This window comes from Bombina bombina, chromosome 2, assembly GCF_027579735.1.
Source record: "Bombina bombina isolate aBomBom1 chromosome 2, aBomBom1.pri, whole genome shotgun sequence".
NCBI lineage: Eukaryota > Metazoa > Chordata > Amphibia > Anura > Bombinatoridae > Bombina > Bombina bombina.
The window spans coordinates 1033722859-1033867037 of NC_069500.1; positions in this window are offsets into that span (position 1 = coordinate 1033722859).

Consider the following 144179-nt stretch of genomic DNA (forward strand, 5'->3'; position numbering starts at 1 on the left):
TAAATAGTTATTAACTATTTAATAGCTACCTAGATAAAATAAAGACAAATTTACCTGTAAAATAAAAACTAACCTAAGTGTCAATTACACCTAACACTACACTATCAATAAATAAATTATTCCTATTTAAAACTAAATACTTACCTGTAAAATAAACCCTAAGATAGCTACAATGTAATTAATAATTACATTGTAGCTATCTTAGGATTTATATTTATTTTACAGGCAACTTTGTATTTATTTTAACTAGGTAGAATAGTTATTAAATAGTTATTAACTATTTAATAACTACCTAGCTAAAAGAAATACAAAATTACCTGTAAAATAAATCCTAACCTAAGTTAAAATTAAACCTAACACTACACTATCATTAAATAAATTAAATTAATTAACTACAAGTAGCTACAATTAAATACAATTAAATAAACTAACTAAAGTACAAAAAATAAAAAAAACTAAGTTACAAAAAATAAAAAAATATTACAAGATTTTTAATCTAATTACACCTAATCTAAGCCCCCTAATTAAATAACATAGCCCCCAAAATAAAAAAATGCCCTACCCTATTCTAAATTACAAAAGTTAACAGCTCTATTACCAGCACTTAAAAGGGCCTTTTGCGGGGCATGCCGCAAAGAAATCAGCTCTTTTGCATGTTAAAATAAACACAATACCACCCCCCAACATTACAACTTTCCACCCACATACCCCTACTCTAACCCAAACCCCCCTTAAATAAACCTAACACTACCCCCTGAAGATTTCCCTACCTTGAGTCGTTTTCACCCAACCGTGCACCGATGGACCAAAAGAGGGCATCCGGAGCGGCAGAAGTCTTCATCCTATCCGGGCAGAAGAGGACATCCGGACCGGCAGACATCTTCATCCAAGCGGCATCTTCTATCTTCATCCATCCAACGAGGAGCGGCTCCATCTTCAAGACCTCCGGCGCGGAACATCCTTCTTGACGGACGACTAGACGACGAATGAAGGTTCCTTTAAGTGACGTCATCCAAGATGGCGTCCCTCAAATTCTGATTGGCTGATAGGATTCTATCAGCCAATCGGAATTAAGGTAGGAAAAATCTGATTGGATGATCCAATCAGCCAATCAGATTCAAGTTCAATCGGATTGGCTGATCCAATCAGCCAATCACATTGAGCTTGCATTCTATTGGCTGCTCCGATCAGCCAATAGAATGCAAGCTCAATCTAATTGGCTGATTGGATCAGCCAATCCGATTGAACTTGAATATGATTGGCTGATTCAATCATCCATTCAGATTTTTCCTACCTTAATTCTGATTGGCTGATAGAATCCTAACAGCCAATCGGAATTCGAGGGACGCCATCTTGGATGACGTCACTTAAAGGAACCTTCATTCGTCATCTAGTCGTCAGTCAAGAAGGATGTTCCGCGCCGGAGGTCTTGAAGATGGAGCCGCTCCTCGTCGGATGGAGGAATTTAGAAGATGCCGCTTGGATGAAGATATCTGCCGGTCTGGATGTCCTCTTCTGCCCGGATAGGATGAAGACTTCTGCCGCTCCAGATGCCCTCTTTTGGTCCATCGGTGCCCAGTTGGGTGAAGACGACTCAAGGTAGGGAGATCTTCAGGGGGGTAGTGTTAGGTTTATTTAAGGGGGGTTTGGGTTAGAGTAGGGGTATATGGGTGGTGGGTTGTAATGTTGGGGGGTGGTATTGTGTTTTTTTAACATGCAAAAGAGCTGATTTCTTTGGGGCATGCCCCGCAAAAGGCCCTTTTAAGGGCTGGTAAGGTAATAGAGCTGTTAACTTTTGTAATTTAGAATAGGGTAGGGCATTTTTTTATTTTGGGGGCTTTGTTATTTTATTAGGGGGCTTAGATTAGGTGTAATTAGATATAAAGATATAAAGAAATCTTGTAATATTTTTTTATTTTTTGTAACTTAGTTTTTTTTATTTTTTGTAACTTAGTTTATTTAGTTGTATTTAATTGCAGGTATTTGTAGTTAATTAATTTAATTTATTTATTGATAGTGTAGTGTTAGGTTTAATTTTAACTTAGTTTAGGATTTATTTTACAGGTAATTTTGTATTTCTTTTAGCTAGGTAGTTATTAAATAGTTAATAACTATTTAATAACTATTCTACCTAGTTAAAATAAATACAAAGTTACCTGTAAAATAAAAATAAATCCTAAAATAGCTACAATATAATTATTAGTAATATTGTAGCTATCTTAGGGTTTATTTTATAGGTAAGTATTTAGTTTTAAAGAGGATTAATTTAGTTAATAAGAGTAATTTTTATTTAGAATTATTAAAATAATATTTAAGTTTGGAGGGTGTTAGGGTTAGTGTTAGACTTATGTTTAGGGGTTAATTAATTTAATATAGATGGCGGCAGTATAGGGGGGGCAGGATAGGGGTTAATAAATTTATTATAGGTGGCAATGGTGTAGGGGGGCAGATTAGGGGTTAATAAATTTAATATAGGTGGCGGCGGGGTCCGGGATTGGGTTTAGGATTAAACAATTTATTTAGTTGCGGCGGGGTACGGGATCGGCAGGATAGGGGTTAATACATTTATTATAGGTGGCGGCGGTATAGGGGGGGCAGGATAGGGGTTAATAGGTATTATGTAGGTGGCAGAGGGGTCCGGGAGCGGCGGTTTAGGGGTTAATCAGTTTATTAGAGTGGCGGTGGGCTCCGGGAGCGGCGGTTTAGGGGTTAATACATTTATTATAGTTGCGGCGGGTCTAGGAGCGGTGGTTTAGGGGTTAATAACTTTATTTAGTTGCGGGGGGTTCTGGGGGCCCCGGTATAGGGGGCAGAACAGTGTAGTTTAGTGTGGGTGCTTAGTGACAGCTTATCAATAAAGCTGGGAAAAAGCCGAAGAGCAGCGAGATCGGATGAGTGATAACTATCACAGTCCTCTGCTCATCGCCCCGTACTTGGTGCGTGACTTTTTGACAGCTTTTTTTATAACTTTGGCAAGCGTATTCAGGTCCACGGCGGCGATGTGAGGCGAGCTTAGGCGGGCGTATTGGGGCCTATGGGTACTATTTGTTCCCAGTAGGGATGGGCGAATGTGTAAATTTCCGAATTCGAATGTTAGAATGAATGTTATTACCAAAATTCGAATTACAAATCCGAATGTTGATACTAACGCATATTCTTAAAAATTCTATAATCAAATGCTATTTACAGTTTTCGAATGTCACTTTCAAATTCGAATGTTTAGAATTAGATCGAATGTCCACTTTTGAAATTTCGAATTTAACATTCTATTTAATAAATACTATTCAGAAGTTCAATAGTTTATGTGGTAGGGAATCTAGTAAATTGATACATAATAGATACAAATATATCAATTTGAATGTTTCTATTTCGATCGAATATTGCATAATTTGAATATTACATTGAAAGAAAGTCTTAGAAATACTATTACAAACATACAAATTTGAATTTTTAAAATTTGAATATTGCATAACTCGAATATTAAATTTAAATAAAGCATTATAGAAATACTATTACAAACATATAAATTCAAATTTTTCGAATTTGAATATTGCATAATTCCAATAATACATTTAAATAAAGCATTATAGAAATACTATTACAAATATATAAATTCTAATTTTTCGAATTCGAATATTGCATAATTCGAATATTACATTTAAAAAAAGCATTAGAAATACTATTACAAATATATAAATTCTAATTTTTCTAAACTAATATTTTCAAATGTACTCGTAAAAATTTGAAACTTAACATTTGAAAATCGAATGTTAGAATGTTATATAAACATTCGATTCGAACAAACGAACGAATGTGTTGAAATTAGTTTCATTTTTCGAATGTTGCGCAATATTCGCCCATCCCTAGTTCCCAGTTAATATATATGTAAATGCTTATATATATATATATATATATATATATATATATATATATTTGTGTGTTAATATGTGTTTATACACATATTAACACAGAAATATATATGTATATTTTCATTCTCGTGAGGGCAATGCTTCTGTTATATCTGACTACAAGGTCACCTTCGCATTGCACCTCACTTGTAATACAAGCGTGCATTTACGTTCGATGGTATTACTAAGTTGAGCGCAAATATTGCTTTCACAGAAGAGATATTTTGCGCTCAATTTGTAATCTGGCCCACTGAGTTTTAACTTAATTAACAAATAAAGGGCTAGATTATGAGTGGAGCCTTATTATCGCTCCCGCTCGCACGTTAACTCTGCTCGACTTCTGCTCTTTTCGTGCATTACAAGTTGAAAGTAAATATTTTTCGATTGCGATCTAACCCAACGTGCGCAAAGAGCAGAAGCTGGAATATTGCAATGGTATTGCATTAGGACACTCCCCCATAGGCTTCAATGGAGAGAGAAAGTGGAAAAAAAACTTGCACCCATAATCATCATGCACTAAGCCCTTAATCTAATAACCCCTAAACCGCCACATAGCCGACTGCAAAGTTCTGTCTACTCTATTAACCTCTAAGCTGCCTCAAAGCCAAACACAACAACCCCACTACACTATTAACATATAAATTGACACAACCCAACGACAGAAACTACCCCACTACTCTATTAACCCCATAAACTGCCACAACCCCATCCCAAAATACCCACTAACATCTAAACCCTCTAACCAGCTAAACCCCCTAACCTAACAGCCTCTAAGTCACACCAAAGAAAATTAACCTTAACGGAAAAAACCTTACAGTACTTTTATAAATAAAAAGCCTAACCTTACCTTAAAGAATCCCTTAGCCTTAACTTAAAAATGAAAGAACCTAACATTGTAGAAATGTAAGCTTCCATTACATTCCCAAATAGTTATGCCTATTCTAACCCCGCCCAAAAAACAAAATAAAAAGCCTATACTAACACTAAATGATTGCAAACACCCTTAAAAGGACTTTTTCTAGGGTATTGTCGTTATGTGACTGAGCTCTTTTTCAAACAAATGCCTAGATTACGAAAGCAAAGCAAATGAAGTATGTTTGTTTTTTTAGGCTCCCTCAAGCGTCTTCAGCCCCTCTAACCTCATCATTCCTTATGTTATTGAATATTATTTAATAACATAAGGACTTGTGAGGCTAGAGAAGCTGAAGACACTAGAGGGAGCCTAAAAAAAAAACATAACTCACTTATGCAGCAGTTAGGGCAACACTCGTAGTCTAGGTGAAAGAAAACTCCCAACACCATTCTACAGGGTGGGGGGGTGGTGCCCCCCAAAAAAAGGGTATTTAAAAAATATATATATTTTATAATAGGCTGGGCATTGCCTTTAGAAGGGAATTTAGCTCTTTGTTTCTGCCCAAAAACCACCCCCTACAAAAAATCTAAAAAAACACCCCTACAAAAAAGCCCATTTAAGTGCTATTGCTATAGTTTAGTGTTAGTGTAAGCTTTTATTTTGGGGTGTTTTTTTAAGTGAGGTTTTAGAATAGGCATAACTGTTTTTATTTTTGGTAAAAAAATAAAAATAAATCCGTAATAGTAGGTTATTTTATTTTTCAGGTAAGGTAAGCTTATTTTGATTTTTTAGGTAAGGTTAGTTTTTTTGGGTAACTTAGGGGGTGTTAGATTAGGGGGGTTAGCTGGTTAGGGGGTTTACATTTTAGTGGGTACTTTGCAGTGGAGGTTGTGGCTGTTTAGGGGTTAATAGTGTAGAGGGGTAGTTTGCAATGTGGGTTTGCGGTGGTTTAGGGATTAATAGAGTAGTTTAGTGCAATTGTTTCCTCTGGCCAAACTCTGAGATGAAAGGTTGCATAAGTTTGAGCTCGAATGTAATTGCATTTACTTTCAATTTGTAATATGAGCGGACATTGCCGATCAACACTGCCTAAAGAAAATTTGGAGAGCGTAAATTACCGTGAGTTCGAGCAAATTAATTTGTGATAGTTTTAACAGAACGCCACATGTAATATGGATTTGAGCGACAAGAACACTGCAATCTTGCAATCATGTTTATGCTCCTCGCTCAAAGGATAGTGCACCACTCTGAGGCATATCTTTGCCTAGGCAAACAATGCACTTGCCTAGGGTGGCAGATTGGGTGGGGGCAGCACTTTTTTGTGACTACATTTGTAAGAAGCTTACAGTTATTTTAGAAGTATTATACAGGTGTATAATAAGAGCTTTTGCTCAAAGAGCTTACATTATATGAGGGTATAATAAGAGACTGCTCATGGAGCTTACAGTTTAGTGGTAGTTCTGAACCTTTCTTCTATTCAGATAGCTATTGCCTTTAGTTCTGTTGGCTTTTATCACTTAGAATTGTATTTGGGGAAGTATTTTTTCAAGAAATATGTTTATTTTTATTTATATATATATTGCAGCAATAGATAGATGTGTGTGTGTATTTGTGTGTGAATGTGTATAACCCTGTGTGTATCTGTAACTGTGTGTATGTGTCTCTGTGTGTATTTATTTTGGAAATGCCATAAAACGATTCACATTACTCCCTGACCAAAAAATATTATGACCAAAAAAGGCCTAAAACTTGGGGGGGGGGGGGGGGGTTTGTAGGGGGATAGCAGAACTTTGAGTGCCTAGGACAGCACAAAACTTAAATACACTGGTGCTACCATTTGTAATCTGGCCCAAAGAGTTTTCCTTTCTTTCAACATCCTCACTTACTGGAATAATTTTCTAATTCTCCGACCCAGAAATGCACACTGCAGACTTCACAAATCTAACCCTGCTACAAATCTAACCCTGCTACATATCTTTTCCTAATTGACTTTAGCGTTTAACTTCTGCAAAACAATTCACTTTGTATTAATATAATGACCTTGACTAGCTTTGTCATCTATAGACTTAAGCCCACGTTAACACCTACAAATAAGACAGGTGGTAAGAAGAGTTTAGGCATTGAAAAACAATTGCAGAAAACAAGATGTTAATTTACAATGTTACAAAGTTTATACTTGGCTGATATGTTATTCTATGTAAAGGCAAAATAAATGTCTTGTATTTAAAAGATGTTTTTAGTGTAGGTGGTGGTTTATATAGGCAAACTATACAATTTCAAGTAGCAAAATAAACTTAAAGGATAAAACATTAAATACACTCCAGTAGGTAAAATGGACTATTGGGAACACATTTAAGGGAGAATATTTTAGAGTATAGTGTCCCTTCAAGTAGATACATTATAAAGTTATCAACCCAGTAAGAGGCATTTTCTGTGAGGTTCTAACTTCAGAAATAATTCCAATGCGGATCTGTGTCCTTTTTTAAAATAAAAATTGTATGCTCTAATGAAAGTTTAATTTTGACCTCCATGTTGTGGTATTTAGATACGTATCTATCATGCAATACCACCAGGGAGGCATCTGATTTGCACCAAATGTATTTTACAGCATGACAACTTTCCCAAATATACAGCCAAAGTCATTAAGAACTATCTTCAGCATAAGAAATAAAAATGAGTCCTGGAAATGATGGTTTGACCCCCACAGACCCCTGATCTCAACATCATTGAATCTGTCTGAATTACATGAAGAGATAGAACTGAGGCTGCTTAAATCCACAAAAATGTGGGTAGTTCTACAAGATATTTGGAAAAAACTACCTGCCAAATTCTTTAAAAACTGTGTGCCAGTATACCTAGAAGAATTGATGTACCGGTATATATATGTACTGTATATATATATATATATATATATATAGTAGCAAGGAAAAACACTCTCACTCAATACAACAACTGTTAGGGTGCTAGTGCAGAGTAAATACAGCAGAAAAAAAAAAACTTGTACTCTGGTCTTTTTAAAAATAAACTTTACTGTGAAAAGTAGTGACGGGGACAAAGTATCTTCAAAGTTCGGTGATACTTTGTCCCCGAAAAATCACTACTTTTCACAGTAAAGGATTATTTTTTTAAAAAACAGAGAGAGCAAGTTTTTATGTTCTGTTATATATATATATATTATTATTTTTTTTACATGAGACTAAATAAATACCATTCTGTGAGTTTTTGAAACGTCTATAAATATTTTCACCCTAAAACACTAAATGAACCTTTAAGTTCACAAAACAAATAAAAAGAAGGAAAGACCTTGCAATTCCACTAATATATTGCACATGCTTTTTAATCAATGAAATAAGATGTTGAAGCCAAATAACCCTGTATAAAATAAGTGCACTTAAATATAGGGTCATAAGGGATCATAGTTTTGGTGTTCTATTATATTGTGGTTGATGGTAACATAATATTTTGAATATTTATTGTTAATTATTAAGTGATCATTTACCTGAACAATATATATATATATATATATATATATATATATATATATATATATATATATATAGGCAAAAAGAGTCAGTTGCACTCTCACAAACAGTTCTCCAAGGGCCAGGGTGCTAGAGTAGTTGAAATGTAGCAAAACAGGAAACAGCACTCTCTGGACTTAAGTAAAAAACAAGTAGTTTATTCAGTAACGTTTCGGGGAATGCGCGGTCTGATGAAGGGGAGCATTCCCCGAAACGTTACTGAATAAACTACTTGTTTTTTACTTAAGTCCAGAGAGTGCTGTTTCCTGTTTTGCTATATATATATATATATATATATATATATATATATATATATATATATATATATATATATATATATATATATAAATACAGTATATATACACACACACACACACCTATATATATATAGCTATCATTAATTAGAAAAAAAAATACATAAATGAAGAGTGTGTAAATTTGTATTTTTTTCCTGAAGCATTGGCATTAAAAACTGGCAAATGTTACAGGTGTTCTGAGCTGTACTTCTTATAAAAAGTTTATTGTTCCTTTCTCTAGAAAAGTATTTGACTCCAATAATTTTTGTGATTTAAACAATAAAGTTAGTTAACGTAACCTCATTAAGTAAAACTTGTTTCAAGGCCAATTTCTAAAAATTTAAGAGGCACTGCAGGAATTAATTTGAAATTATTATTTTTTTTTTGCCAAGAATAAGGTCCAAATAATTATATATCATTATATTAGCTCTTAGAATGCAATATGAAAATATTGTATTAAATAAAATACTATGATTTAAAATGAATAAGGAATATTGCAGGCATTGCAAAAAAGATATATACCCAGGTATAGCACACAGAATAATTTAATAACACTTTAAAAAAATATTAATTCTGAAAAAGACAGTAGAATTTAGGTACAACATTAACTATTAATTTTGCATGATATAGAGAAAAGCAAACTCATTCTGTCTAGATTGTCAGTACATCATTTTCTTCCTAAAACTACCCTATAATGACCCTCAGGAGTATAACTCTTTTCCTTCTTTTATTATGTGGTTAGCTTCTGTTGTATTTTTTAAAAGAAATATGGAAATATGTCACTCATAAATATGCTTAGGAAACAGCTAGAATTTTTGTTATATATGCATGTATATTTGCATGCAAAATAATTCTTTTAAAAACATTTTAAGCTTTTATATAATTAGCTTAATTTGTTTTGCAGTTCAGGACAAAAGCCCTTATGAAGTCTTGTGAATATGTTAAAGTTGTCTGTTTTGCTGTGATCATCTAGGACAGATATAATAGAGATCCTGTATGTTTCAAGCAATCACTGTGTAGTATGTTGTAGGTTTAATGGATCCTGTAGGATACACTTCAAACTCTACCAGGAGAGTGGAAGAAAACAGCTTTTAAAGCAAAATTACAGGTAAAGAGATCAAAATAAATAATGACACAGTTGTTGTTTTTTTTTCAAAGTTATAAAATAATTTGAACATATAATTAAATATTAATGGTGAATTAGAGTGTGAATTTAATTTTCCATTGTCTTTGACAACCCCTTGTCACATCCACTAGATGTGAGTCATTCCCATAATCAATGAATCAGCATCTATATATAAATTGTTCACCTCTTGGCACAGAGAACAAGGCCCACTGAATGATCCTGGAATCACAAAAATGCTTCAATACCTTACAGACAAAACAAAAACAAATACACTGTAATCCAATCCACTTTAAGGGCTAGATTACAAGTGGAGTGCTAATGATAGCACACAATCACCAATATTGCTGGTCCTCAATACCATAAGCGCACAACTTTGATATTACAAGTCCGTGGTCAAGCACGGGTTAGAGGGGACATATTCACTCGAGCGCCAATGTCCGCTCGTATTATAAGTTGAAAGTAAATGCGATTGCTCTAATGCAATCACAGTTAATGCCCAAACTTCATACATGACCTGAAAGGTTGCATAAAGAGTGTGGCCAGAGGAAACAGTTGCACTAAGCTACTATATTAATGCAAGAATGAAAAACTTTAATTTGCTAATAAAACTTTTATTGGAAGGCTATATGAACAGGCAAAACTCAAGAAGGCAATCATAGTAATTAAAATTTGCATTGGCAGTACTGGACAAAAAAATACCCTGCTTGAAGGGTGACTTTAAAAATAATTGGTGTTAGATATGACTGTATAAACTGGAAAAACAATGGAGCTCTCAAGAAATTCCAAAGATGACATCTGTAAGTAGCTTTACATGAACACATCTGATGTAGCTCAGCGCAAAACAATAGTACATAAAACGGTTGTGGATTCACGTCAAGGTTTTGCTTGATCTAAAAACAAAAAATATGGCTAATTGCTATATGAAAATAGGGAGCTATTATGCCACAAGTGCCATATTGTAAAGAGATAACTTGGTTTGTCACAAATTTCTGATGATTGGCTGTGCTGGAACAGGATGATGAGAATTGCTGCTAACACAAGATGCCTCACATAGAATATATTGCAGCACACAGATATTGTCAGTTTTACCAGTTTCCATTTGTGAAAGCCCAATAAATTCATAATCGTTTAACAAGTTATAATGACTTACAAAATAATATTTGGTAGAAGAGATTATAAGCTTTTTGCAGCTACAGTAATGCGTATTCACTAATCTAGCTGTTTATAATATTCTTCGCTAAATAATACAAGTTCTTTGAATAGCTTAAATTTCATATTAACAACAATGTCAAACATTGATTCAGTGTTTGGAAAAAGACAAAAATCATGGCATAAAAACACACTGTAGTTTAACTTGTCTATATTTGCCTGTGCACAGCTAAATAAACAAGATAATGCTAGAGAAATAGTATAGGGATATGAATATCAAATATTAGTAATAAAATAATTATACATAGTGTAAAAAAATATATATATATATTCTATGGATTATTTAGATTTTTTTGCAGTATGTATAATAATTTTTGATAATTTTTATTAAAAATGTTTAATATGTTATTCTTCATGTGTTGCTGACCCAACATTTTTTTGGAACTATATCACAAAACGCAAAACATTATATGTATATTATACATTCCTATGTTCTTCCGTTAAAATATGTAATTTTATTAAATATATATTTCTATACATATTTGATAATGTAAATGTAAAACGGATATAGAATTAGATATTCAATATCAGTGTGTGTATGTATATATATATATATATATATATAGAGAGAGAGAGAGAGAGAGAGAGAGAGAGAGAGCGAGAGAGAGAGAGAGAGTGAGAAAAGAGAAGAGGGCGCCTCATAGTGTATTACAGATTGCTGAATTTTTCAACAAACAGGTAGAAATATGCTCACCAGATGCCGTTGCACCGTACTATAACCAGTGCTTGAATGCAGGCTAGCACCTTATACAGCAGCTAGTACACTGTCAGCTGTTCCTTAGCTGAAGGCTGATAGAGATTTCGGAACTCCCAAGAGTTTTTCGCCAGTCAGGACTATGATTTATTACACCAATTGGAGATAAAATAAGCTGAAACTGAGACAACTTCCCAAGTATAGTATAAAACAAAGCTTTAATCCTTTTTTGCATTTGCCTGATAAATCGACCATTGAGTGGTCGAGAAACGTGTTGCAGCAAAGAGATAGGTTTTGCTGATGCGCAAACCTTTTATTATCAACTTGTAACATGCACACAACCCGACGTGCACAAAAATCTCACTTAAAGCGAAATTTACTCTCAAGTGGAAGCACTAAATAGCTTGTCACCTGTAATCAGACCCTAAATAGATATTTGTAGTGTGCAAATGCTACTCAAATCAGGCAAAAAAAAACCCAATTTTTTCAAGGATTCAAGTCTGTTGAAGAAATATTAAATGAGAATATTCTAATGGATTGCTATACTGGTGCTGAATTGTTTCAATCTAAGTAATGAAAAAGTTAACACATTCAAAATCAACTGGAAGATTTAATAATAACTGGGTTTACTAACTATTTTCAAATGGATCGGAATGACCTCAAATCTGAAAACAAATAAAAAGCATGATAGTTTTTTTAAGATGCCTTCATATGTCCACATACCTCTTCTTGTATTTGTAATATTTGTGTGCATTTTTGCCTTTTTTCATTTAAGTATTTTTGGGAGATTTAGATTTTATTTTTAAATGACAACAATTTCATCTAAAAAATTGCATAATGTAACAAAATGAAAATAAAGGTAGATAAAACACATGGTCCAGATGTCATGAATCAAAAGGTTCTAAGTAAACTTAGCCTGGTCATTATTTATAAATCTATAGAATCCCTTACATCATGCTGGGTATATAATGAGATTGGCAGAAAACAGATGTAGTATTATTTAAAGAAAAAAATAGAGCTCAACCATGAAATTAAAATCCAGTAAGCCTAACATCAATAGTGGAGAGGATCCTTGTAGGATTACTGAAATTTATAGTAATCAGGAATACATGCCGGAAAACAGGATTATAGAAAGGGCCACTATTTTTTGTTTGAGATAGCTCATGTCAAAATTAATTATTTAATTTCTTTCAAGAACAAGGTAGAGCAAATTAGAACCTAGAAGAAATAATTGTTGCACAACAGTATGTTTTGGATTCATTTCAATATTTTGTCATAACATTCTCTAAAATAGAGTCCAATGCTTTTTACTAGACTGTGGGCTGCTAATCAAACAAATGGAAGAGTGATATAAAATTTATTTTATTCTAACATTAGTGTGTGATAATGCTATTTCCTCTGATAGCGGACTTGCTGCAAAGTTTATAAAGGTATTTCTTAAAATAAATAAACACAACGTTATACAAATAGTATCTTTCTAATGGATTTTTTTTTACATAGATCCCAATGGCTGTCATACAAAGAAATGATGAATATGTGAAATCAAATCTACCTATACATAATTCATCTGGGATGAAAAACGTATATCCTCCTTTGTGTTCCGGTACCATTTATATGCTGATGATACCCAAATCTATCTTTCCTCTACTGGTATCTCTCCCCTTTACAGTGAATGGATAAAATAGGAACTAATAAGCGCAGAGTGTAATCGCTAAACTCCTGAATTACCTATGGGTCCCTTTCAAAGGTGTAGAAAATCAACATAAAATAGTTAAAAATAATCAGGAGCGCTAAAAAAGCTAAAAACGATTGTATAAATATATTAAAGTGCTAAGTGGCGGCCCCTATGTGCCAAAAATATTAATAAAGTGCAAAAAATCACTTATAGAATGAGTGTATCTAATTTGATTAATAATTTATCATAAAGTGCATTCATGTAAAGGTTTATCCAAACAGGTGTATGTCTATTATTACATATGCCTATAGGATTTCTATGTATCTAAGAACATATAGAAAGAACATATAGAAAAAATGTAGAGAGAAAATGTCCTCTAGTGCAATATATTAAAAGCACAAGCTGTGATATGTGAATCTGTGTCTAGTATAACCAAAGTGCTATACCTACAATCAAGTGAAAAGAAAGTACAAGCTGTGATTCCCAGAGCTAATTTATAAATATGTGTATAGTGTAACAAAGTGCTATAACTAAATCCGGTAAAAGAAACAGTATCTACAATCGTTATTTTATAAATTAAAATCTACAAATAAGATAGTAGGAAATTATAAACATAATATGCTTAAAATCAATAAATGTGTCAAAACACTAGAATTGAATGTGATAATTAAAATACAACAAATAGAGTTTTAAGGCTCTGCCTAAAATTTAATCAGTAGTCAACATGTGCAAACAAAATAAGAATAAAAACGGACGTCTCCGTATAACACTAAAAAAGGTTGCCACAATATATAGATGAGAAAGGAATTGGCATTTCAAATATAAAAATCCGGATAGCCAAATAAGCAGTTCTTATTGTAAACGGGAATACTTATCTTACCCGTAACCAGTTCACAAAGTTAGTTGGAGGGGAAATGTCCTAACTTGCCTCCAAACAATTCAGCGGTCAGTCCCGTAAATGAAAAATTACCGCCGTAGCGGAGTGACGTCACTTTTTGTAGGCGCTGTTCACAGGGCGCAATCTGATTGGTCCTTAGGTGGGCAGTGTCAAATTTTTCTTCTGCCGTAGTCCTTAGAATGAGGTATCCGCTCTTAAGTGCCAACGAGCACGCAGGATACTAGTTAGAACATCCGTTGTAAGGGGACAAATGCTCCGATCAGTTTATGGCAATATAGTCTCACCTTACTTTAAAATAAAGCCAGTCCAGTGCGCACAATCCTCCAAGTGTGCAGTGAATGTGGAATCTTCTATTTCAAAAGTGCTGGTGCCAGTGTGGAAAGTGCTTGTGCTGTTCCAAGGGTTGTGTTAGCTTGTTCTTAACCCAGGCAATTTTAATGAAATAGACAGGATTCTTTAGCAGATTTATAGTTCAAACTGCAAATATAGTAACAAAGTCCAAAGGCAACTTAACATCAACGTGTTCCTCCCTATACAGGGATTTTTCAAGATGAAGATGTTGCCGACAGTTGCACCTTTTTAAAGGTGTTCCCAATTTTTCATTGGTCCAAAGTAATTAGTTAAGGTGGTAGAAATAGTTACATAAGGTGGTATTGGCAGACCTCTATTTTTGGCAACCTTATAATTTATATGAAAATACATATAATTTATATGACACTTTAAAAAAATAAGAACTTAATGAAATATTTGACAGTATAATCAGTAAAACCTTGATATAAGAGCCTATAAACAATTTTAAGAAAAATACATGAGTGTAAAGAAATATATCTGAATATCTAAATATATATATATATATTATATATATTAAACATAGGGTATTATATATAAAAATCGATTTTTAAAATATCAATTTATACATATAAATAAATAGACAATTTTATTGATATATAAAAATATACAATATAAATTATAAACTTAAAAATATAGTTAATACTCAGAACACTAATAGGTACAGAAAATATTTTTTATATACAAGGGTGGGAGAATAGTTGGTTATTTGAGAATGATAAAAATCTAAAATGGGGTTAGTCCAATAAAAATGGTGAGATATCAAGTTCTGAGTTCAATCCAGTAGGGAATAGTGTCTCATATTTATAAATGAACTCTGCTTCTTTTAATTTAAGGAATTTTTCTATATTTCCCCCTCTCCAATTTTGTTTAACATGTAATATTCCCCAATATTTAAGATCTGAAGTTCTGCCTTTATGTTTTAGTTTAAAATGTTTGTACAAATTAGTATCATCAATTCCTTTTTCGATACAAAGAAGGTGCTCCCTTATTCTATCTTTGACCATTCGTTTTGTCTCACCAAAGTAAATCAAATCACATATACATTTAAGGGCATATATAACTCCCTTGGTGGTGCATCTGATGCATTCTTTAATTTTAATTTCATCTCCTGATTTTGGGACCTTTAATATTCTTCTTTTATCACTATGTTTGCAGGCCTTACAGTTGATGTTAAGTTGCCTTTGGACTTTGTTACTATATTTGCAGTTTGAACTATAAATCTGCTAAAGAATCCTGTCTATTTCATTAAAATTGCCTGGGTTAAGAACAAGCTAACACAACCCTTGGAACAGCACAAGCACTTTCCACACAGGCACCAGCACTTTTGAAATAGAAGATTCCACATTCACTGCACACTTGGAGGATTGTGCGCACTGGACTGGCTTTATTTTAAAGTAAGGTGAGACTATATTGCCATAAACTGATCGGAGCATTTGTCCCCTTACAACGGATGTTCTAACTAGTATCCTGCATGCTCGTTGGCACTTAAGAGCGGATACCTCATTCTAAGGACTACGGCAGAAGAAAAATTTGACACTGCCCACCTAAGGACCAATCAGATTGCGCCCTGTGAACAGCGCCTACAAAAAGTGACGTCACTCCGCTACGGCGGTAATTTTTCATTTACGGGACTGACCGCTGAATTGTTTGGAGGCAAGTTAGGACATTTCCCCTCCAACTAACTTTGTGAACTGGTTACGGGTAAGATAAGTATTCCCGTTTACAATAAGAACTGCTTATTTGGCTATCCGGATTTTTATATTTGAAAAGCCAATTCCTTTCTCATCTATATATGGTGGCAACCTTTTTTAGTGTTATACGGAGACGTCCGTTTTTATTCTTATTTTGTTTGCACATGTTGACTACTGATTAAATTTTAGGCAGAGCCTTAAAACTCTATTTGTTGTATTTTAATTATCACATTCAATTCTAGTGTTTTGACACATTTATTGATTTTAAGCATATTATGTTTATAATTTCCTACTATCTTATTTGTAGATTTTAATTTATAAAATAACGATTGTAGATACTGTTTCTTTTACCGGATTTAGTTATAGCACTTTGTTACACTATACACATATTTATAAATTAGCTCTGGGAATCACAGCTTGTACTTTCTTTTCACTTGATTGTAGGTATAGCACTTTGGTTATACTAGACACAGATTCACATATCACAGCTTGTGCTTTTAATATATTGCACTAGAGGACATTTTCTCTCTACATTTTTTCTATATGTTCTTTTATATGTTCTTAGATACATAGAAATCCTATAGGCATATGTAATAATAGACATACACCTGTTTGGATAAACCTTTACATGAATGCACTTTATGATAAATTATTAATCAAATTAGATACACTCATTCTATAAGTGATTTTTTGCACTTTATTAATATTTTTGGCACATAGGGGCCGCCACTTAGCACTTTAATATATTTATACAATTGTTTTTAGCTTTTTTAGCGCTCCTGATTATTTTTAACTATTTTATGTTGATCTCTCCCCTTTACTCAACCAGATTACCAGCTGCCTTTCTGCAATTTCCTCTTGGAGGTCTTAGCACTACCTCCAACTCAACTGCTTCTTATTTCCACCTCTCCTAAACACCCCACAACTGGCTTTTCTTTTACTGTAGGAGACTCTATTCTCAAAACCTTATCCCGTGTACCCTGTCTTAGTGTCACATATAACTCTAAAATCACATTCATTTAACATATACAAGCCCTTATCATATCCTGCTGTGCAAGCCTACACAATATCTCCAAAATGTGTACTTCCCTTAATAAAGAAACTAAGAAAAAATAATAATCCATTATACTGTCCAATACAGATTTCAGGTTATTTAAGCATGATGATGATTGTCATGTTATTTTACCCAATAAACATGCAATTATAAGCAACATTTGTTAACACTAAATGCAAAATACATTTACTTGCCATTTATGTCCATCATTGACCTTCTATAGATAATGAATAATATGATTAGTGTGACAAAAAATATGCGCAATGTTTTATGTATTTGTGGAAAAATGTTGTAAACAGAACAAAGGACAAGGACACACACATATATATACACACTCATACACAGACATACATATATACAGTATATATATATATATATATATATACACACACACTCATACACACACATACATACATACACACACTCACTCATACAGGTATGCCATTTTAGAGGGTTTTGTGGAATGCTATAACTTCCTCCAATGATTATTGTTGCACCCCAATACTGAATTAACTGCTACCTTGTAATGCCGTATAGTAAAACTGCAGTTACTGAGAAGGTGCTTAATGGGACATTAGAGCAGAGCCGTGAACTGTAATGCTGATGCAGTGTAGACTCTTTATGGAAATACTCACTCCCTATGGCTTCTGTCCTGTTGGTGCAGAACCTCCCCAGATGTAGCTTGGAGACCAAGGCGTCTGTGCTGATTTAAGAGGAGTTCTATTGCAGTGGGACTTGGTGATTGGGAACAGAGGGACACCGGTTAAACTGCAGTGATCTGTCACACACTGATAAGGATAATATAATATAATGAATAACATTCGTTCTAACATTTGAATTTGAATATAAACACATTCGTCCCTCACTAGTTATTAGTGAACTATAATTAGCAGGATAAATAATAAACTACACAATCATCATATGCATTACAAAAAAAACTTTATCGGGCACATATAAGACCAGTCTCACAACACATGTAGGAATTTTGGAATGATAACCTCTCCTCAGACATTTTCAATACAGCAGTACTGACATTAAAGGGACATGAAACCTTATTTTTTTCTTTTAAGTTTCATACAGCGCATACAACTTTCCTATGTTATTCTGTTATTTAATATTCTTTTTGTATCCTTTTTTGAAAAAACGCCTATGCACATGGGTGAGCCAATAACACAAGGCATGTATATGCAGTCACCAATCAGCAGCTCCTAAGCCTACCTATGTATGCTTTTGAACAAATGATACCAAGAGAACAAAACCAATTAAATGATAGAAGTAACTTGGAAAGTTGCTTAAAATGGCATGCTCTATCTGATTAATGAAAGAAAAACTGGGTTTCATATCCCTTTAATTAACTATTTAAAAACTGAATATTCGATCATCAGGTGAAGTGAATTAGCAATGCATAATTGTGCATAGTAAACAACATTGTTATGAAGTGTGAGGGCTTTATCTGTATTGTCAGTGTATTTATTCTTGTTTAAGTTTCTGTGGTTCTGCTTTGGCATGTCAAGCTTTCATAAGAGAGCACAAATGAATTCAATTCAATAAATTCATATCTATTTAGACATTTACAAAAAATGTTCCTGTTCATATTAAAATTATACCTCCCAACTGCTGGGGAACTAAATGTGAGATCATTTAGTTACTGCTTTCACAGATATGAACATAAGAAAAGTTTTTATTGTTTTATTCACCATACAGGGGACGGGTATACTAAGGTAAGGCATGCAGGTTGTGGGGAATAAAGGGGGACACAAATTTGTCTTGCTCGGGCCCCGCAAATCCTAAGGGTGGCCCTGGGTCAGGTACATAACCGGAGCACAGTGACTTTCACCTGTAACACCCACCTTGCTTGATATTAAGTTTCCAGCTCCTCTAACAAACTAGTTTATAATATCTGACTTCTAGACTTTAGATAGTAATACATTAGCAAATCATCTTTCACTAAACCCTGACTTCACTTTAAAACATTTCATTTTTGAAAATTATATTTAATCTTTAAAAACAAATAAATGATGCAATAGTTAATAGTATACTAAATAATAATAATAATACTACAATAAGGATTTTTTACATGGAACAAACAAAACACTGTCTTTCTTTACTGTTAAATAGTATTTAAAGGGACATAAAACCCCAAAAAATTATTTCATGATTCAGATAGAGAATACAATTTTAAACAACTTTCCAATTTACTTCTATTATTTAATTTCCTTTCTTCTCTTGTTGTCCTTTGCTGAAAGGTTTATCTAGGAAAGCTCAGGAGCAGTAAAGTACCTATGTTGCAGCTGCTGATTGGTGAATGCATATATATACTGATTGTCATTGGCTCATCCATGTGTTCAGTTAGAAAATAGTAGTGCATTGCTGTGCCTTCAACAAATGATACTAAGAGAATGAAACAAATTAGATAATAGAAGTAAATTAGAAAGTTGTTTCAAATTGTATTCTCTATATGAATCATTAAATTTTGGGGGGGTTTCATGTCCCTTTAAGCGCTTTTAAAATTTAAGATAATGTTCTAGCAATTTCCACTATTTACAAATAACATATACATGAGTTTAAAGGGACACCCAAGTCAAAATTAGATTATCAATCAGATAGAGCACACAATTTTAAACAACTTTCCTATTCACTTCCATGATCTAAATGTGCACAATCTTTTTCTATGCACACTTTCTGAGGCACCAGATCCTACTGAGCATGTGTAAGATTGACAGAATATATGTATATGCATTTGTGGCTGATGGTTGTCACATTATGGAGTGGGAGGGAAACAAAGAACTAACTTTAAAATTTGTCAGGAAGAAATCTACTACTCATTTGAAATTTGTTTGCATTGTCCTTGTATTATGCATTTACTGATTCTGCTATTCTGCTATGTTTAGTTGTCCTTTAAAGTTTAAACCAAGCCCAAAAATGAAAAGTTCATGTAACCCATTAAAATGATGGTTATATGAGACTTTGCTTGTAAATCTAAATACTGCATTTTACTGTAAATGCACCTTAGTCAAACTTCAGAGCACTGAATAAAGGTATGCATAAGGCAGACAATGATTTGTTTGTTGTACTTTTTGAGGGGACCCTAAGGCAAATGTGGCTTGGTACTTTGCACTGAATTTTAACAGGCAGCTTGAAAACAATAATTAGAAGCATCTGTGGTTAATGAGAAAAGCATGAAAAAAAGCTGAGGCATGCTCAGTTGGGTTGACTTGGGTTAGAAAATGTTCCACACTGTTACATGGCTTAATAAAGAAATTTTGCATGAAGGAAAGCAGAGCTAAAAACTCCAAGAAATGTTTGGGTAAGGGTAATGTGATTGGCTTAATGACCTCCAGATGTGGCCAATACCATGACAGAATATAGTTTCTTGTGGCATAAATGTGTCTATGCTTCTTTGATAGACTTTTAGCAAATTTCACTGATGGGGACATTGCCAAAGTCAAAAGCCTTCGTTATACATAACCCTTATGTTGCTGCTCGGTTTTCACCTTCTTAAAGCACAGTATGTTCATTCCTCACAAGTGGTAAATGGTGTGCTTTATAGAAGCAAAATTCGAGCTATCCAAACCTAAAAATGGAATAATATAAATGACCATTAGCTACTAAACTATAATTATATATTTTTAAGATACTCAGAGATATCAAAACAGTTTGTTACTGCTATTTACTGATATTTATTTAATTGCTTTTTAAAGCCAATTGATAAATGGAATCCTATAAGCATCTAGGGCAACCAAATATTTTTGTTTTGCAGAGCATAAAGAGGTTTTTTCCACACTACTACACCAGAATACACATACAGTAGAGGGCCAGATTACAAGTGGCAATCTAACTTTTTCCCCGCTAATTGCGCTCTAAGTAAAAAAATATTGCAACCGTATTAGAGCATGTATTACAAGTTGAAAGTAAAAAGTTAGCGCATGAGTGAAAGACCAAGACACTCTATCGGCATGCTGAAAAAAACCTATTAGTTATTGCTCACACGCTAACCCGACACTGCGCTAAACCAGCTGCACTAAACCCGAAGGTGCGTTAGGAACATTTCACATTACTAAGAGAATGTTCTTTTTATTTATATATACAGTGGGGCAAAAAAGTATTTAGTCAGTCACAAATTGTGCAAGTTCTCCCACTTAAGAAGATGATGGATGTTCCGCGTCGGCTGGAAGAAGATGGCTCCGGAAGAAAGAAGATTGAAGATGCCGCTTGATAGAAGACTTCATCCCGATGATGGACTTCTTCAGCGCCCGCTAGGATCAAGACTTCAGCCCGATGATGGAATTCTTCAGCCGCCGCTTGGATCAAGACTTCAGCCGGAGGATGGACGTCACTCTTCAGCCCCCGCTTGGGCTTGGATGAAGACTTTGGACCCTTTTCTGGAGCGATCAGTGAACCCGGTGAGGTGAAGACAAGGTAGGGAGATCTTCAGGGGCTTAGTGTTAGGTTTATTTAAGGGGGGTTTGGGTTAGATTAGGGGTATGTGGGTGGTGGGTTGTAATGTTGGGGGGGTATTGTATGTTTTTTTTTTTACAGGCAAAAGAGCTGAATTCTTTGGGGCATGCCCCGCAAATGGCCCTTTTAAGGGCTGGTAAGGTAAAAGAGCTTTTCTATTTTAATTTTAGAATAGGGTAGGGCATTTTTTTATTTTGGGGGTCTTTGTTATTTTATTAGGGGGCTTAGAGTAGGTGTAATTAGTTTAAAGATGTTGTAATATTTTTCTAATGTTTGTAAAAAAAAAATTATTTTTTGTAACTTAGTTCTTTTTTATTTTTTGTACTTTAGTTAGTTTATTTAATTGTATTTATTTGTAGGTATTGTATTTAATTAATTTATTGATAGTGTAGTGTTAGGTTTAATTGTAGGTAATTGTAGGTATTTTATTTAATTTATTTATTGATAGTGTAGTGTTAGGTTTAATTGTAGATAATTGTAGGTATTTTATTTAATTAATTTATTGCTAGTGTAGTGTTAGGTTTAATTGTAACTTAGGTTAGGATTTATTTTACAGGTAATTTTGTAATTATTTTAACTAGGTAGCTATTAAATAGTTATTAACTATTTAATAGCTATTGTACCTGGTTAAAATAATTACAAAGTTGCCTGTAAAATAAATATTAATCCTAAAATAGCTACAATATAATTATAATTTATATTGTAGCTATATTAGGATTTATTTTACAGGTAAGTATTTAGCTTTAAATAGGAATAATTTATTTAATAATAGTTCATTTATTTCGTTAGATTTAAATTATATTTAAGTTAGGGGGTGTTGGGGTTAGGGTTAGACTTAGCTTTAAGGGTTAATACATTTATTATAGTAGCGGTGTGGTCCGGTCGGCAGATTAGGGGTTAATAATTGTAGGTAGGTGGAGGCGTTGTTGGGGGCGGCAGATTAGGGGTTAATAAATATAATATAGGCGTCGGCTGTGTTAGGGGCAGCAGATTAGGGGTACATAGGTATAATGTAGGTTGCGGCGGTGTATGGAGCGGCAGATTAGGGGTTAAAAAAATATGCAGGTGTCAGCGATAGTGGGGGCGGCAGATTAGGGGTTAATAAATATTATGTAGGTGTCGGCGGTATTAGGGGCAGCAGATTAGGGGTACATAGGGATAACGTAGGTGGCGGCGGTGTACGGAGCGGCAGATTAGGAGTTAAAAAAAATTAATAGAGTGGCAGCGATGTCGGGGGACCTCGGTTTAGGGGTACATAGGTAGTTTATGGGTGTTAGTGTACTTTAGAGCACAGTAGTTAAGAGCTTTATAAACCGGCAATAGCCCAGAAAGCTCTTAACTACTGACTTTTTTCTGCGGCTGGAGTTTTGTCGTTAGATTTCTAACGCTCACTTCAGCCACGACTCTAAATACCAGCGTTAGAAATATCCCATTGAAAAGATAGGATACGCAATTGACGTAAGGGGATCTGCGGTATGGAAAAGTCGCGGCTGCAAAGTGAGCGTTAGACCCTTTCCTGACTGACTCTAAATACCAGCGGTAGCCCAAAACCAGGGTTAGGAGCCTCTAATGCTGGTTATGACGGCTAACGCCAAGCTCTAAATCTAGCCGATAAAAAATTAATAAAACGGATAATGAATGTTTCAAGGTATTTGAGTAAGAAGTGAGGCAGGGCTTCACCTCTCATATGGGCAAAAATATATTTTTTATATAGGCTTAAAAAAAATAAAAAAAAATATTGCAATTTTTTTTCACAGCTACATGTTGTGCAATGGAGAGGCACAAGCAGGTCTGCCCTCCATTACACAACATGCTGCACCACCTACTGGATCAAAGTGGTTAAAATCATTGCATGACCCATAAGTGCTTATTTGAGGCAGGCCTCTTTGGGCTGACCCAATCCAGTAATAGGCATCAGTAATGGGAATTTAGGGTTGGGGCTGGATGCTAAATCATATAAAACAAAACAAAAATGGAAAAAAACTACTTTCATTTATTTTGTTGCTGCCCTGTGCAGCTGCCAGCTTTTCCAGTGAAAAAGAGAGTTTAGTACTATTACTTCCCCTCCAAGTGCAGTGGAATGTTCCACTGTCACTTCCTTATAGAGCAGGAAGAGATGCAGAGAGAACAGTGTTTTAGCCACATTTTATTAAAGTAAGTTCTGCAACCTTAGATTTTGCTGATAGGGATTCTGTTAGTGAAAATGATAATTTAATGAATGTGGTTTAGTGTTTCTTGTTTTTTTACTATTTTACAGCAGTTTAAGGATTGCTTTTGTATTTTGTTTACTCAAAGTTTACACCCACTACCTAAGTAGCTTGCCTCTGTGCTGCACACTAGTTTATAGTTGTATCACTCTCTTACTGACTTATGACTTCTTACATCTTCCTATTATGCTGTTTGTATGGATGAGTTGTTATTTGACAAGAGTAAGCTAGACCAACAGCATGGTAATGTAAAATGAAACCAATCAGTTTAGAATGAGTTATAGCAAATATTCTCCATGGCTCCTGTAGCTATAGTATTTCATTTAAACCAGGGATTCCTTAGGTGTATGTTGGACAACCCTGATGTAGACAACAAATAATAATGTATTAATGCTCCCATTCATATGTGCTGTTCTGTTTCAGATATTTAAAATAGATTGCAGACTATTAGCATTTGATAGTCACTTAAAATAAACTACTTAAACATTCAGTGGTGCCTCCCCCATTTCAGTGTTCCCTCTCTCCCCCCACTTATGTGCCTCTCTCCTCCCTCTGTCTCCCTCTCTCCCCACTTATGTGTCTCACTCCCCTCTGTCTCCCTCACTCCCCTCTGTCTCCCTCACTCCCCTCTGTCTCTATAACTCCCCTATGTCTCTCTCACTCCCCTCTGTGTCTCTCTAACTCCCCTCTGTTTCTCTCTAACTCCCCTCTGTGTCTCTCTCTTACTCCCCTCTGTGTCTCTCTCTCACTCCCCTCTGTGTGTCTCTCTCTCTCCCCTCTGTCTCTCTCTCCCCTCTGTCTGTCTCTCTCTCTCTCTCTCTCTCCTCTCTCTCTCTCCCCTCTGTATTTCTCTCTCTGTCTCTCCCCTCTGTCTGTCTCTCTCCTCTCTGTCTTTCTGTCTCTCCCATCTGTCTCTCTCTCCCCTCTCTCTATCCATCTCTCTTTCTCTATCCATCTGTCTCTCGCTCTATCCATCTCTCTATCCATCTCTCTCCCTGTCTCTCCCCTCTGTCTCTCTCCTTATGTGTCGTTTCTCCCCCATGGTCTCTTTTCTATCTCTGTCTCTCTTCCTCCCCCTCTGACTCTCTCATCCCTTATGTGTCTCTCTAAGCCTCTGTGTGATTGTCTCTCTCTTTCTCTCTAACCCTCAGTGTCTCTCTCTCCCTCTCCCCCTGTCTCTCTCTCCCTCTCCCCCCATCTCTCCCTCTCCCCCCGAGTGCTTTCCTGTGTTTCGGTCTACCTTTTATTTATTTAATTAATGAATTGGTGGTGCCATCTGAGGATGTGGCTTTATTTAAAGGGGTGGGGTCAATTTCACCAGCTGCCACTGGATCAAGACATTTTTATATTTACTGAATAATGAAGGAATCTATAAGCATAATTTGCAGCATTAAAGTAAAAAGTATGTTTTAAACATATTTTAATAGGCCTGGATTTCTAGATCTCATAATCAGAGCAAGCATTTTGTTATCTGGCAAGAGTTTCTGTTACAATCCTTTAGACTAAAATCAGATGTTTACTAAGTTGACCAGTTTTCAAAGACACCATTTAAAGGGACATGAAACCCATATGTTTTCTTTCATAATTTAGAAAGAGCATGCAATTTTAAATAACTTTCCAATTTACATCTAATATCTAATTGTCTTTATTCTTTTGATATCCTTTGTTGAAAATTATATCTAAATATGCTCAGTAGCTGCTGATTGTTGGCTGCACATAGATACCTCATGCGATTGGCTCACCCATGTGCATTGCTATTTCTTCAACAAAGGATATATAAAGAATGAAGGCGCATCCTAGCCACTGCCTCACCAGCCTCTGATGTCACTGCACATCACTGTTATACATATATACTATTTAGGCAATATGAAACATAAACATATTCCTCATATATATATATTAGATAATTCACCAGTATATGTAGAGTTTATATAAGAAAGTCCTCCACAGCGACGAAAAAACAAATCTGGTTTCTTGAAAGAATCTGCAGCTCCTCTTGATAGGGTATTTCCACAAACCCAAAAGAAATGTGTAGTCTAAAAAGATAGAGAGGAGAGAAGCGCAGAAGATGATTCAAGTGTAGGTTAATGTTTATTACATACAAAGCGCACAAAATGCTACTCACAAGATAAAATGATAAAACAGGCACATCAAGTGTGTAAGAGCTCCCTCGCAGTCGTATGACGTGAATCTTATTTAGTAGTTCAGGCGGAATTTGGGCTCCAAGTCTGTGGATTCCCCCACGCTGTTAGTTTCACGTACGGAAGCCAAAGTTCAAGGTTTGCCGCTTGCATATACGCCTCCAATCTCCACCGCTGCGTAAGGGACACACACACACACCCTCAGCTCTGTACGAATAGGATTACCTCTAATGCTGAGCTCACTGCACACGAGGACCTACGGTGGCTTCACAGGGTGAAAATACAACGGGACTTTCTCAAGAACAGATGATCTGTTTAGAAGGATAAAAATAGAGGTATAAAATTTCCTAAGTCCTGATTATAAATCTATCATCACTCAAATGTTAATTTTAATATTAGTACATAATTTAAACATATATAGTTCATAATGAGAGTAATAAGTTAATATTTAGGTATACGTTCCACCATAAAATCATTCCTACTAAAAGTAATAACATGAATCTAAAAATTCATATCCCAATATATACAACTGTGCATAATAATAATAAAAACTGTACATTACATATATATTATACATAATTGAATAGCCTTAAAATTCATGAATTAAATTTCATTCTATCTAGATAAAAAATAAAATAAAATAAAAATAAAAATATATGAACAGAGATAGCAAGACATACGAAAATGAACACCACACAATCAAGAATTTTTCTCATTACAATGTATCTATATAAACTGACCCTTGTAAAGATATAAATACCTACTAAATATATATAGGTGTTTTTCTTTTTTCTTTTTAATACTATAGACCTAATATGAAAATATATAGGGGGGTAGTTATCAAGCCGTCTACTTTTCTGGCTTCGCCGGCCCAATACGCCCGCCTAAGCTCGCCTCACATCGCCGCCGCGGACCTGAAAAAATACGCCTAAGTTATCAAATAAAGCTGTCAAAAAGCCGCGGGGCGATGAGCTGCGGACTGTGAGAGTTATCACTCATCCGATCTCGCTGCCCTTCGGCTTTTTCCCAGCTTTATTGCTAGCCTGTCACTAAGCACTCACACTAAACTACACTGTTCTACCCCCTATACCGGCGCCCCCGGAGCCTCCCGCAACTCAATAAAGTCAGTAACCCCTAAACCGCCGCTCCTAGACCCTGCCGCAACTCTTATAAATGTATTAACCCCTAAACCGCCGCTCCTAGACCCTGCCGCAACTCTTATAAATGTATTAACCCCTAAACCGCCGCTCCTAGACCCTGCCGCAACTCTTATAAATGTATTAACCCCTAAACCGCCGCTCCCGGACACCGCTGCCACCTACAGTATACCTAGTAACCCCTATCCTGCCCCCCCTACACTGTCGCCCTCTATTATAAAATTATTAACCCCTATCCTGCTGATCCCGCACCTCTCCGCAACTAAATAAATAGTTTAACCCCTAAACCGCCGCTCCCTGAACCCGCCGCAACCTATATTAAATTTATTAACCCCTATCCTGCCCCCCCTACACCGTCGCCACCTATAATAAATTTATTAACCCCTAATCTGCCCCCCACTACACCGCCGCCACTGTAATAAAATTATTAACCCCTAAACCTAAGTCTAACCCTAACCCTAACGCCCCCCTAACTTAAATATTAATTAAATAAATCTAAATAAATTAACTCTTATTAACTAAATGAATCCTATTTAAAACTAAATACTTACCTTTAAAATAAACCCTAATATAGCTACAATATAAATAATAATTATATTCTAGCTATCTTAGGATTTATTTTTATTTTACAGGTACCTTTCAATTTATTTTAACCAGGTACAATAGCTATTAAATAGTTATTAACTATTTAATAGCTTACCTAGCTAAAATAAAGAGAAATTTACCTGTAAAATAAAAACTAACCTAAGTTACAATTACACCTAACACTACACTATACTTTAATAAATTATTCCTATTTAAAAATAAATACTTACCTGTAAAATAAACCCTAAGATAGCTACAATATAATTAATAATTATATTGTAGCTATCTTAGGATTTATATTTATTTTACAGGTAACTTTGTATTTATTTTAGCTAGTTAGAATAGTTATTAAATAGTTATTAACTATTTAATAACTACCTAGCTAAAAGAAATACAAAATTACCTGTAAAATAAATCCTAACCTAAGTTACAATTAAACCTAATACTACACTATCATTAAATTAATTAAATAAACTACCTACAAATAACTACAATTAAATACAATTACATAAACTAACTAAAGTACAAAAAATAAAAAAAGCTACGTTACAAAAAATAAAAAAATAAGTTACAAACATGTTAAAAATATTACAACAATTTTAAGCTACTTACACCTAATCTAAGCCCCCTAATAAAATAACAAACCCCCCCAAAATAAAAAAATGCCCTACCCTATTCTAAATTAAATAAATTTCAAAGCTCTTTTACCTTACCAGCCCTTAAAAGGGCCATTTGTGGGGGCATGCCCCAAAGAAAACAGCTCTTTTGCCTGTAAAAGAAAAATACAACCCCCCCCCAACATTAAAACCCACCACCCACATACCCCTAATCTAACCCAAACCCCCCTTACAAAAACCTAACACTAATCCCCTGAAGATCATCCTACCTTTAGTTGTCTTCACTCAGCCGAGCCACCGATGGAACCGAAGTGGACATCCGGAGCTGAAGAAGTTAATCCTCCAAGCAGCGCTGAAGAAATCTTCCATCCGATGAAGTCATCATCCAGGCGGCGCTGAAGAAAAGTCTTCGATACGGCCGATGTCATCTTCAAAGAGGCGCTGAAGAGGTCTTCTATCAGGGCGAAGTCATCTTCCAAGCCGGGTCTTGAATCTTCCTTCCGCCGACACGGAACCACCTTCTTCACCGACGGACTACGACGAATGATGGCTCCTTTAAGGGACGTCATCCAAGATGGCGTCCCCTCAATTCCGATTGGCTGATAGGATTCTATCAGCCAATCGGAATTAAGGTAGGAAAAATCTGATTGGCTGATGGAATCAGCCAATCAGATTGAGCTCGCATTCTATTGGCTGTTCCGATCAGCCAATAGAATGCGAGCTCAATCTGATTGGCTGATTGGATCAGCCAATCGGATTGAACTTGAATCTGATTGGCTGATTCCATCAGCCAATCAGAATTTTCCTACCTTAATTCCGATTGGCTGATAGAATCCTATCAGCCAATCGGAATTGAGGGGACGCCATCTTGGATGACGTCCCTTAAAGGAGCCGTCATTCGTCGTAGTCCGTCGGTGAAGAAGGTGGTTCCGCGTCGGCGGAAGGAAGATTCAAGACCCGGCTTGGAAGATGACTTCGCCCTGATAGAAGACCTCTTCAGCGCCTCTTTGAAGATGACATCGGCCGGATCGAAGACTTTTCTTCAGCGCCGCCTGGATGATGACTTCATCGGATGGAAGATTTCTTCAGCGCCGCTTGGAGGATTAACTTCTTCTGCTCCGGATGTCCTCTTCAGTTCCATCGGTGGCTCGGCTGAGTAAAGATAACTAAAGGTAGGATGATCTTCAGGGGATTAGTGTTAGGTTTTTGTAAGGGGGGTTTGGGTTAGATTAGGGGTATGTGGGTGGTGGGTTTTAATGTTGGGGGGGGTTGTATTTTTCTTTTACAGGCAAAAGAGCTGTTTTCTTTGGGGCATGCCCCCACAAATGGCCCTTTTAAGGGCTGGTAAGGTAAAAGAGCTTTGAAATTTATTTAATTTAGAATAGGGTAGGGCATTTTTTTTATGTTGGGGGGGTTTGTTATTTTATTAGGGGGCTTAGATTAGGTGTAAGTAGCTTAACATTGTTGTAATATTTTTAACATGTTTGTAACTTATTTTTTTATTTTTTGTAACTTAGCTTTTTTTATTTTTTGTACTTTAGTTAGTTTATGTAATTGTATTTAATTGTAGTTATTTGTAGGTAGTTTATTTAATTAATTTAATGATAGTGTAGTATTAGGTTTAATTGTAACTTAAGTTAGGATTTATTTTACAGTTAATTTTGTATTTCTTTTAGCTAGGTAGTTATTAAATAGTTAATAACTATTTAATAACTATTCTAACTAGCTAAAATAAATACAAAGTTACCTGTAAAATAAATATAAATCCTAAGATAGCTACAATATAATTATTAATTACATTGTAGCTATCTTCGGGTTTATTTTACAGGTAAGTATTTATTTTTAAATAGGAATAATTTATTAAAGTATAGTGTAGTGTTAGGTGTAATTGTAACTTAGGTTAGGATTTATTTAACAGGTACATTTCTCTTTATTTTAGCTAGGTAAGCTATTAAATAGTTAATAACTATTTAATAGCTATTGTACCTAGTTAAAATAAATTGAAAGGTACCTGTAAAATAAAAATAAATCCTAAAATAGCTACAATATAATTATTATTTATATTGTAGCTATATTAGGGTTTATTTTAAAGGTATTTAGTTTTAAATAGGATTCATTTAGCTAATAAGAGTTAATTTATTTAGATTTATTTAATTAATATTTAAGTTAGGGGGGCGTTAGGGTTAGGGTTAGACTTAGGTTTAGGGGTTAATAATTTTATTACAGCGGCGGCGGCGTAGTGGGGGGCAGGGTAGGGGTTAATAAATTTATTATAGGTGGCGACGGTGTAGGGGGGGCAGATTAGGGGTTAATAAATTTATTATAGGTGGCGACGGTGTAGGGGGGGCAGATTAGGGGTTAATACATTTAATATAGGTTGCGGCAGGTTCAGGGAGCGGCGGTTTAGGGGTTAATACATTTATTATATTTGCGGTGGGCTCCGGGAGCGGCGGTTTAGGGGGTAATAACTTTATTTAGTTGCGGCGGTGTAGGGGGGGACAGATTAGTGGTGTTTAGACTCGGGGTACATGTTAGGGTGTTAGGTGTAGACAGCTCCCATAGAAATCAATGGGATGTCTGTCAGCAGCGAACTTGTACTTTCGCTATGGTCAGACTCCCATTGATTCCTATGGGATCCGCCGCCTCCAGGGGTGGCGGATTGAAAACCAGGTATGCTGGGCCGTAAAAGTGCCGAGCGTACCTGCTAGTTTTTTGATAACTAGCAAAAGTAGTGAGAATGTGCCGCACTTGTGTGAGGAACATCTGGAGTGACGTAAGAATCTATCTGTGTCGGACTGAGTCCGGCGGATCGATGCTTACGTCACAAAATTCTACTTTTGCCAGTCTCGAGCCTTTGATAACTAAGGCGTATCAGCCTCGCCACAAATACGATGCGGAATTCCAGCGTATTTGAGGTTGACGGCTTGATAACTAGGCCCCATAGTCTAAGTGATGTATAAATGTCAGTTAAATGTTAAAAGCTAGAAAACTATAATCCAATACTAAAGATTATGTGTATGAATCAGTGTTTTCTAAAATGCAGGACACCTAGTGTGGAAACCTAGGAAGGTTATTATAAGAATGCAGCAATATCTAATTCAATATTTAAACCCTTTGGATCAAGGCTATCAAGCGTCTTGATCCAGAAGGTTTCCCTCTGTCTCAATCTTAAAAGACGATTAGTATCCCACTGATTTACTGACACCCATTCCACTATGGCAATAGAAAGATCCTCAGGGTTCTGATTATGATAAAACTTAAAATGATGCGAAACACTATGGTTCTCAAAACCTGCCTCTATATTTCTAATGTGCTCTCTAAGCCTGTACTTGATCTTACGTTTCATACATCCAATATATATTAAACCACTTTTACATGATAATTGGTATACCACGTATGTAGTGTGACATGTACACCTATTTTTGGATCTATACGTTCTACTACCATCATGGTTAATAAAGATTGTATTATTATTTGCAATTCTTGGACACATAATACAATCCTTTTGTTTACAAGGATACAGTCCTACTGACGCTCCACACCAATTAGTCAATTGTCCATTGTTAGTTGGTTGGCGTAGTTTTGTTGGAGCAATATAGTTTTTGATATCTCTATTTTTCTTATAGATTACCTCAGGTTTTGGCCCTAAAATATTACTCAAAACTGGATCCAATCTAAGAATTTTCCAATGTTTGGTTAAAAAATTCTTAATTTTATAAGGTTGATTGGAATATTTAGTTACAAATTTAGGTGGTTTCCCAATGTTATCCTTAGCTTTTAATGTAGATTTGGATTTAGTTTTTATCAAGTCCGATCTATTCATGTTATCCACTAAGTCTTTGGTCCTATTTAAAAGAATAGGATCATATCCTTTTTCCAAAAACTTTTTGGTTAGAACCCCTGCCTCTCTAGTGTAATCATCCATATGTGTACAATTGTGTTTAATTCGTTGATATTGACCCAGTGGAATGTTGTTCTTCCACTGTTTAAGATGACCACTTTTGGCATTAAGCAGACCATTTCTGTCTGTTGGTTTGTGATAATTTTTCACAGCCACCAACTTAGTGGTATCATCATAAAATAGTGTCAAATCAAGGAAAGATATTGATGTTACTGATTTTTCATGTGTAAACGACAAATTGTATATATTATTATTTATATGGTCCATAAAATTGGTTATTGTCTCCACAGGACCTTCCATATTAATATTATATCGTCTATGAAATGATAGTATTTTACAATATTTTTCTCAAAAGGATTATTCTTCCAAATTAGATTATTCTCAAAATGGGACACAAATACATTTGCGTACGATGGGGCAAAAGTGGTCCCCATCGCCGTCCCCTGTACTTGTTTATAATAAACATTTTCAAATAAGAAATAGTTATGTGTTAAAATAAAATGTATTGAGTCTAAAATAAATTCAATTTGATCTTTCAGAAATCTAGAAGTACTTAATATGTCTTGAATTACTGATATATCCATAGAGTGTGGTATACTGGTATACAATGCCGAAGCGTCACATGTGACCCACACATAATCCTCACCCCAAGGTAGACCCTCCAATTTGTTAATGACATCTATCGTGTCTCTGAGATAGGCTCTGGTGTCCATGACTATAGATAGTAGAAATGAGTCTATATATTTAGACAAATTATCACACGAAGAGCCTATCCCAGAGACAATGGGTCTTCCCGGAGGGTCTAGGGGGTCTTTATGGACCTTTGGCAGATAATAAAAACTAGCGATTTTTGGCGCTACTTCATAGAGGAATTTAAACTCTTCCATATTTAAGACATTCATGGTTTTAGTTTCTGTTAGAAGTACAAGTAACTCTTTCTTATATTTTTCGGTTGGGTTGAAGGTAAGTGGAAGATAAGTATCACTATCATTTAATAAACGGTAGGCCTCTTTTAAATAATTTTTCAATTTAATACAATTCCCCCCCCCCCCCCTGTCTGCTGCTCTAAAAATAACGTCAGTAGTATTACTCAATATCTTTTGAGCTGCTCTCTCTTCTTTACATAGATTATCTCTACAGTATGTGGATTGATAGTACGGTATCTTAGATAGAGATTCAATATCTTGACAAACAAGCTTATTGAAAATTTTAATGTATTCTGACTGGCTTTGTTGAGGATAAAAAATGGATTTCCTTTTTAAAGGACAATGTTTTACTGGGAATTCCTCTCCCTCCTCATATGTGGATAGCCCAGATAAATTTAAGTTCTCAGATATTTCTTTCCCTTTTTCTATTTCCTCTAACATTCTAATGAACTCCTCATCTTGGATATTAGAAAGGGCTGAATCCATCATCAAATCTGTATCATTTCTATGAAAATAGCGCTTTAATGTTAAGCTTCTGATAAAACGCTGTGTATCAATATAGAGTTCAAAGTAATTGGGAGGACTGGTGGGTGCAAAGTTTATGCCCTTAATTAGAAGAGTTAATTCATCTTTAGAAAATGATCTATCTGATAGATTAAAAATCATTTTTAACCCTTTTTCTAATTCCACCTCTCTCTGTTTCTTTTTTTCTTGCTTTTTCTCCCCCTCTACTTCCTCTATATCTCTGTCTTCTAAGGGTCGTTTGGGGTTTCTCTGCTGGAGTGGTACCTCCTCACGGGCTGTTCCTATGTTGCCTCCCCCTGGAATTCTCCATGGGGGAACCCCTAAAAAATGATGTTCAGTATTTTTGTTGTTCTGATTGGAATTGATACGTGCTCTATTAGGTGTATTTTGAAAAATAGAATTATGTCCCTTTGGTTTCGCCCCTTGTTGTTGCCACCTCGGAGAGGCCGGTTGGTGGCTTAATTCAGTATACTTATTACTCACCGGTACTTGATATGTGTATGGTTCCTGTCTAACTGGTTCCCTATGTTCCCTATGTGGATTATATGATTCCCATTCATAGTGGTCTCTGTCCCTATTTCTTCCACCATATGAATTAGTCTCCTGATAATTAAAGTGGTCCTGTATCAGGGATAGGCAAGGTGTCCGTACACGGACACTGGTGTCCGTGACTAGCCCTTGCAGTGTCTGCCACAACCTTAGTATATGTTTTGATTGAATAATAGGAATAAAAAAAATATGTAGTGTGAATAAAGTTAGTGGCTTGTCAAGAGACTGCTAGCGATATTGGGTGATAATTTATGGAATAACTAAAGCCTGAGTGAAATACTAATACTGGATGTGTATCTGCATCTGGGATGGTTATAGGGTAAATGGTATCTGCATCAGTATAGTAACACCCAGCACTGTATAATGACACAGTAGTGACACTGGCACATGCATATAGCCAGACAAGGGATGGTTATAGGGTCAATGGTATCTGCATCAGTATAGTAACACCCAGCACTGTATAATGACACAGTAGTGACGCTGGCACATGGGTCTAGCTAGAGGAGGGATGGTTATATGATCAGTGGTATCTGCATCAGTATATTAACACCAAGCACTATAAAATAATGTTTTTAATTTAAAATGTACCTTGGTGTCCTTCACTAAGGTCTGTAATTTGGAAAATGTCCGCCACAGACTTTGTCTGTGCCTATCTCTGTCCTGTATATGGTGTTTATTTTTATTTATATTTGTATTTGTATTATAATTGTTACTACTGTACCTCCTTTGATGATAGCCATTATGGTTCTGATTGTTATTATAACCATCATTTCTATTTTTATGATTGTTTTTATTTTTATTATTATTATAGTAATTGCTTCTATATGAGTTTTTAGTTGTATTTTTATTGACATTATTTCCACTAGTTAGATCGGTAGAATTGGTAGAGTAGCTGGTATAGTCAATTTATTAGAAGGAATTACTACTCCATCTTCATAGGTAGTATGGCCATTATTTGCATTAGTTGAAGTTTTCTTCTTATAAGAGAAAACTTGATCAGTTCGAAAATCCTCCAAATCCATTTGTAATTTTTTGATCTTGTTTGTCTCTAATTCTTTTGCAAAAGTATCTACCCTATTTTGGATATTTGTATTCAAATCTTTCCATTTCTGGATGTTTTCATAGGGTTGGATCTTTAATGTTAGTGTATCAATTTCTGTTTTTAGATTTGCCAATTTATATTCCCTATATTTAATTAACAATTTAATTAGGGCCGTAGAACAGTTGTGTAAAATCTGTTCCCATTCAAGTTGATACTCCACCTCATCCAAGTTGAAAGCAGGAAATTTGAATATCCTCAACCCCCTAGGTATAACTTTATGTAATATATAATTATCTAATAACACAAGGTCTTGCCATTCCTTGGCATCCTTCAGTAACAATTTTTCTAGGTCCCTAAAAAGTTGTATGGGGTCATCTAATACAGAATCCGCTACTTGATTCTGGAGTAAATTTAAAGAACGTTGTCTATTAGTCCTTAATTGGTTAGCACCAAACATATTACTATCTAAAGCTGATTCAGCCATTATTTAGGATGTGTTGCTGCTGCTCCTAGAGAGTAAATACCAAAAACACACACACAAATTACTCAACAGAGTAATGAAGCAGCGCAAAAAAACCCTGTAGAATGGTGTATATCAAAGTATAAAAAATATTCAAATTGCACAGTGATCTTAAAAATATAAAATGTAAAAAAATAAAAAAATAGAAAATGCCAAATATAAAACACACAACCTATCATATAAGGCCTATGTTATACATATATACTATTTAGGCAATATGAAACATAAACATATTCCTCATATATATATTAGATAATTCGTATACCTCTACCTGTAGGGGAGTATGATTGCTATGGCAATGGCATGAGGCTGCTCTGGTATGCCCCCGGACACTGACGTCAGCAGTTTGAGCCATGGCAATTGTAAATGTGCAGATGCCGCACGCCGCTGACATGCAAACTTCTGAGCGATCTAGACGCTGCATAAGGTAATCGTTATGTGTCTCTCTATATTATATTACATTATATATTTTTATGCCCATATCAATCCCCATAATATTATATTCTATGTATATAGGTATTTTAGTCATTTTATGTTGATGTTATTAGTGGTATCTGAGGCTGTCAAATAGAAATCTACGCACTCATATTTACACTTATACTTGCATAGTACTTGCAATTGGTATAGTTTATGAACTTATGTTTACATAATATAGTTTGTTATTGATATAGGTATTTTACTGATACAGGTGCTTTTGGTTTTTCACTTCACTTTATATTTAACCACATATTCATATATGGATCATTGTCTCTGATTAATTTGTATCATATCTCATAAACGTGCACTTTACATGAGCATATTTGTATTTAATATGATATGCATTTACTGATATGTTGTTTTGTTTTGGATGATCGCCATGACTACGGTTTTGGCGCAATTTCACCTCACTAGAGAAGGGGCCTATTGTTTAAATAGACTCCTGTAATTTGTGTTTGCTTGTCTGAGGAAGGGGAGTGTGTCCCCAAAACGTCACACTTGTTCTAATAAAAGTTCACTTGAAAAGACCAGAGAGACATACACATATTTAACCTTTTAAAATCTTTCTATTATTATTATTATTTTAAATGAAGAATTTGTTATTAAAAAAATTGTATATATGTGCATATCTAATACTTTATTTTAATGTGTTTTTGGTGTGTTTTGTGCAATTTTTATTTTACCAGTAATATGGTACAATGGCGAAAGAGAATAATTTAAACTTGATGGGGATTTACAGTATTTAAAAAGCATTTTGTAGCAGGTTATTTAGGAAATACAGATGTTTAGGGAAGTACTTTAAAACACCCTGCAACATTCCTATAGGCAGTGTAAGGCCCTGCATGGGCCTGTAGCAATCTAAGGGTTAAGGCCAAAGGGAGTGAGATAGGAGAAGAGGGCTGGCTTGTGAGGTTAGTGGCAACATTGTTGCTAGAGTAGAGTGGAGCCCCCTTCTTAACTTAAAAGTGGAGAACACAGTTTCCTGGCCCTCTTCATCCTGGATCCTGGAGCAGAGATGTTTTTCCCTGCAATTGTTCGGAAAAATCCTGTTTTTTCTTCATCATGCACCGTTCCTGACGTTTTACACTGCCTCCAAAGTGGTTCCAGGAGCTGGATTTTTAGAAATCTAGGAAAGAAAAGCAACACAATAGACACAGTCCCAAGCTGCACAAACATCTAGTATAATTACTAAAAAAAATGCTAAGCAACCTATAACTGTTATAGCCGATATTCCTGCTCCTATAAGTGGTGACACTTCAGCCTATGCCTTTGAGGCAATCTCCCGGCCTTCTCAGGATGCGGCCTATCTTCAACCACAGGCCCTGGCCATTGGTGGTACAGTGATACTTCCAATCCTAGGCCCCTTAAATCAATCATGGCCTGCACCGGCCGGTGGGCCTCAGAGTAAACCTAATACTCCAGTCACTTGGCATCAATTTGATAGGCCTCAATCCATAGCTAGGCCCCCACTTGCACAAGCGCGCCAAATACTGCCCATGCCTGGGCCTATAGTTATACATGAATTAATTGGTGGTACAGTAGAAGGCCAAGCTATATCCGGAGGCTTGGAAGTTAGTGTAGGCCCTGTTGTAAGCCCCATTGCTCTGCTCCCATCCACAGGTCTCTTACCTGGTTCAGTGGTGGCAATCCCTTTGTCTTCTGCATCTGCGGTGTCTTCTTTTCTGGCTTCCATCATGGCAGTGATGGACTCCCAGGCTCCTCTCTTTCGGGTTGGAGCTCCGTCTTCATCTGCGTCACCAGAAGTTGCCGTCAAGTGTTCAGCCCCTTCCGGTGATGTCACCGGAAGTCACATCAGCCGCAGACATGGAAGCGATCCGTCAGGTCCTAGAGTGCTCTCCACAGGTGAGCACCAAGAGAGGACACCAGCAAGGGGAGAATTAGGAGCCTCAATGGGGGCAATATCAAGGCAGCACAAGCAGGCTATTAGGGGTCCCTCAAGATCAAGATTAATAAGGGGAGGGCTATGCACAGGAATGCATTGGGCAGCAAATCTGTATCATGGGGATCAAGGGGCAGCACATATAAAGGGCTGCGAACCAGTACCCAAAGGGGAACATTTAATGAAAATCATAGGGGGTCTGTTTCATAAGGAGAAAGAGTCGCTTCATATGCACAGACTAATTTTATGAATATTAACCCAGATATGCCAGTGCAAATGAATATGAATGAGGTAGCATTAGTTCAAGGCAGCGGGAGCCCCAGATTGAATGTTAACCCTAATATAGCAAGTTTTAGCATACAAATGGGTAGAAATGATGCATTGCCAAGACCTAAACATTGAGAGTAAGTGTGTGAATGTGAATACATCATCCCATGATGACACAGGGCCTAATAGCAGTATGAATGCAGTGCTAATGAGTGGTAACAGGAAAGTATCAACTAGTGAAAGAGAGAGTGTGAATGTACAGTTATTCAGAGATTTACATGAGGGTTTAGGGTCTGCTAATCTGTCTAATCCCTGTGTTCATAGTGTTTAAGATTTATTCTCTCTCTTGCAGGGTGCAGCACAACCTGAGGCATCTATGCCAGCCATGCCTGGACCATCTGGTACTGCTCCATCTGCACACAATCCAACCAGGATGTCATCGGATCTGCTGACAGGGCACTGTACACAGCAGAATACCACCAGCACATCGATCCAGCCAGGAAGTGGTGAACCAGTGAGGGAGACTACATCAGCCTAACTTAGTTTATTCGTCTCACTTAGTTGATTCGTCTTTATCTGACTCAGAATCTGACAATGACACTTTTTTGGGGTTGAAGGGTAAAGGTCAGAGATGTATGTTCACTATGGTGAAAAGAATGTGACAGGAATTTTAATCAGGTTCATTTAAAAAATCAGCACAGTCACGGGGGGGGGGCGGAGTCTGCCATCATAGCAAGAGGTCGCATCTAAGCAGAGCTCTGCAGACCAACGCTGTTTTTTTTCCTTTTTCACATCCTTAAACCCTTACCCAACTATTTTATTTATCCTACTTTATCTCCCTAACCCATGGGGACTACCTCTCTACAAGTCTAAAGATCGGATTTCACTCTAAATCCTACTTTTTTAACTGACTTAAGAAAATTTCCTTGCTGCGTCACACTCCCTTGTGGCGCTCCTGATACTCTACTTCCGGACTTGTTCCTCCAAGAAGCCCAAACTACCTCAGGCTTCCTGATCTCACCACCCTTGATCTCCAATTGATCCAGCTGCCTCCCGGACGATACTCACTCCACCCGGTCTCAACAGCCGACCCCACACAGTATTTCAACATTTGCAGCTGATTACGCTCACCGGAGGGAAGTCCCCTCTCTACCGCTCCCTTGCCGGGTATACCAGCTTCACCAGACGCAGTGTACCTGCCGGACCCTTCACCACCTGGTCTCGGCGGCTGCCCTCACGCAGCCTTTCAGTCACCGCGGCTGTGTGATCTTGCCGGAGGGAGGCCACTTCTCTACCGCCCCCCCGCCGGGGATACTACCGCTGCTGGGCATAGTGAAACGGCCTGACTTCTCTCATCTGCTTTCCCTGACACGCGGCGTGTCACAACCGAGGCCAGAGCTCACTCCTCAACTTGCTGAACCCCAGTGAGACCTGGGGAAAACATCGCAGTCCGGACATTAAGGGTAAGCTACCCCCACGTGGGATCCACATACCGTATGCTTGATATACACAATTCTGGGGCCACTATATCTACCCAACTTACTGTTTAAAGCTACAGGCCCCTTAGACCCTCTATGGCAGAGGCAGAGTACACTGTACTACATTGCCCCATAACTTATTTATTCTGGGAATCTACGTACATGGATCCATCTCACTGTGTCTCACTTTAATTTTGACTACCCTCCATAGGCTGCCTCAGTCAGTATACTGTGTTTGCAGACTAGTGACAGAACACACCACATTTCAGGCTGTGACATTACATTCCAAGATTTTCACTACTCCAGTGCTTCTCAGCAATGTATTGAGGAAAAATCAGTCTCTATTTCCTTATATATGAGGTTGTTCCTTCCTGAGACCCCCAAAGTTTACTACAGCATATTTCATGTTTACTTCATATATATGAACACTGCAGCTTCTATTCAAGCCAGATCTAACCTAGAGTTTGAGGACTAACTGCTCTGTTATCTGTGGACACCTCCAAATTCCTACTTGCTCATCATAGGTGTTACTATTTTCCTCAGCCACCGCACCTCACCAACACCCTTCCTGGAGTACTTTCTTGCCTCATAACGTGAATCTGTCTGACATTGTCCTCACCTGACCTCTCTCCCCCCCCCCTTTCCTGCAGGCCCACTGTGCCCGCAGGTCATACCCCATACTCCCCTTTTCCTTACTCGCTCGGCAGAGAGCAATCCCCTGGGGAGAGAGTCACTCAGTATTCAAGCCTCCCACTCCACGTACTTAATCAAGATCTATGTGAATCCTGAGAAGACATAAACCAGTTTTAGTGAGAGACCACCACCAGCTCACTCACCTGCCTACCCTTTTCTAACCAGCTGCTCACTTTTTCATGCTAGGCTAGGCACCGCCACCTGGGGGGTGCCTGATATATTATCTCTGCTCCACGTTCTACCACTACAAGCGCCTTCAGAATCTCCCCAAGTGAGTTCCTTGTCCATAAGGTCAACCATGAGTAAAATGCCTCACTCACAAAGAAAAAAACCGAAACAAGGAGATATCCCGACACGGACACTTTCAGATCATTTCTCATACAAGAACACTACCGACCAGGACCTCTCTGATGACGACTCTAGAGACTCTACCATCTTTCCCAAGGAATCTTCCCGATCCCTCTCCCTCTCTACAGAAAGACTTGCCCATTCCTCCTCCACTATTCTTGACTCCATTAAAGATCTCTCAAACAAAATGGACTCCCACTATACTTCACTAAAGCAAGAACTTAAAGCCTCTGTTTCTGAATTGAAGAGAGATATCTCCCTTCTGGGGGAGAGAACAGATTCTCTAGAAAAAAAACAAGAAGACCTGCATGTTGATCACTCCAACCTTCTAAGCTATACCCAATCTCTAGCCGAAATGATATCTGGTCTGGAGACCAAACTTGCAGATCAGGAGGACAGGTCACGTCGGAATAACCTCAGAATACGAGGCATCCCTGAGGAAATCACCCCAACGGAATTATCTACCCATTTACAATCCTTCTTCACAGAGCTACTAGGCCCTACCCCTCCTCAGGAAAGTCTAATTGACAGGGCCCACAGAGTTCTCAGACCGAGAAATGCACCCATGGGGTCCCCCAGAGATGTAATCGTGAGGTTACACTACTTCACATTTAAAGAAATAATTATTAGGACCTCATTCCAGAAAAAGACTTTGAAGGAGCCATTTAAGGATATACAGGTTTTCCCAGACCTTTCTGCCCATACCCTGTCTAGCAGAAGACTTTTCCACCAAGTCACTCAATGTCTTCGCAATAACAACATCAAATACCGGTGGGGCTTCCCTGTCCGTATATTTTTTCAATACAAAGATACTGCCTATACCATCACTACTCTTGAACAAGGTTTCCAAATTCTACAATCTCTGAAACTCCTCATGCCTGACAATCTTCCCCAGGCTCCTCAGGACACTTTCAGGAAGCTCAACGCTGCAACTATCTCTGGGCAGCCTCAACGCCAAGTTTTCAACTTTCAATCTTCTAGAGCAAGACCCCCATCACCATCGCCCCCACAACTGCAACTACCTCTAATGTGAAGAGAGACTTCTGATTTCTAATGTACTGTGATATACCCTGCTAGACCCATATGGGCCTACTCATACCGGACTGCCCCTCTTCTGCCCACTTTTGTCCACTCTGGTTCTTTATATTTAGCTACCACTTTTACCTGTTCCCCCCCTCCTCCTGAAGTCCCCCCCCGAACGGCACTGTTTATCCTCATGGGACTCTTAAATAACAGTGTCTAGAAGAAGCTGGAAGGGTAACGTAAATGTAAATCTTATCTGTAAATGTTGTGCTTTTTCTATCTGTTCATGTGTTTGGTTTCTGTTTTTCTTTTTCTCTCTCTCTTTTCTTTTGTTTTTCTCCTTCTTTTTTTTTTTAACTATAGTCGATCCTACACTGGGGATCTTTCCCCAAGTATGCTCCTTACGATGCATCAATTAGCTTTGACAACTTACTAACTCTGACAACTAACCACTTTAACATAGTGAGACACACTCCCTCATGGTAGAACCTACCCTAATCTCAGTGTGACGGCTCGACTTAACTTATTAGTTATCATAGACGGCAACTTTTAACTAATCATACTAGACCTTCTGGAAGATAACTGGTGTTTTTGCTTAGTCCTCAGGTTCTCATAGACTATCTATCACATCTTATAACTCGTATATCATGTTAAGATTATTGACTGGACCTTAGTAAGCCAAAGCTCTCTCTATCCCTCACACAGTGAAGACAGCTCTCTAGTTATTATTTACGCACTCCTAGTCTATTACAGACAATACCGTTGTGATGTTCTACACATGATAGAGATGTAATGTTGTCAATCTCCTCCGAGATCTCTTATATAATTTTACTGTACAGTTCACCTATTTGCAATGTTTGACAAGATGTTTTTGTTTTGTTTTAATTTGATATGGTTACAATGTTTGAAATGTTATGTATGCTGTCTTTACTCTACTTTTCTAGTATTGTACAGATTCACCTCCCTCAATAATTATCACCCTCCATATGTTTTATTGCCCCTAAGCTACTTCCCTTAGTTACTCTCCCCTTATTCATCTTAATACATTGAGTGAAGCAGAACCCTAATCAGGCACCCCCCCCTTCTCCCTTAGTTCTCCATATTATACTAACCTTGTCCCCTCCCTCTTGCACTTAGACCCGCTCACACTGGTCTCGGTAGGACCCCACTTTTTTGAAATCCAGCTGATAATAGTTGCTACGGATAGCACACCACAGTAAATACCCCTCCCCTCCCCCCTTTCAGTACTAACCCTTCTAGTGGACACTCTCTTACCTCCTCCCTCTTTTTAATCTTTTAACCTCTCCTTCCACTCTTAGGTCTGCATCTCTATCTCCACACCACGTAACATCCTAATTAAAGGTTCATTGTTTAAGCAACTCCAACCCCCCATTGCTTCCCCCTCCTATATTCCTTTATCCCCCAACTTGAGCGGCTTTCGTCCGCTGCTTCCCTCTCCCCTCATTCCAATAAGTGGGCTCTTCACAATTAAACTAGTGTCCCTTCTCTAACCATACTGCTCTCATAGTTACACAAATTAGGAATCAGAGACATATAGTTTTGATCCCACGATGTCAGAATTGACATTTTTAACCCTTAACGCTCAAGGGCTTAATTCCCCTACCAAACGTAGTTTAATGCTTAACATGTTATCACGCAATAAGATTGATGTAGCTTTTATTCAGGAGACGCATTGGCTAGTTAACAAAGATTCCGCATACACATACAGAAAATTCCCAACAGTAGTCACATCATCTTTCCACTCCAAGTCCCGAGGGGTCGCCATCCTAGTCAGCTCCTCTACCCTATACGAAGCAATTTATATTGAAAAAGACTCCCAGGCACGCTTTATCATTTTAATCTGTAAACTCAACCACAGAATATTCACACTAGTAAACGCATATGCACCTAACTCAGGGCAAATTCGATTTCTTAGATCACTGCTGGAGTCGGTGGTTGCCGTGACCCAAGGTGAACTGATTTTAGGTGGAGATCTCAATCTTATCTGGAATCCTTTAGTAGACAGGATAGGCCCCCGATCTCCACTTCTGAGAGGACATTGCGCCCACTATCTTGCGCCTTCCAAAACCTAGTCAAACAGTATGATCTCTATGATGTTTGGAGAGCTATACATCCAAACAGACGAGAACACACTTTCTATTCAGCCCCTCACAAGTCCCATACACGGATTGACTTCTTTTTCTCAAGCTCACGCCTCTTAGATATGGTCTCAGATGCGACGATATCGGCAATTTCTTGGTCGGACCATGACTCCCTGACAATCGAACTAGGTAACCCTCCTTTACATGGAGTAGGCTTGTCGTGGCGTCTCAAAGATTTTCTGGTAACTAACCCTGAAGTTAGAGCGGAGACTTTATCCACGCTTGCCTCTTTCTTGAGCACTAATCGCACTCCCCTTATTTCGGAAGAATTGTTATGGGCTACACTTAAGTCATACCTCAGAGGTTTCTATATTGACAAATTTACCCAGATTAGAAAGGTGCGAGGAACCTCTCTTGCTTCACTTAACTGTCGACTTAGGACCTTGAAACTTGAGCTCTCTAACTCTTATTCCGCTACAATTAATACTCAACTATCGGAGATCACTCACCAGATCAAGGACTTGGAAGTTGGTGAATCCCAACGCATGTTAGACAGACTTAAACAGGTCTACTATCATAATAACAATAAGGTTTCTACCTTGCTAGCCAGAAAGCTAAGACATCGGACGGCGCAAGCCAAAATCACCTCCATAAAAACTACGGGTGGTCACGTAACCTCCCCAACAGCTATAGGGGAGGCTTTTAGATATTTTTACCACCAGCTGTACAATTTGAGCTCTTCAGATCCCACGACAACTCTTGATCCTACTAGCATTCGTGAATATCTCTCCTCTCTAGATCTCCCTCGGCTAGACCACAACGAAATATTGACTCTAACTTCCCCTATCTCTCTTCAAGAAGTCACCCTAGCCATTAAAGACCTTAAACTTGGGAAGTCTCCAGGTCCTGATGGCTTCACAAGTCGATTCTACAAATCCTATTCCCTTCAAATTTCCCCAATTCTTTGTAAGGTCTTTAACGAAGTGTTTATCAAAGGTAGTTTCCGAAAAGAATTTCTTGAAGCCTCTATCATTACTATTCTAAAAGCTGTCAAGGATCCTCAGGAGTGTGGGAGCTATCGCCCAATCTCTCTGCTTAATATCGACACCAAACTCTACGCAAAGATAATTGCAAATCGACTTGCCCACATCACCCCCGCTCTGATACATCCAGATCAAGTGGGTTTTATCCCTCGGAGAGAAGGTCCAGACACCACAAGGCGCATTCTAGATATTCTAATGGAGTGCGCAAAGGGAGATACCCCCACGTTAGCCCTATCATTGGACGCTGAGAAAGCTTTCGATAGGGTGAGGTGGGAGTACCTATGGGAAACTCTGCGGGTCTTTGGGATCCCTGACAAATTCGTTGTTGCTATTCAGGCTTTATACTCCAGTCCATCCGCGAGAGTTAAGGGTATAGGGTTTCAGTCTAAGAGCTTCGACATAACCAATGGGACGAGACAAGGCTGTCCCCTTTCCCCGCTCTTATTCGCTTTCTCCATTGAGCCATTAGCTCAAGCCATAAGGATAGCCCCGGATATTCTTGGCGTTACCGTAGGCCCACACCAGCACACCATTTCCCTATATGCGGATGATGTAACCCTCCTGCTGACTAGTCCTCTTAAGTCCCTCCCTCCCGTCTTCAAGATCATCTCTCAATTTAAGGTTCTAAGTTACTATAAATTAAATGTTACAAAAACTGAAGCTTTACATGTCAATATCACACCCCATGATCTACTCATTCTACGTGAAAGGTATCGGTTCCAGTGGTCACCCCACTCCTTAAAAATTCTGGGTATCCACCTCTCCCCAAATGCCTCCACTGTCATTCTTAGGAATTTCACAGAGAAACTCCCCGATTGGAAAAAACTACTAGAGTCTTGGGACTTTCGAGATATCTCATGGACTGGTAGGATTGCCGCCATTAAAATGTCTTTTATCCCGAAAATTGTATATCTATTCCGCACTATTCCATTGAACCTGCCTCGTCCAATTCTGAATAAGCTTCAGAGTCTTATTACAGGTTATGTCTGGAAGGGCAAGCACCCACGAACATCGAGACAAACACTTCAAAGGACATGTGATAGAGGTGGCCTTGGAATGCCCAATATCATTCTTTACTATCAAGCCGCACGCCTAACCCACTTGATTGACTGGGGACACTCTGATGACTCTCCACGTTGGAGAGATATTGAACGGTCTTTACTCCCTCTGGGAGTGAGGTTGTGTGACCTCCCTTGGATCCCCTCTCACTATTGGAAAAACCTGGGTACTTCACACCCAATAATACTAGACACCCTCAAGTTCTGGGATCAGACGAGACACTTAGATTCGATTGCTCCCCACCCCTCCCCTTGTCAAACCATAACTAGTGCTCTTTTCTGTCTTCCTGATACTCATATCTCCAGATGGTCCTCCCTTGGAGTAGACCGAGTTGATGACCTCTATGGACATACCGGAGGTATCTCTCATACATCGATTTGTAGTAAACTTCGGATCCCAACCCAGTTGAAGTTTGAGGCCTTCCGACTCTCTTCCATTTTCAGATCACCAGTACCTCAGAATCAACACAAAATGGGAACAACGATGGTCCCTTCCTCACAAACTTAAGGGAACCTTATCGTTTCATTACGAGATACTATTAGATCCCTCCTCTCAGCACAAAGTCTCCCAGTTTATAGCCTGGGAAACTGAACTTAACTTCACGGTTGACGCCGACTCCTGGTACAGTGAACTCGAGTTTACTAGAAAGTTATTACACTCCACATCCCTTTGGGAACTTCACTATAAAATCACAGTGAGATGGCATCTGGTCCCAGTTACCCTTCATAAGATTTATACTCCTCAATCTCCTCTCTGCTGGAGGGGCTGTGGACAAACTGGTACTCAGGCACATATTTGGTGGTTTTGCCCGAAACTCTCCCCCACATGGTTATGGGTAACTAACTTACTTAACTCCCTAGGCATATTTATACAGCTCAACCCCCAAATTGGTTTACTTCACCTCAACTTCCCGGCCCTCACACCTACACAGAAAGCCTTGTCCATTTATGTTTTGATGGCCACTAAGTTAGAAATCGCAAAAGCCTGGAAACAAGCCTCTCCTCCTAGCACCCCACAGATCTTAACTACTGTCAACTACATATCTAAGATGGAAGCCCACTCCCACTCAGTCATTAATAAACTAGATTTCTATCATGCTACTTGGGCCCCTTGGTGGGAAAAATTCTCTAACTAAACCTAATCCTACGTTATTAGGACCTTAACCACCTATATCTGACACCATATACCATCAATATTAGATATTACAGCCCTATCATAGTACTCACCCTCTCCTTAGTTCCTTCTCTAACCCATTACTGACTCCTCATCCTCTTCTCTGTTCCTCGCCCCATTACGCCTCGCCAAACTACCCTATGAGAGCATATATATATCCCCACTTACTTACTATTAATATAAAATTGAGGAAGACACTCTCTCTTTCTTCTTTTCGTTTTACGTGAAATGTTATACAACATTAGATTCTTATGTTGATGATTGCTGTTATTTCCTTGTATTCATACTTTTTAAAAAATGTTGTCTCTGTATGATAATGTTGTATTATGTGTTTTCCTCAAACAAATAAAAATATTTATAAAAAATCAGCACAGTCACAATCGTCTGTTGCTCAAGTAGAGTCCCAGTCGGACTCATCTTCTCAGGTGGAACAACGAGCACCCGCTAATTTAATCCCTGAACACAAGGTTGCTCTTCATGGTGATTCATTGCCATCCTATACTCCTTCCCTGCATGGTAATTTGAAAAAAAAAAAAAAAAAATACAGCAGGGTAAATATATAAATGTTTTTGAATTGTCCACCGAAGCTTATAGACGGAAGAAAAAAAGCTCGGATGGCACTGGCTCCAAACGATTTAAACGGCCTGAAACTTTTGAAGAATGGCTTATATGCTTTTGAGTGTATTCTTCATGCTAGCTAGAGAAATACCCCAGTCAATGTCATGCAATATTAAAATACACTATACTATCCACTGGATTCAGAGGAAATTTGGTGATGGAGCTTGAAGAGACTATGATTCTGAATTTAGGCAAAAGATGGCCAGTAATCCTGTGCTCACCTTTGATACCACAGATACACACTCGTGGCAATGCCTAGGAACTCATGGCTATCCCTCCTTTTCCACTATTTTTCCATCACAATACTTTCGGGCTCCCAAAGGAAAATGTAGAGGGGGTGCCTGCTGGGCATTTCAAGAAAATAGATGTGATAAAGGAAGCTCCTGTAACTTCAGGCACACCTACAAGTTCTGTGGTGGATCGCACCCAGGTATTGAGTGTGCCAGAAAAAAGGATATGCCTGTCAGCAGGCTAGCAGCTAGATTCAAACCTGCTTCAAAGAGCGCCAACATCAGTGAAGGTGCACGCTCTTGAATCTTGGCTTCAGGAGTATCCAGACCGCCAAGCAGCGAATTTGCTGTTAGACAGTTTTTATAGTGGTTTATGATTCCTGTAACACCGGTATTAAGGGATCGGCATACCATCGCAACTTGGAATCAGCATATCAGTACCCAAAAGTAGTGAGGGATAAACTTTCCAAAGAACTTAGTATTGGACAGATTATAGGTCCTTTCCTTTCCCCCTCCCCCTTGCCAAATTTAGTAGTATCTCCCTTAGGAGTAGTGCCCAAAAAAGAATTAGGTAAATTTCACCTGATACAACACCTATGGCACCCTAGGGGCAGCTCCGTTAATGATGCAATTGACCGAGAATTGAGCTCCATATAATATTAATCTTTTGACACTGCCATAGAGTTGGTGGGACGAGGTGCTTTATTGGCAAAATTAGACATTGAGTTTGCCTTTCATTTATTGCTATTTACATCCATCTGCCTTTCACCTTATGGGTTATCTTCCAAAGCCTCAGTTAGGTGGTTGGGCGAAAGACGAATGTGCTGGCCAATGCTCCCTTCACTCATATCTGAGGCCCTGGTACGCTGGGGTAAACCTCACTTAGTGATTATCCATCTAGAGGGAAACGACCTAGGCGCCATTCCAGTATTGGAATTAATTAAAATAATGCAAGCTGACATCGCATGTATAAGGGCATGTATCCCAAACGTGTTAGTTGGTTGGTCCAACATAATTCCCAGGCTGGAATGGCGACACATTGAATCACAGTGCATTATACAGGGTGAGAAAAAAGAGCAACTTCTCAGTTGGTAGGACCGTCACGCTTGCAGGGGGATTCGTGATTAAACACAATTCCATCATGGCTGACAAGATGCAATACTATAGATGAGATAGGATTCATTTGGAGAATGTGGCCCTAGAAATTTTCATACAAGATATCCGTAGGTCTATAGCAACCCTCCTGTAAGTCAGGTTGTGGTTTAATTTATGGATGGCGGCAAGTATATCTTTGAGATGCTATTTTGTGGCGGGAGGTAGCGGTCCTGTTGCGCTGGAAAGGGTGAACAGGGGGAGTGATGACCAATCTAAAAGTGAGAGGACAGCCTCAAGTGCATGTGAGGTGCCCCTCCTTCCCCTTGTAGGTGGGTCACATGATCTCAGCAACCCCTTAGTAGCATTTCCTTGAGCAGAGGGCCCCTCTGCTGCAGATTCCGTCTTTGGGCAGCAGACCTCCAGCAGCGCTGGGTTTGTTTAGCATTCTCTCTTGCCGCCATCTTATTTCTTGTTGGTTTGTTTATTTATGGTTATTTAAGTTTAATAAATGTTTTTGACCTCTGATGGTCAAAATGTTGCATAAACAGTTGTGTGTTTATTTCATTTAATTAGTATATTAAGGTTCACCTCTCTGCTGGTAACGACTGATAGGCATTTAATCCCTTAAGACATTAATGGGGAATTTTGTGTAAAACATTTGTTGATTTATTACTACACTGCACTTACTACTCTGCACTTGTATATTCATGGTATTGTACCTACTGGTGAAGTAGAAAAAATACCCAAATATAAGGTGAACAATAGTAGTAAAATCAATAAGCAATAAAAGGCACATCAAGTGAATCAGCAATCAGATTATATAAAATTAGTCTAGAAAATAGCAAAACAAAGTGGGTGGAATATAGGCTACTGTTGTATTTTGCAAATAAAAAAAAACAGTTTAGCAAGCAACCATGGTAATATACAGGTATCTAATAAGCAAAGGGTTAGTCTAGTAGTATTAAACTCAGTTTGGCATTAAATAGCAGAAGCATAAAAAGAAATTTAGGCAGAAAATTTTGGTTTTGACCCTGGTGAGTTAGCTATCTTCTGTCTCCTGCTTATCGCCTGTCTGTACTTTGAATTGCAGACTGACTTCTTGGTGAAAGACCCCTGAAACTTTATTCTAGTAAATGCTACTGAAATTCCCTTTTGTTGTGACCTAACTGTTTACCTAGTACTGACCTTTAGCTTGCTAATCAACTATTCTTCTGACATTTTTAACTTTACAGGGAAATGCTACAGCTTACTCAAAGTTGTTTCTAATCAAACCAAGCTCAGAGTCTGTAACACATTTCCTCCTAACGGGGTTAAAGTCATCAGACTATTACCTCATACAGTGCAAAATGTCTGAGGAAGGGGAGGGTTCTCCCTAGAACATCAGATTAAGTTTGTTTAAAGGGACAGTCTAGTCAAAAATAAACTTTCATGATTCAGCTAGGGCATGTAATTTTAAATAACTTTCCAATGTACTTGTATCATCAATTTTTCTTTCTTCTCTTGGTAGTCTTAGTTGAAAGATAAACCTAGGTAGGCTCATATGCTAATTTCTTATCCCTTGAAGGCTGCCTTTTATCTGAATGCATTTTGACATTTTTTACAACTAGAGGGTGTTAGTTAATGTGTGCCATATAGATAACATTGTGCTCACGCCAGTGGAGTTACCTAGGAGTCAGCACTGATTGGCTAAAATGCAAGTCTTTCACAATAACTGATATAAGGGGCATGAAATAAGGTAATCACAGAGGCAAAAGGTGTTGGTTATGCAAAACTGGGGAGTGGGTAATAAAGGAATTATCTATCTTTTTTAAACCATAAAAAATCTGGTGTAGATTGTCCCTTTAAGGAGAGTGTGAAGTCTTCTGATTTTTATAATTTGATTTTGGTTTAACTGAGAAACCCCCATTCATTCTCTCTCTCTCTGCCACCTTTGCCAGTCAAGTCAGTTCACAAAATGTCTGCCCTAATAGATTTGCAGATGTCAACTGTAAGTACTATTATTGTGAATTGGAAGCATCTAGGCAGAAGAACAGCCCCGCCATGAGGTGGTAGAGCACAAAAATCCACAAAGCTTAGATGCTGGGTGCTGAAGCGTGTAGAGCATAAAAGCTCAACAATCATTGGTTGCATCACTCACTACAGTAGTAGAGTAGTGCCTCAAACTGCCTCTGGGGTTAACATCAGCACAAAAGCTCTGGGCCTAGAGCTTCATGGGATGGCTGGACAGCTGCACACAAGTCTCACATAAACAAGCGCTAATCTATAAGGCAACAATTTGGGGAAACCCCTTTCCTGTTCCATCATGACTGTGACTATGTGCATAAAGTGAGGTCCATGAAGACATGGTTTGACAAGTTTGGTGTGGAGGAACTCGAGAGTCCTTAACTCAACCCCATGGAACCTCTTTGGGATTATCTGGAATGTCAATTGTGAGCCAGACCTGCTTGTCCAACATCAGTGTCTAACCTCTTTTTGCTGAATGGGCACAAATTCACCCAGACACACTCCAAATTCTTGTGAAAAGCCTTCCCAGAAAAGTTGAAGCTGATAAAGGACTACATTACAAGTGAATCACTTATAAGTGCGCCAGTAAAGGGGCAAATTTGTAAAGGCTGGTTAATGCTACCGCAAGCTCGGTTAATTAAAAAAAATGTCCTCAAAATCCCCCCCAAAATATATATATATTTTTTTTTAAATAACTGCACAAAGCAGTTATAAGGAGTTAAAATGAGGGGATGTAGGGTGTCCACATACCTTTATCAATATAGTATATATATTGCAATTCCTAAACTTGTAAACATACATCAAAATAATAATTTCATTGGACTAACAATACATTTAATAAAAGGCAAACACGAGCCTTTTAGACCTCTCTTCCTCAGGTCTGAAGAAATACTGCTTGTGAACAAATTGCGATATGACCAGGTTCCACGTTAAGGCCTTTTCTATTCCCTGGTTTGGATGAAAAAAGGCTCAATAAAATATGACCATTTTATGGGTTTTCTGTGTGTTTGGCAATCCCACAAATGCAAATTAATTAGTAATTTAGAATTATTAAGTGTCGAATAACAAATTACCATTCTCTTTCTCCAAACAATAAAGACCTAAAGCTAAAAGATCTGCACCAATGTTTATCAAATTTGTCATACACATTGAATTTATTGTAAAATAGCAATCTTTTTGTTTCTGAAAAAAAGTAGAGGCTGTTGTTATGTAAAGGTTTAAAGCTGTCTTATTTTTATGTATTTTACATATGCTCAGTAGAAGCAAACAAAATAAAAGATATGATCAGTAGTGATTTTCCAGCAGTGGATTGTGTGAGTTGTATAATGCTATATCCTGCAGGGCCATAGTGTCCTGACTCATGTATAGATGCATATAATTATAGATTTATGTTAACAATAAAAATATGGGAAATTCATTGACAAATTAACCTTTCTATTCAGCCCCTCACAAGTCCCATACACGGATTGACTTCTTTTTCTCAAGCTCACGCCTCTTAGATATGGTCTCAGATGCGACGATATCGGCAATATCTTGGTCGGACCATGACTCCCTGACAATCGAACTAGGTAACCCTCCTTTACATGGAGTAGGCTTGTCGTGGCGTCTCAAAGATTTTCTGGTAACTAACCCTGAAGTTAGAGCGGAGACTTTATCCACGCTTGCCTCTTTCTTGAGCACTAATCGCACTCCCCTTATTTCGGAAGAATTGTTATGGGCTACACTTAAGTCATACCTCAGAGGTTTCTATATTGACAAATTTACCCAGATTAGAAAGGTGCGAGGAACCTCTCTTGCTTCACTTAACTGTCGACTTAGGACCTTGAAACTTGAGCTCTCTAACTCTTATTCCGCTACAATTAATACTCAACTATCGGAGATCACTCACCAGATCAAGGACTTGGAAGTTGGTGAATCCCAACGCATGTTAGACAGACTTAAACAGGTCTACTATCATAATAACAATAAGGTTTCTACCTTGCTAGCCAGAAAGCTAAGACATCGGACGGCGCAAGCCAAAATCACCTCCATAAAAACTACGGGTGGTCACGTAACCTCCCCAACAGCTATAGGGGAGGCTTTTAGATATTTTTACCACCAGCTGTACAATTTGAGCTCTTCAGATCCCACGACAACTCTTGATCCTACTAGCATTCGTGAATATCTCTCCTCTCTAGATCTCCCTCGGCTAGACCACAACGAAATATTGACTCTAACTTCCCCTATCTCTCTTCAAGAAGTCACCCTAGCCATTAAAGACCTTAAACTTGGGAAGTCTCCAGGTCCTGATGGCTTCACAAGTCGATTCTACAAATCCTATTCCCTTCAAATTTCCCCAATTCTTTGTAAGGTCTTTAACGAAGTGTTTATCAAAGGTAGTTTCCGAAAAGAATTTCTTGAAGCCTCTATCATTACTATTCTAAAAGCTGTCAAGGATCCTCAGGAGTGTGGGAGCTATCGCCCAATCTCTCTGCTTAATATCGACACCAAACTCTACGCAAAGATAATTGCAAATCGACTTGCCCACATCACCCCCGCTCTGATACATCCAGATCAAGTGGGTTTTATCCCTCGGAGAGAAGGTCCAGACACCACAAGGCGCATTCTAGATATTCTAATGGAGTGCGCAAAGGGAGATACCCCCACGTTAGCCCTATCATTGGACGCTGAGAAAGCTTTCGATAGGGTGAGGTGGGAGTACCTATGGGAAACTCTGCGGGTCTTTGGGATCCCTGACAAATTCGTTGTTGCTATTCAGGCTTTATACTCCAGTCCATCCGCGAGAGTTAAGGGTATAGGGTTTCAGTCTAAGAGCTTCGACATAACCAATGGGACGAGACAAGGCTGTCCCCTTTCCCCGCTCTTATTCGCTTTCTCCATTGAGCCATTAGCTCAAGCCATAAGGATAGCCCCGGATATTCTTGGCGTTACCGTAGGCCCACACCAGCACACCATTTCCCTATATGCGGATGATGTAACCCTCCTGCTGACTAGTCCTCTTAAGTCCCTCCCTCCCGTCTTCAAGATCATCTCTCAATTTAAGGTTCTAAGTTACTATAAATTAAATGTTACAAAAACTGAAGCTTTACATGTCAATATCACACCCCATGATCTACTCATTCTACGTGAAAGGTATCGGTTCCAGTGGTCACCCCACTCCTTAAAAATTCTGGGTATCCACCTCTCCCCAAATGCCTCCACTGTCATTCTTAGGAATTTCACAGAGAAACTCCCCGATTGGAAAAAACTACTAGAGTCTTGGGACTTTCGAGATATCTCATGGACTGGTAGGATTGCCGCCATTAAAATGTCTTTTATCCCGAAAATTGTATATCTATTCCGCACTATTCCATTGAACCTGCCTCGTCCAATTCTGAATAAGCTTCAGAGTCTTATTACAGGTTATGTCTGGAAGGGCAAGCACCCACGAACATCGAGACAAACACTTCAAAGGACATGTGATAGAGGTGGCCTTGGAATGCCCAATATCATTCTTTACTATCAAGCCGCACGCCTAACCCACTTGATTGACTGGGGACACTCTGATGACTCTCCACGTTGGAGAGATATTAAACGGTCTTTACTCCCTCTGGGAGTGAGGTTGTGTGACCTCCCTTGGATCCCCTCTCACTATTGGAAAAACCTGGGTACTTCACACCCAATAATACTAGACACCCTCAAGTTCTGGGATCAGACGAGACACTTAGATTCCATTGCTCCCCACCCCTCCCCTTGTCAAACCATAACTAGTGCTCTTTTCTGTCTTCCTGATACTCATATCTCCAGATGGTCCTCCCTTGGAGTAGACCGAGTTGATGACCTCTATGGACATACCGGAGGTAACTCTCATACATCGATTTGTAGTAAACTTCGGATCCCAACCCAGTTGAAGTTTGAGGCCTTCCGACTCTCTTCCATTTTCAGATCATGGGGTTTCCCCAGAGAGTACCTCAGAATCAACACAAAATGGGAACAACGATGGTCCCTTCCTCACAAACTTAAGGGAACCTTATCGTTTCATTACGAGATACTATTAGATCCCTCCTCTCAGCACAAAGTCTCCCAGTTTATAGCCTGGGAAACTGAACTTAACTTCACGGTTGACGCCGACTCCTGGTACAGTGAACTCGAGTTTACTAGAAAGTTATTACACTCCACATCCCTTTGGGAACTTCACTATAAAATCACAGTGAGATGGCATCTGGTCCCAGTTACCCTTCATAAGATTTATACTCCTCAATCTCCTCTCTGCTGGAGGGGCTGTGGACAAACTGGTACTCAGGCACATATTTGGTGGTTTTGCCCGAAACTCTCCCCCACATGGTTATGGGTAACTAACTTACTTAACTCCCTAGGCATATTTATACAGCTCAACCCCCAAATTGGTTTACTTCACCTCAACTTCCCGGCCCTCACACCTACACAGAAAGCCTTGTCCATTTATGTTTTGATGGCCACTAAGTTAGAAATCGCAAAAGCCTGGAAACAAGCCTCTCCTCCTAGCACCCCACAGATCTTAACTACTGTCAACTACATATCTAAGATGGAAGCCCACTCCCACTCAGTCATTAATAAACTAGATTTCTATCATGCTACTTGGGCCCCTTGGTGGGAAAAATTCTCTAACTAAACCTAATCCTACGTTATTAGGACCTTAACCACCTATATCTGACACCATATACCATCAATATTAGATATTACAGCCCTATCATAGTACTCACCCTCTCCTTAGTTCCTTCTCTAACCCATTACTGACTCCTCATCCTCTTCTCTGTTCCTCGCCCCATTACGCCTCGCCAAACTACCCTATGAGAGCATATATATATCCCCACTTACTTACTATTAATATAAAATTGAGGAAGACACTCTCTCTTTCTTCTCTTCGTTTTACGTGAAATGTTATACAACATTAGATTCTTATGTTGATGATTGCTGTTATTTCCTTGTATTCATACTTTTTAAAAAATGTTGTCTCTGTATGATAATGTTGTATTATGTGTTTTCCTCAAACAAATAAAAATATTTATAAAAAATCAGCACAGTCACAATCGTCTGTTGCTCAAGTAGAGTCCCAGTCGGACTCATCTTCTCAGGTGGAACAACGAGCACCCGCTAATTTAATCCCTGAACACAAGGTTGCTCTTCATGGTGATTCATTGCCATCCTATACTCCTTCCCTGCATGGTAATTTGAAAAAAAAAAAAAAAAATACAGCAGGGTAAATATATAAATGTTTTTGAATTGTCCACCGAAGCTTATAGACGGAAGAAAAAAAGCTCGGATGGCACTGGCTCCAAACGATTTAAACGGCCTGAAACTTTTGAAGAATGGCTTATATGCTTTTGAGTGTATTCTTCATGCTAGCTAGAGAAATACCCCAGTCAATGTCATGCAATATTAAAATACACTATACTATCCACTGGATTCAGAGGAAATTTGGTGATGGAGCTTGAAGAGACTATGATTCTGAATTTAGGCAAAAGATGGCCAGTAATCCTGTACTCACCTTTGATACCACAGATACACACTCGTGGCAATGCCTAGGAACTCATGGCTATCCCTCCTTTTCCACTATTTTTCCATTACAATACTTTCGGGCTCCCAAAGGAAAATGTAGAGGGGGTGCCTGCTGGGCATTTCAAGAAAATAGATGTGATAAAGGAAGCTCCTGTAACTTCAGGCACACCTACAAGTTCTGTGGTGGATCGCACCCAGGTATTGAGTGTGCCAGAAAAAAGGATATGCCTGTCAGCAGGCTAGCAGCTAGATTCAAACCTGCTTCAAAGAGCGCCAACATCAGTGAAGGTGCACGCTCTTGAATCTTGGCTTCAGGAGTATCCAGACCGCCAAGCAGCGAATTTGCTGTTAGACAGTTTTTATAGTGGTTTATGATTCCTGTAACACCGGTATTAAGGGATCGGCATACCATCGCAACTTGGAATCAGCATATCAGTACCCAAAAGTAGTGAGGGATAAACTTTCCAAAGAACTTAGTATTGGACAGATTATAGGTCCTTTCCTTTCCCCCTCCCCCTTGCCAAATTTAGTAGTATCTCCCTTAGGAGTAGTGCCCAAAAAAGAATTAGGTAAATTTCACCTGATACAACACCTATGGCACCCTAGGGGCAGCTCCGTTAATGATGCAATTGACCGAGAATTGAGCTCCATATAATATTAATCTTTTGACACTGCCATAGAGTTGGTGGGACGAGGTGCTTTATTGGCAAAATTAGACATTGAGTTTGCCTTTCATTTATTGCTATTTACATCCATCTGCCTTTCACCTTATGGGTTATCTTCCAAAGCCTCAGTTAGGTGGTTGGGCGAAAGACGAATGTGCTGGCCAATGCTCCCTTCACTCATATCTGAGGCCCTGGTACGCTGGGGTAAACCTCACTTAGTGATTATCCATCTAGAGGGAAACGACCTAGGCGCCATTCCAGTATTGGAATTAATTAAAATAATGCAAGCTGACATCGCATGTATAAGGGCATGTATCCCAAACGTGTTAGTTGGTTGGTCCAACATAATTCCCAGGCTGGAATGGCGACACATTGAATCACAGTGCATTATACAGGGTGAGAAAAAAGAGCAACTTCTCAGTTGGTAGGACCGTCACGCTTGCAGGGGGATTCGTGATTAAACACAATTCCATCATGGCTGACAAGATGCAATACTATAGATGAGATAGGATTCATTTGGAGAATGTGGCCCTAGAAATTTTCATACAAGATATCCGTAGGTCTATAGCAACCCTCCTGTAAGTCAGGTTGTGGTTTAATTTATGGATGGCGGCAAGTATATCTTTGAGATGCTATTTTGTGGCGGGAGGTAGCGGTCCTGTTGCGCTGGAAAGGGTGAACAGGGGGAGTGATGACCAATCTAAAAGTGAGAGGACAGCCTCAAGTGCATGTGAGGTGCCCCTCCTTCCCCTTGTAGGTGGGTCACATGATCTCAGCAACCCCTTAGTAGCATTTCCTTGAGCAGAGGGCCCCTCTGCTGCAGATTCCGTCTTTGGGCAGCAGACCTCCAGCAGCGCTGGGTTTGTTTAGCATTCTCTCTTGCCGCCATCTTATTTCTTGTTGGTTTGTTTATTTATGGTTATTTAAGTTTAATAAATGTTTTTGACCTCTGATGGTCAAAATGTTGCATAAACAGTTGTGTGTTTATTTCATTTAATTAGTATATTAAGGTTCACCTCTCTGCTGGTAACGACTGATAGGCATTTAATCCCTTAAGACATTAATGGGGAATTTTGTGTAAAACATTTGTTGATTTATTACTACACTGCACTTACTACTCTGCACTTGTATATTCATGGTATTGTACCTACTGGTGAAGTAGAAAAAATACCCAAATATAAGGTGAACAATAGTAGTAAAATCAATAAGCAATAAAAGGCACATCAAGTGAATCAGCAATCAGATTATATAAAATTAGTCTAGAAAATAGCAAAACAAAGTGGGTGGAATATAGGCTACTGTTGTATTTTGCAAATAAAAAAAAACAGTTTAGCAAGCAACCATGGTAATATACAGGTATCTAATAAGCAAAGGGTTAGTCTAGTAGTATTAAACTCAGTTTGGCATTAAATAGCAGAAGCATAAAAAGAAATTTAGGCAGAAAATTTTGGTTTTGACCCTGGTGAGTTAGCTATCTTCTGTCTCCTGCTTATCGCCTGTCTGTACTTTGAATTGCAGACTGACTTCTTGGTGAAAGACCCCTGAAACTTTATTCTAGTAAATGCTACTGAAATTCCCTTTTGTTGTGACCTAACTGTTTACCTAGTACTGACCTTTAGCTTGCTAATCAACTATTCTTCTGACATTTTTAACTTTACAGGGAAATGCTACAGCTTACTCAAAGTTGTTTCTAATCAAACCAAGCTCAGAGTCTGTAACACATTTCCTCCTAACGGGGTTAAAGTCATCAGACTATTACCTCATACAGTGCAAAATGTCTGAGGAAGGGGAGGGTTCTCCCTAGAACATCAGATTAAGTTTGTTTAAAGGGACAGTCTAGTCAAAAATAAACTTTCATGATTCAGCTAGGGCATGTAATTTTAAATAACTTTCCAATGTACTTGTATCATCAATTTTTCTTTCTTCTCTTGGTAGTCTTAGTTGAAAGATAAACCTAGGTAGGCTCATATGCTAATTTCTTATCCCTTGAAGGCTGCCTTTTATCTGAATGCATTTTGACATTTTTTACAACTAGAGGGTGTTAGTTAATGTGTGCCATATAGATAACATTGTGCTCACGCCAGTGGAGTTACCTAGGAGTCAGCACTGATTGGCTAAAATGCAAGTCTTTCACAATAACTGATATAAGGGGCATGAAATAAGGTAATCACAGAGGCAAAAGGTGTTGGTTATGCAAAACTGGGGAGTGGGTAATAAAGGAATTATCTATCTTTTTTAAACCATAAAAAATCTGGTGTAGATTGTCCCTTTAAGGAGAGTGTGAAGTCTTCTGATTTTTATAATTTGATTTTGGTTTAACTGAGAAACCCCCATTCATTCTCTCTCTCTCTGACACCTTTGCCAGTCAAGTCAGTTCACAAAATGTCTGCCCTAATAGATTTGCAGATGTCAACTGTAAGTACTATTATTGTGAATTGGAAGCATCTAGGCAGAAGAACAGCCCCGCCATGAGGTGGTAGAGCACAAAAATCCACAAAGCTTAGATGCTGGGTGCTGAAGCGTGTAGAGCATAAAAGCTCAACAATCATTGGTTGCATCACTCACTACAGTAGTAGAGTAGTGCCTCAAACTGCCTCTGGGGTTAACATCAGCACAAAAGCTCTGGGCCTAGAGCTTCATGGGATGGCTGGACAGCTGCACACAAGTCTCACATAAACAAGCGCTAATCTATAAGGCAACAATTTGGGGAAACCCCTTTCCTGTTCCATCATGACTGTGACTATGTGCATAAAGTGAGGTCCATGAAGACATGGTTTGACAAGTTTGGTGTGGAGGAACTCGAGAGTCCTTAACTCAACCCCATGGAACCTCTTTGGGATTATCTGGAATGTCAATTGTGAGCCAGACCTGCTTGTCCAACATCAGTGTCTAACCTCTTTTTGCTGAATGGGCACAAATTCACCCAGACACACTCCAAATTCTTGTGAAAAGCCTTCCCAGAAAAGTTGAAGCTGATAAAGGACTACATTACAAGTGAATCACTTATAAGTGCGCCAGTAAAGGGGCAAATTTGTAAAGGCTGGTTAATGCTACCGCAAGCTCGGTTAATTAAAAAAAATGTCCTCAAAATCCCCCCCAAAATATATATATATTTTTTTTTTTAAATAACTGCACAAAGCAGTTATAAGGAGTTAAAATGAGGGGATGTAGGGTGTCCACATACCTTTATCAATATAGTATATATATTGCAATTCCTAAACTTGTAAACATACATCAAAATAATAATTTCATTGGACTAACAATACATTTAATAAAAGGCAAACACGAGCCTTTTAGACCTCTCTTCCTCAGGTCTGAAGAAATACTGCTTGTGAACAAATTGCGATATGACCAGGTTCCACGTTAAGGCCTTTTCTATTCCCTGGTTTGGATGAAAAAAGGCTCAATGAAATATGACCATTTTATGGGTTTTCTGTGTGTTTGGCAATCCCACAAATGCAAATTAATTAGTAATTTAGAATTATTAAGTGTCGAATAACAAATTACCATTCTCTTTCTCCAAACAATAAAGACCTAAAGCTAAAAGATCTGCACCAATGTTTATCAAATTTGTCATACACATTGAATTTATTGTAAAATAGCAATCTTTTTGTTTCTGAAAAAAAGTAGAGGCTGTTGTTATGTAAAGGTTTAAAGCTGTCTTATTTTTATGTATTTTACATATGCTCAGTAGAAGCAAACAAAATAAAAGATATGATCAGTAGTGATTTTCCAGCAGTGGATTGTGTGAGTTGTATAATGCTATATCCTGCAGGGCCATAGTGTCCTGACTCATGTATAGATGCATATAATTATAGATTTATGTTAACAATAAAAATATGGGAAATTCATTGACAAATTAACCTACATACATTTTAGAGTTTATCAATCAAATGTTAGAAAGTACTGAATTTTTTTTTTTTTAAATTGAGCAATTTCTAATTTTCAGAACCCTCCTGAATTCTCAATACTAGCTCTGCTACATATATGTCCCTAATTGGCTTTATCAGATATAAATGCAAAAATATACTAACAATATGAACATGGCTAGTCTTGTTGTATCTGGACTAAAGTTCTGATTTGCTCCCCTAGAGACAAATAATGGGTGGAACTTGAATATTAATAATAATTGTAGTAAAAAGGATATTAATTTGTTTTCGAAACAAGCTGATATGTTGTTCTATACTAATACAACAGGAGTTGTAATTACAAGATACCTAGTGTCCGTTTAATGAAATTTCCTAACCTCACATAATTTAATTATACAATATAATATATTATATCCTGTTCTATTTTATTCTATTCAATTCTATTATTTATAATACTATTTGATGAAATAGTTTAATTCCAGAATGTCCATGTTTTTTTACACTTGACTGGGAAATTGAACCATTAAAGGAACACTCAAGTCAAAATAAACTTTTATGATTCACAAAGAGCATGCAGTTTTAAGACACTTTCCAAATTACTTTCATTATCAAATTTTGCACAGTCTTTTTATATTCACACTTTCTGGGGAACAAAATCCTACTGAGCATGTGCACAAGCTCAAAGGGTATACGTATACTAGTATGTGATTGGCTAATACCTGTCACATGATACAGTGGGCCAGAAAATTGAGAGAAAAAATAAATTTGTCAGAAAACAAATCTACTGTTTATTTGAAATTCAGAGTAAGTGTTATTGCATTTTCTTTTAATTATGCAATTCTACTGCTTTGAGTGGTACTTTAACAAAAAACATATTTATATTCATTAAGATGATAGACGATAGATAGATAGATAGATAGATAGATAGATAGATAGATAGATAGATAGTTAGATAGATGATAGATAGATAGATAGATAGATGATAGATAGATAGATAGATAGATAGATAGATAGATAGATAGATAGATACGATAATAGATAGATAAAGAAAGAAAGATAGATATTATGGAAATAGTTACATTTATTAAAGGATCATATTGTTCCCCCTACATATTCACTGGGACAACTGCTTTGTTTTTTGTTTTTTATTAATTTGGAAATCTTCCTGGTCCCCCAACAACACAAAATACAAAAGAAAAAAAAAATGTTTCTCTTTTTTTTTTTTATGAAATGTTGCTTCTGTAGCGTAAGCATTCTTTATGGAATGAAAACATTTATCTGAAGTAGATTGTGTTTCTTTTGGCTCCTCAGCAGTTGACTTTTGATGTTGGAGGCTTTCTAAAAACAACATTTGACTGCTCTTCTAATATCTGATAAACAGTAAGATATGTTTTAAATTTACTAAAGTTGAAAGAACAATTTTATTTTATAATAATGGGCATCTTATCATTAAAAGAAGTATATTTTATTAACCTTGATTCACATTTTTTTTAACAACTTTAGTTACTGCTAAATCATCTACCAACAAACAGACAATATATTTTTACAGAAAATATGTGTCTTTAATTTATTAATTTGTTCTTTTAGAGCAACTGGCAAATATTTCAGTGGAAATTTGAAATGATTGATATATATTTAGTTTTTTTCCATAAACTATCAATTCTTTTTTTAACCTGTACTTAAAGGATTACAAACTTTTTTTTTCTTTGCAAAACGGAACAAACATTTATCATTTAAAATACCATAGCAATGTAACGTACCTTGTGATTTTAGGAAACAAAGCTTCATTTAGCAGTAAAATTATATTTCTTTTAATCTCGATAACATCACGTCATCCAGCCCTCAAATGTGGGCCATCTAAGGGCTAACAATCTCGCCAATCGGATGTGTATTATTTGCATATAATTATATCACAGTCTCCTCATTCAACGCATGCGCAATACAATTAGCTTCCTCTCGCATGCGCATATTGCGGCACTCAAGCCGACATGAGAGCTAACTGAAAAAAAAATGCATCCAATGACGTTGCGGTAACTCACGCATACGCATTGCGTCTCGGAGTCGCCATCTTACAACTGCAGTTTTCAGCACGGATTGGAAATTCGTAACGCAAGACAACACAGTGGGTTTGGAAAAATTTAATATTTCAAACATATATATTTTGTAAACGGTACACATTTAATACATGAACAACATTGAAAAAAACCTTTATTTACATGTATAGTTTTGCGATATAACCGTTACAATTCTGACTACAGTGTCCCTTTAATTTCAATTTAACTCCACATTACAAAATAAAGATCCTTTTTTAATACATCATACATACATTCAGTATCAGTGACGTCACATATGACATCACATATGGTATCATCAGGGACATCACAAATTATCCCAAATCATTACATTATTAACAACATAACTTCTAAATTTCCAGAAATGAAACTACAAGTAATGCTTAATCAACAGTAAAATACTTCCCTGACTACTGTTTAGTATAATTTTGCACTCTCTACATTAAATTGTGTCATCTTGCAATATTGCATATTAACTGTCCTTGCTTTCTTACCATCCAGTACCAACATTGTCTAAAAGCACATAACAATTCATAAGCAGTAAAATGCATTTCACTATTTGTCTACCAACTTAAAATCCAATGTAGAAACTAATTTCACTGCACTTAAGTACTTGCATGTTTGAAGGCACTGCAGTAAAATACTATCCTACTGCTTTCTATTATCTTCCCCATAAAATAAAAAAAATCTTAAGGATCATAGAACCAAACTAAATTGTATTGTTCTAGCATTTAAAATACAATTTATGAGGTCAAACTGGAGATGCAGGATATACTTAGTAATAACACTTTCCCCTCTGCCCATTTGCACCAAACACTCTGATGATATTGCACAAAAACAAATTATTAGAATTGGTTTATCTTGTAAGAATATAAGTGGTATTAGATTATTATTTTTTTTAAATATGAATGAGATAACATATGGTACTAGTTGCTATGGTAGAAGTGACTGGTTGTCATGTATGATAATATCCATATACCTAGGGGACAGAATAGATTTTAAAATCACTACATTTGTAAAGATTTGAATACTTGTATTTACTGTCTTATGTGGATTTTAATGAAAATTGTTGTATTTATAAGTAAAATGTACAGTATATGCTTGCCTGTAACTTCATCATCACTTTTACAGCATCTTCTGTTTTTCTGAGACAATACAGAATTTTCATCACTTACAACTGCTTCTATGCATATTTTTTTCTTTCTACGTCATCTTTTTATCCCAGTGCCTGTGGGATTATCTAACTTGATGATATCCTCATATTCTCTTATTCTCTCCTTCATCTGAAGAACATCACAAGTTTCTTTAATTAAACTCTCATTTCCTCCTAAGGTTATATGATTTCCCAGATTGTATTTGAGATGGATCCGAAGAAGTTGAGTGCCATCAGTCAGAATTATCAGAGGTTTATCGAGAAGCTTACTACTATTTGTGCCCCTCCATTACTGCCTTGACTTGTAAAGAAGATAGATGTAAATTGTGGCCAGAAGATGCTCAATTTGATTTTTTTAATACATTTTGGAAGTAGATGCTTCTGAGGTAGGAGATGGAGCTTTTTTATCTTAATGATATTTGTTAACTTCCCTCACTTATCCAGTAGCCTTCTTCCCATAAAACTTTAAAGGTTACTATATGGTGAGAGCAATAAAGACCTCTTGGCCATTTAAATGCTACTAGATGAAGGACATCATCTGCTAAGTGAGTACTGATTTGCCTTTTGTCATACTCACTGACCATAATAACTTACTATGTATCCAAGCTGTAAAACAGCACAGTTTAATACATGCTTGAAATAACTTTTCTCCAGATTTCATTATTTCCCTTTCTCTTATATTCCCAGATCTAAAAATATTAAAGCATACGATTTTATTATTTCTGCTCCTGCAACAATTATTCTGCTTAAGTAATTTTTTTGTAATTAATTTACACCGGTCATACAAAAATTACATCTTGTCCATACCTAGGTGCTTAAGAATTTATAACCCCCCTCCAATGTTTTATTTGTGCCAACATATCTATTCCACAAGATACTGACTTGGGCCCAAGAAACCAACTTTTTCAAAAATCCCTAATTGAAATAACCTTTGTAAATAAGTAAACATGCCTTGTGGACCACAATGTTCAAAGATGCATATGCTTATGTTTCATCTAACACATATACCATCAACAGAACCCCTATATGGGCTCCCACAAGTCTGCACCAACCATTCTCTTTTCCAGTCCAACTTTGGACCCATCTTGGGATGGAGTTTATGACTGATTTACCTAACTCCAACAGCAACACTCTTATTTTTTTTTATATCAACAATTAGAAGCGAGAGTTAAATCTAGAGGTCTATTAGTAATATGATATATCACTTAAAAAGTAATGGTGCAGACCCTTAATGCAAATATTATACCTAAAGCTAGAGAGATCTGATAGTGCATGTGCATGTAACAAAAGACAGGGAATCAAGCACTCTTTTAGTATGAAATGTTTTTATCAAATAGGTTTTCCAATCAGAAAAAAAGAAACCAAAGACATTTCCCCAACAATAATAATGCACACAATAAAGAAAGAAAAAAGAAAAGAACACACATAATATATACAGTGCACAAAATATAAAACATTTAAAATTATTAGATTAGTGACGTCAAAATTGAGATCGTAATGATAGGGGACGTCAAGGGCCTGCAACACCCAACTAGAGGGCAGCCTGCCAAATTAGGAGGCTATATGCTATCATGGTACACATAGGGATCTATGGTTTCTTTTTTCTAATTGGAAAACCTTTTTTATATAAACATTTCATACTAAAAGAGTGCTTGATTCCCTGTATTTTGTATGATAGTGTGTACATGCTTTATCAGATCTCTCTAGCTTTAGTTATACTACTCTTACTTTTTTAGTCACTATCAACTTCACGTGGAGGGCACATATTTCCTTGTCTGGGTTGCCCTCTGTTTAGAAGCTCTTTGCTCTTCCATCCAACACATACGTTAACATTGCTTATCTTCTGACAATTTCTAAGACAAAGAATACCAATATGTTTTACAATTCTGGATAGCAGTTTGTAAAACTTTCGGAATTACTGTCTTTGTGTCTACTGCCTATCACCCTCAGAGTAAATTGATTACTGAATGCACCAATCATACTCTGGAAACCTATCTATGGAATTACATCACTGTTCATTAAGACAACTGATATACCTTGTTATCATTTGATGAACTAGCCCACAATATACAATGCAATGATTCTCTGAGGTCTTCTCTAGCCCAAACTGCTTTAGGGTTCCAGAGTCCAGACACATACTTTTCCTTTTGTACCAGTTTTTTCCAATATACCCACTGCTAAGTGTTGGAATCCTCCATCACCATTGGCATCTTGTCTGGTGTATTCTCTCTTGCTCACTCATGAGTGCTGTCAGCAGACTAAGTAGCTTACTTTTAACATGAGTGACAAGGTCTGACTCTCTACAACTATCTTAAAGGGACAGTCTTCCATATAATTGTTATTGTTTTAAAAGATAGATAATCCCTTTTTACCCATTCCCCAGTTTTGCATAACCAACACAATTATATTAATATACTTTTTACCTCTGTGATTACCTTGTATCTAAGAACCTTCTTCCAGCACCCCGATCACATGACTGTGCCTATTTATTATCTATTGACTTAAATTTAGCATTTTTTTGTGCTAAATCTTAAATAACCCCCTGACCCTGAACACAGTGTTATCTATATGTCCCACGTGTACTTTCTGTCTCTTTGTGTTGAAAAGAGATTTAAAAAGCATGTGATAAGAGGCAGCCCTCAAAGGCTTAGAAATTAATATATGAGCCTATCTATGTTTAGTTTAAACTAAGAATACTAAGAGAAAAAAAGAAAATTTGATGATAAAAGTAAATTGAAAAGTTGATTAAAATTAAAAGTCCTATCTGAATAATGAAAGTTTAATTTATACTAGACTGTCCCTTTAAGGTGAAGCAATTGTAGGCCATTGTTTATTTTCTTTTTTTGTGTCAGCTGGCAAGTTAACCCATCGGTGTACAACTGGTGCTTCCTTCGTCATTTTAGGTGTATCCTCTTTTCCATGTCTCATTGATGAACTTGCAGATCATAATCATTTTGCTTGTGCTGTTAGCAATCCTCCTCCTATGATGAAAAATGGCCATCTGAAATATGAGATGTCTCCTATCACTGCTTCTTACATCTTGGGGCATATTTATCAAGCTCTGTACGCTGCTCCATAACCTGTCTACCTGCTCTGAGGCCGCGGACAGAAATCGCCACAAATCAACCCGATCGAATACATTGACACCCCCTGCTAGCGGTCAATCTGCAGGGGGCGGCATTACACACACAATGATAAATGCAGAGAGCGTATGCTGTCGGCATTTATCAATGTACAGCGGACATGATCCGCTATATTGGATCTTGTCCGCTCGCACAATCATAAATATACGAAAGGATTGGATAAATACAGCACCTCTAGACATCATACAGAAGTACATGGCACTAACAAATGCCTTATGAAGATAACCCCATTAGAGGTAGTGAATACTGGTAATTCCCAAAATAGAATAATTAAACTTCACCAAAGAGAGACCTTCTGGATCTATAAATTTTCATCTTTACATCCAGAAGGCCTCAACGAAGTAATAGATACAGCAGCCTTTTAGACCAATGTAGCATAAACATTTAGTTCATTCAATCTTTTATTCCATGGGTCCTGATACACAAGCTATATATCATTCCTCTCACATTAGTAATACACTTAATACTCATATATACATAATGGATCATATCCATATTAATATTGATACCCATCATTCAGAAGGAATTTAAGTATAGATTATCTCAGGTTACCACCTAGTATATAACCAAACCAACTAGTAACGTTGTATTTCACACATAGTTTATAGTCATTTCTTTTTTTTAATATATATAGTCTTTCACATTCCATCTACATATTAATTAAGCATCATATCACTATTAAACACTTACATTCACTATATATGGAGGTATATATATCTAGATTACTAAGGACATACACTTAGTTTATATTTATTCACATAGATCATTCCTTTTATAAGTTATATACACTTATTTCATTATTGTCACACTATACACATACAATCACTTGAGTCACAAAGGAACCAATTTATTTTTATTTGTCATACACACTTATTTTATTATAGTTATACTATACACATACAACCACTTGTGTCACATAGGAACCATTCATTTTTATTTTTATTTTCATCTTTATTTTTTATCTTTATTTCATTATTTATATTCTTTATTCCAGTAGATAATAGTATTATCATTCGATATCATTGCATAGAATATTTATAATTTTAGGTCTTTATAATATCACATCCACTTGCATAAAGTAACATATAGATAGAGCACTAGACACTAGTCACACATAGAATTCACGAATAACAATAATTTTAAGACCTATAAAACATAGAGTGCTTATTTTTCCCTTTACACGTCTTTTCATATAGAAAAGTATATGAATTCATATACTATGGCACAGAAATATACAAAAAAAACATGGGTATATATCATTCATTTCTTATGAGGCTTGATTCATAAACACTATATAGGTTATTAATATATAATAATTACATTGAATTTGGATTCATTGGCATATGTGTATATGCACTTAGTAGATTGAAGCGCTACGATAACGAGATCGGCAGTATTTTTAACATGACAACTTAGCAAAAATTACCGAGTACTGTGAGGATAGGATCTGCCTCTTTTTTGAAAAGCAGTATCATAGGGCCGCACAGATTGGCTGATGCTATCTCAAATATAGCTATAGGGTGATATCAATACACCACAATAGTAAAGTAGTTCATACACCACAATAGTAATGTAGTTCATTTATCAGCTGCCGGGCATGTGAAATCATAGACGTGCAACCACAAAACCCAATAACTAATTATAGTTGGTAGCTTGAGGAGGTTTGAGGAGTTGTAGTGAGGAACCGGGAATGAGATTTTTTACTTTTTAAATAGAGTTGAGATTGTTTATTTTCTATGACGATAGACGACACACGCCTACAAGCTGTGACTCACATACATAGTGATGTGGGATTGGTTGATGCTACACGCCCACGAGCCACCCCCTAAACATATGGCATTGGGAAATCAGAGAGGGAGCTTAAACAAATAGACGTAGCCCTTCATGACATCAGCTTACAATAAGCACAATACAACAACTTAGGTAACGTAGAAACAGTTCACTGCAGGAGACTATGTCAAAAGGGGTAAGAATATATAAGGAATAAAGTTGAGGAATTGTACTTGAAGATCAGCGATAAATGATACACGCCCACTAGCCATTACCCATACATATGGAAGTGTGGGATAGGCTAACGATACACGCCCACAAGCTAACAGCTATATACATGACACAAATAAAGTATCTAGATGCTTTTAATAAATAAATAAAATCTTGCATTATGAGCAAAGGGGGAAAAAATCCTCAGAAAATAAAGAAGCTATCAACCATATGAAGTATAAATAAATAGTGCATCCACTTTCACAAAGAGAGATCGTTGATAAGTTATGAACCAACTATATGGGTGCTATATTTGTTTTTGTTTTTTTGTTGAAATGTTATTGTGGATATTGTATATGTTTTCTTTCAAAATATTTATGAGATACATTGTATTATCTGCTACACACCTGTTTTGATACTAGCTAAATATGTTAAAGTAGATCTATGCACAAAATGTGTTATATATTTATATACTGGTATTAAGAAAAGTCAGTTTGTATTGTGAAGGTCACCATAGCAACATTTGCATAAGTAATGGGTGAATTGGGTGTGACCAATGTTTTAATTTATTTGAGGATGTATAAATAGGAGACTTCAGTTTTAGATCAGTATTACTTGCCTGAGGAAACAGAGTGGTCAGCTCTGAGAAACGCGTAGCGTATTTTACTGATTTTTATTGTACACTGTTATATTTTTATATAAAGTGTTTTTTTATATATATTTCTGGAGTCTCCTTTATTCTTTTTTTGAGCACTTTAAACATATTGGACCATCCTTCACCGGAGTGGTATGTGCGCTGGGCCACTTTAATATACCCAGCTTGCTCCATTAGCACTACAGTGTGCTTTATACTTTGTGAGTATATCTCTGAAGTGTTAAGCTGGTGGGTTCACACTTTGCTTACTAATTTGCACTAGGATATAATTCGCCCTCTGTATATTTTTCTACTTTTCAAGTTAACCCATCGGTGTACAACTGGTGCTTCCTTCGTCATTTTAGGTGTATCCTCTTTTCCATGTCTCATTGATGAACTTGCAGATCATAATCATGTTGCTTGTGCTGTTAGCAATCCTACTCCTATGATGAAAAATGGCCATCTGAAATATGAGATGTCTTCTATCACTGCTTCTTACATCTTGGGGCATATTTATCAAGCTCTGTACGCTGCTCCATAACCTGTCTACCTGCTCTGAGGCCGCGGACAGAAATTTCCACAAATCAACCCGATCGAATACATTGACACCCCCTGCTAGCAGTCAATCTGCAGGGGGCGGCATTACACACACAATGATAAATGCAGAGAGCATATGCTGTCGGCATTTATCAATGTGCAGCGGACATGATCCGCTATATTGGATCTTGTCCGCTCGCACAATCATAAATATGCCCCCTTTTCTCAATCATGCTAATGTTCAAATCTTGCTCTGTGTTTCTGAATACCTTTCACCTATGGATGACTTATCTATTTATGTACAGTTACTGGTGAATAGAAAACTGCTATAGAAAAAGAAAATACACATAGATAATACTGCTTAGAGGTATAACATACATTTATTCCACAAATAAAAACAGAGGAGTGTTCAATCTGGGAATGAACAATAGCATAATAGAAACATAGAAACATAGAAACATAGATATTGACGGCAGATAAGAGCCATAGGCCCAGCAAGTCTGCCCGACCTTACCTAACAGTATAAACTTATCTAGTTCGTAGGATAGCTCTATGCTTGTCCCATGTATTTTTAAAGTCCCCCACAGTGTTTGTTGCTACTACCTCTTGAGGAAGTTTATTCCATAAATCAATCACTCTTTCTGTAAAGAAGTGCTTCCTCAAATTACTTCTGAATCTACTACCCTTTAGCTTGAGCTCATGACCCCTTGTTCTTGAATTTTCCATTTTATGTAAAATACCCACAGCCTCAGTTTTACTAAACCCTTTAATGTACTTGAAAGTTGCTATCATATCACCTCTTTCCCTTCTCTCCTCTAAGCTATACATATTTAGGTCATTGAGCCTATCCTGGTAAGTTTTATTTTTTAGACCATGTACCATTTTGGTAGCCCTCCTTTGCACAGATTCAAGTTTGTTAATATCCTTCTGAAGATATGGTCTCCAGAACTGCACACAATACTCAAGATGAGGCCTAACTAATGATCTATAAAGTGGCATAAGAACCTTACTATTTCTGCTGCAAATACCTCTACCAATACATCCAAGCATTCTGCTAGCCTTACTCGCTGCATTACTACATTGTTTACTAAGTTTTAAATCATCTGAAATAATAATTCCCAAGTCCTGTTCCTCGTCTGTAACAGTCAGTAAAGTGTCATTGAGTCTGTAATTAACATTTGGATTTTTCTTCCCTAAATGCATTATTTTACACTTTGCTGTGTTAAACTTTAGACCCCAGTCATTTGTCCAATCCTCCAATTGTTGTATATCACTTCTCATTTTGTCTACCCCCCCTGGAACATCCACTCTGTTGCAAATTTTTGTATCATCTGCAAAGAGACATACTTTCCCCTGTAGCCCTTTGCTGATATCGCAGATAAATATGTTAAACAAAACAGGCCCCAGAACTGACCCCTGAGGAACACCACTAGTAACAGCCCCCTCTGCTGAATGAACTCCATTTACTAAGACACTTTGTTTTCTGTCCTTAAGCCAGCATTCCACCCAGTTCACAATTTTTGAATCTAGACCAAGGAGATATAGTTTGTGAATAAGTTTATTGTGTGGGACGGTGTCAAATGCTTTGCTGAAATCTAGATATGCTACATCAACTGCTCCTCCCTTGTCTAATACTTTTGTTACATAATCAAAGAAGTCAATTAGATTAGTCTGACATGATCTCCCTGAAGTAAAACCATGCTGATTTTGGTCCTCTAAATTGTTTGTCTTTATGTAAGTCATAATTCTTTCTTTTAAGAGGCTTTCCATTAATTTCCCTACTACTGAAGTTAAACTAACTGGCCTGTAGTTGCCAGATTCTTTTCCACTGCCCTTTTTATGAAGGGGTATTACATTTGCTATTCTCCAATCATCTGGGACAGCTCCTGTTAATAGTGACTGATTAAACAGATCAGTTAATGGGACAGTTAGCACTGATCGAAGTTCTTTTAAAACCCTTGGATGAATATTATCAGGACCCACTGCCTTTGTAACATTTATTTTTGATAATGCTAACAAAACCTCATCCTCTGTAAAAAGATTACTGTTAAGCTTGTTTCTATTTTGCGTTGCATCCCTTAATGTAGACATTGTATCTTCACAATCTTTAGTGAAAACAGAACAGAAGTAATCATTGAGACAGTCTGCAATCTGCTTATCTCCTTCTATTATTCTACCATCAACTGATTTCAATTTTACTATTCCTACCTTATTTTTTCTTCTTTCACTGATATATCTAAAGAATGTTTTGTCCCCATGTTTTACTGACTGTGCTATCTTCTCTTCTGCATGAGCTTTAACCTTCCTAATTAACTGCTTAGTCTTTTTTTGTTGGAGTCTCCATATTTTCATATCATCATCTGCTTGTGTGTGTCTGTAATTTTTATAAGCTATCTTTTTTGTCTTTACAGCATGTGCTACTTCTTTGGAAAACCAAATTGGTTTCCGCTTTCTTTTACTTTTACAGACATGTCTAATACAGTGTGCGGTTGCATCTAAAATGGCACCTTTCACAAATTCCCACTGTTCTTGAACCCCTGTAATAAGAGTTTTCCCCTTTAAATAGTTGTTTAGGTATTCTCCCATTAATGAAAAATATGCCGTCCTAAAGTCTAAAACTAATAGCTTCCTCTATGGCTAGTTACCACCCAAGAAACAGCCTCTTTTTGCTCAACATGTGCTTTTCACAGAGAAGAACTTTCCTGTAGTATATCAGTCTGATCCTGACTTAACAGTGCAGTCCAGTCCTGAAATACCAGGCAATCCCTCTCTGAACGAGAGAGACGGCAAAACCCCAGATGTATGTTTCGGCCTATTGTGGGCCTCGTCAGTGAGGTGCAGCCATATTCTATCCCTCTAGGCACACTGAGCAACGGGTCCACGTCTGGCTTCCTGCATCACCCTTAGTGCAAGGGTAAGTCTATACTATAAAATCTTGGTGGGGGGGCAAAAGTTAAAAACCAAGAGTGCAGGGGTACTACATTATACCCTATTTTATGTATGTATTTATTTTTAAATCACTTCCCTCCATTATTTTTTTTCTTCACATTAAACATGTAAACAAGTTACTACCTTAAAAATTCAGAGCAAATGGCACCTTTGAGATTTGAGTAAGAGATGGGAATTCATAGTACCTTCCAGCCTCCTTTAGCATGTTCCCCGTATTGGGGTAAGACTATTACAGAATATTAGATCATAAATGTGCTCATGCTAGCTAGCATAAGATTTAAAGTAACTTCTATTTATTATGTCCTTGGCTTGCATCCCTTGGCTGAAAAGCAATGATCTTTAAGTATTTTAATATATAGATGTGCTTCAAATGTGCATATGTAAAGTAATTTTAGTATATATATATATATATATATATATATATATAGTTATGCATGCATACTTGTATATAATAAACAAATATGTGATATAAAGAAGAGAAAAACATATCCAAAAGTGCTCAGATTCTTTGGGAAAATTAAACTATTAAGAAGCAGGGAATATACAAAGAAATGTGGAAAAATAATTGTCCGGAGGATATAACCATTTACAGCTTCTGTGGTTTCAGTCAAGGACTAGAGATTTGGTGTGATTAATGGTTTGTGTCTTAAAGTAGAGATTATAGAATGCAAAACATTTACAGTTTTCCCAGAAAGCACAATGGAAGCTATGTTTCATACACAGGAAATGTGCTCCTTACATCGCATCAAAGATTTCTTATTACATCAGCTAACGTCTGCATCAAATGGTAGAAAGATTGTAAATCTTTTTTTTTTTTTTAACTTTTGGTGCAGATGTATTTGTCATATTAGGTCAAAACTATTATTCTTTAATATATATAAAAAATGACAGACAAGAAAATATTATGGACTTCATTTATCAAACTGTTTATGCAGCTTCTGCGTGTTGCCAAGCAGACCTGCAACCGAAAGTTAAGAATCACTGGTCTTAAAACAGCTGCTAAATACCCTGTCCATAACTTCGGGGGTTGCAGATGTCAAACATCCCAATCTCATTTTAAGAGAGGACTGACAAGACCTGTTCTCAAGCAATTGCTTGCACAAGAGTAGGGGACAGGTCTGTACTTGAAATTTCTCAAGCAATGTTAACCTCTTGCAACAGATGCTGCATTGAAGGCCCAGGAGGCATGTGGACAGGTTCATCACCTTAGAATCTTGTCCACAAAGACCTTGATAAATGGGGCCTATGTACTTAACCCCTTATAAGTGCAAGATGACAACAGGCATCTTTTCTACAGTGTGGATGTTGACCATGTGTTATCATTCTGGGGGTATCCTCCTCCCAATCCCAATCCTGGAGACCCCCATTGTATTTTAGACAGGGAAGTAGACTGCAATCTTCTTTCCCATCACTACCTCTTTTTGGCAGGCATGATGATGTCACCAAGGTTGCATGTGATGGATGTCACAAGTGGGTGGGAACTTCCTGCTTATGCTTATTAGCCAGGCGATTTATAGTGGTGGTGGTGATGGGGGCTACTACAGAGACCCTTTCTCCCCCTCTGATTTAATTAGTGGGTATAAGGCCCCTCATGTGAAAGAGGAAATACCCCTCATTTAAATTTTGGGTGACACACCCTACTAAAAATTATTTTAATCCCCTTCCCCAAATAATAGTGATTACTTGCCCCAAGTATATACCTTTACATTTAGAGGAGGGAAAGGAGGCACTTTTAGAGCCACCATACCTTCTATATAACACAGAGGGGTATGATACCCCAGTATAGAAGAAGGAAACACCCTCTTTCAGTGTGAGGTCTCATGCTGCTGTCTGTAACAAATGGTCTTTCATGGACACTCATCCACTGAAAAGGTTAATTGAAACATGCTGTCCCTAGGTATGTCCCTTTAAGATGAAAGTGTGTAGCATCTTATTTCTCCCATTAATTATAAGGCATAATAAGCACAAGTATTATTCACATGTATATAATAGGGGTGTCTGGTTAGGTATAAAGTTTTCACTTTTCTTAAAGAGTAATTACAAATTGTAAGCAGTTACAGTTTTTAAATGTTGTCATTTCTTTCTGTTGGATTCCTGTGCTCTGGCAGTTGCAGAGAGTCTTGTGTGAAGAGATCTGTTTAGGGTTGCCACCTCGTCCATGTTTTCCTGGACACTTATGAGTTATGCATGCTGCAGGGTAAACAGGAAAGAAAATTTATTGTGCTGTTCATCAGCACTATTCATGTGATGTCCAGGCACAATACATGGTGCACCCTGCTTACCCTGCAGCATGTTTAACTTATAAGTGTCCAGGAAAACATGGCTGAGGTGGCAACCCTAGATCTTGGCTGCAGCAGGTGTCACTGAATTTGCAAAATGTTGTTGCTGGTTGCAAAGGATGATTAGCAGAAAACAGCTGTCCAATGAGATTGTGGAAAAAACAGGATGAAGAGAGCTGAGTGTTTTTAATGAATAAAAGTTATTCAGATAAGAAGAGTTAAATTGTCTCCAGGTAGATAACAAAAGTATTAGGAAATATAGTTCTAAAGAATAAACTAGATAGATCTATTTTGACACACACACATCTTGATTTGACCAAGCAAAGTAATAAAATGAGAGCAGGTTTATATAAGTTGATGATGTCACTTAGGTGGATCTGTATTAGTTAAGGTGGAATTATTTATGCCTAGATTTAGAGTTCTGCGGTAGCCGTCAAAAGCAACGTTAAGGGCTCCTAACGCTGCTTTTGGCCGCCCGCAGGTATTTAGAATCGTGTAGGTAAAGGTGTACCGCTCACTTTCAAGCCGCAACTTTTCCATACCGCAGATCCCCTTACGCCAATTGCGTATCCTATCTTTTCAATGGGATCTTCCTAACGTCGGTATTTAGAGTCTTGGCTGAAGTGATCGTTACACCTCTACTGACAAAGGGAAAGGCCGTAGTTAAGAGCTTTCTGGGCTAACGCCGGTTTATAAAGCTCTTAACTACAGTGCTACAAAGTACACTAACACCCATAAACTACCTATGTACCCCTAAACCGAGGTCCCCCCACATTGCTGCCACTATAATAAATATTTTTAACCCCTAATCTGCCGACCGCACATCGCCGCCACCTACATTATCCCTATGAACCCTTAATCTGCTGCCCCTAACATCACCGACACCTACATAATATTTATTAACCCCTAATCTGCCCCCCAACGTCACCGCTAACTTACCTACACCTATTAACCCCTAATCTGCCGACCGGACCTCGCCGCCACTATAATAAATGTATTAACCCCTAAACCGCCGCACTCCCGCCTCCAAACCCTATAATAAATAGTATTAACCCCTAATCTGCCCCCCCAAACTTCGCCACCACATAACTTCAAGTATTAACCCCTAATCTGCCGACCGGACCTCGCTGCTACTCAAATAAATGTATTAACCCCTAAAGCTAACCCTAACACCCCCCTAAATTAAATATAATTTAAATCTAACGAAATAAATTAAATCTTATTAAATAAATTAATCCTATTTAAAGCTAAATACTTACCTGTAAAATAAACTCTAATATAGCTACAATATAACTCATAATTATATTGTAGCTATTTTAGCGTTTATATTCATTTTACAGGCAACTTTGTATTTATTTTAACTAGGTACAATAGCTATTAAATAGTTATTAACTATTTAATAGCTACCTAGTTAAAATAATTACAAAATTACCTGTAAAATAAATCCTAACCTAAGTTACAATTAAACCTAACACTACACTATCATTAAATTAATTAAATAAATTACCTACAATTAATTACAATTAAACTAAACTAAATTACAAAAAAAACAACACTAAATTACAAAAAATAAAAGAGATTACAAGCATTTTAAATTAATTACACCTAATCTAAGCCCCCTAAAAAAATAAAAAAGCCCCCCAAAATAAAAAATTCCCTACCCTATTCTAAAATACAAAAGTAATCAGCTCTTTTGCCTGAAAATAAAATACAATCCCCCCCAACATTACAACCCACCACCCACATACCCCTACTCTAACCCACCCAAACCTCCCTTAAAAAAACCTATCGCTAACCCCCTGAAGATCATCCTACCTTGAGTCGTCTTCACTCAGCCGAGCCGAATTCTTCATCCAAGTTGCGCAGAGGAGCTCCATCATCCGGTAAAAGTCTTCATCCAAGCGGGGCAAGAAGAGGTACTTCATCTGGTAGAAGTGTTCATCCGGGCAGCGTCTTCAATCTTCATCCATCCGGAGCGGAGCGGAGCAATCTTTAACGGAGCCGACGCAGAGTCATCCTCTTCTACCGACGGACTAACGACGAGTGAAGGTTCCTTTAAGGGACGTCATCCAAGATGGTGTCCCTTCAATTCCGATTGGCTGATAGAATTCTATCAGCCAATCGGAATTAAGGTAAGAAAAATCTGATTGGCTGATTCAATCAGCCAATCAGATTCAAGTTCAATCCGATTGGCTGATCCAATCAGCCAATCAGATTGAGCTTGCATTCTATTGGCTGTTCCGATCAGCCAATAGAATGATTACTTTTGTATTTTAGAATAGGGTAGGGAATTTTTTTATTTTGGGGGCTTTTTTATTTTTTTTAGGAGGCTTAGATAAGGTGTAATTAGTTTAAAATGCTTGTAATCTTTTTTTATTTTTTTGTAATTTAGTGTTTTGTTTTTTTTTGTAATTTAGTTTAGTTTATTTAATTGTAATTAATTGTAGGTAATTTATTTAATTAATTTAATGATAGTGTAGTGTTAGGTTTAATTGTAAGGTTAGGATTTATTTTACAGGTAATTTTGTAATTATTTTAACTAGGTAGCTATTTAATAGTTAATTATTTAATACCTATTGTACCTAGCTAAAATAAATACAAGGTTGCCTGTAAAATAAATATAAACCCTAAAATCGCTACAATATAATAAGGCCCTGGAATGGATCACCTCCTTCCTCAGCGGCAGAACCCAGAAAGTCAGACTCCCACCCTTCTCCTCCAATCCCACAGCAATCAGCTGCGGCGTACCCCAAGGCTCTTCTCTTAGCCCCACCCTCTTCAACATCTACATGGCCCCCCTCGCTTTCATCGTCCGACAACACAACCTCAACATCGTCTCCTATGCCGGCGATACACAGTTAATCATCTCACTCACCCGAGACCCCGCCACCGCCAAGAAAAATGTCCACGAAGGACTTACAGCAATCGCCACATGGATGAACAACAACCGTCTCAAACTCAACACTGACAAGACCGAAATCCTCCTCCTCGGGCCCACAAAATCTGCATGGGATGACTCCTGGTGGCCCACAGCCCTCGGACACCCTCCAACTCCAACACACCACGCACGAAATCTAGGCGTCATCCTCGACTCATCACTTTCCATGGACCGCCAACTCAACGCCGTCTCTTCGACTTGTTTTCACATACTCCACCTACTGCAAAAAATCTTCAAGTGGATCCCCACTGAAACTAGAAAATCTGTCACCCATGCCCTCGTCAGTAGTCGACTGAACTACGGCAATGCACTCTACACCGGGTCCACCATCAAGCTCCATAAACGACTCCAACGCATCCAGAACACCTCGGCCAGACTCATCCTCAACATCCCTCACCAAAACCACATCACCGAACACCTAAGGAGCCTACACTGGCTCCCCGTCAACAAGAGAATCACCTACAAGCTCCTAACCCATGCATTCAAGACCCTCCACAACATCGGTCCTAAATACATCAACCACCATGTCAATTTCTACACCCCCTCCAGACAACTCCGCTCTGCCGACCAAGCACTCGCAGTCATCCCCCGCATCAAGAAAAAACAGCTGGAGGAAAATCCTTCTCCTATATGGCAGCAAGGTCATGGAACTCCCTCCCGCTGCACCTCAGACAATCCACCTCCCTTACAAACTTCAGGAAGGACCTCAAGACCTGGCTCTTTGAATGAATCGTCTTCCCTTAGCCCCCCTCTTCCCCCCCCCATAGCGCCTTGAGACCCTCACGGGTGATTAGTTTGCGCTTTACAAGTACCCAATAGAAATAGAAATATAAATTAGTTATATTTTAGCTATATTAGGGTTTATTTTTACAGGTAAGTATTTAGCTTTAAATATGATTCATTTATTTAATAAGAGTTAATTTATTTCGCTAGATTTAAATTATATTTAACTTAGGGGGGTATTAGGGTTAGCTTTAGGGGTTAATACATTTATTAGAGTAGCTGCGAGATCCGGTTGGCAGATTAGGGGTTAATACTTGTAGTTAGGTGGCGGCAACGTTGGGGAGGGCAGATTAGGGGTTAATAATTATAATGTAGGTGTTGGCGATGTTAGGGGCATCAGATTAGGGGTTCATAGGGATAATGTAGGTGGCGGCGGTGTCCGGAGCGGCAGATTAGGGGTTAATAATATAATGTAGGTGTCAACGATAGCGGGGTCGGCAGATTAGGGGTTAATAAGTGTAAGGTTAGGGGTGTTTAGACTCTGGGTTCATGTTAGGGTGTTAGGTGCAGACGTAGAAAGTGTTTCCCCATAGGAAACAATGGGGCTGCGTTAGGTGTTTTTTTTTCAGCCCAAACTGCCCCATTGTTTCCTATGGGGGAATCGTGCATGAGAACATTTTTCCTGCTAGCCGCTACCGTAAGCAACGCTGGTATTGAGAGTTGAAGTGGCGGTAAATATGCCTTTACGTTCCCTTTTTCGAGCCTAACGCAGCCCTTCAGAGAACTCTAAATACCAGCGTTGTTTGGAAACAGCGCTAGAAAAAAAAGACGTGTAGCTAACGCACCCCTTCGGCCGCAAAACTCTAAATCTAGGCGTTAGTTTGGATACAGCATATGTTACACTGCCATTAGTAGGTGATTGACATGAGACCCCCGACATGAGCCCACTTACATGAGGCCCCTGACAAAAGATTTTAAAGCTGCAATTCTGGTCATTCAAATGAGTGGTCCTGTGTCCACAGCTGCTAGCATTTTTGAATCTGCAGTGAAGTTTTATTACAGTTATACCAGTGGCGGAACTACCGTGACCGCAATAGTTGACACTGTAACTAGGCCCTGGAGGCTGGCCACTCTGTGTGGGGGCAGCAGATGTGACCTCTAAAAGTGTGTGTGTGCATGCCCCTTTGTCAGGGGGCGGGCAAAGAAGTTTTTTGAAAGTGCAGGCAAGGTGTGTTGAATGGCTGTAGGCGGTAGATGCTACACAGCCTGTGATTTAGTAGTGACAATTGCCTGCCGAATCACAGCGTGCAAGAGCAAGAGAAGCAAAGTCAGAGAGGGAGCTGTAACCAGAGCCGGGTAAGTAAGACTGGCTGAGTATTCCGGGTGTAAATTTGCATATGCACTATTTTTAAAGTGCAGAAGATCGTTCCAAAGATATGTACATTGCAGATATATTATTAAAATTATTTTCTGTAATTTAAATATAGTGTATATGCAATATCTTAATCAGTGACAAGTTTACAACTTTTGGAAAAAAAAATTTTTTTATTTTTTTTTTTAAATCTAAACCACTTTTATCCAGGAGGTGTATAGGCAAAGCAAATGTCAAGCATATGAAAAAATCAGTACCTGTATGTGTGTCATTCCCTCTGTCTCTCCCTTTGTACTCCCCCTTTCTCTCTCCCTTTGTACTCCCCCTCTCTCTCTGTCTCACTTTATTCCCACCCTCTCTCTCCCTCTGTACTCTCCGTCTCTCCCTTTGTACTACCCCTATCTCTCTTTGTTCTACCCTTTATTTTCATTTGTTCTACCCCTCTCTCCCTCATTTTTTACCAACCCCTCCCTCCCTTTGTTCTACTCCCACTGCCTCCATTTGGTCTCTCCTCTCTCTCTTGTTTACCCATCTCTCACTCTTTCTGTACTGTTTCTTCCTCAGTTATCTCTCCTCTCCTCTCTTCTCTCCCACTGTTCTCTTCCCTCTCTCTACTGTGTTCTCCCTCTGTTTTCCCCCTCTTTTTTTCTGTTCTCTCCCTCTCTATTCCCTCCTCTCTCTCCCTCTGTTTTTTGCCTCCTCCCTCTCTCTCTCTGTACTGCCTCCCCCCCCTTTCTCTCTTTCTCTCCCTCTGTTCTCTATCCCTTTCCCCTCTCTCCACCTCTATCCCTCCTCTCTCTTGTTCTCTTTCTCCATTCCCCCCCCCTCTCTTTCTTTCCTAATCTACATAAGCTGCATTAATTTGCAATATGTGTTTAAAAATCATGTACTACTTCTGTTACTGGGTTATATGTTACACAAAAAAGTAAATATATTGAAATTATGCTTTTTTGGTGTGGGGGCTCTTCATGTATTCTTTGGATTCTTGCACCGGGGGCCCTGAGGCTTCTAGTTACACCTCTCATTTCTACTTTGCAACTTAACCAGTTAAGGAATGTGAATTTTAGAGAAAAACTTTCCCATGGTACAAGAGAATTTTTAGCATTTTTGCTATCAGTCCATTTAAACAGAAAGTTTCACTGCCACATGCAAATATATTAACAAAATAGTTAACTTTTTCAAAAACTTTGGATTTCTCACTGAAATTATTTACACACAACTACTGCAGTCAGAAAACAAATGGTTGTGAAAGCTTTTATGTAGTCCCCTTTGTTCTGAAACAGCAGACATGCATGGCATGTCATGGCAGCTTTGCGCCACACTTCTGATATTTCAGCATTGAATGGGTTAATCAGGAAGCTTGCAAGGTTAATTTCTGTAGTGTAGAGATTATCTTCCCACCTCCTGATCACTACCTGATCCCTCCCAAGCAGCTCTCTTTTCTCCTTCACCTCCCACTGGTCAATATATATATATATATATATATATATATACACAGGGAGTGCAGAATTATTAGGCAAGTTGTATTTTTGAGGATTAATTTTATTATTGAACAACAACCATGTTCTCAATGAACCCAAAAAACTCATTAATATCAAAGCTGAATAGTTTTGGAAGTAGTTTTTAGTTTGTTTTTAGTTATAGCTATTTTAGGGGGATATCTGTGTGTGCAGGTGACTATTACTGTGCATAATTATTAGGCAACTTAACAAAAAACAAATATATACCCATTTCAATTATTTATTTTTACCAGGGAAACCAATATAACATCTCAACATTCACAAATATACATTTCTGACATTCAAAAACAAAACAAAAACAAATCAGTGACCAATATAGCCACCTTTCTTTGCAAGGAAACTCAAAAGCCTGCCATCCATGGATTCTGTCAGTGTTTTGATCTGTTCACCATCAACATTGCGTGCAGCAGCAACCACAGCCTCCCAGACACTGTTCAGAGAGGTGTACTGTTTTCCATCCTTGTAAATCTCACATTTGATGATGGACCACAGGTTCTCAATGGGGTTCAGATCAGGTGAACAAGGAGGCCATGTCATTAGATTTTCTTCTTTTATACCCTTTCTTGCCAGCCACGCTGTGGAGTACTTGGACGCGTGTGATGGAGCATTGTCCTGCATGAAAAGCATGTTTTTCTTGAAGAATGCAGACTTCTTCCTGTACCACTGCTTGAAGAAGGTGTCTTCCAGAAACTGGCAGTAGGACTGGGAGTTGAGCTTGACTCCATCCTCAACCCAAAAAGGCCCCACAAGCTCATCTTTGATGATACCAGCCCAAACCAGTACTCCACCTCCACCTTGCTGGCGTCTGAGTCGGACTGGAGCTCTCTGCCCTTTACCAATCCAGCCACGGGCCCATCCATCTGGCCCATCAAGACTCACTCTCATTTCATCAGTCCATAAAACCTTAGAAAAATCAGTCTTGAGATATTTCTTGGCCCAGTCTTGACGTTTCAGCTTGTGTGTCTTGTTCAGTGGTGGTCGTCTTTCAGCCTTTCTTACCTTGGCCATGTCTCTGAGTATTGCACACCTTGTGCTTTTGGGCACTCCAGTGATGTTGCAGCTCTGAAATATGGCCAAACTGGTGGCAAGTGGCATCTTGGCAGCTGCACGCTTGACTTTTCTCAGTTCATGGGCAGTTATTTTGCGCCTTGGTTTTTCCACACGCTTCTTATGACCCTGTTGACTATTTTGAATGAAACGCTTGATTGTTCGATGATCACGCTTCAGAAGCTTTGCAATTTTAAGAGTGCTGCATCCCTCTGCAAGATATCTCACTATTTTTGACTTTTCTGAGCCTGTCAAGTCCTTCTTTTGACCCATTTTGCCAAAGGAAAGGAAGTTGCCTAATAATTATGCACACCTGATATAGGGTGTTGATGTCATTAGACCACACCCCTTCTCATTACAGAGATGCACATCACCTAATATGCTTAATTGGTAGTAGGCTTTCGAGCCTATACAGCTTGGAGTAAGACAATATGCATAAAGAGGATGATGTGGTCAAAATACTCATTTGCCTAATAATTCTGCACTCCCTGTATATATATATATATATATATATATATATATATATATATATATATATTTATAAAATTAAAATGTTTCTGCATTGCAGTGATCCCTCCTCCCCCCCAACCAATTGCTCATAGGTCTCCCCTTTCTCACCCCTTAGCATAGCATAGGGAATTCATCCGTCCCCCAATTTCACTAAACATTTTTTTCTACAGGTAGGGAAGTCTCCCCTTCTTCCTCTCCCTCCCCCTCCTGTGATGTGCCACCCACCCGCTTCACTCCTTTCCTTATTTTAAGTACTGTATGTAATTTAAAATATAGTTATTTTTACTTGTTTTTTATTTTATTTTCAAACATAAATATGTAATTTTAATGATATATGTATATTTTAAAAATAAATCGAACAAGCAAAAATAACTACATTTTAAATTGTATACAATTTATACATATTAAAAAAATCATATATTATACATTACAATGCATATCAATTTAACATTGTATATAAATCCAATGCTACATTAAACTATTCACCCCATTATGTACCCTAACCCACAGTGCAATCTACACTATTAACCCCTAATCTGCCATAACCTAAAGACTGAGAACATACCGTTGAGGCTTGCAACATTGCAATCTCTGCTTCTTATCCTAGGTGACAAAGATAAATCACCTCAAACTCTCTTGTTCAGGAAGATTGACAGGCCCTGCTCTCATGCAATTAGCTGCCCAGGTACAGGACTGTACAACAGAGCTTTTCAATTTTGCCAAATGAAGATTGCAGGTGGAAAGGTTTTCGGCTTGAGAACTTGCCCAGCTTGCTAACTTTTCCTGTTAGACATGCTAGTATCAGTCAAGGTATAATGGTGAAAAAGAATAGAGGTTACATTTCCTCCAAGTTTGTGAGTTTTATATATATTGTCACCACAGTTTGATTTATTATGCAGAACCACCACTGAATTAATATGTTGCACAGAGCCACAGGGTTGGTACATTATGTTATGCAAAAATTAACCATTATAGCTATTATACGGCTAGATTACGAGTTTTGCGCTAAGAGCTGCTCAGTACTAACTTGCAAGTTATTGTCACTACTCACCTCCCTACAGCGCTATTATTACAGGTTTACAAAAACTTGGCGTTAGCAGGCAATAAGTGAGCATAAAGCAAAATTGAGCTCCATACCGCACTCCAATACCAGCGCTGCGGTGAGCTGCGGTGAGCTGTTTTTACGTGCTCCTGCACGATTTCCCTATAGCCATCAATGGGGAGAGCTGGCTAAGAAAAATCCTAACACCTGCAATAAAGGAGCGTAAAGCTCCGTAACGCAGTCCCATTGATTCCTATGGGGAAAGAAAATTGATGTTTACACCTAACACCCTAACATAAACCCTGAGTCTAAACACCCCTAATCTGCTGCCCCTGACATCACTGACACCTACATTACACTTATTAACCCCTAATATGCCGCCCCCGACATCGCCACCACCTACCTACACTTATTAACCCCTAATCTGCTGCCCCCGCCACCGCTGCCACCTGTATTACACTTATTAACCCCTAATCTGCCGCCCCCAACGTCGCCGCCACCTACCTACAATTATTAACCCCTAATCTGCTGCCCCAACGTCGTCGCCACTATACTAAAGTTACTAACCCATAAACCTAACCCTAACACCCACTAACTTTAATGTAATTAAAATAAATCTAAATAAAACCTACTATTAATAACTAACTTATTCCTATTTAAAACTCAATACTTACCTGTAAAATAAACTCTAAGCTAGCTACAATATAACTAATAGTTACATTGTATCTAGCTTAGTTTTTATTTTTATTTCACAGGTAATTTTGTATTTATTTTAACTAGGTAGACCAAACTATATAAATATGAAGCTCATAAACTGATTGATAAACTAATAATGAGAGGATATAACAGAACACTTCTTAAGAGAACCATGATACAAGTAGCAAAGATGAATAGAAATGCACTACTAAACAAAAGGGAAGAACAGGCCATCCCTATTAGGAGTAGAAATTCACATAATAACCCAGTGTCAGCATCTCATACCACAGAGGATTATACGCTGATTATGCGGGATAAAGACCCCATCTATTTTACCACTAAATACAGCAAACAATTTTACAAAATATGTGGAATAATTAAAAAATACCTTCCAGTATTAAATGGTGATATGGCACTCAAATATAGGCTAGAGAATGCAGTTAAGATCACAGCCAAGAAAGCCACTAATATAGGAGACATTATAAAGAAAAAATTCCACAAAAAGGAACCAATACAAACTAACTGGTTAACACCCACCACTGGTTTCTATAAATGTGGGTATGTTCGATGCAAAAGCTGTGATTACACAAATATAAGCAAGAAATTGACATCAACCCAAACAGGAAAGGAATATTATATTAAGAGCAGAATCAAATGTGCATCCACATTTGTAATCTACCTGGTGACTTCTAAACAGTGTGGATTTCAATATGTGGGTATAACCACCCGCCCCCTTAAGGACAGAATAAGGGAACATCTTACATCCATAGAAGAGAGTGTACCTATTACTCCGGTAGCAAAACATTTTCACACACATCCGGAAAACATTAGGAATTTCTCATTTCAGGGAATAGAACATATAATCAAGGATCCCCAGGGAGGTGATATACTTAAAACCCTACTCAAAAGAGAAGTATTCTGGATTTTCACAATAGTAACGAGAACGCCCTCAGGTATCAATAGGAGATATGATGTCAATTTATTTATAGAATGAATATACCTTCTACCTATAAATATAAGTAATAATCAAGTAGCGATCAAAATAACCAAACAACTAAATAACAAAATAACTAAATTGTTTCAAATTCAATTGGTTCCCTGGACATAAGTGGTTCATTTATATCAGTACATACCCTTTAGAGAATCTCTCTAGTATCCCTCATTAGTATATACCATAGGTATCTAATAAGAGAACTGAAATATATCATCCTAATAAGAGAATGAATCAGCAGGCATTCTGAATTAAAGACTACAAAGTATATCAAGGGAGACTTCTTGGTTTCTATGCGTGTGTGTTTGTGTATGTACACAAGTACTAGTGTGTGTGCATGCACAAACACACATATAAATATATTTACATATATACGCAAAAGTAAGATGAACAGGACTATATAGTTTTTCTTTTCTGTTTGCTGCATTTCTAAGATACTTATGTCTGAATTAAGATAGATTAATCAGACTATTACACTGTGTAAAAGTATGCAGGACATTTGTATAGACAATCCCAATATGTTTTTAACTATAACTAAATCTTTTTAACCGTAGAATGTTGTTTATTAAGACTCATACTGTTTATTTAGTTGTTTGCCTGTGTGTTAATTTCTTGAACTTTTTTGAACATTCTTACTTAGTTTGTTTATGTCTTATCTTTAGTCCCTATCTTTTCTTTGTTCTCTAAATAATTTTTTTCTGTCTGAAGTAACCATCATGCATTTTCTTGGTTTGGAGAATATGTTCACACAAAAAAAATCATTTTATAATTTGCATTTGTAAAATTAAGTTGTATCCAATTGTAATATATCATCTCTTTAGTGTATATTGTGGTGCCAGAGGTTAATGTTTACTTAACATTCCCCTTAAGTATAGACCAATGAGATTTAATCAATTCATACTCTCACCTTACTTAATCTCACCTGTGGCACTACAACGATTATCTCTGAGGAAGTGCACGAGAGCATGCGCGAAACATGTCAGATAATATGAAGCTGCTGTACCTATCTACTACCTGCTGAATAAAAACACTACTGACATTGGCTACCAGTCCGGAATCTTTGTCTCTTTCTTCAATTTAAACTAATTACACCTAATCTAATAGCCTTATCAAAATAAAAAGCCCCCCCAAAATAAAATAAAAAACCTAGCATAAACTAAACTGCCAATAGCCCTTAAAAGGGCCTTTTGCTGGGCATTGCCCCAAAGAAATCAGCACTTTTACCTGTAAGAAAAATACAAACAACCCCCCCAACAGTAAAACCCACCAATCACACAACCAACCCCCCCAAATAAAATCCTATCTAAAAAACCTAAGGTCCCAATTGCCCTGAAAAGGGCATTTAGCTCTTTTTCCACCCAAACCCTAATCTAAAAATTAAACCCACCCAGTAAACCCTTAATAAAACCTAACACTAACCCCCGAAGATCCACTTACAGTTTTTGAAGACCTGACATACATCCTCAACGAAGTGGCAGAAGTCTTCATCCAAGCAGCAAGAAGTCTTCAGCCAATCGGAATTCAAGGGATGCCATCTTGGATGACGTCCCATAAAGGAACCTTCATTCTTCAGTCGCCATCGTAAGAAGAGGATGCTCCGCGCCAGATGTCTTGAAGATGGAGCCGCTCCATGCCGGATGGATGAAGATAGATGATGCCATCTGGATGAAGACTTCTGCCGGCATGGATGAAGACTTCGGCCCGCTTGGATGAAGACTTCTGCCGGCTTCGCTGAGGACTTCTGCCGCTTCATTGAAGATGAATGTCGGAGTTTAGTGTTAGGTTTTATTAAGGGTTTATTGGGTGGGTTTTATTTTTAGATTAGGGTTTGGGTGGAAAAAGAGCTAAATGCCTTTTTAAGGGCAATGCCCAACCAAATTCCCTTTTCAGGGCAATGGGGAGCTTAGGTTTTTTAGATAGGATTTTATTTGGGGGGGTTGGTTATGTGGGTGGTGGGTTTTACTGTTGGGGGTTTGTTTGTATTTTTTTACAGGTAAACGAGCTGATTTCTTTGGGGCAATGCCCCACAAAAGGCTCGCCTTATTCAGCATTGCACCAGCAGCTCACAAGAGCTGCTGGTGCAACGCCGCCCCCTGCAGACTCATGGCCAATGGGCCGCCGCAGGGGGTGTCAGTCAACCCAATCATACTCGATCGGGTTGATTTCCGGTGATGTCTGTCCGCCTGCTCAGAGCAGATTATGGAGCAGCGGTCTTTGTGACCAATGCTTCATAACTGCTATTTCTGGAGAGCCTGCAGGCTCGCCAGAAACACGGGGCTTGATAAATACGGCCATACGGAGCTTGATAAATATGCCCCATAGTATATTTTATATATATATATATCTATATATATATATACAGTATATATATCTATCTATATATCTATCTATAGTTATATAAATATATAAATATACACAGGTATAGGTTTACATACAAATGTATACAGAAATATATATTTAAATATAAATATTACAGGATTCAGGAATGAAACAATATTAGTCCTAGGGAATCTGCTAAATATTAGGTAATACCAAAGTGGTAGCATGAATAAATTGTAATGATTGTTATTGCGTTGTTTTCATATATGATTCTTGTAGCACTGTAGAATTTTAAAGCAGGGCTGGACTTTACCTGGGTATTTTAAGGAAGATCAACCCACTCCAACTCCCTTTTGTTATACAAACATACCCAATAACAGACAGGTATAATGTACTGGTATGATTTATATAAACATTTAACATCCGTCTGTCACTGTATTTTGTAAATTAGTGATAATTAAAAAGTAAAAAAAGTAAAATGTATTAAAGAACAAAGCTATTAAAATTCACATTTGAAGAGATGTGAAACCCAAACTTTTCTTTCATGCTTCAGACAGAGCATACCATTTTAAAGAACTTTCTAATTTACTATTATCAATTTTTATCCATTCTATTGATATCTTTTGTTTAAAATCAGTATGCATAGTAGCCGGCATACATTTTGCAAGAATTTTATCCATATGCAAGAGCACTACATGGCAGCTCTATTTCCTGCCATGTAGTGCTCCAGATGCCTACCTAGGTATTTCTTCAACATCATCATGGGAACAAAGCAAGAGGCAGTAAGAGGCAAGGCTGGTGCTGTATCATGCACAAATAATAATACGGTCTACTGCGCTAACCCGACAATGTGCTAGATCAACTACACTGAAGCCAAAAGGAATTCTTGAAATTCTTATGTTCTTCACTTAAAAGAAAAAGCTCTTTTTAGTGTTATATATATATATATATATATATGTGTGTGTGTGTACAGTATCTCACAAAAGTGAGTACACCCCTCACATTTTTGTAAATATTTTATTATATCTTTTCATGTGACAATAATGAAGAAATGACACTTTTCTACAATGTAAAGTAGTAAGTGTATAGCCTGTATAACAGTGTAAATTTGCTGTCCCCTCAAAATAACTCAACCCATAGCCATTAATGTCTAAACCATTGGCAACAAAAGTGAGTATACCCTTAAGTGGAAAAATCCAAATTGGGCCCAAAGTGTCAATATTTTGTGTGGCCACCATTATTTTCCAGCACTGCCTTAACTCTCTTTGGCATGGAGTTCACCAGAGCTTCACAGGTTGCCACTGGAGTCCTCTTCCCCTCCTTTATGACAACGTCACAGAGCTGGTGGATGTTGGATGTTAGAGACCTTGCACTCCCCCACCTTCCTTTTTCGGATGCTCCACATATGCTCAATAGGGTTTAGGTCTGGAGACATGCTTGGCCAGTTCATCACCTTTACCCTCAGCTTCTTTAGCAAGGCAATGGTCATCTTGGAGGTTTGTTTGGGGTCGTTATCATGTTGGAATACTGCCCTGTGGCCCAGTCTCTGAAGGGAGGGGATCATGCTCTGCTTCAGTATGTCACAGTACATGTTGGCATTCATGGTTCCCTCAATGAACTGTAGCTCCCCAGTGCCGGCAGCACTCATGCAGGCCCAAACCATGACACTCCCACCACCATGCTTTACTGTAGGCAAGGCACACTTGTCTTTGTACTTCTCACCTGGTTGCCGCTACACACGCTTGACACCATCTGAACAAAATAAGTTTATCTTGGTCTCATCAGACCACAGGACATGATTCAAGTAGTCCATGTCCTTAGTCTGCTTGTCTTCAGCAAACTGTTTGCGTGCTTTCTTGTGTATCATCTTTAGAAGAGGCTTCCTTCTGGGACGACAGCCATGCAGACCAATTTGATGCAGTGTGCGGCATATGGTCTATTTCCCAAAGACAACCTCAGGATATGAAACTGAGCATGTGCACTCAACTACTTTGGTCAATCATGGCGACATCTGTTATGAGTGGAACGTGTACTGTGAAACCGCTGTATGGTCTTGCCCACCGTGCTGCAGCTCAGTTTCAGGGTCTTGACAATCTTCTTATAGCCTGGGCCATCTTTATGTAGAGCAACAATTATTTTTACAGATCCTCAGAGAGTTCTTTGCCATGAGGTGCCATGTTAAACTTCCAGTGACCAGTATGAGAGAGTGTGAGAGCGATAACACCAAATTTAACACACCTGCTCCCCATTCACACCTGAGACCTTGAAACACTAACAAGTCACATGACACCAGGGAGGTAAAATGGTAATTGGCCCAATTTGGACATTTCCACTTAGGGGTGTACTCACTTTTGTTGCCAATGGTTTAGACGTTAATGGCTGTGTGTTGAGTTATTTTGAGGGGACAGCACTCTTATACAGGCTGAACACTCACTATTTTACATTGTAGCAAAGTGTAATTTCTTCATTGTTGTCACATGAAAAGATATAATAAAATATTTACAAAAATGTGAGGGGTGTACTCACTTTTGTGAGATACTGTATATATATTTTTTGTAAAATATCTATCTCTATCTATCTATGTATCTATGTATATATATATTTGAAACAAAGAGAGAAAAGACCACTATTATCCAGCACTAGACTATTACTTCTATCATAAATATCACACATAAACCCAAGAGGGTGAGGGAGAAAGAAGTCTATGCCCCCAGTTAAAGTATAATACAAATTTATTACAGTAACAAGAGGACAACATAAATAGGTCTACTGCTAGTCTGCAACAGGAACATATCTGTATAAAGCATGTACATAATATTAATTAATACATCTGACATCTGTGTAATGTTCCAAATACAATATTGAGCTAAAAAGCTACAAAGTGTCCCACCAAAAGGCAAGTTGTTTAGAGTTTGAACATCAACATCATAATTTCATATTTCCAATCACAGCCAAACTGGCTGTATTTATAATCCAAAGGAATAATGATTATCAGTATAGTCTCAACAAGTGGCAATCAGATATATATTACTGATTCAGGATCATCCATCCATCCAAACTGCTGATGTTGCAGAAATACAGGTGAACCTTTAACCCTTTCAATCATGGATACACAACATGAAAAACAGCAAACCGCTATATTACCTTGTCGATGTACGCTTTAGAATAGCTCTGTATTGCTTCATACTATCGGCATATTCAGGTTGACTGGGATTTTGTGCTGTATTACCTTACGTTGTGTTCTTCCTGAGTTGGGTATTTGCACCATTGATCACCTTTGCAGTGTTGGTATTGCCACAAGTGTTCCTTTAGAGATGCAAAAAAGTGATTTCAAACATTTCAGAGGCACTTGAGCGCATAAGCGTGCCTCAATTTGCAGACAGGCAGTAGTCTTCAGCGGCTTGCAGCTGATAAGCCCCGCTGAGTAGCAGCTACGCGCGTTTCACTCGTTCAAACATACAGGCTTCTTCCGGCTATGTAACTATATATATATATATATATATATTATATATAAAATATATATATACAAAACATGGGTGGGGGTCAGCACTCTCAGGCTGGACCGGGTACACATCCTATGACCCTTGCAACATGCACAGCCCTGGGTGCAAACCAGCACTCTCAGGAAGCTGCACTGTTACCAGAGCCACAGGCAGTTAACCCCAGTCAGGCCTGGGTGCAAGGCCCAAACAAGGAAAATTAAAAAAAAAAATATTTTTTAATATAAACACACAGAAAAAGTCCAGCACTCACTCACAAGCTCTCAACTAAGATAAAAAGCAACATGGAAGAATTAGTTACCGCATCTGGCCAAATGGGAGAAAAGCCCAGGTACCTCGTCAAGGTTTCTTCCAAATAAACCTGGGTCCCTAAACAGCCACACAATGCAGGCTCACAATCAAACAACTGTGAAAAAATGGAGGGTGCACAGGCTTATGTAATTTCCCAAACATATACAAAACATGGGGTGGGGTCAACACTCTCAGGCTGGACCGGGTACACATCCAATGACCCTGCAACATGCACAGCCCTGGGTGCAAACCAGCACTCTCAGGAAGCTGCACTGTTACCCAGAGCCACAGGCAGTTTACCAAAGTCAGGCCTGGGTGCAAGGCACAAACAAGGAAAATTACAAAAAATAATATTTTTTAATATAAACACACAGAAAAAGTCCCAGCACTCACTCACAAGCTCTCAACTAAGATAAAAGCAGCAATGGAAGAATTAGTTACCGCATCTGGCCAAATTGAGAAAAGCATAGGTACCTCGTCAAGGTTTCTTCCAAATAAACCTGGGTCCCCCTAAACAGCCACACAATGCAGGCTCACAATCAAACAACTGTGAAAAAATGGAGGGTGCACAGGCTTATGTAATTTCCCCAAACATATACAAAACATGGGTGGGGTCAGCACTCTCAGGCTGGACCGGGTACACATCCGATGACCCTGCAACATGCACAGCCCTGGGTGCAAACCAGCACTCTCAGGAAGCTGCACTGTTACCAGAGCCACAGGCAGTTAACCCCAGTCAGGCCTGGGTGCAAGGCCCAAACAAGGAAAATTACAAAAAATAATATTTTTTAATATAAACACACAGAAAAAGTCCAGCACTCACTCACAAGCTCTCAACTAAGATAAAAAGCAGCAATGGAGAAGAATTAGTTACCCGCATCTGGGCCAAATATATACAGAATCCAGGTAAACCCCATGCCTGGCCTCCAGCGAATCTGTGGTCACGCAAAAAACAGGCAAAAACACAGGTATATTTTAAAAAAAAAACTTTATCGTATCAAGAAGCAAGGGCCTTGACCCAAACGTTTCAGGTCTCACAGGAGACTTTTTCAATGGAGGCCGTAAAGACATCCATTTAAAAAGGCTCCTGCGAGAGCCGAAACGTTTGGGTCAAGTCCCTTGTTTTTCTTTTTGATACGATAAAGGCTTTTTTGAAAATTCCTATGTTTGTGCCTGCTTTTTGGATGACCTTGGATCGCTGGAACCAGGCGTGGGGTTTGTACCTGGATTCTTTATACTTCGACTTAAGCAGAGCACCAGGTTGTTGTTAAGATGGTGTGTTTCCTCTACATTCTTATATATATATATATATAATATATATAATATTATATATATATATATGAATATATATATTCTCTTCAAACATCACATTCCTTTTTTAACCCTTTTAAAATGTTTTTATCAATAATAAGCTGATATTTTTTAATAAAAAGTGTAAAGAGTGTTTTGTAACCCTTACACTTTACAGTAGGTGTCAGATCAAGCTAATCCTTCTTGCACTATTTGGGTTTCCACTGAAGCGCAACCGATTACTTTTCAGCACTATTTAGCGCTTTCACAATATCCATTTAAAGTAATTGGTGTGCTAGAGCGATTTTGGTAGCACTAAACCTTCTCTGGTAAAATCTTATTACAAAGTGTATATATAAAAAATATAAAATAAATTATTTAAGATATATAAAAGGGGGCTTGCAAAATTTATAGCAAGGGTGGAAAAGAAAATGTGTGTAAAGGAAATGTTCGCTAATAAATAACAATTAAGCAATCAGAATGTCCAATACAATAGAAATATTTTGTAACAATGGGCAGCACACCTGGAAAGGATCCTGGATCACGAACAGCTGAAATACATAGAATGATGGAGGCGCCTCATAGGGTGAGTAAGTCCAAAGTATCTTATAGGTAAAAAGTGAAGACAAAGGGCAACTTATGAATATGATGGCTCTACTCATAGTGAGCATTACATGTACTGGAGAATATTGGTCCCTCCAGTGGGACAGCCACAGATGATTTCTCCAAGCCCACCTGTATGGTAACAATCCATCCCTGTGATGTTATCCCCATGTCAGATAGAGGCTCCAAGCGGACTGTGGCATCACCATCAGTGCAGGAACTACTGTCCGAGCTGTCCAAACACTGCCTTTATAGCACTCCAGGGAGTGAATGAAGCGATAGATACAATACACCCAAAGAGAGATTGGCAAGAAAAAGAGCTGCATGCCACAGTGTGTAGAAAAAATGTATAAGTCCTCTAAGATAATTTTTTTTTCTTTTTTTAAAAAGCAACGAGTTTCTCAGGGCTTTATGCACTGTTTCATCAGACTATAAGCATTGATTAAAAACACAGGTTTATATCATCATGAAACCCACCTTCCAATTCCATTTTTTAGATATGGGCGGTTTAGTATTTAAAGGGACATGATATATGACACAAACACATAATTAAAACATAGAGGAATTATCATATTGATTAAATATTGTGAATATTTTATTAATGCTATGCACACTTAAGTTTGGGGTAATTGGGCCATATTTATAAAAATTAGCCAGAGATCTGATCTCTGGTTTCATTATTTATGCACTAAATGCTCTGCCCTTTTTGCAGGCATGCAATAATACCACTTGTAATCTAAGCCCTATGTGTTTAACTTTAGGGGTTAAATACATAGGGGTCAATCACAATATGGCAAATAAAACCTTTCAAATTATTTATCTACAAAATGGTACATTTTGTAGAAAAATCATTAGATCCACATTTCTTAAAGATTGTGACAGGCCCCATAATTCATATGCATAGCAACAGTCCAATAATAAAAAATGAATGTCGGGTGCTAAAGATAAATTATATTTTATTATAATTAAACAATACTGTCAGTGTACAATACAAAATACTGACAGTTGTAGCTAGAAAAAAATGTAGAGATTGTGACTTCAAAATATTTAAAGCTGAAACAGATTTTCATACTAACACAAGATTGTAAAATTTTTGGTGTTACATTATAATCAAGACAGCAAAATAATAAATAAAAATGACAATGGAAACTAGGCATGTAAAGAATGGTTTCTAGAATAAACTAAATTAATAATTACAAAATTATTTTTTGTCTTATATTTAGTTGTTTAATGTTGCTTAGATGTCCGCAAAAAAAGCCAAATGATTATTTAGAGTCAAGAACAATAACAAAGATCAGATCTCAGGAACGGACAAAATTCCACCCCAACAATCCATTTATTGTTCTCATTCACTAAGAGATTAGAGGCAAGAATAAATTTAACAGAATTTGCTTATGAAAAGTGGGAGCTACTTTGCATTAATAATTATTGAGTTGGTTTAAAGATCACACCTTTTATTTCTCACAAAAAAGATAAAAACATCTTAAAAAAACTGAATGAAACTCGAAACTGAATATATTTAACGTCATGGACATCATGGGAATAAATAAAAATAAAGCAAGATTCAAATCTCTTAGCAAAGACTTGTCAAAAATGTTGTTTGCCTACAATATTGCTTAGAAAATGTGATTAGACATTTGCAGTGCATTTTATTTATCAAGGCTAAGAATCTTTGTGCATTTTGGTGATTTATCTGCTTGTTTAAATTAAAAAAATGAACTGAGATTCTTCAAGAGGTAATGATTTGAAGTATATTATTAGACGGGTGGACAAGTGCTTTTCATTTTGTTGAATAGATTGGCAAATATATGAAACACTTATTCAATAAAATAGAAACTACAACGGTTGCTTAATTTAAAATGACAAGGACTTTAAAATTAATTATAACTTAAAGGGACACTGAACCCAAATTTTATCTTTCATGATTCAGAAAGAGCATGCAATTTTAAGCAACTTTCTAATATACTAATTTATTATCAATTTTTCTTCATTCTCTTGCTATCTTTCTTTGAAAAGCAAGAATGTAAGTTTAGAAGCCAGCCAATTTTTGGTTCACAACTGGGATGTCCCCTGTTGATTGGTAGACATTTGCTGGTTCCTTAGCTTAGATGCCTTCTTTTTCAAATAACCGATAGCAATGAGAACAAAGAAAAATTGATAATAGGAGTAAATTAGTAAGTTGCTTAAAATTGCATGCTCTATCTGAATCATGAAAGAAATGTTTTGGGTTTAGTATCCCTTTAAAGGGACATTATTCGCAAAATTTCATATAACTGCATGTAATGGATACTACTGTAAAGAAGAATATGCACAGACACTGATATAAAATCCAGTATAAAACTTTTTAAAAATTTACTTAGAAGTTCCCAAATTAAGGGACCATTATTCACAAATTTTCATATAACTGCATGTAATAGATACTACTGTAAAGAAGAATATGCACAGATACTGATATAAGAATCCAGTATAAAAAGTTTTTAAAAATTTACTTAGAAGTTCCCCAAATTAGCACTGGTTGATGAAGTTAGGCTGGGACACCCACTGAAATGGGTTGAGAAAGCAGGAATAGCAGATACACCCACAGTCTTGGGGGTTAGCTGTTAGGGATTTAAGTAGTGTAGGGGTAGTTTGTGATTTTTTTTGGCAGTTTAGGGGGTTACTAGGTGAGGGATTTTATTGTAATGGAGAGTTGTGGTGGTTTAGGGGATTAATAGGTTAGGGGCTTATTGTGATGGGGGTTGTGTCAGTTATAGGGGTTAAATAGGTTAGGGGGATTAGGTTAATAGGTTATGGCAGTTAGGGGTTAATAGTCGTAGCAGTGTTAGGATGTGCTGGGGGTGTGAGGGCGCTTAAGGGATTAATAGATTAGAGGAGCATTATATGTAAATACAATGTTCTTCAACCCCTTAATGACCGGCACCATTTTCAATTTTCTTACCCTTAATGACAATGGCTATTTTTACATTTCTGCAGTGTTTGTGTTTAGCTGTAATTTTCCCTCTTTACTCATTTACTGTACCCACACATATTATTATACCGTTTTTCTCGCTATTAAATGGACTTTCTAAAGATACCATTATTTTCATCATGTCTTTATAATTTACTAAAAAAATAATAATAAAATATGAGGAAAAAATGGAAAAAAACACACTTTTTCTAACTTTGACCCCCAAAATATGTGACACAATCTACAATCACCAAAAAACACCCATGCTAAATAGTTTCTGAATTTTGTCCTGAGTTTAGAAATACCAATGTTTACAAGGTCTTTGCTTTTTTTGCAATTTATGGTGCAATAAATACAGTAGCACTTCGCTATTTCCAAACCACTTTTTTTCAAAATTAGAGCTAGTTACATTGGAACCCTGATATCTGTCAGGAATACCTGAATATCCCTTGACATGAATATATTTTTTTTTTAGAAGACAACCCAATGTATTGATCTACGGCCCAATTTTGGTATATTTCATGCCACCATTCTCACCGCCACAAATGCGTATTAAAAAAAAAAAAAGTTCACTTTTTCACAAAATTTGTCACAAACTTTAGGTTTCCCACTGAAATTATTTACAAACAGCTTCTGCAATTATGGCACAAATGGTTGTAAATGCTTCTCTGGGATCCCCTTTTTTCAGAAATAGCAGACTTATATGGCTTTTGGGTTGCTTTTTGGTAATTAGAAAGGTCCGCTAAATGCCGTCTGCGCACCACACGTGTTTTATGCCCAGGAGTGAAGGGGTTAATTTAGGGAGCTTGTAAGGAGCTTGTAGGGTTAATTTTAGCTTTAGTGTTGTAGTGTAGTAGACAAACCCACAAGTATTGCATACTAGGCCCATTTTGGTATATTTTATGCCACCATTTCACCGCCAATTGCGAGCAAATAAAAATAAAACTTAACATTTTTCACAATTTTAGGTTTCTCACTGAAATTATTTACAAACAGTTTGTGCAATTATGGCAGAAATTGTTGTAAAAGTTTCTCTGGGATCCTCTTTGTTCAGAAATAGCAGACTTCTAAGGCTTTTGGCGTTGCTTTTTGGTAATTAGAAGGCCGCTAAATGCTGCTGCGCACCACACGTTAATTATGCCCAGCAGTGAAGGGGTTAAATTAGGTAGCCTTGTAGGGAGCTTGCAGGGTTAATTTTAGAGATCAAGCCTCCCACCTGACACATCCCACCCCCTGATCCCTCCCAAACAGCTCTCTTCCCTCCCCCACCCCACAATTGTTCCCGCCATCTTAAGTACTGGCAGAAAGTCTGCCAGTACTAAATAAAAGAGGTTTTTTTTTTTTAAATAAAAATAATAAAGTATTTTAGCTGTGATGGACCCCTGCCTTAGCCCCAACCTCCCTGATCCCCCCTCCAGCTCTCTAACCCTCTCCCCTACCTAATTACCGCCATCTTGGGTACTGGCAGCTGTCTGCCAGTACCCAGTTTGGCCCCAAAAACCCCCCAAAAAGTATTTTTATTTTATTTTTACTTAAAAAACTATTTCTGTAGTGTAGCAGCCCCCCACAATACCACCACCCCCACCCCCTCCCAGATCCTTTTATATTTTTTTTTTTAAAAAAAATCCCTTTTTTTCCCCTTTCTGCCCTCATTCATTGGTGTCAGTGTGGCTAATGGGTGCACGTGCACGCGCGCACGTGAACGCGCACGCACAAATGCCTGCTCACGTGCACACACGCGCATCCTGCACGCGCGCGCGCACCCTCACACCCGGCACTATCGCTACCGGTGCAGAGAGGGCCACAGAGTGGCTCTCTCTGCATCGGGGGCTTGTAAAGTGGTATTGCAGGATGCCTCCATATCGAGGCATCACTGCAATACCCTCAGAGCTGCTGGAAGCATTTGTGATCGCTTCCAGCACTCTGTTTGACAACTGACGTACCAGGTACGTCCATTGTCATTAACTGCTTGTTAATGCATGACGTACCTGGTACGTCAGTTGTCATTAAGGGGTTAAATTATTCAGAATTTCTTGTATAATGCATATTATTTTAAGTATTGCATAGATTTTAAACAGATGTTTATTTTTTGTGTTTTTTATTTTTGTCTTTTTCTATTTTAAGCATTAATATTTATTTTTCTAAATATTATTATATTATAAAAGTCAGTAGCCACAACTTAAAATTTTTACATAACAGCATTTTGTTTGCAAAGTTATGTAACACTACAAAATTGAGGCTACTGTCTTGCTCCTATAGTTATAATATGAAGTTGTTTTTTAACTAAAGTAAGTTAAGTAAGTAACATAGATCGCAGACATGACATATAGATAAGAGTTCCAGGGGAGTAACCTACATCGCCAGTAGTGTGATATGTTCAAAGCACTGCCCTACAGGTAAACTCCAGGGATTCAGTCATATTTGTTACTCCACCTTTTTTTCAGTGGTGAGAGGCAGGTAGTGTAGGTTTAGTTACAGTTAAGGTAGGTAGTGTAGGTTTAGTTACAGTTAAGGTAGGTATGTATTAATAGAATTGTTCCTACACATAAATCTCTTTTTGTTTTAATGAGTGCACTGTCTGTGCTGTGTACAAACACTTCAAATACAGCCCACGCCATCCTGCCAACGATTGACAATGTCAGCAGCGTTTTGTAGAAGTCGCAATGCCTATTATTTCCTATGGGAGATACATTGCCACTTGTCGAGACTTTGCGGCTCAGACACATTTTTTTTATATATTGAAAGATCAACGGACTGCAAGCCTGGTAAACCCAAGTAGGCAGTTTTTCGCTGGTCTGTCAATGTTTTTAATATCGGGGCCTTAGAATAATCTTAACTTCATTCCAAAATAAATTGTACTTTCTACTAATGCAAGATTATTGTATTATTTTCTTAAAATAAAGGGACAACTAAATACATTTCATGAAATGATAGATTTTGACATGGCAGAACCCATGACTAGAGAGCTTGCATGCTAACTCCGTTAGAAGTAATCTTTTGGCATGAGTTGGGTAGGGATCAATATTACAAGTTGAAAATAAAATGTTTTCACTTGCATGCTAAACCGGTGAGCGTAAAAAATACGCTAACTTATTCCCCTATAGAAGTCAATTTAGCCAAAAAAAGTGGAAAAAATATAACACCCTACTCGCGTGTAAAACCGATTGCATATTCATATTTATTCATAAATACATATTTCTACATATATCTGATGGTATTTGGTTACAATATATATCTATACCTATATGTATATATATATATATATATATATATATATGATTATATATATATATATATATATATATATATATATATATATATACAGATATGTATAGGAATATCTATTTATAAATATATAGAACAGATTCTGCTATGTGCAGAACATTGGAATGTAAATATTTAATGTAAATACACAGTATAACATTTAATTTAATATGAATATTGCATAAATATGCTTTTACATGTTTTCATCTACTTCACCGCTAAGGGCTTCAATGCATGCATGTATGTGTATATATATATATATATATATATATATATATATATATATATATATATATATATAAATATATACACAGTATATAAATTACAGGGCAACCTGCACCACCCTATATATCAATAAAACCCACTTATTTGTGTGTCCTGATTATTCTAATACACATCAGGGCACACTGTGCATGGGGGGAGGTACATTTTATAGAGTTACAACAGAGAGAGGAAGTGAGTTTAAAACCCACATACGTGTATGTCTATATATGTATAAATATGTATTTATATGTGTATATATGTCTGTAAATACAAATATACACATATAAATACATATGTGCAGTGCATTTAAACATATATTTATATATATATACATACACACATACATATTTAGACATGTGTATGTATGTTTTTTCTAAAACCTTAGACCTCATGTCTTTGAGCCCTTATAACTTTGTTGTGCAATATTTTTTTACAAATATTTCTTATTAGATAGTGTTATTATGAGTGTAACTGTTCTTTTCAAAGTATTTTTGATTTGTTTTATGACACTTTTTTGTTTTGCGAAACAGTTGACCAGAGCTCTGAGGTCGCGATATCCCGACGCGCATTAGCTTCAATTGTGTTCAAGTGATTGCGATTACTTTCATCTTGTAATACGAGCGCTACATCTGATAAAGCCGATATCGCTCACTCATAACTGTTTGTGTGACATAACATAAATTGGGACAAAGTATTCTCTAATAAAAATACAGAGGATAAATGGATAACATTTAAAACTTTGTTAAATAAATATACATATAAACAAATACCATATGGTTATAAAAATAAAAATAAAAAATCCAAGCCAATGTGGCTGAATATAAATGTGTTAAGAGAAATTAGGAAAAAAACGTAGGGCATTTAAATTATTCAAAGAAAAAAGTACAAACTCAAAATTCCATATTTATAAGGAATGTAACAAAGCATGCAAAAAAACAATCAAATTAGCCAAAATTGAAAATAAGAAAATTATTGCAAAGGATTCTAAATCTAACCCTAAAAGGTTCTTTAAAGTGAAGGTAAAGTTTTTCCCATAAAAATTTATATCTATATTCCTTTTCCAACGTACAACGTAGTCACTATGTTTATTTTTTAAATAAACTTATATTTTACCGTATTTATCTACCTTAACTTTTCTAATCCTTGCCATCCTAATCTCCTCCCATCCAGCATTTCCGTGTTTGCGATACTTTGACGTATAGAGCGGTCCCACCCGCTCTATACGTGTCAACTACGCTCGTGCACATCGAGCCTCTAATCACTGCGCATGCGCCCAAAAATTATCTTTCACCAGCTGTGTTAATATCGCTCGTTCATTGCAACTGAACCGCTTAATGCGCATGTGCTACATGAGGACGCGCTCGCTTTTCAAGGAGGAACTACAAATAGTTGGGCATGAGCAGAATTAACGATCCCCTGCTGACGTCAATTGACGGCCGCCTAACATCCAAAGAATCAATTGGCTGTCTAAACAACGTGATCGTTGTTTAAAAAAAAAAAAAACGGGTTGATTTGAGCAAAGCAAAATCGGAGCACATTATAACAGATATCTAAGGTAATATTGCAAAATAGAAGAATTGATGAATGAACATGCTATTTATTTTGAATGATATATATTTTTTTTTTTGTAGCAGACCCATTAACTTTACCTTCACTTTAAGTACATAATAATAGCAAAAAATCTAAGAAAGACAATATAGGTACATTAAAATGTGGGGAGGGTAGCATGATTAACAGTGACAGGGAGAAGGCTGAGATACTAAACCAGTTTTTTTCTTCAGTATACACAAGAGAGGAACCATTGGATGATACTTTAGAACAAAATAGAACATGCCAGCCCATACCATTAATTGGGTTATGTATAGAGGATATCAGGAACAAATTGGATAATATTAAAGGGACACTAAACACCTGCTTAAACTGTTTATGAGGAATCAAAATAAACTAATACACTGTTCTCAATGCTGTATATTTATCTTACTACAAGCTCTTCAAAAAAACTCTTCATATTTTCTATGCTTATCCACAGCTTGTATTTTCCTATCTATGGTGCCATCTTGTAACGTGCGTTCCACACAGGCACTGCAGTCACATGACACGTGTGCACAGCAACTTCTTCTCTCACTGTTGTCATGTAACTTATTGAAGGTAGCCAAATTGTCCTCATACACTGCAATGCAGTACAGTGAATGAGCATTGACAAAGTTTAATTTTATATGTGTAATACAGTGCTTCTTATTTTATAAAACATGTTTACAACATGGTATGTACCCTGAACAGATCTCCACAGTCTTTGTTTCACTCACTGTTTACTGAAAGAAGCAATCACCAGCCCGATGTTCAGTGGCAGAGGGGAGGGGGGAGGAGGGAGGAGGGAAGGGGGGAGGAGGGAGTCTAGCAGCCATTTTATTAACTCACTGTTATTCAGAGATCTCTGAACACACAGATAAATATTTCCTTGGATATTTCAGATATCTCTCTAAATAACAGTGAGTTAAAAAAACGGCTGCTAGACTCCCTCCTCCCCCCCTTGAAACAAAGACTGTGGAGATCTGTTCAGGGTACATACCGGAACAGCCAATAGAATGCGAGCTCAATCCGATTGGCTGATTGGATCAGCCAATCGGATTGAACTTCAATCTAATTGACTGATTGAATCAGCCAATCAGATTTTTCCTACCTTAATTCCGATTGGCTGATAGAATCCTATCAGCCAATCGGAATTTGAGGGATGCCATCTTGGATGATGTCATTTAAAGGAACCGTCATTCGTCGTTCAGTCGTCGGTTGATGAGGATGGCTCCGCGTCAGCTCCTTGGAAGATGGCTCCACTCTGCTCCGGATGGATGAAGATTGAAGACACCGCCTGGATGAAGACTTCTGCTGGATGGAGGACCTCTTCTGCGCCACTTGGATGAAGATTTCGGCCCGGTTGGGTGAAGACAGCTCAAGGTAGGGTGATCTTCAGGGGGTTAGTGTTTGTTTTTTTAAGGGGAGTTTGGGTGGGTTAGAGTAGGGGTATGTGGGTGGTGGGTTTTAATGTTGGGGGGTTGTATTTTTTTTTCCAGGTAAAAGAGCTGATTACTTTGGGGCAATGCCCCGCAAAAAGCCCTTTTAAGGGCTGGTAAAAGAGCTGGTTACTTTGTAATTTAGAATAGGGTAGGGCCTTTTTTTTATTTTGGGGGGCTTTATTATTTTATTAGGGGCTTAGATTAGGTGTAATTAGTTTAAACTTCTTATAATTCTTTTTTATTTTCTGTAATTTAGTGGGGGGGGTTTTGTACTATAGTTTAGTTTATTTAATTTAATTTAATTTTAGGCAATTGTAGTTAATTTATTTAATTAATTTAATGATAGTGTAGTGTTAGGTTTAATTGTAACTTAGGTTAGGATTTATTTTACAGGTAATTTTGTAAGTATTTTAGCTAGGTAGTTATTAAATAGTTAATAACTATTTAATAACTATTGTACCTAGTTAAAATAAATACAAAGTTGCCTGTAAAATAAAAATAAATCCTAAAATAGTTACAATATAATTATTAGTTATAGTGTAGCTATCTTATGGTTTATTTTATAGGTAAGTATTTATTTTTAAATTGGAATAATTTAGTTAATAATAGTAAGTTTTATTTAGATTTATTAAAATAATATTAAAGTTAGGGGGGTGTTAGTGTTAGACTTAGGTTTAGGGGTTAATAAGTTTAATATAGGTGGCGGCGGGGTCCGGGAGCGGTGGTTTAGGGGTTAAACATTTAGTTTAGTTGCGGCGGGGTCCGGGAGCGGCGGTTTAGGGGTTAATGAGTTTAATGTAGGTGGCGGCGGTGTAGTGGGGGGCATGATAGGGGTTAATAACTTTAATAAAGGTGGTGGTGGGCTCCGGGTGCGGCGGTTTAGGGGTTAAACAATTTATTTAGTTGCGGCGTGGTCCGGGATCCGCAGGATAGGGGTTAATAACTTGAATATAGGTGGCGGCTGTATAGGGGGCGGCAGATTAGCGGTTAATAGGTATAATGTAGATGGCGGCGGGGTGCGGGAGCAGCAGTTTAGGGTTTTTTATATTTATTATAGTTGCGGCAGGGTCCAGGAGCGGCGGTTTAGGGGGTAATAACTTTATTTTGGTGCGGGGGGCTCTGGGAACGGCGGTTTAGGGGGTAAAACAGTATAGTTAGTGTGGGTGCTTAGTGACAGGCTAGCAAGAAAACTGCGAAGAAGCCGATGAGCAGCGAGATCGATGACTGTCAGTTAACAACAGTCCGCTGCTCATCGCTCCGTACTTGGTGCGCGGCTTCTTGACAGCTTTCTTGATAACTTTGGTGAGCGTATTTAGGTCTGCGGCAGCGATGGTAGGCGAGCTTAGGCGAGCGTATTGGGCCAGCAAATGCAGGTAAGTAGACGGCTTCATAACTAGAGGCCATTGACTCAAGGGAGGAAAGCATAATTCTGTCACTATATAAAGCCCTGGTAAGACCTCACCTTGAGTATGGAGTGCAGTTCTGGGGACCAATCGCAAAAATAGATATTGCACAACTAGAAAAAGTTCAGAGAAGGGCCACAAAGCTAATAAGGGGATTGGAGAATTTAACCTATGAGGAGAGGCTAGCCAAACTGGGTCTGTTTTCTTTAGAAAAAAGGCGCTTAAGAGGTGACATGATTACTTTATATAAATATATTCAAGGCCCAAATACAGAGATGGCAGAAGCTCTGTTTATTCCAAGAAAATTGTTTGTTAACAGAGGTCACAATTTAAGGTTGGAGGAAAGGAGATTTAATCTCCTGCAACGGAAACGTTTTTTCACTGTAAGAGCAATAAAATTGTGGAACTCATTACCAAAGGAGGTAGTGAATGCCAATACCCTAAATACATTTAAAATTATTTGGATACATTTCTGTCTATAAACAAAATTCATGGATAAGATTGCTAGTATTAAATGGGTCACCTTTTAGTGGGATTATTTAAGCTTAACTGGAGCTTTTTGTATATATTTTAGATTTGTATAGGTTGAACTCGATTGGACTTCGGTCTTTTTTCAACCTCATCTACTATGTTACTATGTTACTATGTTACTCATAATCTGGCCCTTTTTATGTACCTATACATATTTATGTGTGTGTGCAAGATTCACTCCAGACAGAGTGAAAAGTAACATTTTCAGAGCTAAATTACATACAGAAAGAAAAGTGCTCTACCTCTACCAGTTTCAGAGCTCAATAACATAGCAGGAAAAGTGGGCAAACTAAATAATGAAAATACAGTATATTAATAAAAAATAACATGTGATGTCTCTTTAAATAATACTCCTCACTCTTGCCTTTCCTAAAACCTATTTAAAAGCACTTTTTCAGCATCTTTTGATCAGTAGCAGAAGATACTTTTCTTGACGATACTTCCACATGGTGGTTCATCTAATGGGCTCTTTTTAGAGAAAAAAAAATCACAATTCTGATTGGTTAATTATTGTCACCAAGCAAAATTGTAAATCGGCAGGCTTTTTGTCAAAATAAGCTCATCCTCTCTAATGATTGGTTCATCTCTTTTTATATCAGGTATGTTATCACATGTGATAAAATTTGAAAACATATGTATATGAGCTTTAAAATGAAATGTTGATGTTTTATTTTAGTTGAAGAAGTTTTATCAATTTAACAGTTCTATCTAGACAACATAAAGCAGAAAACTTAATTTTAATATCTATATTTTTAATAAGGTGTTTTGATGTTTTTATACTAAGGAACTCATTATTTTGAGTTGTTATATTAATGATAAATGGACATGTATGTATGTATGTTGAACATTGAATTTTGCTATGCTAATAAAAAGGGAATTTTTATTATTATTACTATTATTAGTATTGCTGGAATTGTTTAATTTCATTAAAGGATATGTAACTCAAAAAACATATTTTTTTTTATTCAGACAGAGCATACCATTTTAAAAAGCTTCCAATTTACTTATGTTATTAAATGTGCTTAATTCCCATGATATTCTGTGTTTAAGTGATACCTAGGTAGGCATCTGGAGCACTGTATTACAGGAAATAGTGCTGCCATCTAGTGTTCATGGAAATGGATTACATTCTTACAAAACTGTTGCCATATAGTGCTCCTGAAATGGGACGGCTCCTAAGCATACGTCCCTGCTTTTCAACAATAGATACCGAGAGAACGAATAAAAACTGAAAATAGAAGTAAATTAGAAAGTTGTTTAAAATCGCATGCTCTGTCTTAATCATGAAAGAAAAAATGTGGGTTTCATAGCCCTTAAAGGGCATTGTGTATTATAGTATTTTATGGCTCTTAGGATACTGAATAGGAAATGATTAAACTTGTATGCTGCAATAAGTATTTAAAAACTGTAACTTTCATGTGCCATGCATTTTAATAAGTAAATTGCAATAAACAAAGAGGTGTCTAAAAATGTATACATCATAATATATCTTTAAATGGAACACCGCTAGCTTGAGCACATTACAGAAATTTTAATGTGAATATGTACCTTACTCTTACTATTTCCATAATGGCACAGAATGTCCTTGGTGAACAGCAATAAGATAAATAACAAATTTGGAAGTACACCTAATTTGGCTATGGGCGGCACACCCTTGGGCTTTGCATGTTGGCCACAAACTTTGCACGATACATTATTCTGCCTGTTAGAAACCAAGGTTTAATAAAAACACCCATGGAAAACTAGCAAGTACAATTTTGACAGGATGACGGGTAACATTTACATTTTTTTCTATAATTCCATAGTGCAATGCAATATTGTTTTCACTTTCATTTAGGTGCTTACATTGTGCCAAAGCAAATGATAAAGCAAGTACATTGAACTGTTTAAGTGGAAAATATGCAGATTTCTCTAAAGTTGGCACTAAATGCACCTAAAATGTTCAGGCTGTAATTACATTTTCAGTATATTTAGCATAATTTTGTCCTTTTACAATGAAAAAAAAAAATAAGAGCGTAAGGCATTTTTGTCAGGACAGCACAATATAGTTCTTTCTTTGCTTTTTTTTTTGCAATGTAATTTGATAGTATATGCACATGTATGGTTCATTTATATGTAATCAAGCAGAGCAGCATTTACAGATTTCGAGTTGTCTTTTTGAATGCGTCAGATATCTAATTATCTAACTAATATTAGCAAACAAACTAAAACATATGATTTTGTTTTTGGACTGCACAAGGTAGAAAATAAATGTAAGCATATGTTTCATTGTTGCTTAGTACTAAGTCAGGCTTATTATGGATTTACGTTATGTACTACTCATCACATAAAAATGGATCCTTAAGGATAAATGATGCTAGAGGTGGTCTTTGTGATCAGTATTGTGGGAAAATAAGCAGTGGCGATTAAAAAAATCAATTAATGGGAGGCCAAAAGATTACCCTGATTGAGTTGAGAAATCATGTGGGTAAATTCATGGGTGTAGGTGGGTGCGCTGTTGGTGTGGTTCAGTGGGCTTGGTAGGTAGGTAGAAGATTGTTCTACTTATAATTACATTGACAACTGCATATATATATTGGTGCTTATTTTAAAAAAAAATGGAATCTATGTAAACAATAATAAATAGTAATAAACAGATAACCATATGAAGCTTGCAAATATAGTTCAGGCTACAATGGATTTATACCGGCTTTATTTATTTGCCTTCTATAGGTAAAATTAGTGCTCCACTTTGTAATACCAGCGCACCAGAACGTGTCTCCCATAGGAGCACTAGGAAGCATTGTGCTCACGAGAGTATGCTTCCTATGGGAGCCTCATTCTGATGCTGTCACAGATGGCATCAGAACCTCACACAGCCAAGGGGGTAGGTAGCTTATTGAATATAAGAGAATGAAAATGAGATTGTACCATGCATATTGACCAATAAAGGGAATGTATCATAAATTAACATTCTGATGATTATATTTTAGGTATAAAGGTTTTTATAGTTTATAAGCATGACCTGCTTTATGTATCTTTTATTTGTAAAGCAGTCATGTTTATTAGTCATTCTAATTGAGCATGTGTAATAAGTTATTATTTAAAAGAGCATATGAACAGTTAAAAAATACTTCTTCAAATGGGCAAAACAAGGGGTTTTCAGGGTGTAGCATTATAAAAGTCTAAAAAATTATTAGAAAAGTGGCTAGAAACGTGTTTTCTGGTGAATTAGAGTACCAATGACAAATTCTCCTTATGCAGTACTTTTGAAAAACTTGTAAGAAGTTTATTATAGTAGGGCTTTCTTATGAACCCGAATAGCTTTAAATGAAAACAAACAAACATGAATAGAGCCATATGAGGCTCTTCAAACAAATTCAGAAGGATTGGAATAAAGCATTATATACAAATACAGTAATACTGTGTTGCAATAGTCAAACTCATTGTTATTGAGTAGAAAAAAAATCAGTTTATTATTCTCATAATTAAGAGGTATTTACAGGAAATTTTGACTTGAATGAACTGGTGGTTAATTAGAAAAAAAATCTAATTATTTCAATTTAAATAGAAACCTGTTTAAGAACAAATAAAGCACAGCATGACCCGTTTTATCATTTTAATAATGGATGGTTACATCTTAATTATTGTACCTATGAATCAGCAGGACTCATTTTCAAGTTGAGTAGTCATGTCATGACAATATTTTCCACATCACTTTCCTTAAACAGTCAAACAAAAAGTGAGACTATTTAATGTGCTGAGTGGTCACAAGTAAAAAAGAATTGGAAAAATGAGTAAATTAATTACATAATAACCTCAGTACTTCTAAATGCAGTTACTGAAAAGTTTTTTGTAACATTTTTACTATTATTAACTGTACAGTTGTAGTCGGAACAGTACCTAACTAAGGGCTAGATTACAAGTGGAGTGGTACATACTGCTCCCGCTTGAGTGTGTGCACAAAAATTAAACCACAGGATATTGTGTTCGCTCATTGAATTCACCGATTTAAAAAATAAACTAACACCTACACCTGCATATTAACCCCATCGGAATAAGCTCCCTACCCTTATAGCCCCAAAACTGTTGCAAACTACCCTGCTACACTATTAACCCCTAGACTGCCACACACCCCATCGCAATAAACTCCCTTCACAATTAACCACTAACGTGCCACACCCTCATCACAATAAACTCCCTGCACTATTAACCCTTAAATCACCACCCCCACTGCTATAATCTCCCTACTCTATTAATTCCTAAACCACCACAAATCCCACCACTTTAAACTCTACACTATTAACCCCTAAACTGCCACATCTTGACAGCAATAACTGCCATTACCTCCATCGCAAACTACCCCTAACCTATAAACCCTCTAACCACCACAACCCCCCATTGCAAACTACCTCTTAACAGCCACAACCCCCTGTCACAAAATATCCCCTAATCTCCTAACAGCTAACCACCCAAAAATAAAAAACCCCAACCAGTACAATCTCTATCATAAAACTAAAGCCCCTTAAACCCCCCTTAAAAAACCCTTATACTAAAACTAAAATCTATTAAAAAAATTGCCCTGAATTGGGCATTTGTCGTGTAGTGCCCTTGGTAAAATAATCAGCTATTTTGCTTCAAAAAACCCTATACTAAAAACAAAATAACCAGCCCCACACCCCCAAAAAAAATCTTTAAAAAAAAGTAACCTAAAATGGTTATTTTTTATGCATTGCCCTGAAGTAATCACTGTTAAAAAAACCCTATGCTAAAGAAAATGCCCTAAAAAGGGCATGAGTGATTTAGCTCTTTGGCAAAAATAAATAAAAACATATACTAAAACCTCACCCCCTGCAAAAAAAACACCCTACAGCTAAATTCCAAAAGTTCCTTAGGGGGAAGCAGTGGGCCATTGGTGGCAGTAATCAGGTCCTCTTCTCAGGTGGTCCTCAGGAGCATTCCGGCATCTTCTTCCATCTGATTTATCTTCATGCTGTCACCATTGAAGCTTGAATGCAAGGTTCCCCCTTTTCCCTTGCATTTCTATTGGCTGAATTTCAAATCCAAATTCAAATCAGCCAATAGAAAAATTGTTCATTCTATTGTCTGATTTGAACTTAGATTTGAAAGTTAGTTTTTTTAAATATAGTTTTTTTAGCAGGGATGGGGGTTACTATGGTTTTAGTATAGGGTTTTTTTATGCAAAAGAGCTGATTATTTCACCTAGGGCACTGTCTGACAAATATCCTTTTCAGGGCAATTTTTAGAGCAGGCTTTGGTATAGAGGTTTTTTTTTTGTTTTGTTTTTTAAAGGGACATTAGTTTTAGGATACGGTTTGGACTGGCAGTGGTTTTTTATTTTAGGTATTTTTTTTTTTTTTTAGTAATGTTACAGTTTTTTTAAAGGGGGTCTTTTATTGGGGACCTTGGGGGTTTAGCTGTTAGGAGTTTAGGGGGTAGTTTGCGATAGGGGATTTTGGTGGTTAGGGGTAGTTTGCAATAGAGAGTTGTGGTGGTTAGGGGGTTAATAAGTTAGGGGTTAATTTGCAATAGGGGTTGTGGTAATTAGGGTAATAGGTTAGGGGGTAGTTTGCAATGTGGGTTGTGGTATATGGGGGTTAATAGGTTAGGAAGTAGTTTGCGGTAGGGATAATGATGGTTTAGGGTTTTTGTTTTTTAAGTTGACTTTAGTTTTAGGATAGGGTTTAGACTGGTTGTTTTTTTAATTTTAGGTATTTCTTTTAATTATTTTTTTTAGTAATGCTAGAGTTTTTTATTTTTTGTAACATAGGGGGTCTTAGGTTAGGAATCTTGGGGGGGTTAGCTGTTAGGCGGAAAGGGGGTAGTTTGTGATGGGGGATTGTGGTGGTTAGGGGATAGTTTGCAATAGAGAGTTGTAGTGGTTAGGTTGTTCATAGGTTTGGAGTTAGTTGCAATGGGGGTTGTGGCAATTAAGTGGTTAATATGGGGTAGTTTGCAATGGGGATTGTGGTACATGATAAATTTCAAGTCGCATAAAATGTTTGAGTGTAAAATGCGATCGCATTCAAGCGATCGCATTTACTTTCAATCTGTAATACAAGTGCAATTTTGCTCTCGATAGGGCCCATTGAAAGTATAGGGAGCGCAAATTAGCTCACACTAACTCACGGTAATTTAAACACTGCTTCACTTGTAATACAAAGTCAAGTGCAAAAAATACAGTGATCTCATGTCACGATTGAGTTTGCGCTTCTTGCAGAAACGAATGTGCTCGCTCTGTAATCTAGACCTAAGTGACAATTCAAATTATTTAAGCATTTTATTCTTAAATGCACTTATATGTTAAAGGGATATTAGAATATTTGTTTGTATATATGTAGTTTACACAGGTTAAAAATCCCCATATCCGGAATTCCAAAATCCAGAAATATTTTGAAATTCAGAGTTTTTTTATTAAGACTTTTTTTTTTTTTTTTAATAAAAACTGTTAGCTTTCTTATTACACAACTGTATTATATTTCTGAGGATACTATGCATACAAAAATATAAATAAAAATATAAAACTACCTTTACGTTGAATGTATAAGCTGTGTTAAGACATGTATATAGTACCTCAATTACATAAACTGTCCTATTCTAGAGATGCAAATATACAAATCTTCTTAAAGCCAAACTATTCTGAAATAAAAACCTTTTGTAGTCCCTATCACAATGATGAAATTGGCTGGGTAATAATTGCCCCCCAGACCGAAATAAATGTGGAGGGTGAAAGTGAGCTGACTTGTGCTAACCGCTCCCTGAATGTTGTCACTAGCATAGCAAGTTATGATCATAGATTGAGTAGTCATTGCTACAAGAGGAGTCATAATGCACTGCATCTTCAGGTGTGGTCGGCCTGTGCAGGAAGTCTGCCAGCACTGCAGGCTCAAAAAAGTGTGCCCTTGTTACCAATACAGCGCAAACAGAATTATGCATATTACACGGATAGAACTGCGTAAATCTTAAATCATCTAATGTGCTTATTAACCCCTGTGCAACACACTGGCCAGCAAAATTGTCGTTCCAAGTGGCCTTCGCTGAATCTCAGGCTGTGCTGCTCAGTGGCTGTCAAACTGTGTAACAAATGCAGACGGTAGCAAGTAACAAAGAACATGCATCCAGCACATTATTATATATATAATGGCCAAAACTGCAGCTTCCATATCTACTAATTCCCTCCCTTTCTCTTACCCTGAGCATGGTGCTATCTCTCTATTTGAGGCAGCATTGCATGCACAGAAGATATAGTGAAACAAGGTGAGGGAGGCAAGGGACTGCACTAAATAAGGTCTGTTTAATGTTAATGTTAATTTATTTCTGTTCCTTTCGTGCCTGCTGCTGTGCAGAGCTGGACAAGTATGCTCCCAGTCTCCCACCATGCATTTCACACCAGGACAGGTTTTTTAACCCCTTTTTTCTATAAGTGATAGGCTTCTAGCAACATTTGGTATACTGACTTAAAATGAGATAATGTGTGTATATCCAATCACACACGTGAGTTTTTCCATTTAGCACATAACATTATATGCTCTGCTTAGAAGGCTGTTAAATGTGTGACAGTAGAAGGAAAACAATATCTACATTCCCTCCTCTGTTTCTTCTCTCCATCTGTTTCTCCTCCCTCTCATTAATGCCTCATCTACCCTCATTCCCATTCTTTTCTCCTTTTTCACTATCTGCCCTCTTCCCTTTCTCCTCTCTCTCTCTCTCTCTCTCTCTCTCTCCTTTCTTCTCTCTCCACTCTCTCTTTCTTCCTCTCTGCATGTGCTATTTATCACTGGGGAATAAAGGCTACATAAAGAAGTATGTATAGCTTGTTTATGGACTGGTCTCTGTTGGTGTATTTATGGCATAAAGATGGAGCAGAGTCACAAAGTTTTTTTGTTTTTTGTGTCTGTGGACATACAGCAGGTACTATGAGTCTGGGTGGCATATATCAGGCCTAGGGTTGGCCCTAGTGGCACAATGTCTGATCTAGGTCCAGCGGGCAGGATGGGGGCAATAGCATCCATATAAATCACATCATGTGCAAATATCATTCATTAGGAATAGACACTATTCATTGATGTTTTGAATTGCTTGCACTAGTAACTGTGTAGCAAAAACATGAGTTATGCTTCTATTGAATTTATTTCATACTTTATTTTAAAAGGTTTGTTTAATAGAAAACATTATTTGCACATTCTATAATTAATAAGATTTATGAAAATTAAACAGTTCCATCAGACATTTAAGTGCTGTAAACCTGAAATGTTCTTGATTTGCATGATTAACCAAAAACCTACCATACCCAATATATTTAAATAGTCTTAAATTCTTATCAATAAAATAGGCTATAAACAATGTAAGAGATTTTATACACATTAACTTTAATTTTATATTTACATAATAACCATGGCTAGCATTGTTGTCTGCAAACTCAAGCCTGGGATGGCTTTTCGCTATATGTTGATTGGTGGGTGGAGTTTAACTATTTAAAAAATATTGCAGCAAACACAATGTTAATTAGTTTTAAAAATGTTTAGACTTGGCTAATTTGTAACTATATAGCAACATAAGTGTCTTGTAATTACAGGGTGTTTGCTGTCCCTTTAGAAATAAATTAAAAAAATATTCCATATTCTGTATATTTCTGCTATAATACCATATGCACAAAGGCATGCTTGCTACATATGTAACTATTCATTCCCCCACGTATGAAAACTGTCTAAATAAATCATATTAAACTTTCCAGTCTCAATATCACTGTGCTGCAGGAAATATGGTCAGTACTAAGTCATCAGATATAATATACAAATACACAGTAGGTATTATTGTTATCACTATTATTTATGCTTAAATCCAAAGAAATGTAATTATAAACATCTGTTCTATGTAGAAAAAGCTCATCAAATATTTACTGCACAAATACTGTGCAAGTCCACCACAGTATAATGGCCATATTAGTGGACTATGAATATTTGCAAACGAAAACCCCTTAAATAGCCATGTTTATCAAAATGGCCCTAGATTCCTGCTGCCTTGCTCATGAGGAAGTAATTACGATCATAGAAGTGCTATAGCCTTGTATTTAATGCTACATTGCCACCATATGCACAGAAATAAGCAGTTGAGAGTATTGATAGGTCGGTATACCATGTAAACAGCATACTTACCAATACCATCATAGTTACACACATGTATGTGGTCCCAATCTCTACATTACAAAGAAGGCTAAAGTATTCTGGTGCCTCATTTGTATTTACCAGTAAACTTTTTTTTACAAACTTATTATTTGAGATTGAGCCATTAAACATAAAATCATTAAAAGGCTCCTTTTATTGTTATATTATAAGGTATATATTTTCATGTTCTTCTTACCCTATTTTTCATCAACACATTGAGAGATGAGAGATGGGAGATGAGGGAGAGTGGAGGAAAAAAATGCTACACATGTTCAGCAGTACTTTGTCATATTGCCAACTTCTAATCTAGTCATACCTAACACCAAAACCTTTACTGCACTCAATTATTTTCATAATATTTTGCCAGTGGAAGCACATAATATTAACCCTTTGGGTACATAGCAATGCTTTTTGGCACTTCCTTTTATATATGGCCAGATTACAAGTGGAGCGCTAGCAGTTACGTGCGAGCGATAAGGGGTTTATCAGGGGTGTTTGCGTGCTACAGTTTTTTTGCTTGTATTTCAAGTTGAAAGTTAACTTGGTCACTTAAAGGGCCAGTAAACCCACAAAATAATGTCTATTCACAGCCGGCCCGATCGCGCCATTAAACTCAATGTAACTCGCTCCCACTCTGGTCTGGTAGCAGGAGCGAGCTACATTGAGTTTAATGGAGCGATCGGGTCGGCTGTGAATAAACAGCGTGCCCGATGCGCTTAGGGAAAACAAACAGACCCGCTCAGTAGAGCCAAGAGCGGCGTACTGTAAAAGTAACTTTCGTAGCAATTTTTCACTGAAATCCTTTCAGGTAGAAAGATGGCGCTAAGCTGATGTTATATAATTCTGCACTATGTGCAGAATTATATAACATTATTTAGTGGGTTTACTGGCACTTTAAAGGGACAGTCTAGTCCAAAATAAACTTTCATGATTCAGATAGGTCATGTAATTTTAAACAATTTTCCAATTTACTTTTATCACCAATTTTGCTTTATTCTATTGGTATTCTTAGTTGAAAGCTAAACCTAGGAGGTTCATATGCTATTTTCTAAGCCCTTAAAGACCGCCTCTTCTCTCAGGGCATTTTGACAGTTTTTCACCATAGAGGGTGCTAGTTCATGTGTGTCATATAGACTAGCACTGTGCTCACGCCGTGTGGAGTTCCAGGGAGCCAGCACCCGATAGGCTAAAATGCAAGTCTGTCAAAATAACTGAACATACAGGGGGGCAGTTTTGCAGAGGCTTAGATACAAGATAATCACAGAGGTAAAAAGTACTATTTATATAAATGTGATTGGTTATGCAAAACTAGGGAATGGGTAATAAAGGAATTATCTCACTCTTTTAAAACAATAACATTCTGACCCGGTGTAGACTATCCCTTTAAGGTCAATAGAAGTTAAATGCGCATCGGGTTAGGGCTGTCCTCAGAGTCTCTGGTTAACTGTTTTCTCAAAACAAAAATTTGCACAAAACACATAAAAAATAAATTACAAAGTACAGTCAGACTCATAATTACACCCATCTTATAAGAAATATACATACAAAATAATGAACAAAAAAGTTATAACGGGCTCAAAGATATGACGGTCTCAAGTAAATAAAGGCTTCAAAAGGGCTATTAACATAGAGATACATACATATACATGACTACGAGAGTATTTATGTATTTATATGTGTATATACTGTCCCCTCGCCCTATTATATTAAGACAAGTGCGTTTCGATTTCAGAAGATTCGGATCGATTTGAATTTCCGACTTACCGGTAGTACCGAATCTACCGAATAAATCTGAATTTCCTAATCGAACCGAACCGACTCCAGCCGAATTTATTAGAATCCGAAACGAATCGAAACGAATGCATTCAAATTTTTCCGAATTCAAATCGATCCGAACTGAAATTTGAAAACATCCGAATCGATCCGAACCAAACCAAATTTTTCTGCCATGCACAAGTCTAGTATTTATAGACAAAACCTACACATATAAACACATAAATACATATGTAACATATATAGAATATATAAGAGCATGGCACCCCTTTGCAGGTAGTAGATGAAAACATGAAACAGCTCTATTTATGCAATATTCATAATTTAATAAAGTATTATACAGTGTATTTTCTGGAAATATTTCACATTCCAATTTTCTGCATGGAGCAGAATGTGTTCGATGTATATATATATATATATATATACATATATATTCCTATATATATCTGTGTATATCTATATTTATATATAATCATGTATATATATATATATATATATATATATATATATATAAATATACGTTTATATATATATATTTATTTTACCAAAATTCCAAAAGATATCATTATTAAAATATGTATTTATGAATACTAAGAACATTGGAATGTTAAATATTCATATTTTCATGTCAGGTTAGTGCACTTGGGAATATGCGATTGGGTTTGCGCACGAGTAGGGTGTAAGGTTTTTTTTCCACTTTTTTTTTGCTCTATTAACTTCTATGAGAAAATAGGTTATAGCACACGCAAGTTCGGCTTTTTACACACATCGGGTTAGCACATGAGGGAAAACAGTTTGCCTTCAACTCACAATGGCCCTTTAATAATTTAAAATAATTTTACCTTTTATATTTATTTTCTTTTTTATTTACTTCATTTGTACAGGGTCCATTACAGGGCAGACCTGTCGTCTCCTACAAGAAGGCAAAGAGTAGGCTTACACCTTTTGAAGTCAGTTGGCTAGGAGACACTACCAATAGCACCCATTCAGTTAGTTGCCCATGCTGAGTAGAGGATATTTTGCTCCAAAAATAAGTGAAAGTAGAACTAAAGGCGACATCAAACTCAAAAATTGATCTTTCAAGATTCCGACGAACAAGCATACAATATTAAACAACAATATCATTGTACTTGTATTATCTCATTTGTTTTGTTCTCTTGGTATCCTTTGTTGAAAGTATACCTTGGTAGTCTGAGAAGTAGCAATGCATTACTAGGAGCAAGCCGCTGATTGGTTACTGCACATTGAAATCTCTTGTGATTCATTCACCTGATGTAACCAGTGAACTCCCGGTAGTGCATTGTAGCCTTCTTGAACATAGGATACCTAGAGAATAAAGCACATTAGATAATAGAAATAAATAGGAAAGTTGTTTAAAATTGTATTCTCTATCTGAATCATGAAAGACAAAATTTGGGTTTCATGTTCCTTTACGTTCTATAAAGGAAGCTCCCTTATCTCATAAAGGCAATGGCTATATTGATAATTTCAAGGTGCTAATTTTGTTTTTTAACACAATCTGCTTCTTTTTATGTTAATATTGAGTTATTATATTTTGTTTACTAAAGAAGCACCTTTTCATATCTCTTTAAGTTTGTGATATGTTCACTATAACAAACATTTGCCAGCATTACATTTACATTTGCTGAGATAATTGTAGTAAGGTACCTCACAAGGCCCCCTAACTTTATACAGACTTGCATTTCACTATAACTACCACAAGTTGAGCGCAAAATATCACTTCCATGAAAGTGATATTTACGCACAACTTAGTAATACCAGTGCATGCAAATGTGAGCTGGTATTACAAATGAGGTGCAATGCAAAGGCGACCTCGCATTCGCATTGCACGGAAGCATTGAGCTCACGAGAGAGCTCCTCTATAGGCTCCATCGGGAGTCTCGCTCTCATGCCGTGTCTGATGGTGTCTGTAAATTGACATTTTATAGATTATGTTTGTTGTATTCTCTTTATAACAAACAGTTCAATATTTCACGTAATTTGACTCCCTTTTAAAAACTGGTATAGGAACACTCTTAAAAACAACAAATGGTGAAAAGTCTGGTTCACTAACACATTATTCCATAGATGTCAGAAATAAACCAGATTTAGTATACTGTAATCAGTTAATTATTATTTGCACATAATCATTTACGTTGCATGTCCCTTAGGGTTTTTTAGCCCTATAACAGCGAGGGTCTTGCCAAAAGCGGTGAAGACGTGCTATTACTTTATGCCTCCCTCCAGGAGACGAGAATCATTCTATTTAACCCCCTTAATATAAAATGACAACCAGCATACACGATGCATCAGCTGTCATTAAGGGATTAAATGAACATCATGTTTAGCTAGAAATCACCTAAATTTTCTTCACCTCAATATGCAACATCAAAGCTTACCACGACTTGCCAAAATATATTTCCCCCTTTATAGCAAAACCAGATAATTATTTTAGTATGACAATAGTAATTCATATTTAAAATAAACAATCATTAGATTAAAAGCAGGCATGTCCAAAGTCCGGCCCGCGGGCCAATTGCTGCACGAGTACCGGACTGATATGGCCCCACAGATAATTTTACAAATATATATTATATGGCCCCCCAGTGAGTCCCGACCATCGCTCGCTCAGTTAAGTCCCAAACTGCCTTGAGTAGTGTTATTTCTAGAGCACGGCAATTGGCCGTTATCCATCCTCTGACGTCACACACCACAGGAAGTCAGCCGTATTGAGCGTACTGAGCCACAGGAGTACTCCTCCACCATCTTGCTGATCTCTACGGAGTTTTTTTTGTTAATAATCCTGTCGAACAGTGATCCTACAAGGTGATTCCTACAAGGTAACCTCTTAAATAACTGTTGCCTGCACTATAATTACTGCCATTATCGTAACCTTGGCTTGTGAAGTGATTATGAATAACTTTTGCTGCACTATAATTACTGCCAGTATCGAAACCTTCGTTTGTGAAGTGATTATGAATAACTTTTGCTGCACTACAATTACTGCCATTATCGTAAACTTGTGAAGTGAATAAGAACGGTCTTTAACGTAACCCTGTGAAGAGAACTTTCATATGCTTTAAGACAGTATTACGATATCAACATCTGACAAGCATTTAATTCCATTGTAAACATAAACATACATAAAATAGTTCATTTGCATTTATTTTAAAATGGTTCAAAGAATGTCAGCCAAATAGTGGGCGGCCCTCGCACATGTTCACTTCATGAAATCTGGCACTCTTCCAAAAAAGTTTGGACACCCCTGAATTAAAGGGACAGTCAACACCAGAATTTGTTTTGTTTTAAAAGGTAGATAATCCCCTTTTGTTACACATTCCCCCAGTTTTGCATAAACAACACAGTTATAATTATATATGTTTTACCTCTGTAATTACCCTGTATCTAAGCCTCTGCAGACTGCCCCCTTATTTCAGTTATTTTTGACAGACTTGCATTTTAGCCAATCAGTGCTCACTCCTCGGTAAATTCACGTGCATTAGCTCAATGTTATCTATATGAAACACATGAACTAACGCCATCTAGTGGTGAAAAACTGTCAAAATGCATTTAGATTAGAGGTCTAAGAAATTAGCATATGAACCTCCTAGGTTTACCTTTCAACTAAGAATACCAAAAGAACAAAGCCAAAATTACTGATAAAAGTAAATTGGAAGTTGTTTAAAATTACATGCCTTATTTGAATCATTAAAGGTTTTTTGTTTTGGGACTTGACTGTCCCTTTAAGCAACATAGAATTCAATTATTCTGTAAGTAAAACATTTTCTAAAACATTGAGGTCGATCACAATCCTTTATAAAGGTTTATCTAATGTTTTTTTTTTTTTTTTCTACAGAAAATCCCCATTAATATCTATGAGGAATTTTGTAAATAACTTATTTGATATATTTTTCTAGAGGCTTGTGATAAAACCCCATTATTAGTGAGAAATAACTCAAAATGCCATAAGGATTTCAAAACCCCTATTGATGGGGATATTCGTTTATAAACTGGTTATATTCCATGTAGCTGGAATGAATTTATTCAGAAACTAAAAAACAAGTTTCTCAATTTGTTAACATTATCTTTATTTACATTAGATAACATATAAAAGACCAAATAGTTTTGCTGCAAATGGCCTTGAATTAAAGGCATGTCAAATTATATTAATGATGCACTAAAAATGACTATTATAGTTCTTAAATGGACAGTAAAGTCCAAATTTTTTTTTCATGATTTAAATAGAGAATGTAATTTTAAACAACTTTCCAATTTACTTTTATCACCAATTTTACTTTGTTCTTTTGGTATTCTTAGTTGAAAGCTAAGCCTAGGAGGTTCATATGATGATAATTTCTTAGACCTTGAAGACTGCCTCTAATCTAAATGCATTTTGACCACTAGAGGGCATTAGTTCATGTGTTTCATATATGTATAACAATGAGCTCATGCACGTGAAGTTACCCTGGAGTGAGCACTGTTTGGCTAAAATGCAAGTCTGTCAATATAACTGAAACAAGGTGGCAGTTTGCAGAGGCTTAGATACAAGGTAATCCCAGAGGTAAAAAGGGTATTTCTATAACAGTGTTGGTTATGCAAAACTGGGGAATGTGCAATAAAGGGATTATCTTTCTTTTTAAACAAAAAAATTCTGGTGTTGACTGTCTCTTTAAACATGTATCTGCAGATTAAGAAAGATATCTGAGTATATGATAGAATTATTTTATTGATATTTATATCAGTGAAGAAAACCACAAACTAACAGAAAATAGTGAATAGGAAATTAAAAAAAAACACAATTTTTTAAAAATAAAATAAAAAAATTGATGGGAAAGGAGGAAAATGCCTCAAGGAGAAAGTGGAAAAAAAGAATGATACACCCCCTCTATATTACTACTAAATCAATCAATTAAGGCACTTTCCCAAAAGTGAGTCATTCAAGGTCTTTTTGAATGAGGCTTTTGTATCATAAAGAAAACTAGCAAGTCATTAATTAATCATTAAAATGTTTACTATTTTCCAGTGGGAGGCTGTTTAAATTTCTGCTTTCTTAGTCAAATGTTATCATTTAATTTGGAAAATAAATTAAAAGTAAGTAAGACACGATGAGAAATAGGGTATCAAAGGGTTCTTACCTGTGGTCATGACCACTAAATACATAAAAAACAAACAAATGCACCCCTTTATTTTATTTGAAATGATATATTTTTGCAAAAAAAAAGTTTAAGTAATATTAAAAATACTGGCCTACAGGATGAACAAACATGCTTTAACAAGCGCAACTTTACAGAAAAGAAAAAAAAAACACTTTAATCTACCTTCTATTTAGGTCTTATGGATTCACAGATATTAAGAACAGACATTTAAAAAAAATCATTTACAGTCTTGTAAAAAATATTGACTTAGAATACAAGTGACACTTAAAAATGATAGCAACATGCAATCTTTAGCACTTTCATTTTTACTCTCATACACACACACTAATACAGTATATATATATATATATATATATATATATATATATATATATATATATATATATATATATATAATATTTATATATATATAGACTTCAAAAATAATGCACTCTCAGATCTTTGTTAAAGAAAGCTTCAATTTAATGAAATGTTTTCGGGGACAGCCTCCCTTTCATCAGCTGAAATTCTGGTTTCTAATGCAGTGGCATTGTTTGGTGTTTAAAGTTTATTTATGGCTGAATTTTGCAAGACAAAGCTTAAAGGTGGCAAAATTCATTTAAGATAATAAATCGTGACCTTTCCACATTTTGCCATAACTCCTGTGTATGTGTGTTTATTTTAGATACGATTTAGATAAGTGAAGTCGGGAAAAAGGGTGTGAATGGGTTATTTGTGTGATGGGTCAAAGGAATGCAGCCTCCTGACCTTATGGTAAATCTGAGCGCCTAGGTATGTCAGCCTTGGAATAGCATACCGTTGAGCGCACATCACTTAGATAAGGCCGCCTATGTGCCTGCTGTCTGTAAGTAGCAAAACTCACTCAGCTTGTTACAAATAGCAAAGGTAAATTTATTGAATAAATAAATATACAAAAGCTGCTCATGAATGCACATTGTTTAATATTAACTCCAAACACTGAGCACTTAGTGCTCACAAGCACACTCCAGTGTATCCTGACCAACAATAAGAGGAATGAAAAACTCCAGGCACTTAGTGCATATAGCACGCTGTGGTCACGTTAGGCAAAGTTAAGACTTGCAATAGTAGCAGCACTTTGTGCACCATTTCAGCCATAGGCTTTTCTAGCATACACAAGCTGCAGTTCACAACTAGTTATTTGAAAGGGTAACAATCAGACAACCACACAGTTCGACATAGGACACAAACCTTACTATCCGTTGTTCCTGGTGACTGACTGTGCTTGGAAGCTGTATCTGGTGTCCCAGTTCGAAGCCAGAAATAAGGTAAGCTGATACACCCTGAGATATCGGCACTCCACTACCAGCACATCAGGGTGCTTTTGAGACATGTGAGTACCCATCTGCATTTCCTGATGTTACACTGCTGGTTTTATCATTGATCTACACATGAGATGCCCCTCTGTTTTTGTATTCATTCTAGTGCCTGATCTGTATTGATCTGTGGAGAGGAGAGCAGCCATACATTTGATTCCTTCAATTTGGACGACACATGTCTATGGACAGTACCCTTATCACTTGAACTTTTTGGGACTGCAATTGTCCACGTTTGGATTCCTTTTTTTTTTTTTTGTGCCTATCTCTGTTATTTTATTTATTGTATATAGAGGGCGCCCCCTCTCTTCTGTTGTTAACTTTTATATTTTGTAATAAACCTCAATGTATCAATTTTCTGATCTTGAGATTTAGAGTGAAATAATAGCTCATTGCGTGGTGTTTTTCTAGCACGAGTGCAGGCTCTGTGTACTGTTCTCTTAGACTTAGAGTATCCTCTCTGCAAGAACCGATGGGCCATGTCCTGAGCCTGTGTTTCAAAGGATTCATCTGCGGAACAGTTCCTTAAACATTTTTTAAAAATCTATTTAAAGTGTAGAGTGTGCTAAAAAAAATCATGGCTGCGTTGATTCTCTTATAAAATATTTTTTACCCATCACTTGTAATACAGGATTACGTGCTGATTTTAGTACAGTGTTTTGATCTATTCAACTATTGAAATTTATTATAATTAGCGTTCTTTAAATTTATATTTTTACTTTTTTTGTTGTATCATGCAGAGAAGAAATATTAGAAGGAGAAAGAAAAATAGACTAAAATGTAGAAAAGGTAAAAAAAAAAATATTGTGGTGCAGTTGTTCTGATGAGATGACCTTTCAGAATGCTTTTTTTATCATCATTCAGAGGCCAATCCTTCTTTCTCTAAAGTGGTCAATATATGAATTGCTGTTATAGAAATAATACAGTGACTCTCCATTATAAAACTGATCATACCTACTCGTCTTTCAGCACTATATTATACCCCCAAATCTCTAAGGTACAAAATAAGAAGGCCTATATAGATAAATGGAACACATTTTTATTTCGCAATTATAAACTTAATTTTTTTATTTGGTTTAAATAGAACATACAATTAAACAAAATCCAAATTACTTATATTATACATTTGCTTCATTCTCCTGTTATCTTTTGTTGAAGGAGCTAGGTGAACAAATTGTATACTCTGAATCACAAAATAAAATATTTGGATTTCATAACCCTTTAAAACATGGTTATAGGGAAAATATTTCTTTAGAATGTAAATAGTGACAGCCATATACTAAGGAAATATTCAGAGTTGGATGATGTTTTATTAGGGGTTGATCAGCTGGAAATAATTTCTGAGTGAGTAAGCTCCTGAAGAAATTGCTATATAGTTCAGAAATTGGATAAGCCCAACAGAAAAAAAAGATGAATCTTACTCATATTAAAATTGGTTTATTTCTCAGGTTACATGATGTTCATATGTAGTTTAGTAATGAATGCCTTACATGTATTAAAACTATTCAAATAAAGGGTCTTCATTTATCTAATTTTTCTTTAGATGTCATTACTATTTCTACAATAGATTGCTAATAGGTTGAACTTTTTGGTTGATGTAAAACCCAAATGTTTGACCTTTCACTAACTAGCATTTACAGTACACCAATAAATCCTTTCCATTTGAGGCAACTTCCTTAGGTTATTTCTTACATCTGTAGGAAGGATTGGAATTACTCAAGAGACTACTGAAGTTCAAAATTTTAAGCAATGATAACAAACTATTTTAAAACAAATATCAGCCAAGAAGACAATATGCATAATGCTATAAACAATCTATAACTGCACATTTTTTTTATTTTTTACAATTAGATCTGTGAACATTATCCTCATTATTTTCATTCAAGCTAAACCAAAATCCTTTGAAAAATAACTGTGAGAAAATTTTTAATAAAACAAAAAAGTAAATAATCCTTTTTGCAGGCTTAAAGCAAACTAAATAAATTAAAATAATTAAAAATAAAGTTAAGAGCAAACATCTGGTTTGAATAATAACAAAATATTGAAACAATAATAATATTAATATATACATACATAATACCACTTTGGCATAACACAAAATATTTTGTTCTTTAAGAAATATATTGTTGGTATTTTATAGACTAATTATGCACATTGAACAGAAATTTGATAGTTTCTGGACAAATTAATTGACTAAGGGACTGTGGAAGCCCTAACAGTTATGCGCTAGCAATAAGGTGCTTTTATATACATTCACCGGCCACTTTATTAGGTACACCTTGCTAGTACCGGGTTGGACCCCCCATTTGCCCTTCAGAACTACCTTAAAGGGACAATCAAGTCCAGAAAAACCTTTCATAATTAAAATAGGGCATGTAATTTTAAACAACTTTACAATTTACTTTTATCACCAATTATACTTTTTTTCTCTTGGTATTCTTAATTGAAGCTAACCTAGGAGGTTCATATGCTAATTTATTAGACTTGAAGGCCGCCTCTAATCTAAATGCATTTTGACAGTTTTTCACCACTAGAGGCGTAAGTTCATGTGTTTCATAAAGATAACATTGAGCTCATGCACGTGAATTTACAGAGGAGTGGAGCATTGATTGGCTAAAATGCAAGTCTGTCAAAAGAACTGAATAAGTGGGCAGTCTGCAGAGGCTTAGATACAAGGGTAATTACAGAGGTAAAACGTGTATTATTATAACTTTGTTGGTTATGCAAAAACTGGGGAATCGGTAATTAAGGGATTATCTATCTTTTTAAAACAACAAAAATTCTGGTGTTGACTGTCCCTTTAATTCTTCGTGGCATAGATTGAACAAGGTGTTGGAAACATTCCTCAGAGATTTTGGTCCATATTGACATGATAGCGTCAGGCAGTTGCTGCAGATTTGTCGGCCTGCACATCCATTATCCGAACCTTACGTTCCACCACATCCCAAAGGCGCTCTATTGGATTGAGATCTGGTCCCCTGTGGAGGCCATTGGAGTACAGTGAACTCATTGTCATGTTCAATAAACCAGTTTGAGATGATTGAGCTTTGTGACATGGTGCATTATCCTGCTGGAAGTAGCCGTCAGAAGATGGGGTACACTGTAGTCATAAGGGATGGACATGGTCAACAACAATACTCAGGTAGGCCGTAGTGTTTAAACTATGCTAAATTGGTACTAAGGGGCCCAAAGTGTGCCAAGAAAATATCCCCCCACACCATTACACCACCATCACCAGCCTGAACTGTTGATACAAGGCTGGATGGATCCATGCCTTCATGTCTGTTTAAGCCCAAATCTGACCCTACCATCTGAATGTCGCAGCTGAAATTGGAGAACTCATCAGACCAGGCAACGTTTTTCCAATCTTCTATTGTCCCAATATGGTGAGCCTGTGCAAAATTGTAGCCTCCTTTTCCTGTTCTTAGCTGACAGGAGTGGTACCCAGTGTGGTCTTCTGCTTCAAAGTTCAATATGTTGTGCATTCAGAGATGGTATCCTGCAAACATTGTTGTAACAAGTGGTTATTTAAGTTACTGTTGCCTTTCTATCATCTCAAACCAGTCTGCCATTCTCCTTTGACGTTTGACATCAACAAGGCCATTTTCATCCACACAACTGCGAACACTGGATATTTTCTCTTTTTCGGACCATTCTCTGTAAAACACTAGAGATGGTTGTGCGTGAAAATCCCAGTAGATCAGCAGTTCTTGAAATATTAAGACCAGCACGTCTGGCACCAACAACCATGCCACGTTAAAATCACTTAAATCCCCTTTCTTCCCCATTCTGATGCTGGGTTTGAACTTCAGAAAGTCATCTTCACCTCATCTAGATGCCTAAATGCATTGAATTGCTAGTCATGTGATTGGCTGATTAGCAATTTGTTTTACCAAGCAATTGAACAGGTGTACCTAATATAGTGACATATATATATGTGTGTGTGTGTGTTTATATGTGTGTACAGATGTATTTATGTATTTACAGATATATATATACACATATAAACACATAAATATATATGTGCACAATCATAGACATATTTATAAATACATTGGAGACCTTTGCAGTAAAGTAAATAAAAACATGATGTAAAATATATTTATGCAATATTCATATTTAATAAAGTGTTACACTGTATATTTACTGTAAATATTTCACATTCCAATGTTCTGTACATAACAGAATATGTTCTAAGTATTTATAAATAAATATTACCCAAATATATCTGTATATACCTTTACTTAATCACTTATATATAGGTATAGATTGATATTGTACCAAAAAACATCAGATATATGTAGAAATATGTATTTATGAGTAAAAAGAATAGATTCTTCTATGTGAAGAACATTGGAACTTAAAATATTAATATTTTCCTGTTTGGTTAGCGCAATTGAGAATATGCAATCCGGTTTGCGCGTGAGGAGGGTGTTATTGTTGCGTTCAATATCTTAATTTCGGCTTTTACTCGTCTCAAGTTAGCGCACAAGCAGAAAAACAGTTTACTTCTCAACTCATAATGAGTGCAACTTTATGTGCGCAAAAAGTTTACTTTTAGAGGAGTTTACACTCAAGAGGGGGCGTTAATAGTGCTCTACTTGTAATCTGGCCCGACGACTGCTGCCAGCTTTAAAAAATGAAATGCCAACATCCTAACAAAAAAAATGCTCCATTACCATGAATCAGCATTCATTTTTTTAATTTGTGAGCTATTTCTGAGGCATCAGGGAGGTGGGAGGGTGAGGGGTGATCCTTACACTACAGTAAATAAAAAATAAAAAAAAATAAAATAAATAAAAATACAAAAAAAACTAACTGCATATTAGCAGACTGGCTGCCTGTACCAAAGATAGTGGAGGATGATGGTGATCAGTGGCAGGGTGGGGGGGGGGAGGAAAGAGAGCTGTTTGCTAAGGAAAAAGGCGATAAGGAGGTAGCAGGTGTCAGATGATCATTGCACTTCGATAGATTTTACCCTTAGCAACATACTAATTAACTTCTACACTGCCAGGAGTTTCCAAGGTGTGGTGTACATCTGCAATTAGCGGCATTCAAATTACCAAAAATCAATGGCAAAGCATATTTCTGAACAAAGGGTATCCTTTAAAAAAATTACAACCATTCACCTTATGAATGCAGTAGTTGTGTAAAAATAATTTTAGTTTGAAACTCAAAGTTTGGGAAAAAAATAATAATTGTTTATATGATGACATCAGATGGTCAAATGTTGGCATGAAATATACCAAAATCGGTCTAGATCAATACCTTGGGTTGTCTAGTTTAAAAATATATATAGTTTGGGGGTACATTTTGAGACATTAGGCAGTTCTGTTCTACCAAATGTTACCCTATTGCATCATAGACATTGTGCAGATAAAGACCCTTAAAATAATAAAAAAAAATGAAAAGCTGTGCTGTCCCCAGAGTCACAGGCAGTTAACCCCAGACAGGTCTGGGTGCAAGGCCCAAAGGGAAAATTTGCATTGGCCAAATTGGACAAGCCCCCCAGGTACCACGTCAAGGTCCCTTCCAAAACCTGGGTCCCTAAACCAGCCAAACAATGCAGGGACCTTGACGTGGTACCTGGGCGTTGTCCCATTTGGCCAGGTAACTAACCCTTCCATTTTTGCTTTTAATCTTAGCTGAGAGCTGTGAGTGCTGGACTTTCTCTGTGTGTTGTATATATATATATATATATATATATATACAGTATATATATGTATATATATATATATATTTATATTTATATATAATTAAATATAGGTAAAGATATATAAAGATAGATAAAATAGATCTATTTTAAAATACTTAGAACATATCCCCTTATGTGAAGAACATTGGAATGTGAAATATTTACAGTAAATACATAAAGATTGCATAAATATGATATTTCATGTTTTCAGCCTCTTCACTGCAAAGGGCTCTTCTGCACTTATATATATATATATATATATATATTTATGTATACATATGCATTTATGTGTTTATACTATATGTGTATATGTGTCTGATTATACATAAATACACGTATAAATACATACATATGTACACACATATATATATATATATATATATATATATATATATATACATCCATATACATATTTAGATATGTGTATGTATGTATATCTATGTTAAAGCCCTTTGCAGTTCTTTTTTTTTTCTAACACCTGAGACCTCAAATCTTTGAGCCCTTATAAAGTTTTTGTACAATATTTTTTAATCATTTTTTTTCAGACAGTATTATTATGATTGTAACTGTGCTTTTAAGTGTATTATTGAAGTATTTTTTCCACTCTTGCCTAACAGTTAACCATTTTGACTTTGTAGTTTATTGGTCATTACTCTTTAATACAAGGAGAAACATATTTTGATCTATAGGACCAACCGTTTTCATCTGCTTTAAAGGTCTTATTGATTTTATGGCCATTGAACTCTTATGCTATGTATACCAATTCATTATAAAAGCTAATAGACATGTGTATTTGTTTTCATACTTATATTAAAATTAAAAAGGTTTGCTATTTTTTGCATTCTTTAGAAGTATAACTGAGTGGTCCCTTTAAGGAGTCAACGCATGATTGAAATAAATACAGTCAAAACAAGGCTCCCATTGGAACCTATGGAAGCACACTCTTGTGAGCACAATGCTTCCCAGCAATGAGAACGCAAGTTCGCATTTGCATTGCTGTTAACTAGCATGCACTTCTATTACACAGTGGAGCGTAAATATAGCTTTCCTTTTTCAGTTAAAACCATTACTCTAAAGCAGTAGTCTGAAAGTACCGGCCTCAGGGCCAAATGCAGACCTCAAGATAGTTTCATCTGGCCCTCTTTGATTTAATAGTTAAACCATTCATTTGGGCTGTCAGGGTTTTTTAGGGTTCTGAGAGGTGTAACTAGTTTATATTCTATATATAGGCACTCAAAAGATAAATAAAGACAAGTGACCAGTTTAGACTCCCACCACGCACTGCTTGAATCAATTTCACTTTTTACTTTGTTTTACAGTTCCAGAATGTTCACTTCGCTTGGCACTCATAAGTTAAATTTAGACAACTGTGTATGTCTGTTTTGCACTACTACTTGGGTAAGTGTCACTTCCAGTTCTTAGTATATCCAGATCCTGACATCTCAGTTCAAGCGGCCCCAATGGGGGAATGTAGTGTATTTTCTATGTGTTATGCGCAACAGTTAAAAAGAGCTTTGAGGAAAAGGTAATCATTGTAGCTTAGATTGTGATTGAGCTCAAGCGATCACGTTTACATTCAACTTGTAATATGAGCGATAAACCTGAGGCGCGCAAACACCCGGGATAAACCCCTTATTGCTTGCGTGTAACTGTTAGAGCTCTACTTGTAATCTAGCCCTTAATTATTACTAATTTATTTATTTGCATTATATATATATATGTTCCTTTAAATATTCATGGTATTATACATGTTATAATCTGTGACATCAATCATATAGCAGAGGTCATCATTGGCAATATATGAGATAAGACATTACCAGTAACACAATAAAGAATAGAAAGAATGTGATAGCTCTCTCCCACTAGAAATAAATTAGAACTCTAGGCCCCTGATTGCTATTTTAATTTTATCTCTTCCAGTTTTTTGACTTTCTCTAATACTTAGTAGCTAACAAATGTTTCTGGGAAGCTTTTTAATTTTAGATATCTTAAAACTTGTCTTGAGATATTCTTAATTGAAAAGGGGCCATAAGTATAATTAATTTCCGCAATTAAAATGAATTCAAAATTAGTATAAGAAAGCTTGGATACTCCTTAAGGTACATTTATATTTTTAATTTTCAAGTGAACAAGAAAAAATAATAATATAACAGTTCTTGGAAAGAAAAGTTGAAAAAGATAACAATCTAAAGAGCAAAAAGATGTTCATTATCCATTACAGCTGGCCTGACATATAAATCAGACATTTAATAATGGGAAGTAATATACAAGCATGAAGCTAAAATATATAATATTTACATTTGAAAACGTTGTTAAAGTTTTATGGGAAGTTTTAGAAATCATGCAAAAAGTGAATGTTTATGTAGGTTACAAATGTCATGGAAAAAATGATATTATAGTTTCATTAAATATTGTAAAGAAGATATCTTGTTTTGCTGAGTACAGAGTACTGTTTTAGTGCTGACTTCCTTATTGAATATTAAAAGCTTTAAAGGATAAAGCTGTGACTTTTCATAATTAAATAGTTTATAGGATGTAAGGGAAATGCTAATACAGTTCTTATGAACAGACTGAACTGAAAGGGCTTGTGGGATATTCACTCCAATATATAATACACCACTAGAAGCTGTAACAGCTTTGTAGTTTTTGGATATCAGTAAGAAAGAAGTGTTAACTAGGAACATAAACAAAAAAAACAATTAGTAACATGATATTATGAGAATAACATACAGGAGCTTAAAAATAACATTTTATTTAATTGAAAAGGATAATACATATGAGGGTAGGGCAGGCATACAACCTTATCACTCTCAAGCCCTAAAGAATATTAGTTGCCAAGGGCGGCCTTTCCTCTAACGAGAGGATCTGGCAATAAGGATGTCTGATATTGGGCCAGTAATAGCTCCCTGGGGAGTTGCACAGCAATAATGTGCATTGCTATTGGGTCTAAAAGTAGTAAAGAAGCAAGTCCCTTTAAGTAGTTGCACTGGACAAGTTTGTGTGTTTTTTTATATGGAGTGAGAGCAGAGAAAGCTGTACCTTGTAGTAGCTCTATAAACGTACCCTGACTATACTCCGTCTTTTATCTTAGTATACAAACAATATGCAGTTCCAGATATATGTTTATCTGTAGGTGGATGGGGATAGGTTACTGCTCTAGGTAATTTTTTTAAAAGCAATATTATTATTACTTCAGTGGATATGGTGTGTTCTTAAGGGACAGTAAAGTCAAAATTAAACAAACTAATTTGCTTTGTTCGCTTGGATAAAATGTGTACCTAGGCCCTTTGTTACTAGCAGGGGACTTTCCCCTAGATCCGACTATGGGATAACTTTGCTATTTTAACATTGCACGACACATGGAGACTTGTCAATCCTTTTAAAAAAATTATACATTCTTCTCCAATCCAAATTCATCATATTCAAGAATAGATTTTATAATGGCGAATCACCTATCTTTATTAAATCTGTTGGAGTCACATATTATATCCACTAGCTGGTCTGATCATTCAGCTGTAAGTAGCATTTTTAAATGACCCTCTATTCCACATAGCTCACCTCAGTGGAGAATAGATGAGCACTCCTCTCTGATCCTCTGATAAAATTGGAAGTAGAAAAAAGCGATTTCAGAATATTTGTGCTCAATAACACGCCTTCTATCACTCCTGGCATCTTGTGGGAGGCTGATAAGTGTTGTATTAGAGGCATTCTTATAAAGCACAAAGTTATTAAAAATAACAAAATAAACAAAATATCTTTAACTTTCACAAAACAGCCTAAAACTAAATTACTCCCATAAACGCCACCCTTTAGATTTGGAAATAAAAAAATTAAAACAAGCCAGAAGTCAATTAAATGATCTTCTAGATATTAAAGCACAGAATATAGCTTTCCTCCTACATCAAAAATACTATACTCAAGGTAATAAAGCAGGCAAGCTTTTAGTTAGAGCCCTTAAAAGTAACAGAATATCCTCTTATATACCGTACATAGCCCGAAGAATATGGGGGCTGAACAACAAGCAAATTCTAAACCTATCGCAAGTGCTTTTAATAAGTATTAAAGTAACCTGTATAACCTTTTTCCTAATAGAAACCAAAGTGCTCATCTTCATGTTCATCTTATTTGGATTCAATAATTGTTACCACAATTGAGTGCTGAAACTATTGACTCTCTCCAATTATCAATAAATATTCAAGAATTAGAGGATGCCATAGCTTAACTAAAACAAGCAAAGAGTCCAGGTCCTGATTGATTTAGTAGCCTTTATTACAAATTTTATAAAACTCTACTCTCACCCCACTTATTAACATTATTCAACTCAGCAACTTCCTTTTCTCCATTATCCAACTATGCTTAAAGCTCATGTTACAGTATTGCCCACACCCGGTAAACTGCAGACACTCCATTAAACTTTCGCCCTATATCTCTCCTCAATGTCGACTATAAAATATATGTGAAAATCCTGGCAAACCGTCTTAACCCTATTTTACCCCATTTGATCCATACTGACCAAACGGGCTTTGTACAAAACAGAGAGGCTAAAGACAATACCGTTAACATTTTTCACTTACTTGATTATGCTGAATCCCACAAAATTCCGTCACTATTTGTCTCTACAGATGCTGAAAAAGCATTTGACCGGTTAGACTGGTCTTTTCTTAAGTGTACGCTACAAAAATTTGGATTCCTGGAAGAATTTATTTAAAATTTGTTAGTTCTGTATACACAACCTACCACTAAAGTGAAAGTTAATGGACTATTATCAAATTCCTTCCCCCATACATAATGGCAACAGACAAGGATGTCCCCTGTCACCTTTGCTCTTTGTCCTCTCTATAGAAGTCCTTAGATCTAAATTACGTAATTCCTGTTACATTAGAGGCCTTAGGATCGCACAATCAGAGTATAGGTTAGCATTATTCTCACCTCCCCTCACACATCTATTTCAGCTGCATGTAAAATTTTAAAGGAATATGGTCAAATTTCCAATTTTTCAGTTAACTTTGGCAAATCTGAGATATTCCCTGTTTCTATACCCGATGCTGAGATGTCCTTATTAAAAAACAATACTCCTTTCACATTTAAAACCCAATCCTTTAAATAGTTAGGTGTTCATCTAACACCTAACCTTACTAATTTACAACAACTAAATTATGAAGCTTTAATTAAAAGAACTTTCTTCTAAGGCATCACAATGGCTTTCTAAAACCATCTCTTGGATAGGAAGAATAGGAGTGGCAAAAAATGTCTATATTACCAAAAATGTTATATATACTGCAAAACTCTCCCCATTCCATTGCCCAATACATATATACCCAGAATATGCTAATTAATTAATAAAACCCCTTATCGCTTGCACGTAACCTGTTAGAGCTCCACTCGTAATCTAGCCCTTAATTATTACTAATTTATTTATTTGCAATCTAATATATATAATATATACTATATATATATATATATTATATATATATATATATATATATATATTCCTTTAAATATTCATGGTATTATACATGTTATAATCTGTGACATCAATCATATAGCAGAGGTCATTATTGGCAATATATGACATAAGACATTACCAGTAACACAATAAAGAATAAAAAGAGTGTGATAGCTCTCTCCCACTAGAAATAAATTAGTAACTCTAGGCCCCTGATTGCTATTTTAATTTTATCTCTTCAATTTTTGACTTTCTCTAATACTTACTACTTAACAAATGTTTCTGGGAAGCTTTTTATAGCTTAAAACTTGTCTTTATGTAACCCAGACTTTCCACAGGACAGCGGATTCATCCGACGCAAAGAGAGATATAAACTTGTTATTACCCATTTACCTTCTTACAGAAGGAGGATCAATTCAATCTAAGCAATCAATTAACCACTTAGGAGATGGTTTCTACGAACCATGGTTTTAGATACAATCAACTTTGTCACTTTATATCTACACATCCACACAAACTGGATCTTCTAAGACCCAAGACCGCATTTGAAACACTGTGTTGCTCCACAATACTAATAAAACATACTAAATCTCTAACATACAAAATTATATCAACCACCTCCTGATGATTCCTTACCCCTCTTATACTTCAGCCTGGGGTAAAGAAAATTCCTATATACACTTTTGGTACTTAATTTGGCACTCATTTTTGGTACATTTTTTAAGTCATTCCACTCTGCTAAGCTACTAGAAACAATACTGACTAGGTGGTACTTTAACACCACAAAAATGGAAAAAATATGTTTTTAGGGGCTCTGATAGATGCTGGAGATTGTGCCAAGAAGAGGGGACATTAATACCATATATGGTGGGCATGCTCTAAGATTCAATGTTTTGGCAGGCGCTCTGAGATTAACATCCTAAATTGCCCTCAATTGCAAGTATCCCTTTGGAATTCATATATATTCCTATTTTGACTTGTACCCAAACTCCAATCAAATACACACCACCATAGTCAACTTAATGGTAAATAGCACCCACCAAATTGATGCCTAGATTTTGGAAGAAGACAGACACACGACATTACAATTGTGGATTGAGGAGTTTTGTCAAAATCTTAAATTGGAAAGATATAATTACCCCTCCTCACCCTTGACACATACCATGATATGTTATTTATTTGGGATTCTCGTCCCAACAGTGAAACCTTACATAAAGACAAATTTCGGTCAATATTGGATATTTATGTATTTTGCAAAATGTGCACCAAAGAAATATTAGCTATCGTTACTAAATGTATCTATGTATAATTTGTATTCATATCTCAATGATTCTCAATTGTTATTGATATTATTAATGTTTAGTTACTTGTTTTATGTTCTAGTTACTACCCAATTTTGATAAACCTCAAAGTTGCAGAATGAGATACTTCCCTTTTCATAAATGCCCAGCCTTTGGACATGGCAAACCTCATCAGTATTTAAGCTAAAGGACATTATGGCTTCATTTCCAGGACTGGCTAATACTTATGCAAAGCATAGAGACTTTCTATGCAAATTGGCCTTGTCGTGTTGGCCATCACTAAGTCATAGCTTTACTGGGACTGCATCCATGACTTATCATGTAACTCTTTGGTTACTGAATGTTATATCTCAAATCTGTAACTCTAATTCATTTTGTAATTGATAAACATGTTAATAAAAAATATATTTAAAAAAAATAAAAAAAATGTGTAACTAGGTAGAATAAGGAGCAACAATGCACCACTGGGAGCCAAATGCTAACTTGTTGCTGCACATATATGTCTCTTGTCATTGGCATCCCAGATGTAATCAGCGAGCTCCTAGTAATGCATTGCTACTTTTTCAACAAAGGATATTGAGAGGGACATTATACACTAGCTTTTTCTTTGCATAAATGTTTTGTGTATGATCCATTTATATAGCCCATACAGTTTTCTTTTTGTGTTTTTTAAATGAATAGTTTAGCTTATTTTTAAATAACATTTCTCTGATTTTCAGACTCCTAACCAAGACCAAAGGTTTAGGAGAATACTGATGTATATATCTAGCTTGCTCCTGTTTGTGTAAAGGGTCATTACATATACAAAGGAAGGGGGAGGGGGAAGTGTCTGCTATTTCACACTTGCAGTGGGGTGTTCCAGCTACCTTTTTAGCAAAGCTAAACTGGGAGCTTCTAAGTAAGTTTTTTTTTTAAATTCTCTTTATTAAATAGAAGGAACACATGTGAATACATGTAGAAACAGAGACATTTTGCTCTCCCGAACAACAAAAGGAGATAAGGCGTAAATACTTGTCAGACAAGTTTAGTACATAAGTCAGTAGTACAGTCTCTTATACTTTTTTGCCAATATGAAATATACATAAACACAATCAGTAAGAGTAGTAAATGCAAGATTGTTCCTTAGATCATGTGTTGCCCTCTATCTTTGTCCCTTTACTGCCATTTACGTAGAAAAGGTCTCAGCCTACGTTTAGTATCTAGGGTGGTGTCAATTGTTCTATGTATAGTTGTCGAAGCATCCTATGTTTAAGTGAGTCAGCTGTGGGAGGGTCTTTGAAAGTCCACTGTGATAAAATACATTGCCGGGCCAATAAGGTACTAAGAGTAAGCATGGGGTATAGAGACTTATGTAGTGGTTGCCAAGATAGAAGAAAATGATTTAGAGTCAAAAAGGATGTCAATCTTGAAAGTTAACTTGATCCAGTGTTGTAATCGTCTCCAAATCGATTAACATATGGACACGCAAAAAAATAGTGATTGAGTGAGGGTTCTTATAATGAACATTTAATACACTGATTCGGAAGATCTGCATTTCCCTAATCTGTACAGCCAAACTAGCAGACCTTGTTCTTTCTAAGCTGGTAAGTATATCTCTAACAGATATGTCCCCCAAGTCTCCCCTCTGTAGTTTGGTTAGTATATTTCCCAAGACATTTTTAGAGGTGTGTGTAACTAAAAGACGGTAGATAGGTTACATAGAAAAAGTGCCCAATTTATAAGCAGCGTGTATATTGAGCCCACAGAGAGGGATGCCAGAAATCGGATGTATCACGATATCAATGTGTTGGTATGCATAGAAGTGCGAATTTGGTTTGTGATATGATTTTTAATGTCTTGATAAGTTTTGACAGTGTGTAGCAAGGGGTCTAAAAGATCGCCCACCGATCTGATCCACCCTGGGACTTCCATAATTGGAAGGGAGCCGTTTCGTTGCCTGCAGGAAAATCTATAATTTCCATCCAATGGAATATATTCAGGAGTGGGGCATCTGTCTCCCAGGTATTTAAATGCTAGTTTCCATGCTCTCAAGGCATCTCTGTACAAGGTTATTTTTAATGTGAACAGGTAAGTTCATAAAGGGTATATATGGATAAGTAGGCTAGAGAATGTGGGGAGATAAACCGTAGCTTCCAGAGACGGGTCTGTGACTAGGAAGTGCGTTGGTGTCGAGTTGCCAGTCTATCACTAGCCTGATTAGTGCCGCCCAGTTGTAAAGTTTGAGATTTGGGGAGCACCAGGCCCCCCATAGAGGTAGGTTGGTGCAAAGTCGCAGCTGCCCCGCGTGTACTCATACCCTTCCAAAATGAAAGTTTGGAATAGCTTTGTTTAAAATATGTCAAATCCGCTTTGGTAGGCAGAAAGGGTAGGATTACGAAGTGGGTAAAGGAGTTTAGGTAGAATTGTCATTTTAAGTAGGTTTATCCTTCTGTGAGACCTAGAGGGAGTTTGGCCCAGGCTTTTAACTGAAGCTGCAACTGCTGACATTGCTTGGTAATATTGAGAATCATAATAGTTTTTGTGGATTTCTGTGTATGATGATACCCAGATATGTGAGGGTGTTAGGATGTATAGTGAAGGATAATCATTGGTATCCAAGTTGTGATCTGTAAGCCACAGTATCTCGGACTTTGGCCATATTTATTTTATACCCTGCGAAGTCTCCAAAAGGATTGTAAGGTTTCAATAAGTCTAGGGATGTATGTGATGGGTTACTCACAAAAAGGGCATGTCATCCACATATAAGGCCATCTGTAGAGTAGTGTTCCCCTATGACTATTCCCGGGAATATTTGTTTTAATTTCAGGCAAGTGGCTCTAGGGCTAGGTCAAATAATAGGGGAGTTCTATGGGCCATTCTTGACGCGTGCCCTCTCAAGAGTAAAGTTTGGAAAATGAAGGCCAACTACCAAGATACTTGCCAATGGGGAGGAGTAAAGTTTGCGGATAAAATCCAGAAAGGGCCCATTGAAGTTAAAATGCTGAAGGGTGTTAAAAAGATGGGCTATTCAACTCTATCAAAGGCCTTCTCTGGCGTCTAAGGACAGCAGGAAGGCCTCCTGTGCCCCATTTGTGACCTTTTGCAGAGGGCCTAGTCCAAAAGTGATTGAGGGCATGCAGTACTCTTCTCAGATTTACTACAGAAGATCTGCTTGGACAAAGCCCAATTGATCGGTATGAATCAGTGAGGGGAGAATCCCCTTTAACGATTGGCCAAGATCTTCATCCAATATTTTGTAGTCCGTGTTTAATAATGATATGGGTCGGTATGCCTCAGGGAGTGTGTGATCCTTCCCTGGTTTGGGGATCAGAGTAATGTGGGCCGCTGTGAAAGATCTAGTGGTTGACATTCTAAATTATTCAACTCAGCAACTTCCTTTTCTCCATTATCAACTATGCTGAAGCTCATGTTACAGTAATTGCCCACACCCCGGTAAACCTGCAGGCACTCCATCAAACTTTCGCCTATATCTCTCCTCCAATGTCGACTATAAAATATATGTGAAAATCCTGGCAAACCGTCTTAACCCTATTTTTACCCCATTTGATCCATACTGACCACACCCGGGCTTTGTACAAAACAGAGAGGCTAAAGACAATACCGTTAACATTTTTCACTTACTCTTGATTATGCTGAATCCCACAAAATCTCCGTCACTATTTGTCTTACAGATGCTGAAAAGCATTTGACTGGTTTAGACTGGTCTTTTCTTAAGTGTACGCTACAAAAATTTGGATTCCTGGAAGAATTTATTTAAAATTTGTTAGTTCTGTATACACAACCTACCACTAAAGTAAAGTTAATGGCCCTATTATCAAATTCCTTCCCCATTAATAATGGCAAACAGACAAGGCGTCCCCCTGTCACCTTTGCTCTTTGTCCCTTCTCTATAGAAGTCCTTACATCTAAATTACTTTAATTCCTGTTACATTAAAGGCCTTAGGATTTGCACAATCAGAGTATAGGTTAGCATTATTCGCAGACGACTTATAATGATTCTCACCTCCCCTCACACATCTATTTTAGCTGCATGTAAAATTTTAAAGGAATATGGTCAAATTTCCAATTTTTCAGTTAACTTTGGCAAATCTGAGATATTCCCTGTTTCTATTACCGATGACTTATTAAATGTCCTTATTAAAAAACAATACTCCTTTCACATTTAAAACCCCAATCTTTAAATAGTTAGGTGTTCATCTAACCACCTAACCTTACTAATTTACAACAACTAAATTATAAAACTTTAATTAAAGAACTTTCTTCTAAGGCATCACAATGGCTTTCTAAAACATGTCTTGGATAGGAAGAAATAGGACGAGTGGTAAAAATGTCTATATTACCAAAAATGTTATATATACTGCAACTCTCCCCATTCCATTGCCCAATACATATATACCCAGAATATGCTAATTAATTAATAAAACCCCTTATCGCTTGCACGTAACTGTTAGAGCTCCACTCGTAATCTAGCCCTTAATTATTACAAATTTATTTATTTGATTTATATATTATAATATATATATTCCTTTAAATATTCATGGTATTATACATGTTATAATCTGTGACATCAATCATATAGCAGAGGTCATTATCTGGCAATATATGACATAAGACATTACCAGTAACACTATAAAGAATAAAGAGTGTGATAGCTCTCCTCCCACTAGAAATAAATTAGTAACTCTAGGCCCTGATTGCTATTTTAATTTTATCTCTTCCAATTTTTGACTTTCTCTAATACTTACTACTTAACAAATGTTTCTGGGAAGCTTTTTATAGTTTAAAACTGTGTCTTTATGTAACCCAGACTTTCCCACCGGACAGCGGATTATCATCCGACCGCAAAGAGAGATATAACTTGTTATTACCCCAATTTACCTTCTTACAGAAGGAGGATCAATTCAATCCTAAGCAATCAATTAACCCACTTAGGAGATGGTTTCTACGAACCCATGGTTTAGATACAATCAACCTTTGTCACTTTATATCTACACATCCACACAAACTGGATCTTCTAAGACCCAAGACTGCATTTGAACACTGTGTTGCTCCACAATACTCAATAAAACATACTAAATCTCTAACATACAAAATTATATCAACCCCTCCTGCTGATTCCTTACCCTCTTATACTTCAGCCTGGGGTAAAGAAATTCCTTATCCATTTGGTACTTAATTTGGGCACTTCATTTTTGGTACATTTTTTAAGTCATTCACTCTGCCTAAGCTACTAGAAAACAAATACGCAAACTAATGACTAGGTGGTACTTAAAACCACAAAAATTGAAACATATGTTTTTTAGGGGCTCTGATAGATGATGGAGATTGTGCCAAGAAGATGGGACATTATACCATATATGGTGGGCATGCTTCCTAGATTCCAAATGTTTTGGAGGCGCTCTGAGATTACATCTAAATTGCCCTCAATTGCAATATCCCTTTGGATTCATATATATTCCTATTCTTGACTTGTACCCAAACTCCAATCCCAACTTACACACCACCATAGTCAAACCTTAATGGTAAATAGCACCCACCAATTGATGCCTAGATTTTGGAGAGAAGAACACACCGACATTACAATTTGGATTGAGGAGTTTTGTCAAAATCTTAAATTGGAAAGATATAATTACCTCCTCACCCTAGAACATACCATGATATAGTTATTTATTTGGGATTCTCGTCCCAACCAGTGAAACCTTACATAAAGACAAATTTCGGTCAATATTGGATAGTTTATGTATTTTGCAAAATGTGCACCAAAGAAATATTAGCTATCGTTACTAAATTGTATCTATGTCTAATTTGTATTCATATCTCAATGATTCTCAATTGTTATTGATATTATTAATGTTTAGTTACTTGTTTTATGTTCTAGTTACTACCCAATCTTTGATAAACCTCAAAGTTGCAGAATGAGATAATCCTTTTCATAAATGCCCAGCCTTTGGACATGGACCAAACCTCATCCAGTATATTCAAGCTAAAGGACATTATGGACTAATTTCGGGACTGGTAATACTTATGCAAAGCATAGAGACTTTCTATGCAAATTGGCTTGTCGTGTTGGCCATCACTAAGTCATAGCTTTACTGGAACTGCATCCACTGGACTTATCATGTAACTCTTTGGTTAACTGAATGTTATATCTCAAACATCTGTAACTCTAATTCATTTTGTAATTGATAAACATGTTAATAAAAAATATAATTTAAAAAAATAAATAAAAAAAATGTGTAACTAGGTAGAATAAGGAGCAACAATGCACCACTGGGAGCCAAATGCTAACTTGTTGCTGCACATATATGTCTCTTGTCATTGGCATCCCAGATGTAATCCAGCGAGATCCTAGTAATGCACTTGCTACTTTTTCAACAAAGGATATTGAGAGGGACATTATACACTAGCTTTTTCTTTGCATAAATGTTTTGCTGTATGATCATGTTATATAGCCCATGCAGTTTTTTTTTTGTGTTTTTTTTAAATGAATAGACTTTGCATATTTTTAAATAACATTTCTCTGATTTTCAGACTCCTAACCAAGCCCCAAAGGTTTAGGAGAATACTGATGTATATATCTAGCTTGCTCCTGTTTGTGTAAAGAGTCATTACATATACAAAGGAAGGGGGAGGGGGAAGTGTCTGCTATTTCACACTTGCAGTGGGTGTTCCAGCTACCTTTTTAGCAAAGCTAAACTGGGAGCTTCTAAGTAAGTTTTTTTTTAAATTCTCTTTTTTAAATAGAAGGAACACATGTGAATACATGTAGAAACAGAGACATTTGCTCTCCCGAACAACAAAAGGAGATAAGGCGTAAATACTTGTCAGACAAGTTCTAGTACATAAGTCAGTAGTACAGTCTCTTATACTTTTTTGCCAATATGAAATATACATAAACACAATCAGTAAGAGTAGTAAATGCAAGATTGTTCCTTAGATCATGTGTTGCCCTCTATCTTTGTCCCTTTACTGCCATTTACGTAGAAAAGGTCTCAGCCTACGTTTAGTATCTAGGGTGGTGTCAAATTGTTCTATGTACAGTTGTCGAAGCATCCTATGTTTAAAGTGAGTCAGTGTGGGAGGGTCTTTGAAAGTCCACTGTGATAAAATACATTGCCGGGCCAATAAGGTACTAAGAGTAAGCATGGGGTATAGTGACTTATGTAGTGGTTGCCAAGATAGAAGGAAAATTGATTTAGAGTCAAAAAGGATGTCAATCTTGAAAGTTAACTTGATCCAGTGTTGTAATCGTCTCCAAAATCGATTAACATATGGACATGCAAAAAAATAGTGATTGAGTGAGGGTTCTTATAATGAACATTTAATACACTGATTCGGAAGATCCTGATTTCAATGAAATCTGCGTGCTGTGGTAATGTAGTCTTTACTTAGCATCCTGATCTGCATTTCCCTAATCTGTACAGCCAAACTAGCAGACCTTGTTCTTTCTAAGCTGGTAAGTATATCTCTAACAGATATGTCCCCCAAGTCTTCCCTCTGTAGTTTGGTTAGTATATTTCCCAAGACATTTTTAGAGGTGTGTGTAACTAAAAGACGGTAGATAGGTTAGATAGAAAAAGTGCCCAATTTATAAGCAGCGTGTATATGAGCCCACAGAGAGGGATGCCAGAAATCAATGTATCGCGATATCAATGTGTTGGTATGCATAGAAGTGCGAATTTGGTTGGTGATATTGATTTTTAAGGTCTTGATAAGTTTTGACAGTGTGTAGCAAGGGGTCTAAAAGATCGCCCACCGATCTGATCCCCTGGGACTTCCATACTTGGAAGGGAGCCGTTTCGTTGCCTGCAGGAAAATCTATATTTCCCATCAATG